General features: G+C 37.9%; 2 protein-coding genes and 5 non-coding genes across 10 annotated transcripts; 3 read left to right on the top strand and 4 right to left on the bottom strand.

Annotated features, from left to right (window-relative positions):
- The first annotated feature begins 3409 nt into the window (after positions 1-3409).
- Positions 3410-3491, top strand: Trnas-cga (transfer RNA serine (anticodon CGA)). The gene has a single exon. It is a non-coding gene; the product is annotated as a tRNA-Ser (tRNA).
- Positions 3492-18729: 15238 nt separating this feature from the next.
- On the top strand, positions 18730-76214 carry LOC129768236 (beta-glucuronidase). Of its 4 annotated transcripts, none has more exons than XM_055769732.1 (9): positions 18730-18937; positions 65679-65787; positions 65851-66151; positions 66216-66899; positions 66973-67145; positions 67205-67433; positions 75494-75670; positions 75739-75877; positions 75938-76214. In XM_055769732.1, the coding sequence occupies exons 1-9, from the start codon at positions 18856-18858 to the stop codon at positions 76126-76128; spliced, it is 2085 nt and encodes a 694-aa protein (XP_055625707.1). In that variant the 5' UTR covers positions 18730-18855; the 3' UTR covers positions 76129-76214. The 4 variants fall into 4 exon arrangements, with proteins under 4 accessions (XP_055625707.1, XP_055625710.1, XP_055625706.1 ...); XM_055769735.1 differs by lacking the exon at positions 18730-18937 and adding an exon at positions 28191-28524; XM_055769731.1 differs by lacking the exon at positions 18730-18937 and adding an exon at positions 39933-40222.
- Positions 75308-75389, bottom strand: Trnas-cga (transfer RNA serine (anticodon CGA)). The gene has a single exon. It is a non-coding gene; the product is annotated as a tRNA-Ser (tRNA).
- On the bottom strand, positions 76172-76847 carry LOC129768237 (zinc finger HIT domain-containing protein 3). The gene is made up of 3 exons (XM_055769736.1): positions 76715-76847; positions 76496-76644; positions 76172-76435 (listed from the first exon to the last, which is right to left on the bottom strand). The coding sequence occupies exons 1-3, from the start codon at positions 76783-76785 to the stop codon at positions 76230-76232; spliced, it is 426 nt and encodes a 141-aa protein (XP_055625711.1). The 5' UTR covers positions 76786-76847; the 3' UTR covers positions 76172-76229.
- A 10172-nt stretch (positions 76848-87019) lies between these two features.
- On the top strand, positions 87020-87092 carry Trnar-ccu (transfer RNA arginine (anticodon CCU)). Its single transcript has one exon. It is a non-coding gene; the product is annotated as a tRNA-Arg (tRNA).
- Positions 87093-87584: 492 nt separating this feature from the next.
- Positions 87585-87657, bottom strand: Trnar-ccu (transfer RNA arginine (anticodon CCU)). Its single transcript has one exon. It is a non-coding gene; the product is annotated as a tRNA-Arg (tRNA).
- Positions 87658-113893: 26236 nt separating this feature from the next.
- On the bottom strand, positions 113894-113965 carry Trnap-cgg (transfer RNA proline (anticodon CGG)). Its single transcript has one exon. It is a non-coding gene; the product is annotated as a tRNA-Pro (tRNA).
- Between the last annotated feature and the right edge of the window lie 24182 nt (positions 113966-138147).

Below are 138147 nucleotides of genomic sequence, written 5' to 3' on the forward strand. Positions count from 1 at the left end.
TTGGCTGTTTACATACCAAACGAATCGGAAATTCCCTAAGATTTGTTTGATATGCTATACATTACAATCCCATAGTCTGTATAAAGTTTAAATTGATGAAAATTGGAAGCATTCCCATTTCCACATACATTTGTTCTGTCTATTTGTGTGCTTTCCGAACAGAGCTGTCAATAACGAGCAACTTTTCGACGTGCAACGAAGAGGAAATCATGATATGTAAAGTCTCCGTGAACAAAACAAAAGAAGTAGAACGATGGAGAATATTTGCCTAGAGTATAAACAGTGGATCTCGCTGAGGCAAACTTTCATTCTTCATGAGGGAATCGACTGAACAACATCTTTGCTGGGCGAGCCGGAGTGGAGGAGTAATATTAGGAGGAGCAGTAATATTCTGGATAAAGTAAAGTTTTCCGAAGGGCTTTTTTGAAGGTTAGAGACGAATGAACTGAAGAAGTTTAAAGTCTCAAGCAAGGTAGGAAGGCAAACTTTCAGTATCGTTCTGTATTCAAAGCAAAATTCTTCCTTGTTTTGCGTCATCACATGTCTACGTTTCGGACTGAGCTGTGGACTCGACCAAATTACTCACTCGCTGATGTCTCTGGCATTGCATTCTTTGCATCAGACTGACGCCATTGCATTAAGGTTCTGGTTTCGCATGACGGTAGAAAAACTCTCTCCACAAAGGATGACAGCCAAGCTAATCAGACTGGCAATATTAACAGAAAGGGCTTCTGTTGAGAAGAGCGCAAAACGGAGATAAGTGTGTGTATATATTTAGTTGCTATTTGTATGCGTACATGCGTGCTTCATAACCCGTACGTAAAAGTAGTACATATTCGCTACGCTGAAACCCTATTTGTAACTGCTCCCGTGTGCATTGGCTCTGTAACGATGCAACAATCGCATAATTTTTTCATGCTATGATTGACGATTGTGTGGTGTTGCAAATTATGCAGTCGTGAAGATAAATATTAACAAGGAGGGGTGATAGCGGGAGGGAAATACTTACGCTAGGGTGTTGGTAATGAATCTCTGCTGAGGCAAATATTCAGCCTTTTACCAAGCAGTTAACATTGTTTGTTTTCTGTCATCAATGCATTGAACTGACGCTATGGTGAAGCAGGTGTTAAGGTTGTGCACCAAAAATTATTTGGGGAATACCAAGTTATTCAATAAGTTATATTAAGTTATTAAATTATTTGGGCTCGCGTGCCAGTCGCAAAACTGCTTTCAACTAGGATTGAATTTGCACTATTCTTGATCATAATGAAGCAGTGCTACTCTTTTCGAGGTTGTTCGGATTAGCAGATAGAGTTTATTTCATTTATTTAGTCACCAAGAAAGTAAAGGTCGATCTGAAATGTTGTATGTGATTTGGTTTTGCTTGCCAGTAGCAAAACTTTCTACACTAAGGATGACAGCTGCTCTTATCTCGAGCATATATACATATATATATTGTGTTCTGCGAACACAAGAATGAATCATCAAACAATTATCGTCAAATGATTCTATAATAAGAAAAACATTTCAGGGTGACCCAACTGGTAGAATGGTTATTTCAAAATTTTCGTAGCATTATAAAATAATATCCGCATTTATAAACAAGCGACTTGAACTAAACTACAGCGTAGTTCTACGTCAACAATGCGGTCGTGTCTTGAACACAATCTCCTATAATTTTTTTTACGTCCCTAACATATGTTTTCGTATCATATATTTCTATGAATAATTACATTTGGACGATATGAAGCAAACTTGTTGCGTATTAGTGTATTTCATGAAAACTAGTGTGAGAGTACATACCATGAGTGCATTATGTAGAAGTATATTTTCAAATATTTTTGGCAACTCTTTAGAATTGACCAATCAGCAACTGGTCCGAAAACTGGTCCGAAATCGACCCTCTATTGTCTAGTCTTGTCTTAGACATGTTCCATTAATGATTCGGGAAAAACAAGGAAATAATTGTATTGCGCCTATATTTTATTTCAAGGCTTGCAACGATGCAAAACTCAAATTATCAAACTCGAGATCTAAAAATACAAGTGCTGTATTTTAAGAGATTACAGGATTTTGTTCGGGGTAAAATAACTACTATAACTTTTAGTCCCAGTTATTATTACGTTCTCCATACCAGTTCTCCATTGTTTTTACATACATTTGAGCAGATGGGCAACACGTTGCATTTACGAGTCGGTAACAGTTTAAGTCCGATAAGAAAGCATTTTTTCTGTGCATTTCTTAGACTGGAAGAAACGGAAAACAAACTCCACATAGCGATAAGGCAACATGAAGCAATTTGTATGCAGTCTTATCAATTGAAAAAGAAAGAAAACTTCAAGGCACTCATTAAATGGCCCAACCCTCCCAGATCGACCGACACGAGTCCATCATGTGCAGCAATAATTCTACGATGAATGAAACTGATAAGACATTTCTCACTACTACTTGTTTTCTTTGATTGATTGTTTTTTTAGAGTCAATTCACTAAAGTAATGGGAGCATGAACACGCAAAATAGCTTCATTCAAGTTCACGTGCTTGTTATTAAATAGTCATTAACCAATCATGGGTAACCTTGAGCGGAGCAAAATCATCCAGACGACCGGTTGTCGCATCCAATCTTCAGCGATGCAGAAAACGCGTCGTGCCCACACCCGCTCCACCAATCCGTGGTAATTGCTCATTTCTCACTCTCGAATGCGTGGGAGTTCCCTCATCTTGGCGGAAACTTGACATGGACCCTATGACGTCTGGCGGGTTAAAATCGTTGACGAGTGCGTCTCAGTGAGCAGCGCAAATATTTGCCCAGTAGTTCACTTTAAGCCTCTTCCCTCTGCTTGCCCTCTTGAATTCGCGACGGCTCTTGGCGTCCAATAAGTTGACTGAACTGATTGGCAATCGATATGACAGCAGCGCGCCGCGGAGGACGCTCTCCGAAGCCGCTCAACAAGTAGGTTTTTGGTCATCCCTTGGCGGCGGTGGTGGGCAAGTAGCCAAGTATTCGCTTTTGTCTTCCTTCTACGGCACAATATTTGCCGTGTTTGTGGAAATCCGATTTGTCGCCGTTCGCGACCACCCCTAGAAGGAAACTTGCTCGCAATGTTCTTGATCTTGTTTTATTTTTTTTTGTTCTTTTCGTTTCGTCCGACTTTCGGTTTTTTTTTTGTTTGCGACCGACGCAAATGCATTCTTGTTTTCACAGCTTGGCTTTGTTTATCTTCGGATGAACTTTGGGTGTGCGTTCAGCAAGTTGTTTTTTCGAGAAGAAACGCATACACACATAGGAGACCAGAATTGGAGGCTTTTATCAATGAACAGACGACGGCTTCAATTTATAGATCCAATAACTTACACTTACTTCGGCTCTAGTTTATATGATTGGCTTTTAGACACATTATTGCCGGCAAGCAGTCGTGGCCGAGTGGTTAAGGCGTCTGACTCGAAATCAGATTCCCTCTGGGAGCGTAGGTTCGAATCCTACCGGCTGCGAAATATTTTCTCCCCTCATTCAGTTCTTTTCTCATTTTTTATGGATTGAGCTGCTGTACTGACTGACATCTATGATAATTTTGTAGCACTTTGCCATAATTTGAAGCACAATGGGTGCTGTTAACTTTTTTAGTTAAAGCTCAGCAATGAGGTAAATAGGTGTTGTAGGTTTATGGTAGTTTTGGTAATAATTGATTACAATTTTATTTCAAGTAATTTTTGTGAACAATGTTTTATTTCAATTATTCAGACATTTCCTAGATGTAACCTCATATGATAAGTAAAAGGAATATGTTAACTCTTTATAAGGCTGTGGAAACTAGGCAAGGGATCAACTTCAACTTAGGAGAACATTCGTGTACATTTCTATCTGACGATTATTCGTATATTTCGCCATTTCCTATCTTTTCGATACACATATCGCCTTTTTTCGGCGTAAGAATATTCCTATTGTTCGAATGTTTACAGTTGGACTATACACAGCGGGACTGTCGATATGAGGCTTCCATTGTAGTGTTATTATGAGTACGATGCACCAGACCGTAATGTGAACAGTAAATGACTAGGATTACCGTCAGATGATGATTGTTGCGTGAAGTAGCTGCACCCAAACTAGCGTTGGCAGAAAACATTTCATTTTTGGTAGAAATGATGCCATTCCGTGTGCTGGAGAGTCAAATGCGCAAATAATGTGCTGTTTTAAAAGCTTAAAAATGGTTCGTATGTATGCGAGCAGACATCTCTTTCTGTTTTCTTTTCTCATTTCATTTGGGAATGTGCAAAAAGAAGTCCATACGACGTCAATGAGGATCGAACCAAGGCCGGCTAGAAATGCAAAGCTATTTTACACGACCACGCTATCCACATGGCTAATGATGCTTCAGCAGTTGTTCAGCAAATACGTGGTAATATTGCACCTAATTGTATAATTTGTTGAAGTTGGAAAGTGTTTTCTTAGAGTAGAAAAGGAGCGCATGAAGGAGAACAATATCTATCTCGGTCTGGGCCGTGTATGTGGCAAAGTATGCGGAAAGCTTATTTGTCTTTTATTTCGCTCGCTCGTATTAATCTTATATTGCTGTACCATGTATATTATACAAATGCTTACCAGTATTTGTGGGTCATGACATTTTCTGTTATGTTATGTCTCATTTAATGTCATAAATCGGGATGACAAAACATGAGCTAAAAATCAATTTTGGGTGTGGAATAACACAACCTGCAATCTTTTGATGTTCGAATTGTTTTGGATGTTGCAGCGTATTTGAAAATATTACTTATTGCAAAGTTCTTCTTGGATGGCTCTAACGTTCCCGGTGAAACATTGTAACCCGCGACGCCGGGAAAGCGTACTTTTGTACTCGCTTGTCGTTGTGCAGAACGGAATACGTTTCCCTAAAACGTACACGTAAAACTCAGAAGCCTGGGAAAATCGTCATTTCAGATACTAGAGGTGAATGAACTTTCGCTGTTCGAGAACTACGTTAACATGAGATGTGCAATAATTTCACAGAGAAATGTAAAATACCATGATCGTTTGATAATTCTTTCGTTCACATATTTTGGTATTAAACAAGTGGATTGCATAATATAATTGCGTAGTTCTACGTAGAAAATATGCGGTCGTGTCCTAGATACAACCCCTTGCAATTTTTTTTGCTAAATGCTACCTTTTCTGAGATACAGTGATTTAAAAATCAAAGGAGGGTTGTGTCCGAGACACGACCGCATAGTTGACGTAGGATTCCGTTAGGCTATCTGTTGATTTTGGATATGTTTGAAGAATTACGTCGTCAAACTCTTTGATAATGATTGGGTGGCCCTGAAAAAGGCCATTTTGTTTGATTGTTGGGTAATGTTTATTCACTCCACCGGTGTTTACAACCGAGTGATGATGACAGAAGTATGGTAAATAGTCGTTGGATTATGCGTATCACGATAGAAGATCCCGAAGTGGAATGGTATTACTTGCAATATTTGTAGTGAAGGTATTACTTGCGTAATTTTTATAAGTAGTGCTTAGTTAATATTTCTATGCCGGATAACACGCCTCGAATGTATTCTGGAGTGGCAAGCTCTAGGATACGCGTGACCAGCGTGATAATGTGGGACGCTAACTACTCGGCCACGGGAGCACTTGCAAAGTTGATTAATATGAAAAAGAATGGTGGACTTATAAGATTATGAAATATTAAAATCATGAATAAAAAGCAATCAATTTGAGAATTGATTTGAAATGATGAAATATGATCAGATCGAAAATAAGAACGCGATAGGTACATTCCTCTATGTGAATAACCGAGCTCCGTGGGATATCTCTACAACCTTATACCATAAAAATTAACCGCATTACTTAATTAATTCAAGCATTGCAGTCGAAAAATTGGTCGAGACGACCAAAAGTTCATAATTTACATTATTTTTTTGACGTAGGATTACGTCTTTCGGGAACATATTGGGGTACAAATTGAAAATCGAAAATCGAGCACATCGCGAAAATTGTCCAATTTCAAACGCTTATTGCTCAGTCATTTCATGGTGGATTGATGAAATTTTTGCATCAATCGATTTCGGCACTCCATAACAATTTTTTCTATTAAATAAAATAATATATGTCATGAAACTAACTATCGAACAATTGAAAAATCCCAACCCCTATTCTAACGGAAATATCCACTTCTAATTGGTAGAAATTGACGACACATGCGTCGGTTCCCTAACAGAGACATCAAAACCAAGCTGCCTGGGGGAAATCGACTTCTCAAATACATGGAAGTAGGGGGAGCTTTTGTTCCCACCGGAATGTGTTCCCTCACAGAGACATCTAAACCAATATGCCCGAGGGAAATCGGCATTTCAAATATATGCAAGTAGTGATGTCTAAATTTTTCATTTATTCGATTATCGATATCGATATCGTTGGGACATCTTTCAATATTCGATTCATTCGAATAATTGTCTTTCAATATTCAATCAATCGAGCGAATATTTATTTCTTGAAATAATTACGCATCACGTTGTCATTCTGGTCACGTGGTATATCGGGTTGCCGATGTTAGATGATGGGAAAAAAAATTATATAGTATAATTCTTAACCTAAAAAAGCATTAATCGATGTACTCATATTTTGATTTTAAATTATTCGATATATAATTACCCGATTATAACTTTAGATTTTCGATTATTTGAATTAATCGAACGATTAACCGACGTCTCTATATGCAAGTCGGAGGCATATTTATATTGCAAGTAGGGTTAGTGACCCGATTATTCGTGAAATTTCATATCAATGACCGATTGTGTATTGTGAAAAATTTAGCGCAAGTGTAATTGTAAAATTATATATGGTAGCAGTTGTGTTGAAAATAACTTGATATATGAAACGATTCTTTTCAACTTTCATAAATAAAAACCAAGGTGTGTTCCCGCTAGAGAACGGGTCGTTCGGTTTAAGCTGTCTGTTTTGTTGTGTTCATTTTCACCCAAGGGAAGTTCATGCGGCGAGAAAAAATTGGAAAAGTGAAATAATCGAGAAAGTGATTTCCCATATGCTCTACATATAGTATTAAGTGTTGTTAGTCCAATTAAAATTCGCATTGGGTTGATAAAAACACTCAGTAAGTAAAAATTAGAAAACAAAATTACCTTTTCCATTTCAAATATGTTTTCTCTATATTAAAGAAACATGTTTTTACTGATGAGAAAAAATGATAATTGTGTTCGGTATTGGTAATTATCTTATATTACAGTGGTGAGTTTTTTTTCTTCATATCATCCATACAGAACACAGGAGGCATCTAGGGTCACAGAGGGCGGTTTTCATCATATCCCATTCCACTTCGGGATCTTCTATCGTGATACGCATAATCCAACGACTATTTACCATACTTCTGTCATCATCACTCGGTTGTAAACACCGGTGGAGTGAATAAAAATTACCCAACAATCAAACAAAATGGCCCTTTTCAGGGCCACCCAATCATTATCAAAGAGTTTGACGACGTAATTCTTCAAACATATCCAAAATCAACAGATAGCCTAACGGAATCCTACGTCAACTATGCGGTCGTGTCTCGGACACAACCCTCCTGTGATTTTTAAATCACTGTATCTCAGAAAAGGTAGCATTTAGCAAAAAAAATTGCAAGGGGTTGTATCTAGGACACGACCGCATATTTTCTACGTAGAACTACCCAATTATATTATGCAATCCACTTGTTTAATACCAAAATATGTGAACGAAAGAATTATCAAACGATCATGGTATTTTACATTTCTCTGTGAAATTATTGCACATCTCATGTTAACGTAGTTCTCGAACAGCGAAAGTTCATTCACCTCTAGTATCTGAAATGACGATTTTCCCAGGCTTCTGAGTTTTACGTGTACGTTTTAGGGAAACGTATTCCGTTCTGCACAACGACAAGCGAGTACAAAAGTACTCAACACCAAAAAATACCCCCGACTTGCATATATTTGCAAAGTGGATTCCCCCAGGCACATTAATTTTGAAGTCCGTGTTAGGGAAGCTCAGTGGGAAAAAAAGACGGGTGGGTAATGTCGGGGACATAACCGGAGTGACGTAGGACTATACAAAGGGGACAGCTTTTATTAAATATATATTTTAAATATATTGTTTTATTTTCTTCTCCTACGTGAATACCTACCTGAAAACTGGATTAGTTTACTGTTTACTCTTTATGAGTATGTTGATGGTTCTGAAAAGAACCTTTGGTGTTGTGTTTTTGTTATCACTCGATATTCCCATCTTGTTCGGTTAAACCTTCCTGTTTAGCTATTGCCTTTGCCACTCGCCACAGCTTTCACAGTTGGAAAATTTCTTCCCATCCAGCTTGTGATATATTGTTCAGTAAATTACATTTAATGCGACGTGCCGGAGAAACACTTTGCCACTCACTGAAACTAATTGTTGCCTTGATGAACGCCGAACCGAAGCTGCTCTGTTCTTGATGCGGGTTTTCTGATTGTCGTGAGCAGCTTTGCAAGCCAACTCGAGCACTCCGACGGCCGAAACTCTATAATCCCTGTTAGGTATACTGGTGCTCCGGCACCAATCCGTTCGGCCTAGTTACCCTTGCGGAGCAATCAGTGAATGCGACCAACAGGGAACTGGAGACCTGCACGGTTCGAGTGAGACTTTGCCTTTCCCTTAACTTGTCCTCCTTTGTTACGTCCACGATGCCGATGCCGTACAACCACACGGGTTTACGGTTTGAAAGAAAATAAGATATTTTTTTGGGGTCCGCGTTTTTTATACTCTAGCGGTACACACTCACAGGATAGAGACAAATCGGCAGACTCAGCCAGAGGGGCGAGTCCAACGAGACGAACGAATGAGCGTTAAAAGGGAGCGATGGCAAAAAAAATACATTCATTAGGATTTGTTCGCTCGTTGGATTCACATGCAGGCTAAAAAGGGTCCTTTTCAGGATCACAAAATTATCTTCAATCTAAAGAGTTTATTGTTTTGTTATCACTCGATATCCCCATCTTGTTCGGCTAAACCTTCCTGTTTAGCGATTTGTTGCCACTCGCCACAGCTTTCACAGTTGGAAAATTTCTTCCCATCCAGCTTTGTGACATGTTGTACACTAAATTACATTCAATGCGACGTGCCGAAGCACCACTCAGTGTCGCATTGGAGGCGATTTTAACCTGTAATTGAACATTTGCGATCGACTTTCAATGTGGGGTCATAATTTGGATCTCTATGTTTACAAAAATGTCCAACTAAATAAGTCGCATTACATGTTCGTCCAATTAGCTAAATGTCGAACTAATTGTAAATTACTGTACTTTCAATCTGGAAACAATTTAAGAATTGGTGAAAATTGAATAATCAGTCCCCAACTATCAATAAGCTCAGAACAACTGCCAAATTCACATACTCATCAGATCCTGGCAAACAAATTATGAAAAAATCAATTTGTGTTTTATTATTATTTTGGATAATGTTTTAGAAAGCATTGAACTGTATTTCCTAAACTCTTTTTTGGAAGGTTTAATGGCCCTGAAAAGCGCCTTGTTTTATGGAATGGTTCCAATTTAGAAAACTTTGTACTCGTGGTTTTGAAAAAAAAACCATTTCGAACGCCCTCGATGCCGCCTTGTTCTGGATTGGCCACCAAAGCAGTTTGTATAAAGAACAAACTTTGTTCTTCTGCTACCTGCTGCCGTTTTGCGATTGCGTTTGCCACTCGCAACTCGCTGCAACTGCCTGTTGTTGTCTTGATGTCCACCGAACTGAATGTGTTCTGTTCTGATTGCGGGTTTTCTTATCGTCGCGAGCAGCTTTGCCAGCTAACTTGATCACTTCGGCGGCCGAGGCTATATAACGCCGGCTAGGTGGACTAGTGCACTGGTACTAACGCGCTCGGCCTAGCTACCCTTGCGGGGAACTCCCGATCAACACGGTTCGAGAAGGATTTTGCCTTTCCCTTCACTTTTCCTCCTTTACCATGTCCAGACATGGCTGCTTGGGTTGGTTTGTTGATGTGTTGTGATGCGAACCGATGTGGTGTACGGTTTGAAGGAGAATGATCGTTACGGCAGCGGAGCGGGGATTTTTAAGCTGACTGGCTGGCTCGAGAATTACGCATGTGTGAGACTGCGACCAATGTTTCGTTCATTTTTTTCTTTTTCCTTTCCAATCGTGCTTCATTCTATTTCGCTGCTGCTCTGGTTGCCCGTTTTGGTCGGTACGATTTGAGGAGCACAAAATGGACCAATCAAAAATGGGCACATAGTGCATTTTGACAATGCTTGATATTTCACAATTATTCAATTATTTATCTCAAGAAAAATGAAATGTTATTCGTTATGATAGATGCGTAGATATATTTCCTATCAATTGATGCAAAAACCTTTGCGATCTATTGAGAAATGCTCGAGTTATAAGCGTTTCAAATCTTGCATTTTTTCCTACTTGTGCCTAGATTTCCATTTCACCCCCTATATCTTCCGGTTAGACGTAGTCCTTCGTCAAAATACCCCCGACTTGCATGTTTTGACAAAGTGGATTCCCCCAGGCACGTTGATTTTGAAGTCCGCGTTAGGGAAACATAGCTCGGTGGGAATAAAAATACAAAACGGATTTCCACAGGTACATAGATTTTGAAGTCTGTGTTGGGGAAACCGTAAATCTGGCCAATCAAAACTTAGCAGTTAGGGCGTTTAGATAACGCTTGATATTTTACAGTTATTCAATTGATGCAAACATCTTTCTGATCTGTTAAGAAATGTTCGAGTTATAAGCATTTGAAATATGGGTAGGGTTAGCACATAAATCAGCAGAACAAATGTATGGGAAAAAAGGAAGTCTTTCTATTATTCATGAATTTAAACCATTTAGAGATTAGCGAATTGCAATGTATAGCATATCAAACAAATCTTAGAGAATTTCCGATTCGATTGGTATGCAAATCATGAAAATTCGTTCACAGTGAAAATAGTTATCAACGTAAACTTTATTTCATAAAAACGTGACCTGTTTTCTGATTTGGCACCCTTCCTGAAAGACGTAGTTCTACGTCAAAAATATCGTGCACAATTTTTGACTGCAAATTATTCGTAACGATATCGGGTTTAAAAAAATATAAGAAACATTTCAACAATTTTCAAAAATCCAACTTTATTGTCCATTATTTCTCCATTTTGGTGCACTGTGAAATAAACTTCATTAGTTGTCCGCTGGGTCATGCGGAGTCAATGAAGTATTTTTTTCAAGTGCATTTTGCATGAAAAAAAAAAGAATATCTTTCTCCACACTCTCTGTCAAATATTTCTCCATGCGGACGACAAACTTGTTCCAATCTAAGACAAGACGTGACAACTGGCTTCTTACTCATACTCTCTGGCCAAGTGCGAGCAACAGGGATGCAGAACCACTCGAGATGCAAGTTTCCAAATGAGATAAGGTATCTGAAATCTATTTTTTCACGTCCCAAACATATTTTTTCATACCATATATGAAATACATTTGGATGATGTATGGATGAATTGTATGGATGATGTAGCATAATTGTTGCGTAGTTCACAACAAATTGTATTTTTTTTTGCTATACTTTATCATGAAAACTAGTGTGAGAGTACATACCACGAGTACATTATGTAGAAGTGTATTTTGAAAGATTATTGGCAACCCTTTAGAATTGACCAATCAGTAGCTGGTCTAAAAACTGGTCCGAAATCGATCCCCTATTGTCTGGTCTTGTATTAGGTTCCAAACAATGATTCCGGTATTAATAGAAATACGTTCTTCCAGCTCAACTGAAAAGAGAACCTGGTAAAATTTTGAAACACTCTCCAACAATCAGGCCGATCGTCGAGCAAGAGGACTAAGTCCATCACCAACATGTATCGCATATTGTTTTGACGCTATAAGTGCGATTCACATACAACATCCACGTCACGTTGCGTCAATTATTCTTCCAAGTACAGTGGAACCTCGATTATCCGCGAGCGGATGATCCGCGGTGCAGTTCATCCGCGAAAGCGAGTTCCATAGTAATGCTATGGACTTTCCCGGAATTTATCAGTGAGTGGTAGAATTTTGATTTTTTGTTTTTGTCATGGATTTCACATTATTTGACTTCTGGTGTACGCGAGCTTATAGATGGATAGTTTAATGATTCCTGTATTGATAAAACGTAGTTATCACACTGAAATATCTTTTTTTTGTGTTTGCATCTCTTTTTTAGTCATTTATTGCGTTATCCGCGATTTTCGCGATCCGCGGTGACCTAGCCAGACTATTCCGCGGATAATCGGGGTTCTACTGTAGTTCTTATGCAAACATTCACATACACCGACAACAGCAACTTCGACTTGCCGTTGCTGGTGTATGTGAATGCTTCAATAGTATTATCAAATCTATTCCAAATCCAAATATCAAAGGTGGTTTTTCTATTTGTATGATACAATCCTGATTGATAGATTCAGAATATTCTAATTATAGATTGCACGATATGTGGCGACAAATAGTATTGGAAGTCGTAATTCAATCAGCTGAGCAAGCAGTTCGGAATCCCAAGGCACCTCAGTAAAGTGTTCAATGAAGATCAAATTCAGGTGACACAATAGCTGAAGTATGTTCATTTAAGTATTATTAATTGATCCTAATTTAGTTTACCCTTTGTATGAACTTGAATGGAATAAATGTTGTAATTCGTGTATTTTGTATTTTTGTTTGAATGGAAGAAAAACGTTTTAAAACGATCGAAAACACATAAAAAATATTAAACTTTGGAGGGAGGTACAATGGAACTATAATTAGTTTAAATTATTTCAATAATACTGAAATTTCAGTTACTGCCATAATAATAACTATATATTTTTGATTTAGAATGCTTGCTAGTTCGCTCTTTTTTATTATTTTTTTGCATTTGAAACAATACTTTATCTATATATAAAAAAGGGGGATTGGTCTTTTACGAAAATGTCCACGATTGTCCACGGTGTGGGGGGTAGGGGTATAGCCAATGTCCACGTGGATACGTGAAATAAATATTTGAGAAAAAAAAAATAGGAGGTTGTGTCCAAGATACGACCGCATTGTTGACGTAGAACTACACTGTTATTTTATATAAGTCGCTTGTTCATACCTTTGGATATTATTCAATAATGTTGTGAAATTTTAGAAACAACTGCTTAGTAGAATAATCTTTGAAATGATTTTTTCATTGTAGAATCAATTGACGATAATTGATTGATGATTCATTCTTGCCCTCGCAAAACAATCGTATGTCGCAATTTATTTCATGTCAATGCATTGAAAATTTACCTCGAAGGCTATTCCGGTGGCCTTTTTCGAAATTGACATAGACTCGGCTACAGTCGATTATATACATGTTGCACCAGCACCATTATTCCATATCTCATAACTACATCAATATATCTTTGGCACCGCATGTAAACAACAACAATGACAACACTTGCAAGTATCAAATATCATACTACATGTTATTTAGTATTGCCTCAAAGGAATCGCACCTCTAGATATCGTTCGTACAAACTAAGCGTAAACCAAGCGCCAAACAAGCGTTCACCATAGCATGCATACAGAGCCATACATTGGTGGCTTGAAACTACTAGCAATATAAACATTTCTCATCATTTTGCGCTATTCTCAAAAGAAACGCTTCTGTTAATATTACTGGCCTCGAAAAAAGTTGCATTACTTTTTCATGCTCGAGAGAAACGCAGCTGTCACCCTTAGCGGAGGAAGTTTTGCTACTGGCAAGCAAAACCTAATCACATACAAAATTCCAGAACATTTACTTTCTTGATTACTAAACAAGAGAAATAAACTCTTTTTGTTAATAACAACCTCGAAAACAGTAGCAATGCTTCATTATGATCAATATTAGCGCAAATGCAATCCTAGTTGAAGGCAGTTTTGCGACTGGCACGCAAACCCAAATAACTTATAACATTCCAGTAAGACATTCAAGATGCTTGGTATTCCCAAATATTTTTTTGGTGCACAACCTTAACGTCTGCTTCGCCATAACGTCAGTTTAATGCATTGATGCATTCTCAAAGGCACAAACGAAGCCCTTATGCTGACGGAAAACAAACAATGTTAACTGCTTGGAAAAAGACTGAATTATGCCACACAGCTTGTACTCTGCTATAACACCCATCGATGTGAATTCGCTGATGAGTTTGTCAAGAGCGACCGCCTTCACCACCAGCGGTAGGAGCTTGATTGTGGTTGCTGCCTGGGCGTTTACATTTTCGACCGACGCGCCGAAATCGCCTACTTCGCTGTTATTCGGTGCGGTGTCACATTCGCGAAGGCTCGGTTCAGTGCGAGCGCTTTTCACTGCACCAACACCGCGTGCATCATTAGATGACGCTTACCTCGAAATTTTATTGCCCCTGGCAATGCGTTCGTTTTTTGCAGGGCTCGAGCCTGCCTTCCTCTTCTTCTTGCTCATCGCACACTACGCGAAGCGTCCAATTTATGACGCGGAAAGAAGAACACACGATACGAATAACGCGAAAAACGAACAGAAAAATCAAAAGACGATTTCCAAGTTGGATTACCACTGGTTTGGTCCAATCTTAGATCGAAGCGCAGCGAAAGCAAAGTGAACTGGATTACTCAACAGTCCGATGCCGAATGAAAGTATGCCTCAGAGAGATTCACTGTTTACTCTAGGCAAGTGTACCCCTTCATTCTTCTTCTTTTCCTTTGTTCACGGAGACTTTAAATCCTACGATTTCCCCTCCGTTGGTCGTCGAGCAACTTCGTTTTTGATAGCTCTGTTTCGGGAAAGCACTCAAATGGACAGAACAAATGTATGGGAAAATAGAAAACACTTAAAAAACACTTAAAGTTTTCATGGATTTTAACCATTTACTAACCAGGAGATTCTATTGTATGGCATATTTAACAAATCTTACGGAATTTCCGATTCGTTTAGTATGTATATCGCCAAAATTCGTTCGCGGCAAAAATAGTTATTAACGTTACCTTTATTTCATAAAAACGTGACCTGTTTTCTGATTTGACACCCTCATGAAAGACGTAGTTCTACGTCAAAAAATCACATCTATATTTAAAAATCAAAGAAATCTGTTTTTCATTTTTAAGAACTTTCTAACTTTGCTTCATGCTTGTTCTGCATATTTAACAATGAAAAGGTTAAGCTGCCTGTTTTTTTTTTGTTTTTTTTTTAAATACTTGTGAACACAATGGTAGAATTCGTGATTTTTGAAGATGCTTAAAATGAAATTGCTATGGAAGTAAATAATCTAACGATTTGGTGTCAGAGAACTAATCGCAAAGCAGTTTGTGAAGATTTATCAGGTTGATCAAGAGCTTCTCGATAAGTTACCAAATATCCTATGTACAGTGTTGGAAAGAAAAAAATAAACAGCATTACGCAAAATACTTTTTCATGATTTTGTTTTTGAAATGAACGTATTTCTTACAATGGAGAGGATGTAAACAAGCCATTGTTTGTATTCATTTTCAAATTTAATTAAAACTCCAATTAATTGGATTTTTTCATCCAGTATTGTGCATAGATCTTCAATTGAGTTGGGGTCTGGGGATTGGGATGTCCACGTAAGCATTTTAATCTTTTTGGACTGAAAATAGCGTTTCGCAACCTTCGAGGTGTGCTTGGGATCATTGTCCTGTTGGAAAATATAGCCTTGAATATTCATTTTTCTGAGCGACGGCTGTAAGTTCTCCTCCAATATATTGACGTAGGACTCAGCAGTCTTCTTTGCATCGATCTTGACGAGATTTTCCACCTCATTTCAAGTAAACAGCCCCACACAAGCAGTGATCCTACACTTGCTTGCTGTTGCTTGGGTATGCTGGATAGCTCAGACTTCAGGCTGTCATTTTTTTGTGTCTTTTAACCTCAAACTTGCTCAAATCGGTCCAAATAATCTTCTTCCAAAAGTCAGTATGGCTGGAGCTCCTGGTCGTGGACCGTCAGAAGATTTTTTTCATAAAACAAGAAGATTTTTTTCATAAAATAAAACATGCAAAATGCATACTCTGGTTGCAAATCACGGCTTTGTACCAAAATTGTATAAAAATGTCAAAATAATGATAATCTAAATGATAATTTACACAGTTGCATGTTAACCCTTTGCGGTCGTATTCAATTCGAATATGGCTGCCATACTGGTTGCAATTATTTTTCCTTGAAAGAGCAGTGATGCATAATTTGTACGACAATGAAAGATAAACAATTTTTTCAATTCGTTGTGAACTTTAGATGTGTATCTACTAAATAATGTGTTTTAAAATGCTGTTTTTATATAAAAAAAAAATATTCTAAAACTCTCGTTCGTGTGCCATCATTCGAAACAGTCCCTCAAAATGAGGTCCTGGTTTTTGACTACAGTTCTGCACGGTAAAAAAGGTTTTTTGGCTGAGAACAGACATACGAACGTGAAGATTTCATTTTTCACTTGCATTACTTTTTCCAAAAATGTACACTTTACCGAGGAATTGAAATTTGAGCAAGTTGAAAAAATTAAAAAAATTGTAACTTCTTTACAAAATTAACAACAAATTTCGCACGAATTACAACAACTTTATAATTCGTAGGCCATTCTTAGCGTAAGAACACACTGGACGGCTCTCCCGCGCGGATTTTGCAATGACAGACCGCCACGGAGCCTCGATAATGGAATGTGTATGATATAAAACACACAAGGCGGGGCGGGTGTGTACGGTTCCAAAATCACTGTTGTACGGTTCCCTATTCACTGCGGTGGCTGCTAAATGTGTTTTACATCAAGCTCCTGCTGCGACTTGTCATTGTGAAAATCGCGTGGTAGAACCTTCTAGTGTGTTTCCACGCTTAGTTTCCAATCTATCCATACCGTTCGGCCAAGCTACGGCATGTGGAAATTTGAATCTCGCTCCACGCAGAGGTCGCTGCTCGTTTAAGCTCAATATAACTCACATACTGCCAATTCTTCGGCAGTTCTATTCTTCGTGCGATCAATCTACATAAATTATCGATTGGGGTTGGAACTGGTAAAAAAGCAGGGTAGTCCAGAATCGACGCCCCAGTCCTATAAACCATGTAAAGGACTTCTGACTTTTTTGAAATGATGCTTTATTCTGTTGGAATAGCACGGTGCAAAAACGGCAGCAAATGATTCAGGAATACTTCCTTAACTCCTATTGACATTCTTTGTTTTAAAAAGGATTTAAACTTTTCAGTTCATACGCCTCTAAACCCTTGAACTCCTAACTTTTTATTCGTGTGAGTGGAAAAGTCATTTGAAACAGTCCTTTCTGATAAACAAAATCTAACATGAAATAAATTTCAAATGGAACAAGGGTGCAATCGAGGTGTTTACTTGGTAATTTTGAATTAAAAAATATTCAGGAATGTCCACGTGGACAACAGGGGGAGGGGTCTGATCAATGTCCACGCTTGTCCACGAAGGAGGAGTGGGCAGTCTAAAATCGTGGTTTTTGTGTCCACGTGGTATGTGGACAGCCCCTAACACCTTTTTTCCCTCCATCCAATAATAAATGGAATTTTTTTTTAAAACTTATTTGATTCTATTCGCATGTCCCAGGTTGTCCGCTGCAGTATTTGATATGTAACAAAAATTTTACAACTTTTTTGAGAAAATTAGGTTTTAATTGTTATGTTTGAAACAAAATAAAAATAAAAAAATATAATAGTGTATACTTTCTTCATATAGCCCCAAGAATAACCTTAACTATTTCGGAAGATACTAAATCTGTCGAACCAACCGTTTCTGTTGTTAATTTTTTTTTAAATTTTCGATCAATTTTTGCTTAGAACCTTCTCTAAAGTAAGGCGAGAGTCAAAATGGAAAACCGATGATATAAAATTGTTTTTTTTCGGTCATAAAAAATGCGTTTGCAAAATTTGAGCCAAATCAAACAAATACACAAAATTCGATCTTCGAATTCAAATGGAATCGCTCAACTATCACAGCATCCATTACCTACATGTTTCGATAGGCCCAATCCGCCAGTTCTACAATCAATCCGGTCGTTTTCTTTTTTTTAAATCCCATTTTATTTATTTCTTAGGCTCATTAACATTTTATCTGTAACAGAACCGGGTTTTTATCGTGTACATGTACATACGTTTATGTTTCTATAAATTGTAAATTACACAGTAGTAGAAGTAGCCATTTAGGCGTTAGATTTTTCTGTTCCATTACATTCTAGTAAATTACACTGTAGTAGCCATTTAGGCGTAAGGGTATTCTATCTGTTCTTCCATTGTTCAGCAGACCGGACAGCGGAGACAGTTGATATTGATCATTGTTGGGTTAATTATAGAACAGCAGCCCGATGTTTCTTGCGGAGTAGAGCGGTTGTATGGATGAATCGATCTTATTTCGACAGTGGATCGTTCTCCATCGCTGATGATGGTTGCGTGGACGTAGTTATTCTATAACAACACAAAGATGGTCAATTGAGGGCCTTGAGATGGTCAATTGAGTGGCTACGAAGACCCCCCGGTCGTTTTCTTGGCGAATTCTAATTTATAAGATAAAACAGACTAGACTCTGAATTGATAAGATGTACGAATTGTTACTAATTCAGAATAAGTATCGTGTTTCTATTTTTTATCTGCCACTGTTCTGTATGACATACAAAAATAATAGCATACCTCTGGTAACTGCGTACGAATGTTGGTCAGTTGTCAAACATGCAAAACCAACACACAAACACTGTTCTGCGCCCGCTTTGGGAAGTAGGAATATTTGCTACGACACATGACACAGTTAGGAAATAGTGATATCTGCGGAAAACGGCTGTGGGCTCCCAATGATAACGTAATCATCAAACTGTGTCCTCAAACGAAGGCCTATGCTGGAAGTGATTACTCCCGTACCATTCAGCAGATGGTGGCAAATTGAAGTGCTCGACCGGCTGGTGACATGGTTCAGAGGTAAGTACTGGTCGTAACAGCGAAATAAAAATAAACGATTGTGTTTGCGGGTGTTTGCAAAATCAACGAACGTAAACAAACCGTGACAAGTGTCGATGACTACTCGCTGGTCAGTCGTTTTGTTTACATGTGGCGGCGTTGATGCAAGGTCAAGTGTTGCCCTCAGTGGTCAATCGTTTGTTGCGAGTCTTAGCTTTTGCTTTAATTAAGGCTAATTGTAATTTTATCGTGGCAACAAGAGTCGCATTCAGCAAGCAAATATGGTGCGCCGCCTTGAAGCTACAATGAACTGGGCTGCTTTCTTCGTTCCTTCGAGACCACGGTTTCGAGCGATGACCGCTGAACTTCCTTCTTCAGACAATTGCTCTTAATTGCGCTTGTCGCGTTGTAATTCAGTGGGCGTTAGGAAGTGCTCAATTTGGGACAATCGTATGCATTTGTATGTAATACAAAAAAAAGTTGATTAATTTGATAGGCGCAATTCCTATGATAAGAGGCTTGACCAAATTATTGAACATTCGTTTGATTGATAGGGCTATTTTCATACGGACAGTTATCTTGCATCTTTCTCCCCTGATTTGTCCAAACAAAAAAAAAACAATAAACCACAATCGAGCACGCATCACCCAGCGCTCTATTTTTATTTTATTTTTTACTAACGATTGGTTTTATCTCTTCTCGCCCCATTACCCCGCATAATTTCGTTCCATATTCAAATCACACGAACAACAAAATTGCCACTTGTTTCTTTTTTTTCCGTTACCGCTCAACTCTTCGGTGCCCAAAACCTTGGGTGGCATTTTGTTCGATGATAATCAACCAGAGTGAATTACTTTTACGCTTTGGTGTTTAGTTCAATGTAAATCACCCACAATTCGTTGCTTTTGTTATAATGAGCCGTAGTAGTACAAATTTAACCCATTAACGACTATACAAATATTTTTTTAACCAAAGCCATTGGTGTAATTTCGATTATTGGCTTTACAGAACCCCCAATCTTCAAGAATAATTTTTTTTTGACGTAGGACTACGTCTAACCGGAAGATATAGGTGGTGAAATGGAAATCTAGGCACTGAACAAGTAGGAAAAAATGCAAGATTTGGAACGCTTATAACTCGAGCATTTCTCAATAGATCGCAAAGGTTTTTGCATCAATTGATAGGAAATATATCTACGCATCTATCATAACGGATAACATTTCATTTTTCTTGAGATAAATAATTGAATAATTGTGAAATATCAAGCATTGTCAAAATGCACTATGTGCCCATTTTTGATTGGTCCATTTTGTGCTCCTCAAATCGTACCAACCAAAACGGGCAACCAGAGCAGCAGCGAAATAGAATGAAGCACGATTGGAAAGGAAAAAGAAAAAAATGAACGAAACATTGGTCGCAGTCTCACACATGCGTAATTCTCGAGCCAGCCAGTCAGCTTAAAAATCCCCGCTCCGCTGCCGTAACGATCATTCTCATTCAAACCGTACACCACATCGGTTCGCATCACAACACATCAACAAACCAACCCAAGCAGCCATGTTTGGACATGGTAAAGGAGGAAAAGTGAAGGGAAAGGCAAAATCCCGCTCGAACCGTGTTGATCTGGAGTTCCCCGCAAGGGTAGCTAGGCCGAGCGCGTTAGTACCAGTGCACCAGTCCACCTAGCCGGCGTTATATAGTTTCGGCCGCCGAAGTGATCAAGTTAGCTGGCAAAGCTGCTCGCGACGATAAGAAAACCCGCATTCGGAACAGAACACATTCGGTTCGGTGGACATCAAGACAACAGGCAGTTGCAGCGAGTGGCGAGTGGTAAACGCAATCGCAAAACGGCATCAGGTAGCAGAAGAAAAAAGTTTGTTCTTTATACAAACTGCTTTGGTGGCCAATCCAGAACAAGGCGGCATCGAGGGCGTTCGAAATGGGTTTTTTCAAAACCACGAGTACTAAGTTTTCTAAGTTGGAACCATTCCATAAAACAAGGCGCTTTTCAGGGCCATTAAACCTTCCAAAAAGAGTTTAGGAAATACAGTTCAATGCTTTCTAAAACATTATACAAAATAATAATAAAACATAAATTGATTTTTTCATCATTTGTTTGCCAGGATCTGATGAGTATGTGAATTTGGCAGTTGTTCTGAGCTTATTGATAGTTGGGGACTTTCCTGATTATTCAATTCTCACCAATTCTTAAATTGTTTCCAGATTGAAAGTACAGTAATTTACAATTAGTTCGACATTTAGCTAATTGGACGGACATGTAATGCGACTTATTTAGTTGGACATTTTTGTAAACATAGAGATCCAAATTATGACCCCACATTGAAAGTCGACACTGTACCACTGTCATCGCAAATGTTTAATTACAGGTTAAAATCGCCTCCAATGCGACATTGAGTGGCGCTTCGGCACGTCGCATTGAATGTAATTTACTGTACAACATGTCACAAAGCTGGATGGGAAGAAATTTTCCAACTGTGAAAGCTGTGAAAGCGAGTGGCAACAAATCGCTAAACAGGAAGGTTTAGCCGAACAAAATGGGAATATCAAGTGATAACAAAACAATAAACTCTTTAGATTGAAGATAATTTTGTGATCCTGAAAAGGACCCTTTTTAGCCTGCATGTGAATCCAACGAGCGAACAAATCGTAATGAATGTATTTTTTTGCCATCGCTCCCTTTTAACGCTCATTCGTTCGTCTCGTTGGACTCGCCCCTCTGGCTGAGTCTGCCGATTTGTCTCTATCCTGTGAGTGTGTACCGCTAGAGTATAAAACACGCGGACCCCAAAAAAAGATCTTATTTTCTTTCAAACCGTAAACCCGTGTGGTTGTACGGCATCGGCATCGTGGACGTAATAAAGGAGGACAAGTTAAGGGAAAGGCAAAGTCTCACTCGAACCGTGCAGGTCTCCAGTTCCCTGTTGGTCGCATTCACTGATTGCTCCGCAAGGGTAACTAGGCCGAACGGATTGGTGCCGGAGCACTAGTATACCTAACAGCGATTATAGAGTTTCGGCCGTCGGAGTGCTCGAGTTGGCTTGCAAAGCTGCTCACGACAATCAGAAAACCCGCATCAAGAACAGAGCAGCTTCGGTTCGGCGCTCATCAAGGCAACAAATAGTTTCAGTGAGTGGCAAAGTGTTTCTCCGGCACGTCACATTAAATGTAATTTACTGAACAACATGTCACAAGCTGGATGGGAAGAAATTTTCCAACTGTGAAAGCTGTGGCGAGTGGCAAACGTACAGGAAGCTGTGGCGAGTAGCTAAACAGGAATATCGAGTGATAACAAAAACACAACACCAAAGGTTCTTTTCAGAACCATCATCATATTCATAAAGAGTAAACAGTAAACTAATCCATTTTTCAGGTAGATAGGTAGGTATTCACGTAGGAGAAGAAAATAAAACAATATATTTAAAATATATATTTAACAAAAGCTGTCCCCTTTGTATAGTCCTACGTCACTCCGGTTATGTCCCCGACATTACCCATCCGTCTTTTGTTATTTCGTTTTCAGGAAAATGACAAAAAATCGAGATAGCGCCAAACAAGAACATTGTTCAAAACCTACATTTTTGTTCCTGTAGGAAGTTCAATCCAATGGTTTCACAATGTTTTTCTTTTATCAAAGTAATATTGTAGAAAAGTTAACATATTTTTGAATTTTGTAAGGGTTTGTTTTTTGTTAGGTTTTGTGAGGTTATGTACTTTTCGCACAGAGTTGCTTTAAGGTGAAGGTGGAAGCTAGCCACAAATGGATGCCACAATGGCGCTCATTTCTTTCATCTCCCTCCCTCACCCCTCACACCAGTGTGAAGAAAATGATCGATCAAACTGTAATCGATTACTCACAAGATATTAAATTTTCACCTGCTTCGCACTGTATAGTGAAAAACGTCGGAAAACTCGAGCAAGTGCTCTGAAAGTTAAATTTTCATTTTTCAATCTTCGGCAATGGTTTTGTTTGTATTGGTGAAAGCATCGTTATTTTTTCGACACTGATGCCAGACAACATCATCGAAACAGCTATCAAAACCACTCAATAAAATGTTATTCCTGAGTTATAGCGTTTCATGTTATGAAAATCAATAGGATAAAATTGTATTGATATCAATACAATCATTATTTTTACGTTTAATGGGTATATAATGTTAGTTTTAGCAACTTTAACATAGGGTAAGAAAATTGTATTGCAGAGCTCGGAACACTGCCACGGCTCTCTATGCTTTCAAAAACAATAAACGGAAAAGTATTACATTCAATCTAAATGTCTCGGCCAACGAAGAGAAGGGTTAAGGCTCTCCAACGTGAATATGTGAAAACAATACGATCAACGAAAGAAATATATTAAGGAATTATCAACATCGAGTTACTATGCGGAAGAACTTGTTAATACCAAAAGTGACCCAATTCGCATGTGTTATAAATTTGCTCATGTTACGCTCGCGTATAATCAGAATCATATACAAATGCACCTTCTATATATATTTATATTTGCAATTGTTCATCGGAGGTGAAGGTGAAGTCACCTTAAGGTGAAGGTGGAAGCTAGCCATTGTAGTAGTATAGGTAAACCCTCGTGTAAAAATGGGGTAATAGTGTTTGTGAGAGAAGAGCAAAGCACACGTAAATAGATCAATTCACTTATCAGACTGTGTGGCGCTTCATTGACACGAGTCTTTGAATACATTTGAAAAAAAAAACAAATAACAATTCAATACTAAAGTAAAATGTATGAACGATATGTTCCGATGAACAATTGCAAATATAAATATATATAGAAGGTGCATTTGCATATGATTCTGATTATACGCGAGCGTAACATGAGCAAATTTATAACACATGCGAATTGGGGCACTTTTGGTATTAACAAGTTCTTCCGCATAGTAACTCGATGTTGATAATTCCTTAATATATTTCTTTCGTTGATCGTATTGTTTTCACATATTCACGTTGGAGAGCCTTAACCCTTCTCTTCGTTGGCCGAGGCATTTAGATTGAATATCATACTTTTCCGTTTACTGTTTTTGAAAGCATAGGCAGCCGTGGCAGTGTTCCGAGCTCTGCAATACAATTTTCTTACCCAATGTTAAAGTTGCTAAAACTTACATTATAGACCCATTAAACGTAAAAATAATAATTGTATTGATATCAACACAATTTTATTCTATTGATTTTCATGACATGGAACGCTATGACTCCGGAATAACATTTTATTGAGCGTTTTTATAGCTGTTTCGATGATGTTGTTTGGTATCAGTGTCGAAAAAATAACGATGCTTCCACCAATACAAACAAAACCATTGCAGAAGATTGAAAAACGAAAATTTAACTTTCAGAGCACTTGCTCGAGTTTTCCGACGTTCTTCACTATACGGTGCGACAGCAGATGAAAATTTAATATCTTGTGAGTAATCGATTAGAGTTTGGTTGATATTACTTGATGGGAAGTGTGCGAAAACGATAATTTTCTTCACACTGTTTCGCAAAATTATTGATTTTCGGGCGAGGGGTGAGGGAGGGAGATGAAAGAAATGAGCGCCATTGTGGCAGCCATTTGTGGCTAGCTTCCACCTTCACCTTAAGGCGAAATTAAACAAGATGGAAGTTGGGTGTCAAAGAACAAATTGTAGAGTGTTTAGAGAGCTTTAATTTGAGTGATAGAAACATTCAAGTTTATTATGTGTTACCTTAAAACCACAAACTTTGAAGTTTTTCACTTCTGAAATGTTACTAAAATCCACTAACCAGGAAGTTTCACAACTGTATCCTGTATAAATTTCTTCCTGTCAAATAGATGCAACAGAATTGTTCTACGTAGCGAAATTTTTGTTTAATTAGAGCCCGAAACAGGAAAAAAGTTGAATAACTCTGTCATCGTTGTAATTCGAACTTATGCGTAGAAGGATTTTTATCATCAAATATAATTCTCTATCACTTCCTGGAAGAATTCGGATTTTTTTTTATATAAGAAAGGTATTTTATGACTTTAAGGTGATGAATCAGAAAATAAATTTTTCTTTTACATTCAAAAAACCAAAAAATTATACATACATTCAAAAAAACAAATAAAAAAATTTTTTTTTGACTCTATTACATATAGTGAAAAGAAATCGGAGACTGGATATAATCTAGTCCGCGCGTATTAAAAAAAAGATTAGGTGCTTAGAAATGAGCAGTGCTTAAATTCTCCCAATCCAACCGTGTATTGAATTTTTACTTGGAATAAAAAGTAACAGGAGGGTTGTGTCCGAGGCACGACCGCATAGTTAACGTAGGATTCGTTAGGCTATCTGTTGCATGGTGAATTTGGATTTGTTTGAAAAATTACATCGTTAAACTTTTTGATAACGATTTGGAGGCCCAGAAAAGGGCCGTTTTGTTTGGTTGTAAGGTATTATTTGTGCATTTCACTATTGGTTACAACCTAGTGATGTTGACAGAAGGATGGTGATTAGTCGTTGGATGGCGCGTATCACTACAGAAGTTTCTGAAGTGGAATGAGATATGATGAAAACCGCCCTCTGTGGCGCTGGACGAGATGACTTCTGTGTTCTTCATGGATGAAATAAAAAAAACCACCAATGTAATATAAGATAATTACCATTATCGAACACGATTATCAATTTTTGTCACCACAAAAACATGTTACTTCATTATAAAGAAAACATATTTGAAATGGAAAAGGTAAATTTCAATTATAATTTTTACTTTCTGAGTGTTTATTCAATCCATTCCTTTAAACCCAACGGAACACGATGCTATATGCCTCAATGCTAATTTTAATCGAAAGATCACCTTTTCGAACATTTCTTCACTTTTCCACTTTTTCTCGTCGCATTCATGAAATGAACACAGTTTAAATCGGATGGTCCTATCTTGAGTGGGAATACACATGGTTTTATTTTTGAAAATTGAAATAACTCGTTTCATATTTCAAGTCATTTTTAACACAACCGCTACCTTATATAATTTTACACTTACCCTTGTGCTAAACAGTTTACCATGCATGATCGGACATTGATATGAAATTTCACGAAGCAGCCAATATTAAAGTTTCAAATTCGAATTTTATTTGCTAGAATTAATCGTATCACTCACCTCACTTGCAATACACAAATGCCCCCGACTTGCATATATTTGCAACGCCGATTTCCACTGGCACCTTGGTTTCGAAGTTTGTAGTTTCATAAAATATATTATTTTATTCATTTTCACTGCAATGCATATTTGATGCAAAACCTTCGTAAATCCATCAGAAAATGACTGAGCAATAATTGTGAGCACAAGAGAAAGCTTGTATCTTCGATTTCGACCAACAATAACGAGCTATTTTCGTTGGGATAACGGTTGAGGTTTTTTAATTGTTTGATAATTAGTTTCATGACATGGAGTCTTAATTCAATGTAAAAAAATGTTACGGAGTGTCGAAATCGATTGACACAAAAATCACATCAATTCATCATGAAATAACTGAGCAATAAGCGTTTGAAATTGGACATTTTTCACGATGCGATCGATTTTCGTTTTTTAATTTATTTAATTTTTCCTCTCCACGGTAGCAGCCAGGGCTCGACATAGTCATAGTCATCTGAGGATAGTCAGCTGACTATCTGACTGATTATATCCGTATTCAGTCGGAAATGACTTTTGGCTTTTTCACGCAGTTTCTCGGGCTCTCCCTTTACCGACTCGTCTATATCATTTCGATCTTCCCTGTCAATTTGTTTTCATTGCATTTTGAAGTGACTTCCCCCAAAACGAATTCGTTCCTCTCTCTATCCCATGTATATCGTATGCATTAGGGTGCCAATGAAAATGGACATCTCTAATTTCAAAAAGTTACCACATAAAAAATGTTCTCTACCTCGAAAAGACACCCTATGCCAAATATCAGCTCAATCGGACTTACGGGAGAGTGGCGCAAAGCGGTCAAAGTTTGAGTTTTTTGAAAACCGAAAAATAACTCAAGGGGGGAATGAAATGAAAAATCAAGACAACTATTTTTATAGGCACTTAAAACCATACGTTTCGTCTCGTATTCCGAAAAAAAACCCAGTGTCGATTTTTGACAAAATTTTTTTCTCGAGATGCCACAAATTCTCTTTCATGCAATTTAAAGACATTTGGCATCAATTTTTTTTTTCGAAAACCCCGATTTCCTTTACTCCCCCCTTGGGTGATTTTTCGATTTTCAAAAAAACTCAAACTTTGACCGCTTTGCGCCACCCTTAAGTCCGATTGAGCTGATATTTGGCATAGGATGTTTTTTCGAGGTGGTGCACATTTTGTATAGGGTAACTTTTTGAAATTTGAGTTTGGGAAAACCCATACATTCATTGGCACCTTAATATATATGATATCTATTTTCTTTTTTCTTCTTCAATTTGACGCGTGTCGTAGAAATAGGTATATAAGAAACGTCCGTAAACCTAGTGTTAAATTCAATTTTTTAGTAATTTTTTAAATCATTTATCCAATATATTATTTTGCCTCAATAGTTAATTGATTTCCCAACAACTTTGAAGTGCATTTTATTTCAATCAGAAATCGAGATTTCTAGTTATGATTTTTTGAAAAAAAGTAAACTATTCTGGATACTATGCCCTTATAAAAATCAGTCGTAATAGAGAATGGTCAACTGATAATAAAAATTATGAATTTGGGTAGTTGCCAACAAATGATTCAAAAAAAATGGAGAGGGTCGAGGCAGAGGTCGGCCGATTTGGCGTGAAATTGCTCTATTTGAAGTGGTGAGAAATCGATTTCGAAGAAATGATTTATTTAATTTTTACTTGAAAATCAAATATTGCCGTGCAAAATGCTGTAACTGTTCAGATGAAGTCGAACAGCACATTGGAGTCATATTCTAATTTGTGATTGGTTCCTATCATGTCAACACCGACCATGCTGTTTAACAACCGTTGCTGTTTTACATATTTATGTTGGGATACCGATTATTGATTCCACCGGGAATCTTCGATAAATTTCAAACTCGCTTAAATTTTATTTATGTTTGTTATGTTATCATAAGTCAGTTATACCGTTACCAAAATAAACAAAGATAGGAAATGTAGGGAAGAAGTAACGTAGTATCCAGGAGCAGGCTTGGACGCTAAAGTGTTGAAGCGAACACTTTTTCTTTCAAGCTGCCCTCGCTTCGCCCGTCTTCATCACAACAGTTCACAGTTGCACTTGTTGATTCCAGTAGGCCTGCTGGTTCTGATTCTGTATTCAGCTTTCGGCTCCCGCCCCGTGCGGACGTGTATTGCCTCCGCCCGCGCCAGATAGTGGTATAAAAGTATCAGTCGCCGGCATCCACCCGGCAAATCGAGCGTGGTTTTCCGCGACATGTAGTGTTCTTGTTTCAAGCGCAAAACAAAGTCAAGTTGTCGGGAAATACGCTGATTTGATTAGCATCCTTTCTTCGTTTTTTTTTTCGGTGTGCGTATCAGTTATTGTTTGTTTTGGATAGACGATCGAACGGCGTTTCGGTGTGCAATTCATCTCCAGTGAGCGAAAGTGATTCGAAGAGGAAGGAGAGTCAGTGATGATGGCTTACCGGCGAAGCAGCAATAGCGCTGGTAATGTATCTTGTTTTGTGAATAATGAGGTTTACGATGTGTTAGGATTTCTTAGTAACTGAGAAGTGGAGAGTCATACACAAAAATGCACAGAGATCCAGCAGTGACGAGAATTATTCGCGAATCGGTGTGATCATGAATTTTAAGAAACAGGTTTCGGGAAATCATTCACATATTGCCTACTCGCCGATATTGAAATGATTAGCGAGGGATATGTCGGCTTGTGTTAGTTTCTGAGAATGATGCCACTCTGTCTCCGATGGAACAATTATTAGGAATCGGTGGCGCCAGAACACAGAAAAAAGAATCATATAGATAAGAAGTTATCGATAAATGGATGTGTTTGAGAATTTTGTATGTTGAACTCTTCAAGGATTTGAACTATCTTCGCATGTTGTACCATTTCTTGTCCTAGTCCTATTTCTTATTTTTTTGTGTATTTCTATCTGTATTGCGATTAGTGATTTAATCTGTACATCACATACATGAATTGTCACTGTCCCCGGAGTTTCTAGTTGTAACTTCGTTCTGCATCAAGCAGTATCTCTTTGAGAACTTAAAGGGCTTCTAAAAAGCGATTTTTCATGAAAAATGACTCATTTTTAACAAAAATAGCCGCCATTTTGGCAATTTTTCGAATTTTCTAAAACCCATATGTACCGTTTAAGTATTGTCCTAAAGGTTCAAAATATTCATTGGAATTTGTTCTACGACGCCCCGTTGCTTCAGAACCGGTAGCACTAGTAAGGTACCGATTCCAACAGCGTAATAATTATTATTCGTGCGCTCAAAAAATACAAAATACATCTTCAAATATACCTTCAACAATAACCAATATACCCGAACACTTCACTTTATTCCTAACATCCGAGAAAAATTCACGAAAATTCATTATTTTTCAATCTTCTAGACAGGGGTCCGCCTTAAGTGGAATTGTCCACGCGACCAAGCTATGTAGCTTACAGCACAGCCTTCCAAAGTCAACAGGACTTCGATCAAGTAGCACACTCTAGATTCCAATTTAAAGCATGGGCTTACGATGTTCGCACCTATGATCAACTTCAAACAAAAAATTTTGTCTAATATTTTGTAATACAAAATGTCTTCTTTTCTTTTAGAACACTCGATCTTTTTGCACGACAACGCTCATGCACATGTCACAAAGTGGTCATGAAAGCTTTGGAAATGCTTCTATAAAACGTTCCACTTCACCTGCAGTACGAACTACAGTAATCGTTCGATAACCGGACCTGCTTCTGAACTGGGTGAACGTGAACTGTAGCCCAGTGAAAGAGCAGCAATGCGTAAACAATTGACGTCATATTCAATTTGAAGATTTTTTGTGAGGGGCATTCAAATGTAATTTGAGATGTTATATGAATTGACATTATTTACGAATAACAAAACCATTGATTGAATTACAGAAAAATAATTTCCCCAAATTATATTTCATACCTGTTATTGCACTTAATGCAAAATTTTCAGTGGAAACCTTTTGTGTATCCAATTTCACGATACAGTGTATAGTGCTTTACAATGTTCTATGTAAAGTCATTATCATCTACATAGAATACTAATTCGATTTGGAAAAGTTGACTTTTATGATTAATACTTATTTTAAATTTGTGTTCATTTCTCTTGAAAATCCATTATTGTCGTTGTCGCTTTCCAAATTCGTAATACGAATGCTAATTAGAAAAAAAAATAATTGAAGCTCCCCTCGTTTTGTTTGACGTTTTACATGCCGGTCCAGTAAGCAAGCGAATGTCGATAACTGGGCTTAGCCTTGTTACTGAACGATAACTGTACACACCAACACCAGAACCTTATTGGGTGTTTGTTTCAGCGGGTTACTCGTATTGTCCGACGTGTGAAACTTCTGATATTCACTGCACGGGTTCCTCAATGCTGTTTGTATAATCCTACAGTGAAACCACCCGATACAGAGAGGAAATATTAAGTGTGGCTTACCTATTCCACCGTTGTCTGCTGAAGGAGGAAATGAAGTGGAAATGTATGCTACTACTGCTGCTATGATATAACACCAACATCACTGTTATACTGTCAGCTGCGAGGGGTAGGGTATTGTGCATTTGATCTTTCTTCCACGCACCTCACATCTCCCTTCTCCCTTCTTCTTTTTGTGTTGTTTTTGTTTGTCTTTTGTCTGTCATTCCAATTTATATTTTTTCAATCTACGATACGGAATACCCCAAAAAATATGATTAAACATATTCTGCTGCGTGAATTTTCTCTGATTACAGTCCTCACGGTCAATTCTGACCTGGATTATCTATCTATAACAAATATTGTTTGCCACATGTCCACATATTTTATAGGGTAGGAAATAAAAAAAATGACGACACTCTCTCTGGGTGCCATCTGTGTACTCAACGCGCAGCGATAGAAACAAGTACTGCACGCACTCGATAACACACCAACTGTCAAAATTCATTGATTGCGCTGTCTATTATTTTCTTGTTTTTGAATCATTCAGTTGACTATTTTGGAAAAGAAATATCAATGACATTATTTTGCATGCATGGCGGTAGTTTAAGTGGAATTTGTAAAAAAAACAATTATTTATATATTGCTCGCTTACACTGTTTTATTTTAGGTGTGTCTATCTGATGATCAATAGTGAAGGTAAAACCGTTTGAATGATCCTTGTCAATCGCACAGTCAGATGAATAACCAGGAGCTCTTTTTTCCTCTGCTTGCTTTTGGAATTTCCTCTGGACTCTGTTCTTTAGTTTCTACTTTTCGCCATGAATACACTTTTATCGTTCGAGTGACATGTCATCTGAGCGGATACCATCATTGTCATTCAAGAGTAAGCTACCATTATGCTCTTGTACTACCCTTAGAAAAATCCTCGGTCGAAAACTACTAAATACATTTGGTAATGCAAAAATAGTAGAATGTACAAATTTTTTGTACATATTGTCAACAAACCCGCATCCCTACCAGAGATTAGTATATTTTACTCGATAACATTAGTAAGCTTGGATATTGTCATATCTGAAAATTGGTGAGAAAAGCGCGTATTAATCATTTTCATTGTTCCCATAAGGCAATACGGAGGTATAATAAGGATATAATTCTGATACGTGCATTTTCGGCGAGAAAATGTAGCCGATATTGGGCTTCCGAATCATGGTTCTGCTTGACATATGTGTTTATTAGTACGGTCGAAAATGACTATAGATTAGTAGTATTTACCAAAAAATTCGTTATATTTACTAATTATTTCTCTCAGTGTACAACCTAACGTCCATTGTCAAATCTTGAATCTCCCTTAGTTTTAGATTATTGCTCGGTTATTACGGTGTCGCCAGGCTGAACATTGCACGGTCTAGCGTATCGCGTTTTATCCTAATACTTTTTCGAAGACAGTTTCGTCTTTGCGTCCCTTTCGTTGAGCAACTGTTCATCAATATGCGCTTATCCTCGGTTCAATAGTGAAACCACCCTGGTTTTTTCAGCATGACTTCCTCTGGAAAAATTGGTGGTTGAGTGAGCAGCAGCATTATGCGGCTGTATTGCAGCCTGCAGTCCATCATTGTAGTTGTTCCCGGTTAGCTTTATTAAAAATTCTCATGAATTTTTCGACTAACCCATTTTGTTGTGGGAAAAATGGTGTAGTGAATATTGTCTGTTCCACAACAATCGCTTCCATATTCTTCAGTATTAAATGGTGGACTATTGGAATCGAGCGCAATCGTCTCCCAAACCGTTTTAGGAGTGAATATCTTTTGCATTGTAATTGGTTTCACCGGTCTACCATTTATGGCACAAGTTTCGCATGAACCATTGATCAACATCTGTGGCTATGCCAGGTCACCATACTCGCTTTCGTAAAATGCTTTTAAATTTCGCTGTTTTTTGAAGTTCAACTGGAATCACGACACAAATGAGTTTTGTCAAATATTCCGTTCCTGATGGATAAGTTGAAATCTACTACAAAGCTTCCAGTTCCAGTTGGAGTGTTTCACCTTTTATAGTTGAATTCCAGGACGACATTAACGCGTTTTAGTTGCAGCAAAATGCCCAAGTTGACCGCATTTGTTGCATTTCAATTTCAATACGGGCAGCACCTATTCCAGTGAGCCCTCCTATTACATACGCTTCACCTCTCGTTGCCGATTGTACGATGAATTTTACTTCGTAACTAAATGTGCTAGCAGTTCTAGCAAGTTCGCTGTTGGACATGCCCTTGAGCAACTGAGCCCTGATGAAACGATCCTGATCTGCTGCACTATACTCACGAAGACGTACATTCTTCATTGGTCTGACCTGGAAACTCATAATCGATTTCTCCGATCGTTGTCGCGTGCACGAAAATGCTTCGTGCTCAACCGCGGTGTCGATTGTTCATCAAAAATTACTTTCGTTGTTCTTAATAAAAGTTGTGTAGCAATGACCTTTCGTCAGGTTTGGCCTCAACTTACATACTCGTACAATACCCTGCAATTCTTCACCCATTGAAAGAAAAAGCAGTTGTGACCGTTGTATAGGTCACACACGTTAGATAGAAATGCTGCGATCTCAGAGCTTCCAATATATTCGAACCACCCTTCCCGCATTTTGTTTGCATTTACGTTTTTTAAAGAAAGGTTCGATTTGGTCGCATCGGACGTTCGTATTACTTGTCGTCGCTTCATACGCCGGAATGTCACGACACTTCTAGCTATCATCTGCTTCAGTGTTTCCTGTTGACTATGTTGACTGAGAACTATTGTTACTGAACGAGCATTTCCCAGCTCGCTGTTTCTTTTCGATATTGGGTGGTTTCTTCGACACACCATTTTTTTCAAAAGCGGTTGTCCCAACACGCAGTTTTTTAGGCGGTTGTTCCGACACGCCCCCTTTTACAAGCGGTTTTCCCAACACGCATTCTTTTAGGCGGTTGTCCCGACACGCCCCCTTTTGCAAGCGGTTGTCCCAACACGCATTCTTTTAGACGGTTGTCCCGACACGTCACTTTTTCAAGCGGTTATCCCAACACGCAACATCTCAGGCGGTTGTCCCGACACGCCATTTATTATCACAGACGGTTGTCCCAACACGCCATTTTCTTAAATTTCTTTCCTCTATACCGGATGATTTCACTGAATATTTAACGTATCGTTTTTTTGGCAAAAAAACATAAAATGTCCGGCAGGATCGCCAATGTGAAACTTCTGATATTCACTGCACGGGTTCCTCAATGCTGTTTGTATAATCCTACAGTGAAATCACCCGATACAGAGAGGAAATATTAAGTGTGGCTTACCTATTCCACCGTTGTCTGCTGAAGGAGTAAATGAAGTGGAAATGTATGCTACTACTGCTGCTATGATATAACACCAACATCACTGTTATACTGTCAGCTGCGAGGGGTAGGGTATTGTGCATTTGATCTTTCTTCCACGCACCTCACACGACGCGAAGGCTTTCTTAACGGCACTAATGGCCTCTGGGCCTAAAAACGTGAATGCCACTTATTACACGAACACTTTTTTCTTTCGCTGGTGCAATTGAACCGGATTGTTCAATTGCATACACGTGATTATGGGAACTGCCGCCCAAAACGAACTGTGATCCGTCTCGCTCTCCTTTTAACTAAGGACGGACTGAGAAACCTGGGCACAAGTTTCACTAAGTTCGGAACTATAAAACAACCGGCGGACTTCAAACTCACTAGAGGACTAGAGGAATTTTTTGGATTGGAAAACGGAAGTTGGATTTTGTTTACCGTCTGTATTCTTCGGAATTCTGACATAGACTATCCTAACGTGGAACTATACCCACATTCCGTTTTGCCTGCCAAGATCGGGTCGATGAAATGTCAACAATCGACCTCAAATGCTGCCACCTTGCAATCGAGTTATCGACCTTTCATATGCATTCATCGAACAACTTGACGCCACTTTTTCGCCAACATGTGCAAGGCGTCGACCTGCTTGCAGCGCTGCTTTCAGCACTGCTTGCTGCTTGTTTGTATTGGTTTGTTATTGAAAATGAAAAGGAAATACATTGATCGATTTTAATCATTTTATTGAAAAAAAATAATAAAAATTCATGTATAATAAAAATAAGGTATATAATGGAATCGGTGCATCCGGGTTGTCTGGATTGACGATTCAAATCCGACTGAGTACATTGATGAATACCTCCTTGCCCTTGATGACACAGATATGTGGCTGAGGAGGATTCTTCAATGTGCGTGAAGCACGGGATCTCCGATGGGGAAAATTGCTCGAAATACTATCGATGGCCAGGACCTGCTGTTGCTGTTGATGCTACTCCCCGGAATAGCACCCTGGACTTAAAGGATACTGCTGCGGGAAAGCTGATGCTGTTGGCTGGTGTGACAGAAGTGTAAATAAGCAATGTGGTGATGAGGGAAATCATCTTTCTCACTCGCCGATTGATTGAGTCGGATGTATTCATAGCTGAAACAAAATAAAATGATTAGTAAGTGAAAAGCAGAAATGAATTCCCTACTCACCAGTTGTATGATCCGGATAAAAATGCGAACATTAAAATATCATGCGATTACGTTCGCTTACCTCACCTATTTTCATTCTACTATACAACGGAATCAGTGCATTCGGGTTCTTCCGGGGTGGTAATTCAGCTGAGCAAGTTGATAAATACCTCCTTGTTGAGTTTTCGTGTCTGAAGAGGATTTTTGAATGTGCGCGAAGCACGGAACCTCTAATGGGGAAAGTTCTTCGCAATACCATACCATGGTCAAATTCTGCTGCTGCCGAAATATATTTCATACTCACCAGTTGTATGATCCATTTGTTTTTGTTTGAGATGACAGTTTAGCGGAGTGGAAAAAAGAACCACCAGTGATGCCATTTGGTTTGTTTAATTATTCAGTATTTCGACTAACGAACTATCCGCGTTGACGATATTGGGGAATAGGCATGACAGTATGGATTTGCAGAAGGAATGAATACACTTTTAAAATGAAAATTATGAATGAACATGATTTTTCCTTAATCAAATTAGTACTTTATGTAAGTGAAAATCACCATTGCCTGCAAGTGTTGAAAAAACGTCATAAAAAAATATGTTTGAAGATAATTTTATATTATAATGACAAGTTTTTTTGAGAATATCTGAACGTCTATAAAAAATAATTCAATTTAGGGTCATGACAACGTACTTTAAGTTGAAAAAATTATGCCAAGAAAAAAATTTCATACAAATTTTAGCAAATAAAAACTGATTCGGGCCGACTAATATGATAGAGAATAGTTTGCCTCATTCAAACTAATGCCGTATCCAGATGTCGATACCTAATCGTCGTCATCGTGAATAGGTAACAGCGTTACGGTCGTTGTTAGGTCGATGTTTTTTTCGTCGATTGGATTGTGGGTAACCATATACTTCATACATATCTTAGTTTCATATCGGTTACACTTTGGTAACGTAGGTAACACATAATTGTTCAAGAAATTCATTAGAGGTAAATTCCATTTCAAGAGAAATTCATTTTCAGTTTTAGAACTAATTCTGATCAGTGTTCTCTACAAAACTTTTAGGCGCACCAATCATGCGTCTTCTTGTGGAATCTATTAAAGACACAGACTCCTGCCATACTTCATCGAAAACTGTTCCAAACTCGTGGGCGACGTTTGCAGAACCTAGTGATACCATCCAACAACACGGCATGCTACGCTAATTCATTGTTCGTTCGAGGTGTGGTAAACTGGAACTCATTACCGTCCGCTGTGAAGCGTTCCCCCTCGGAAGCAATTTTTAAGAGTGGCTGCAATATCTTTTGGAACCGAAGAAATTTAATTTATTTAGAATAGAAGAGTAGAGAATATGTTACATTATAATTATATCTGTACCAATTTCAAAACCGGAGGTAGCAAAGTTCAAAAAAGATTCACATCTTACGCTACTGCACAATGAACAAACAAACAACTGACCCTTGTTCCGGTCGAGCAGGTCCTCTTACAAAAAAAGTAAAAAAAAAATGAGTGGGCTACATCTATGATATAACCGCAAGGTTGACGTGGGACTACCTTAGCGTAGCAATCATTTGTTTGCATTAATTAAATTTTTGGTTGAATGAAACAATTCCCGAATTCAATTGAATTCAATATATTTGCTTTGTGAGTAAAAAGATTGTATAATTATATATAAGGTCAATTCATGCGTTGTGATAGATTATGTTCTTTTTTTTAGTGAGTCCTTTTACATTTCGTATGATGCCGAGGACAAAATATGTGAACGGAAGAATTATCAAATGATTATTTTATTTTACGTTTCCTTCTGATGTTTGCATCTCTCAAATGTATGTACTTCTCGAATCGCGAATTTACTTGATTTGATGAACTTCAGGCACTCAGTTTCGATTTTGACATGTACGTCGAACGCATATTGTTAAATCAATAGGCGTCAGCGCAGCTATTGGTTATCAACATCTTGCCTAATCATCAAATGGTATACGTAGTAATTCAGAGAGCAGAAGATATGAAGGCATATCCTTCAATGCAAGCTTGAATAACCGAGCCAAAGCATGGTATTCGTACCCGTTTTTGTAATCCGTGTTAGGAAAACACTTTTCGGAGTGCAAAAAAAAACATACGAGTGCAGAAGTACCCCCGGAAGACCGTGTTAAGAAAACATATTCTAGTTTGCACAAAGGCAAGCGAGTACAAAAGTACTCGCAATTTGCATTTATTTTCAGAGCCGATTTCCCCTGACATCTTGGTTTTGAAGTCTATGTTAGGCAAACACATTTCAGTCGGAACAAAAATGCCCCCGACTTGCATGAATTTGTAATGCCAATTTCCTCAGACACCTTGGTTCTAAAGTCTGTGTTAGGGAAACATATTTCAGTCGGAACAAAAATACCCCCGACTTTCATGTATTTGCAATGCCGATCTCTCCAACGCTGCTTGGTTTTGAAGTCTGTGTTAGGGAACATATTTCGGTGAGAACAAAAGCCCCCATACTTTCACGTATTTGCAATGCCGATTTCCCCGAGGCTGCTTGGTTTTGATGGCTGTGTTAGGGAAACCGTAGATCGGGCCAATCAAAATGAGGCAGTAAGGGCGTTTAGATAACGCTTAACATTTTACAGTTATTCAATTGTTTATCTCATGAAAAATAACATTTAAAAAATTAATTGGCGCTTTCCAGGGCCACCAAACTTTTCACAAAAGAGATATTGCAAGTTATCCACAATACGATGGATTCTAAAGTGATATTCGAAGAATAAAGTAAAATATTTAAACTGATTTTTGTTTACTTGGGGAGAGCCCGTGGTAATTTAGACGTGTTTTTGAGCTTATTGGGGTCTTTCAGATCGATCATTCAGTTTTTACGAGTCCGTGCATGGTTTCCAAATTGAAAGTGACGTCAAAGTAAAACACATTGCAAGCCGAATGGAAAGAAGAAATTTTTCAAAAATAAGAGTAGTGTTTATTGTTATAGTTACCACCAAAACAATCGATTTCGGATTCTTGTTGCCATTCGACGATAGATGCTGAAAAGTATAATTGGTGAATTATTTGTTTGGAGTAATATTTTTGGGAGCGTTAGAAAGGGTTTTTTTTTATTCTAAAGCGGATTTTTTTACCAGGTACATATTTCCCACGTAAAAAGGACTTCTTGATGCTGATAATGGTTTTTCACTTCTTCAGTTCAGCTAAAACCATTGCATGAAAACATGCGGTAACATTGGGTTTCATCGTGGAGTGAACATGAGATGAGTTAATATTTGTACAAATCAGACGCTGCAATAAATGTTTCTATGGTGGTTCGACACTACTCCCCTCTCTCTAAGGAGAGAAGAGGGGAGGGGTCTGTCTTCATTCTATCATATTTTCTGTATAAAATATGTAACGGAGGAACATGTTATTTGCAAGTGGTTGAACAATCTTGAACGAGAATTGTGTTTGAAAATAATCTGATATCATAATGAAGAATTTCGGTAGAAGTACTAGGAATTTGATAGTAAAAGGTAATTAGAAGATCAATTAATGAACAGTCCTGCGATTGGACTCATGAACTTGCGCTTAGTAAGAAAAAATAATGATTGTCAACATACAAAAATTCGAAGTTTCGAAAATTCATAAAATTTTGATGTTCCACAAAGTTTGTCAAAAATAGTTTTATCATCTTGAAATTATTTTATAAATTTTCTACATGACTTCTATTTATAAGAAAAAAAATCAAAAATGTCGCGCCCTCTTCGAAACATTGTAAACTATAAAAAATAAATACAATAAAGAATTACAAAACAACATCCGAAATTTTTGCGCGTTCAATATTTTTACTAGTTGGTTCCAAATTTGATATGGTTGATCAACAGTTATGAATTTTTGAAATAGGTATTTTTGGAAAAAAGGTGAAAAAACTGATTTTCGAACCACCCTGAAATAGAAATGAGCACCCTGATGAAAACAATTAACAAAATAATGGGTCTAATATTTTGCGATAAGGCGATAAGGAAGAAAACTACCAATTTTCACGAACATCTGAGAACCACTCTATCGGTTTGGAATGGAATGGCTGTATAATAGAGAAGCTTTGAAGGGAAATGTAATTATAAACATGGATTAGATGAAATTTTGGCAGAATCGGGTAGCGAAGATCGACACCGAGAGTGACGAGCGCCGGCTTATGAGTTGCAGAAGACTAGGCAACTTCTAAATAACGATGTTCGTGCATTCTCTATATTTTTATCGATAATTCATTTTATCACCTGTATTTCAACCGATAAAATTTTTCCGATTCATTGAATCATAAACAAATTTAATAGATTTGAATCTGTCCCATGATATAGGATTTAAATAGTGACAATTGAGTTGTCTGAATTGATACTCCCGAGAAAACTATCGAGCGTTGATTGATCACTGGCAGCACGGTGAAATTCGTTTGCTCCAACTCTTCTCATACCTCAAATCACCCGGGGCGACACTCAAAAAGTATTTGTTTGAAGAGCGAAACAGTACCTGAATCAACCGATTATATCGTGAGCTCATCGAGAAGAAACTCTTCCATGTCGAACCAGATAAGAAATAATACAATACAGAAATAATACAATCATCGGAGCTTTATCGCCAAAATTGTAGTGTCACGTCACTGACACAGTAACACACTGTGCATACCTCAAAACCTGATCCCCGGGACGCGGGAAACCCTGCGGATTGTTTCGCACTGTATGATCCCAGGGTTGGGTTCACCGCTTCGTTATTCAATGCTTCACTCCACGCTGATAGCCCTTTCGGTGGATCCCTTGGATATTGAAGCAGTTTTAAGTGCGCCTGCTGCCATTTTGGCGCATTGATAACAGCTGTTGAGTGAACCAAACTATACCGCCAATGTTGGTGTGTTTATGTAGATAAAAATACCACCGCAAGCGGGCACGATTACACTTCCCGTGGAGTTTTAGTCGTAATCCATCGGCTGGTTGACGCGATTCTACGCGCGATATATAATATATATTTTTTTTGCTAGTGGTAGATTAGGGAGGTTGACAAATTGGACTGAAAAAGTGTTACTTCCTAACTGTGCAGTCGGTGCTTTCAAACCTACCATGCGTGTTGCGTTGTGAAACCAAGTTTTCAAATGTACCCCGAAGAGGAAACGGATCTTCTGTTGGAGGAAAACAGGAAACAGGACAGGAACCGCGAGATTCGGCGTGGTCATAACATGAGATTGTTGGTGTCTCTGGTGATTGGTACGTTATCAAGATGATCGTGTGGAATGATGATACATTTTAGGATATTTCATGTACTATCACAGACAATCAGATTATATTTCACCTTAAAAAGATGCCTGTTAGTGAAAACATTAGTTCAAACGATCAATTTCCAAACCATTTTCAATATAGATCAATGTTGCAATTCCTAGTGGGGTGATATCTGCTTTTGCTAGTTTGTGATTCACAAAATTATCATCGAAGGTTTTACAATGGCATATGGGTTCAATACAGTAAAACCTGTCAAGATAACGACTGAAGCCGCCATTGAGACAGCCGCCAACACACGTGGATGGTATCAGCGTTTACACTTGAAAAGTTTATATGCTTTATCGGTGATGATGGTATGGTGCCAATTCTTCGACAGACGGGCTTAAATCAAACGATATTTTACCGAAAGCACATTGCCTTCACAGCTAGATTTGGCGAGTTAGCAAGTTTAGGTATTTTAAAACTGTACTCACACTAGAATAAAGTACAATATTGTGTTTGAAATCGTTCCAACGATTTGGATGCATGACAGAGCATATTAACTATCAGATAGCAACTAACACATCGATGTTATTGCTGGCTAGAGCACTCATAAACTTTTCACAGTTTTCTTTAACAAAACCTAAGCTAACACTTACTTTAAGTTTTGGGCTTCTACAATGGAAGTTACAGATTTTCCATGTAGCTTATTTTTCGAATTAGAGCCAGTTTAGGGTAAACAGAGCCCAAAAAGAAAAGTTTAATAATTCTGTCGGAGTTGAGATTCAACCATCTGCATAGAATGATTTTTTCGTCTAATTTGAAGCTCTATGACCTCTCGAAATATTCTGAGTCAACTACTAACACCCGGTATGTATGTCCCACGAATGAATTAGGTCAGAATGGTAAAATGATGACAACATTAGTAGATTACTTCTTGACATAACACGATGAATTACTTCGATTTGTTTTTTTTTCGTTTCTGGCAAACTCCCATAGAATCGGGTCCAATGTTGACGGACAGACAAACAAGCATAATTAATTAAACTGCGTTACTTCCGAACGAAGGTGATTTGTTATGATTTGTTGTTTTTCTTTCGTTCCAATAATTTGTAGTGATCGGCGAGTACCTCATACGCGTAGGTGTTCACTAATGTTCCACGGTGATCCTAGGGTGAGAGGTGTGTGAGGGTTATTTACGCATGAATGAGTGCGGGTTGGATGGCGACTATGGGCTGAAGCGATTCAATTGTTACAACGCAAAACAAATCAACCAAGGTGAAGAAGAAGAAGCCGAAACGAAGTGAGAAGGAATTGAGAAATCGTGTACAATCGAAAAATCTACACGTTGATGGTTACAAAAAAAACAGGAAGTGGGTTATATCGATGGTATAACCGCAATGGTGACGTAGGACTATCGTTGATTTAGTGATCATTTGTTTGAAGTTGGATCTAAATCCATTCTGAATGAATGAATAAATGAATATTTGGGGGACTTCGAAAATGAGAGCGTTACGTTGGAGGTACAAGGTTTTATGCATCCAATATTGGATACGAAAATATCCTACTGATGGGGAGGAATAATCTTCAGAAGCTTTCCTGCTAATTGCACTTGATTGAAAAATCACAAAACCAATTGTATTTGGTCGCAATATTATATGGATAGAAAACGTTCAAATAAACTCTTTCGCTTGTATGTAATTTTCAATTCCAAGAGGAACTGGCAGATTATTTTGCAGCAACGATCACTTCTTTCCGGATTCTTCTCGATAACCAGCAAACGTAAAGAGTTGCGCGCGTGTATGTGTGTGTGTGTGTTTGTGGCGGTTGCTCCGATGTCTCAAGCGGAACCAATTTTCGATGTTCGTATTCTCTCGGTCGTCTTCTCTTCTCTTTCTGATGGATCGGCTTTTCTGCACTCCGTCATAGTCCCAAACAAACTGAATGCGTTTCAGGTTAGGTTAGGTCAGGCCAGGTAATGAATCCCTTGATCCCTCACCATCCAGCTCGTCCAGCTCGTTCAACTCGTTCAGTAACGATGTTGTCTTGTAGATGTCCTCACGAAAAATGAATGCGTTTCACCACCAGAATATCGCTTAAGTATGCTTTTTGTCCGTGATTGAATCGAAAGAAGGTGTGGTTTACGATGGCAATTTGGAAGGCAAACTAGAGGCGAATGAGCTCTCTGAGTTTGAAACTTTCAGCGACTGAGCAATAATCGATTGAGAATTATGTTTTTCGCGATGCGAAACATTTTCCTTTGCGCGCGCATACATTGGAAACGAACATATCCTACTGATGGGGAAGAATAATCTTCAGAAGCTTTCCTGCTAATTGCACTTGAATGAAAAATCACAAAACCAAATGTATTTGGTTGCAGTGTTATGTGGATAGAAAACATTAGAATAAACTGTATCGCATCAATGTATTTTTAAATTCCCAGGGGAACTGGCAGAGCATTTTTCAGCAACGATTAGTTCTTTCCAGAATTTCCTCGATACTCGAAGCCCACCAGTGGTTAATGCTAACTCGATAACCACCTGTAAATAGCACTTGATTGAAAAATATTTGGTCGCTGTGTTATATGGTTAGAAAACATTAAAATAAACTCTTTCGCATGAATGTATTTTTCAATTCCCAGGGGAACTGGCAGATTATTTTTCAGCAACGATTGAATCTTTCCGTAATTTTCTCGATGCTGAATGGCATCCAAACGAAGAGTTCCGCGCGTGTATGTGTGTGTGTGGCGGCTGCTCTGATCTCTTCCCGGGGAACCGTTTGTGGCATCACTCTCCTTCTGATGGATTCCCTTCTGGCCTAAGGTGCACAAACAGGCTCTTGGTGACACTGTTCATCCACGCTTTGATGATAAACAAAGAACTTCACCACAACAGCGACAACATGCTCCAATCGCTGTTCAATTATAACTGAGTGGATTTCCGAGCGGCGCTCGCTTATATACCGATTGGTGATTTCAATAGCCTGTTTTGAAAGCAATTTTAAGACTATTGAAACAAGTTTTTGGATCAAAAAGTAACAAGTATATAACGCGTAGACATTTTATCTTTCGAATGAAGTGTTTATCATACCATTTCGTTCAGTTGTTTAGGAGCTATTAATGCTCAAAATCTCGGTCTCCGGCGTAACGCTTTCGTTTTCGAAACTTTGATTTTACACCCCGGTATAGAAATGAAAGATGTAGTCCTACGTCAAAACATGCGTGATTTTTTCCATCGTTAATTAAGGAGGTATTAGCGTTCCCGTGGCCGAGTGGTTAGCGTCCCACATTTTCATGCCGGGGGTTCGGGTTCGATTCCCGTTCTGGCCGGGGGATTTTTCGTCAGATATTTCCTCCGACTTGCACTGTGATCACGCGTATTCTAGAGCTTGCCACTCTAGAATACATTCAAGACGTGTTATCCGGCTAGGTACTACTAACAAAATGACGCAAGTAATACCTATGTTGAGAAGGCAACAGTTTCACTGGGAACGTTAGTGCCACCCAAGAAGAAGAAGATTAGCGTTCAAAAACTGAACACTTTTTCACACTGAAATATTGAAATGGACCCCTATATTGAACGGTTAGACGTAGTCCTACGTCAAAAATTATATGAGATGATACTAGATCTCGACGTTTCATGCAATTTTTTTCTTCGAAAAACCCGATTTCCTTTACTCCCCCCTTTAGTGATTTTTCGATTTTCAAAAAACTCAAACTTTGGCCGCTTTGCGCCAAGTCTGATTCTGATTGAGCTGATATTTTGCGTAGGGTGTTTTTTTCGAGGGTGTGAACATTTTCTTTGGGGTAACTTTTTGAAACTTTTGAATCTTTTTGTCCCTTGCGTAATCGTAACTTAATTTAATTTGTTAGTTTGTTATTCTTATCATGTAGACCGTGATGATGATTATGTTAGTAAATAAATATGAATTGAAACTCGAGATGACCATTTTCATTGGCACCCTAATATACATACATAATTGATTCAGATGATATATCTTTACATCTTCGGTTTTATATTTACGTCATCAAATTCAAGTTATGCAATTTTGTTTCTATCTAGTGTTTATCCATCTTAGGATTGTTTTTTTTTTGTGAATAAATGAATATAGTATCTTTCACTCTTCTCTTATATATGCATTGCGCTTCGAAGCAACGTGATTCTCTATATGGGAATGTATTTGTTATGCCCATTTTCACGCCGCTCAGAGAGTCATGTTGTATCGAAGCGCGATGCATATATAAAAGAAGGGCGGAAGATACAACATTCAGTCACACCTCGACCAGCTTGATGTGTTAACGTTGAGAGTTCATCTGAGTGTAGCGTTGCCTGAACGGTCTTGGCTTTCTTTCATACAACTAAAACCTGTTAGCGTGCAACTCTCGACTCTTTTATTTTTCCGAAATTAATTCTACAAGCAATTCTTCTACCTTCAAATTTCTGGGGAGGCGCTTAGAGCTACCCTGCTATATCTGCCGATAAATAATTATGCGCCGAGTAACCAAAAATGTCCCGTGTGTGTTGAACTGCCACGAACCGAGTGGAAACTTGAGATTTGTTTCACTCGCACAAAAATAACAAAATTGATGTCAGTAAAAAAAATGTAGACTCGGTAACAGCATAAGTTGAACAAAAATGTAATTAGAGAAGTGTTCGATTTTCGACAAGGGTGATGCACTTTTGGAACTTGACGACAAAGCGCAAGTGTGCTTTAATGAAATATGAAGAATGGTTTGGCGAGGTATTCTCCAAGCATCTTTACATACATATATGGAGGAATTAGGGTCGCTTCATGAGAATGTTGGTGCTATGTCCATTTCCGCGCCGCTCAAACTCTCATCAATCAGCTGAAGAATCATAAAGTATCTGTTCAAAATGACCTCGCAGCGAAGCTCTTCTAGGGAGGTCCAGGACAACTTGTAGAGTGTATATACCGGTTGATATTCAGGGTCTGGGACATAGAACAGTTGTAAACGTGAGGAAGGAACTTACGCCATTCAGTGGCGTCGACTTTCGGATTTGGTAAATCAATAAACACAAACGCTTATTCGTACAAGCGTCGCCTCTCTATACTGTATACTGTCAACTGACATCTGTATTCAAAGAAAAGACTCTCGGGGCTTAAATACTAGTTTACAAAAATAGGCTTAAACTCTACACAGAATATTTACAAATTATGCTGGGCGGAGCATCGCACCAGCAGTTAGAGTGATATGTGATGGCCTTGGTCAGACGCGTTCTTCGGAGAGAGAGAGAGAAAACACTTCTTTGTGGGTCAAAGTAAATAGGAAAAGAAAGTGCTGAAACATGTGTGCCGGATGCGCGCCACATGTTTGGTTAAATTTCTGCTGCTAGCTAAACTCGCAGCGGGGCGGAAGGAAGACAAACTCGCCGCTGCCCTTGGTGCGCGTCGAGTTATACAATCATAAATAGTAAACGAACTCTTGGGCCAGATTGCTGGCTCGGGTATCGTATCACATTTTATGTTTATATCGCCCAGCGCCCTCGGGGTGGTTTATTGCCTTAGAGGCCTCGAATATTGATGAGTTGGGTTTAAGCGTGATCATATTACACCTTTCCCCTTTCGGAGAATGACGTAACATTGAGAAGTCATTCAAGTTAAATTAGGTGGAAAGATTCGTCTGACCTTACAATTTTAGTGTTTATTCAATGTTTGTGATATGTACATTTTTCGTGTATTCAGGTAAAAATTAAGTTTGTTTATAAAGATTATCCTTATAATATGATTATACGGATTGTCTTCGTTGGGTGTTCTATTTGCTTATAAATATATTTATTTTTAATATTTGTTTAATATATACATTTTACATTTGATAATAACTGTCGGAAGGATTAACTGCTAACTAGGTATCCCTTTCCCCTTAGGGTGGGGTTGCTCATATGGTATTATTCTGTTTTTATGTACAGTCTGGACTTTATTGGTTTGATCATCTCTTATTGTTACGTTAGGGTGTTTAATGTCAATTATTATATATGGTCCTACGTATACTTTGTCTAATTTGGATCTGTTTTCGTTTGATAGGAATACTAGATCATTAATGGCTACTTTTGATGGTCTAGCCATGGTTTTCTGTGTCTCATTTCTGGCTTTTCTTACCTTATCAATTATTTCCCTAGCGGTATTTGATGCTATTTGTAGTTTATATTTAAGTTCTTTGTAATATAAATCCATGTTGTAAATTGGTTCTACATGTGTGCTTGTTGTGAGGTTTTGTGGTAATTTAGCATTCGTTCCAAAAACTAACTCGAATGGAGTGTATGAGAAATCTGTGTGTGGTGTTGTGTTGTAGCAGAATGTGTAGTAAGGCAACCATTCATCCCAGTCACTCTGTGCTTGGTTGACGAATTGCCTTACGTACTCGTTAAGACAACGATGGTTCCTTTCCAGGCTTCCTATTGATTGAGGGTGATATGGAGTGGAAAAATTTTGTTTAAGCTTCAGTAATGAAGCTATGTTTTCGAATAACTCGTTCTTATATTCAGTTCCTTGGTCTGTTTGGATGAGTTTTGGAATTCCATAGACCAGAATTAAGTTTTCTATGAAGGCTTTGGCTATGGTGGATGCTTGTTTGTCTATTGTGGGTTTAATAATGATGTATTTTGTTAAGTTGCATTGAATGGTCAGTGCGTATCGGTTTCCATTATTGGATCTGTTAAATGGTCCAATTGTGTCAATCGATACGCAGTCGAATGCTTTTTGGGGTGTTTTAATTTCGACGAAATTTTCGTTTGTTCGTATTGTGTGTTTATTTTGCTGGCATTTTATGCACTTCTTGATGTAGCTACTGATATCTTTTTTCATGCCACTCCAAGAATAGAGTCTGCTTAACTTTTTGTATAGTCTGGTGACTCCTGTATGTCCACCAGTGGGTGTATCGTGATTGTTTTTTATAATTTCGAACCTTTCGTTTTGGCTTTCTATCACACGCTTGGGTGTGTAGAGCACTATTTGCAAGTCTTTGAGCGTGTCATTACAAATCTTCTTAAAGGTTTGCACGCTGCATATTTGGAAAATTACGCTTGATAACGCTAGAGCTATCATGCTAATTTTCAAGTTTTTGGCCATATTTTCAACTTTCTTTACTAGTTTTCCCAGGGATTCTTTTGTGTTGCTTGCATTTTCAATTATTGTCGACGACTTTTCTTCGGTTCTTTTTTTATTCATTATTGCGCATTTCAAATTTTTGTTTCCGCTAGCGTTTGTTTCTTTATTCATTTCTAATGCGCGTCCGCATAGAAGTTTAGGTAGGTTTTGCCATTCTCGGGGTTCAATAGCCTCGTACGCTCTGAGCTGATCAGACTCAGTATCGTCGGGGTTTGAATTATTGTCTGTAATTTCTGTGTCGTTATTCGTTTCGTTTAGTTTTCTAGTCATTGCTCTGGTTTGTATACCCAGGACTTTTATAGTTTTAAGTGCCTCGGAATTAATTGCTATTCGTGATAGCGCATCTGCAGTCACATTTAGCTTACCTTGAACGTATTTTACATCAAAATGGAATTCTTCAAGATCCAACCTCATTCTTGTGAGTTTTGATGAGGGATCTTTCATTGAAAATAAATATACTAACGGTCTGTGATCCGTTTTTACTGTGAATTTCCTCCCGTAGAGGTATGGTCTAAAGTACGTAATTGCCCAGTGAATTGCTGTCAATTCCTGTTCAATTGTCGATTTATTGGCTTCACCTTTTGTGAAGGCTTTGCTTGCGTATGCAATGGGTAGTTCTATACCGTCGTTTTCTTGGGCTAAGACGGCGCCGCATGCTGTTTTTGAAGCATCGGTTATTAGGGTGAATTCTTGTGTGAAATCGGGGAATTTGAGAACTTTTGGTGAGATAAGTTCGTTTTTCAATTTATTGAATGCATTTTGGCATTCGGGAGACCAATCAAATTTTGCGTTTTTTCTGAGCAATTTGTTTAATGGGTACGCTATTTCTGCGAAATTTTGTATGAACCTCCGGTAATAGTTGCAAAAGGCAACAAAACGCCTCACTTCATCTGCTGATGATGGTGTGGGGTAGTTTGTTACCGCTGAAAACTTAGATTGGTCGGGCTGTATACCTGCCGCTGAAATGTTATGACCTAGATATGTTACGTCTGGTCTGAAGAAGGAGCATTTTTTGGGATTTAATTTTAAGTTGTAGTTTTGTAATTGTTTGAAAACGTTTTCCAAGTTAATAAGGTGATGGTTTATTGAGCAGCCGACGACGATGATGTCGTCGATGTAAAGGAATGCACATTCAGGTGGGAGTCCGCTAAGTGCTATGGACATCATTCTCTGAAAGCTATTTGGTGATATATTTAGACCGAATGGTAACCTATTGAATTCGTAGTGACCGTTAGAGGTCGAAAATGCTGTGTACTTTTTTGATTTTTCGTCAAGTTCGATTTGGTGGAAACCTGACATTAAGTCTAGGGTTGTAAAATATTTGGCTCTGCCCAAATGATCGAGGATTTCGTCGATTCTTGGTAGGGGGAATTTATCTGGGGTTATCTTTTTATTTAGTTGTCGAAAGTCAACCACTAATCGCCATTTTTTATCTTGAGTATTTGATTTCTTTGGGACTAAGAGGATGGGAGAATTGTATGGTGAGGTGGAATTTTGGATTATTTTGTTATTTAGCATGTGGCTGATTTGGTTATTTATTTCTGAAATTTGTGCTTCCGGGGTTCGATAATTCTTTATGTATACGGGTGTCTTGTCTTGAAGGTGAATGGTTTGCTTGTAGAAGTTGTTGGTTGTCAATATGTCGTCTTCTAGTGCAAAAATGTCGTTGTATTTAGTGCATAATTCTGTTAATTTCTCCTGGGCATGTTGGGGTGTATGATTCAAATTGAGTTCCTTAATCAGTTTCTCGTGTCTACCTTTTGGGTTTTCTCCTAATTCCGTTGTAATGTGATTTATGGTGTATTCTTTAAGGGGGATAGTGGTGGGGGCGAAGGTTTTTGGGATTGATGTTGGTGTGGTATTTGTGTTAATTATTGTAATGAATTGTGAGTTTGGGTTTATTATTGTGTTTGCGCAAAAAATGCCTGGTTTGATTTCTTGTGCGATCACAAGGGCATCATCGTTTAGGTTGAGTGACGGGAAGTGTTTTATAATTTGGCATCTAGGGGGAATAATGTAATTGTTTTCCCAGCTATCTTGAATCGGAATTTCAATTTTGGTGTTTTCATAGTTGAAGGTCATTAGCCATGTTTTGAGGCATAGGTTACATTCATATTTGGTGAGGAAATCTCTGCCTAAAATGCCATCTGCAATTATAGGAAACTTGTTGTTGACGATTTGAAATTGGTGTGGAATCTGGATATCGTCAAAAATGATATTTGTATTTGTGCTCGCTATGGATTCAGTCTTTCCCTCCGTAACTCCATTAATAATGCATCTATTTCCGGGGTGTATTAATTGTTTTCCGTTAATTTTTTCTTCTTTTACTATTGAGATGTCAGCGCCTGTATCAATTATTAATATACATGGTTTGCTTGACATTTGTAAGTATAGTGTAACGAACATTGAACAATTCACGTCGCATTTAAAAATATTTAATGTTGGTCTCCGTAATGTTTGTTTTCCTCCAATGTCAATGCCGGTTCGGACTGGAGGGCGTCCGTCGGTTGTGACTCGTTTCCCGTTAGGCGGATGTATTGCTGAGGGCGGTTAAAATTTGTATTCCGCCTATTGTTGTTGTTGTTATTTCGCTGTGGGTTTATGTTTGAGAATTGGTCTCGAACTTGGTTTTGCTGGCCAAAACGGTTATAGTTATTACGCGGTTGGTTTTGGAAATTATTTTGGTTGAAATTGTTGCGGTTGAAATTGTTTTGGTTTCTACCGCGGTTATGGAAGTCGTTTGGCCTGCGCCTGTAATTATTATAATGTGTGTCAACGTTGTTGTTGAAACGGTTGGCGTTTCTGTTGGTTTGCGAGTATGCAAATACTGATGCGCTCGCATTATTTAAGTTTTCCTCCAACGCTTTAGTCATCGCGTCGGAGTATGAATTGAAATTCCCTGCTCTTATGATGAGCGAGGTTTTTTCGTTTTTTAACCCTCCGGCTAAATGTTTGACGCCTTCTTTGTTTGCCATAGATTTGGCAACTTGGGGCGGAATTTCTTTAGCGGTGTACGCTGTTTCCAAACTGAACACCAATTTTTCTAAATCCAGGCAAAATTGTTCGATTCCACCGTTTTGTTTCAAGTTAGCCATTTTAGCTAGAACTTGTTCCGGTGGGCTGGTCGTTATTTTAGCTTTTAAAATTTTGCTTATCTCGCTCACCGATGTCGGTGTTTCAGTGAATGCATTTCTCGCCCGTCCCTCTAGTTTGGTTAGTATGACGTTAATTATGGTTGCTTTGTTTTCCGGTGTTTCAAATGTTTTCACCAAGTTTAAAGCGTCAGCGAAGGCTTTCAGTTTGTCTATGTTTCCGTCGAATTGCGGAACTATAGACGATGTAGTCTTGATTATTTCGAGTATGCTAGCCATTTTCGGTTTTCTTTGTAACCTGAGGCAAAATAGGACGGCTAGCGCAATTTCCTTGAGTGTTCTTGGTCTACCCTTTTCGATTGACGCCTTAATTGCGTTCAAAAGTTGGTCCGCCTTTTCGGTTATTTTTATGATTTCTGAGCCGTGGGTTGTGTCTAGTAACGTAGACGACAATTTTTTAATCTGTTTCACGAGCGCTTCCGCTTCCGTGAGGCGTTTGGCTAAGGTACTTTTCCTTAGTTTTCTGACCAGTTCCTGTTGTATAGTCAGGTGTATATGTTTTAGTTTTTGTATATTCAATTGGATGAGCTTTGTTACTTCGTCCATTCAAGGAGACAAGGAAAAATGGTTATCGGTAAAGAATTTATTATGCTGAGGCTGCGTTCGAACGCATGTTTTAAAATTTTCGAATTCTTTTAGACGGTGTCGACTACGGCTGCGTGAGCTTTTGCCGCTTGCATAGCATGTGCATTCATGCATGCCTTATATGCTTTGTATATTTTCGAAATTAGTAGTATGGATGTGAGGGCAAGTGTGACGCAGATAATCGCTCCTTGAGCTTCGTGCATTACACTGTGGTTCTCTAGGTGATTTAAAATTTGGATTTGAGCGTCGCCCGTGTTACTAACGGGTTTGGTATTAAATAACCCCATTTTCAACGGTACATATGTAAAACCAATTTTGTGGGTATTGTAATTGCTTTTTTTTTTTCTAATTCCTACTACCTATTCCTACTGCCGCGTGGGTATTACGATAAAAAATATTTTGTGCCTCGACTATAAATTTATTACATGATATCCGTATATAAAAGGATTAGACTAACTCGAGTCTGACTTACGCCACGTTTTCTCCGCAAGTGTCCTCTTCTCGGGGGTGGGGGGGGCGTGGGTGCCTCTGCGTCCGTCAGATCTCAGGGGTGTCCAGTTGGATCCAAATCGATGTTCATCATTTTTTTTTTTTAAATACTGCTTGCATTGCGAATGTTATTTATCCAGGTGGCTACTGTCAGCTTCACGATTTCACTTGTGTCTGCGATTCTAATTTTTCGTAAACGGCTTCAATAGTTTCCGCTGGGGTCCAATTTCTTCCCCGCTTTGCCGATTTTCACTTTCACCATCTTTTCGCTGAATGTTTCGTTACTCAATTTATTCACACTTGCACTGCGTCCGGTTGGTTTAAAAGTTCATTTAGCGAATTTTTCTTAGCTTAAATGATTCATATTCACACCGTACCCGGTTGGTTGGGACCTAACACACACAACACAACACAACAGTAGGCTTCTTCTTCTTCTTGTTTTTAAAAGGCTTTAAACTTTGCAGTTCACCATTGCCTCTGCTCAGTAGGCTCTAAACTCTGCGTTTAAATTCACTTTAATACGCGATAACAGCATCGGATCTGTCGGTTCACTCGTGACTCGGTGTCACTGGTCGCCATGTAAACGTGAGGAAGGAACTTACGCCATTCAGTGGCGTCGACTTTCGGATTTGGTAAATCAATAAACACAAACGCTTATTCGTACAAGCGTCGCCTCTCTATACTGTATACTGTCAACTGACATCTGTATTCAAAGAAAAGACTCTCGGGGCTTAAATACTAGTTTACAAAAATAGGCTTAAACTCTACACAGAATATTTACAAATTATGCTGGGCGGAGCATCGCACCAGCAGTTAGAGTGATATGTGATGGCCTTGGTCAGACGCGTTCTTCGGAGAGAGAGAGAGAAAACACTTCTTTGTGGGTCAAAGTAAATAGGAAAAGAAAGTGCTGAAACATGTGTGCCGGATGCGCGCCACATGTTTGGTTAAATTTCTGCTGCTAGCTAAACTCGCAGCGGGGCGGAAGGAAGACAAACTCGCCGCTGCCCTTGGTGCGCGTCGAGTTATACAATCATAAATAGTAAACGAACTCTTGGGCCAGATTGCTGGCTCGGGTATCGTATCACATTTTATGTTTATATCGCCCAGCGCCCTCGGGGTGGTTTATTGCCTTAGAGGCCTCGAATATTGATGAGTTGGGTTTAAGCGTGATCATATTACACAGTGCCTACTGTGGATTCCAAAAATCCCTAAGGTCCAACAAACTCCGACCATGTACGATGTGTACCATGTACAAATCCCTGATTCGATCGCTTGTTCTCTATAGACACGTGCTAGCACTTGGTGTTTTTCAAACGCCTGGTGCTCAGAACAATATACGGTGGTGTACAAGAAAACGGAGTATGAAGAAGAAGGATGGCTCACGAACTGATGCAACGCAACGGCGAACCTAGCATTCAGAAAAACGCCAAGGCTGGACGAGTGCGATGGGCGAAACAGCAGTCCCGCAAAGATAGTGTTCGCATTGAATTCGGTGGGGACAAGAAGAAGAGGAGCCCAGTGAGTGAGTTGATGGAACCAGGTGGTGCAAGACTTGGGAAGAAGAACAAATCTCTCAACGGTATCAATGGTATAACCATTATAAATAGATAGTATGTCATTTATTCATCAAACCGACGTCTGCACATCGAGACATAGCGCAATTTGAACAATTTTATTTACTATTTATCAATGTAATCGATCAATTCTCCATACAAAACATATAAGTCGAATATTATGATAGTAAAATTTACACGCATTCACTTTCCAGCTCCTGAAATTGCCGACCCTGTTTTTCATATATTTGTTTATGGAGCCAGACATATATTTCACCTATATTCCGAAATCACTTTCAAAGATAAATTTTAATGATCAGTAACGATACAATATAACACTGTTTTAAATACCTAGATATGTTTACTGGTAACCAGTCAACAAAGTATCATGTACTGAACAGCAGGCAAACAAAGTAGATGTGTTCTCGATCAGTAAGTTTCTGAATCATTGTTTTTGTTTGACTATTGAAAACTTGTAAAGAAGGCAACTCATTAGAGTCTCAACTGTTAGGCCGGAAATACATACTGTTGGCAGTAAATTGCCGCCTATTTCGCAGAAATCCGCCCACTGGATTGATAATCTTGTAAGCATATTCCCTCCGGTGACCAATGCCAGATGGATTATTGTTTTTCACTCGTTCTAAGCATCGCAACACTTTTATGTTTTAGTTCTCGAGGGGACTCACTACCTTAGTTGAAACCCCCTCGCCGACAGGCAGTTCACCAACGGTCGCGCGCTAATGTGGTTCTAATGCAATGCTGCTCAAGTTCAAACCGGCAGCAAAAACGACGACAACGACTACCACTGATTTGTGGTTTCGGTATCGGAAGATATTGATTTGTAAAGAATTTTGTTCCCTGCTTGGAGTGTGCCGCATTTTTGTATTTTTCGATAGAACTCGAGTGTCCTGGCATTTAGCGCGGGTTCTGGTATCGATTAATGAAACCATTAACGGGTATTTGCGATGTGGTTCGCCGGAAAACACTGATTTTGTTGGGAAGTATCGGTGAGTGAATCTCCCTAAACGGTGTTGTGATCAGGTTGGGCTTGATTGTTTTGTTGTGCGAATGGTTAGGTTTTCATGTAACTGTTAAACTCTTTAGTGCCCAACAATAGCAAGAGAGTTATATGATAGTTACTATTAACACCAGAGCTACGCGTCCTGATGAAGTCATATTCAAATATCTGGACTACGAAAAGATCCTTCGATCTAATATTCTAGTGATTAGAATCCCGCAAGATTTTTTTTCTTATTTGAAATATGCAAAAAAAATTGTCAAAAACCAATTGATTGTGATTCGAATTCTAATCCACCCAATAATTTTACGCGGGGGATATGTACCTCATAAAAACAACTGCGTTAAAAAACCGCGTAATACGAAAACCCGCATAAAAAATCGCTTTGATTTGAAAATCCGCGTAGAAAAAAAGCACGTTAGTTCGAAAATAAATTCGTGTAAAAAACGGCATCAACTCCGCGTGAAAAAAACAAGGTCACCTGCAAATCTACGTGAAAATCGTGATAGGGCGTGGCATTAATTTCCATCATAAGCACTATAACAGACACTGAGTCTGTGCTATAACCATATGCAGTAGACTCATCCTACATACCTTTTTTGGAAATAGTAATCCTTCATGTTTTTGACGTAGGACTACGTCTTTCATTTCTATACCGGGGTGTAAAATCAAAGTTTCGAAAACGAAAGCGTTACGCCGAAGACCGAGATTTTGAGTGTTAATAGCTCCTAAACAACTGAACGAAATGGTATGATAAACACTTCATTCGAAAGATAAAATGTCTACGCGTTCTATACTTGTTACTTTCTGATCCAAAAACTTGTTTCAATAGTCTTAAATTTGCTTTCAAAATAGGCTATTGAAATCACCAATTTAGTGCCCAACAATAGCAAGAGAGTTATATGATAGTTACTATTAACACCAGAGCTACGCGTCCTGATGAAGTCATATTCAAATATCTGGACTACGAAAAGATCCTTCGATCTAATATATTCCCACAGAAAGCATATTCTTTTGATCCAGAATAGTAGATTATAGTGCTATTACGGAATCTACTCAGTACATCAAAAAGTGTGAGGATAAACACCTACATACATACAGCATTCAGCAACAAACGCTGTTCTCGAGATGAAACAGCTGTAGTACCTCATATATTCAGGAGATTATTGAAAAAAATCCACAAGAATTTGGTCGGAATAATATCGCACTCTATTTCTATTTAAAATATTTAAATTCCTAAAGAATACATTATACAGTTTCTTAAATATTCAACTTCTTTTATTTGAGAATCAAAAATGTTCAACAAATTCATGTAGGTACTTCAATTAAATACAAAAAAAAAACAAATAACGGAATCATCATTTATGTTAATGCATTCAATGTGAAACCATTCTTTGCATGTAATACATCTCTTACATCCATATCCGTTCGTTGAAGTACTGAAAAACAAACCACATATATGGCACATGACATCCTCCAGCTTGTCGTCTTCCTTAGATTTTGGATTTCTTGCAGGTCTTTTCTTAATATTTTTTATATCCTTGGATGCTTGATTCTGCTTAAGCTGCTTTCGGTATGGGGAAGATGTTAGGTCCATGCATTGCTGCTCCTTCCGACTAGTCTTGCGTCTCCTTTGGTTCCGCACTTGAGTAAGCTGAACGATATCCTTGTCCGATAGTAAAGCATCGAAATTCCTAGATCGGTTCGGCGCTTTCAGGAACTCATGATCCCATTGACGGTGTTTTGTTTGAATAAAAGATACAAATGAAGCAACATTCTCTTGGTTATCGGACAGTTTATTTTTGCGGTTGCGTTTTTCTCTGCGATTATGAAGACTATGAAGACTATCAGATTTTGCTAGCTCCTCTTCTGTTTCCTCACTATGCGCCGAGATAATGTTTCCATTATCATCGTACTCTTGTACGACTAGCGATGTGAACAAACCGTATTTGTCTATAAAGTCAAAGGTTCTGTCATCTATGTTCCATGTAACACTATCTGCTTCAATTATACAATCTCCGAATGCAAGACTAGCGTCGATAGATGGATTTGTATCGTTTCCTTTCTTATCTGAAATGGCAATAGAAATCATAACAACAATATTATCGGAAAAATGAGAAAAAGTGTTACCGTTGAATGGACGTCCTAGAATGTGCGAAGGTGCAAAATCATCATCAGAAAACACCTGCCGATTAAATGGATGTATGCCGGTTTTTCGAAAACCATTATGAGCTATGGAAAGCGTTCCAGCTGCAATAAATGCTTCGTTGACCATTGCAGCAACGTTATAGATCGTTACGTGTTTAGCCATGTTTCGTTTCATGAATGTGCCTAATGCTTTTGAATAGTACGCTTTGAACGGTCCCATGAAGGAAACATCAAGAGGCTGTGTCTTATGAGAAGTGTGAGGAGGAATAGATATGATACGAACATGATTTCGTTTAGCTTTCTCCAAAACATCTAAATTTTGTGTGTGACATACAACATCCAGGATAAGTAGTACCGGATTATCAGCAGTCGGGTGAGCGAACAACATAAAATGGTCAAACCAAAGCGAAAATGTATCGATCGTACTCCAACCACTTACGTTGCATGTAAATGCCGATTCTGGAGGTACTCCCGTTTTTAACGCACCATTCATTCGTTGGCGTGGGAAAATAAAGAATGGGGGGAGAAATTGGCCAGATGCTGACATAGCCATCATTATTGTTGTATTGATGCCCCTTTCTGTCGATACCAGTCTGCCAACTTGCCGTTGACCTCTTCTTGCCACAAGCTTTTTGTTTCGCGACTCAACCTAAAATATACAACAGAAATAATAATGATCACATTTATCATGACTCTATTGCTCTTCATACCGTGCTGACACCAGTCTCGTCAGCATTCCATATTCTACTTGGTGGATAAGCATGCTCATTGTAAATCAATTCCAGAAGATCAAAGAACTGAGCAACACTTTCCCGGTTAAAGCCTCTTGCTCGTGCGAGAGAGGTGTTTTCCGGTTTGCGAAGGGAAAGAGCTTGATTTCGTCGAAGGAAACATTTTAGCCAATCCACCCCAGCAAGTCTGATTTCTTTATTGAATGGATGCTGAACTCCATTTTTCTCAGCCATCTGGAAAGCTAGACTACGTATTTCACTCGGACTTAATCCATAAAAACATTCTCCCATTTCGATGGCATACATCACTAGCTGCTCTTCTTGTTGTGGCGAGAAAACTGTTGAAAAACTTCCCATCCGCTCCAATATATAATCTTCTCAGAATTATCAGTTTTTTTCAAATAACGAATTAGAGTGCGTTTCGGAATGCCATGCAATTTTGATGCCTGGATTCTGGACATTCCATTTTGGACTGCTTTTATAGACATTGACAGTTTTTCAACTGTCAACAACCGTCTTCGTATTATGCGATTCGTTTTTCATGGCATCTAGAAGACGAAAACACATCAATCAGTGGAACATATTTTATTTAGAAATAAATTTCTTACCTTTTTCTTCAACTGCTTTCCGGTGTGATAATTGGAAAAGAAAACACTTATTCAAAACTGTTTTGACAGCGACACCATTCCTTCGCAGAGAGGAGAGAGAAGTATAGTACCTGTGATATCTAATATACAGTATCGACATCTATATCGTATTAGAATTGCTGTGAAGTGAAGACGCTTGCTTTAGATTAGCACATTTACGGCAGTTCGAGATTGTTAAAATTTGAATGAAAATAATGATTTGTTGTGTTTTGAATGCCTAAAACACAGAGCCCTGAGCCTTCTATAACTATTATTGAAAGAATATATTCATATTATAATTAGGCCTCCTTTGTTATTATATGAAATTATTATCAGACACTATTTTCATCCATTATTTTTTCACCGTTGGCAGAAAATGTATTACGCTATTACATAGAACTTTTAATTGTTGTGGAATAGTTAATTTTCATTAATCTTTTTATTTAGAAAATGTATTTATTCTTCCCAATAGTCCATCATGGTATTCCCTTCATGCCCGCCAGCTAGGAGAAGGATTAGTTCCTTCAGTGAAAGGATTCTCTCAGTTCGCTCTGCACTCTTTTTTTCGCCTTCTCTGAGCACACAATATAGATGCCAGATGCAAGCAAACCATTTGTCATGACAATTGTCATGCGTAAATGCGAAAACAGAATAGAAACATACGGTATGAGGCATGATGTCGACGCCAACCTCTCTCAGTTTCTATTCTGTTTTCGCATTTTCGCATGACAATTGTCATGACAAATGGTTTGCTTGGCCAGATGTGAAGGCATGTTATCATTTTGAAGTTATTTGATTCCGTGAAAACATATTAAACTTATTTTAAAGTATGGGAAAACATTTGTATATGTGATTTCTCGAACATTATATAGAAATAACCTTATGATGTGCGTATTTTTGATCATTATGATTGAATTTAAACACAATTGTTTGTGTCATGTAGAGATATTTGAAAAAACATCTGGCATAACTCGCATATGAGCTGTTTCTCTCATGAGAATATTATCTGGTCAAAAGGGAGCAAACTGTCCTGGTCGAGGGTATGCCGTATTGCCCGAAGTTAAGCTGATGCGGAAAATATCAAATTGAGAAGGAAATGTATCCTTTCTCACAGTTTTCTCCATATCAGACATTCACCGGTCACTCAATTCACTAAATATGACTTCAAATTATCGCCTCCAAATCGGTTTTCATCAACAAAAACCTTACTGAAATGATGTAAAAAATTACATCTAAAATCATCTCGAGAGAAACTTATTTTTATCTTTTTTTTAAAGAACGTTACAAATGTCAAACTTGCGTAGTAGGATACTATCATTAGCCTTCAGGATTGATCATAACAATTGCAGTTATATTCTTTCTGGTTTCCGAGAAATTCAAGCGGGTCAAATTACCCGGTAGGGGCGTTTTAAACACATCTCCTCTATACGGTGCAGAAAGGATGTTCGAACTTTAAAGCGAACAGTGTTGGATCTAAACATTTCAACTTTGTTTCGGTGCGCGTTGATTCGTCCGGACGCAGGTGTGCGCAAGGAGTGAGAGTTCAACTGGGCGCAAAACAAAAAGTTGCACATCAGCACCGCGTTGCTTTTCGAAGACTGCTAATGGGTTAACCCATTAGTGCCCAGCGTATGAAATTTAATACGCAAAAATGCCCTGTCATTTTTGTTGTTTTGTTGTGTATTGAAGCTTGCAAAGTTCGTGTTTAATGGAGTCGCAAAAGTAAACATAAATTTATCAAAGTTTTACCTCTTAAAGAATTCTAAATTGCTCAAATCTGTGAAACAACACAACTAGACGAGTGTAAAAAATGATATCTAGCAAAAAATCCGAAAAAAATATGAAACCGCAAAAAAATCTATGTTTACTTTTGAGCGTAAATTTCATACGCTGTGCAACTACGGTATATATTTTTCCCAATAGGATATATCAGCTTCCCCATAATCCGGAGGAACTGTACAATTATCTGATTGATTTGGACGAAGACGCTTTCGAAAATCTAGTGTCAACAAATGATATTGACTTTGTCATTGTGCCCCAAAGCGGTGGAGACAGTGACGTGCAAGGATGGAAAACAAGGGAGCATGATGTGATTTACGATTAATCGCAAACTGCACAGATCGCAATCTGTGCAAACTGCGACTAACTATCAATCCTCTCCCATCATAACCAAATGATTTTCTCTTGGTAACTCTGAGTTGACCAAAGCATTTCTAGACTGAAACTAGTTCGAATAATTGAGTTACTCTCCTTCCTCGTTTTGTTTACTACTCCTAACAAGAATTTGCTCCATGGGAATGAGTGTCTCTATGACGTACGCTTTACGATTCTCGCTCTCTCGTCCGGGCGTTCAATTTTCCTTTCCGAGCGCGTTCACTTCGATGAAACAGGGTAAAATGAAAAAATTACAGGAGGTTGTGTCCAAGATACGACCGCATTGTAGACGTAGAACTACGCTGTTATTTTATATAAGTCGCTTGTTTATATCTTCGGATATCATTCTATAACGCTTTGGCGCACAATCTTAACGTCTGCTTCGCCATAACGTCAGTTTAATGCATTGATGCATCCTCAAAGGCACCAACGAAGCCCTTATGATGACGGAAAACAAACAATGTTAACTGCTTGGAAAAAGACTGAATTATCCCACACACCCTTCGATGCGAATTCGCTGATGAGTTTGTCAAGAGCGACCGCCTTCACCACCAGCGGGGAGAGCTTGATTTGGTTGCTGCCTGGGTAACGGCGTTTACATGTTCGATCGACGCACCGAAATCGCCTACTTCGCTGTTGTTCGATGCCACGTGTCACGAAGGCTCGTTCAGTGCGAGCGCTTTTCACTGCACCAACATCGCGTGACGCTTACATGACGCTTACCTCGAAATTTTATTGCCCCTGGCAATGCGTTCGTTTTTTTGCAGGGCTCGAGCCTGCCTTCCTCTTCTTCTTGCTCATCACAGACTACGCGAAGTGTCCAATTTATGACGCGGAAAGATCGTGTTTACACGATACGAATAACGCCAAAAACGAACTGAAAAAACCACACGACGATATCCAAGTTGGATTATCACTGGTGGGGTCCAATCTTAGATCGAAGCGCAGCGAAAGCAAAGTGAACTGGATTGCTCAACAGTCCGATGCCGAATGAAAGTTTGCCTCAGCGAGATCCACTGTTTATACTCTAAGCAAAAATTCCCCTTCATTCTTCTACTTTTTCTTTGTTCACGGAGACTTGAAATCCTACGACTTCCCCTCCGTTGGTCGTCGATAAGTTGCTCGTTACTGACTGCTCTGTTCGGGAAAGCACACAAATGTACAAGCAAATGTATGGGAAAATGAAAACGCTAAAAGTTTTCATGATTTTTAACCATTTACAAACCAGGGAATTCTAATGTATAGCATATTAAACAAATGTTACGGAATTTCCGATTCGTTTAGTATGCAAATCGCCAAATTCCTTTCGCGGCGAAAATAGTTATTAACGTTAACTTTAATTCATAAAAACGTGACCTGTTTTCTGATTTGGCACCCTTAATGAAAGACGTAGTTCTACGTCAAAAAATGCGCTACAGCAGATAGGACGACTTTAATGTTTAATGTGTCACTGAGGATTTCTCAGATGGTGTTTAAATAATTCTACAAGAGACTACAAACAATAATCCCCCTCAAATCACTAATTTTATGAGTTAATGTAAATGCGTTATTGGTCAAGGCTATTACGACATCGAACACGTGGTCTTGCGAGATATATTTTTCCGCCAGCCCAAATACAGACCACTTTTTTCAGACCCGAGTAAACTGGTGGCTAGAAAAGACCTTGATTACCTTGAAGAAATCAAAAAACATAAATTAGCGCAAATATGTCAACATGTGTTTTTTTGTGTAAGCACGTAAATATTTTCTGATAAAATTTTTGGATTGTGGAACTCTACATAATTTGTATGCAGATAGACTATCCACAGTTTGTGGGGGGAAAACTCATACAACTCAAATGGATAATGATTTTCTGCTATCGCAAAGCTGAGAAATTTTTTGACGCTTTGTTTTACTATTGATTCATTCAAAAAAAATATTAAGCTTTATTTTTAAATGTTTTCTTATCCTGAGACTGGCTCACCATATTGCACTGCTAAACCGTAGGCTTACTTCAAGGATATTTTTATTCATTTTCGGCGAATAATCAATAGAGTGCCGTGTTATGAAACATCAGAATAATAGCAATAACAACATTACGATCATAAGGTGTTGGACAGGTTATTCCAGACGACATTGGAATATATTCCAGCTGATCATCTTTAGAAAGGTTAATGACATTCAAAAGAAAAATTTATCTTAGGCACATTGAATTGATGTTCATGACTTCCAGTCGGACGTTTATCTGCTCTGAAAATAATTGTGTGGTCCTCACAAAGCATATATTCCAATCAATCGAATTCGAAAGGTGTTTCGTGAAGTCACTAATTGAATTACTATTGGAAAAATTATTTGGAGAGAAATGTGAATGTTCAGAATTATTGGAATCTAAAAAATGATTTTGGGCGGGATGAAATTCGCCCAAGTCTGCTGGCTGTCGGACGGGAAACAACAGCAAAATAAAATCGACACGAGACTGAGTCAGCCACTCACTGCGGTCAGTGCAATAGAGAATTAAAAATCCCTCGACGAGTGTTGTAAGATTTCAGTTGATCGTCTCTTGTACACTTTACGATCAAGAACTCATCATCCGCTCTATGGAATGGGATTAATCGTTTGTGGCTTGCACTCACGATAAAACTTGAGTAGTTGAAGTAATGATTCGAGAGTGCAAGCAGTGGGGATTCCGCTTTCATATTGCTTTTTTGAGATCTTGGTAGCTCACCGTTCCAAGTATTCTCTCTGTGTACATATGAAGAATAAAAGAGCATCTCCTGCTGGGGGTGATTTGAAAACATCCGACTAGAGGGATATACTTATTCATTGATCGTTGAATGTGATTTTTTACCATCCCTGGTGATGTGGATGCTGGAGATAGTGACTCGAAGGACGGCCCTTCCGGTTTTGGCAAACAAGTGAATGTCGAGAGCAACATTGAACGAGGCCAATCACAAGAATGCTCCTCGAGCAGCAGCAAGAAGCGGAGAGCCAGACACTGGGAAAAATGTTCCTAAATTCGGATGAGTGATATAAATCCAGCAAGGATCGAGTTCATGCATAAAAAGCCTAAACACTCGAAGTCATCGGAAGTTAGGTTTGACGGAATAAATCAGTTCATTAATACAAATCCAACTGGTACCCAACGAAGGTGTGCGTATTGCAACCGAGGTACGACGTATATTTGCTTGAAGTGTGATGTGGGTTTGCACCCTTCGGAGTGCTTTTTCCGGTACCATACTCAGTGATACTAAATCCGATACACTGCCGTTCTACGCATAACTATACTATGTTCTATGCAATACCTATGAACCGTGGGACAGTTATGCGTAGAACGGCAGTACACTAAAGTGCTAATAAACCATGAAAATGGTTGTTGAAATTGAATTTTACGAAATAAAATCGTTTTGTTCGATATTCAAATGATTTTTATTTTTGATACTGTATCGGCTCAGCGTATGAAATTTCATACGTCAGATATCTCATCTTCCAAAGAACTCAAAACCAAAATATTGCATTTCTCACAACGTGCAACAAGTTTTTTCATACCATCACTGATAAATTCACCCTACTTTTCTTAAATCCAGGACGGGATAGCTGCTATCACCTCATTGTCAGAGCTGTATTGATTATCCTTAAGGTCTCTCTCACTAGTAGAGGAAAAAAAATCGCAAGACACAGGGTCGGAAGAATACGGAGAATTGGTGGATTCAATTCAAACTTCAGGTTTTACAGAGTCTCAGTTGCACGCGGAGTGTGTGACGTCGGAGGTGTTCCAGTCTCTGTATATACTGTATATTCGACGACTTTCACTTGATACTCATATTGATAGGGTTTTAAAAAAATATATTTATGGCGTCATTTTTTGGTGGCGGTCATTTTGAATTTGCATTTATCATAAATAACTACTAGTCAAGTCTTTTCATTTGATACTCACATGATGTAGTTTTAAAAAAAATATAGCGCCATTTTGTGGTGGCGGCCATTTTTCATTTGCATTTTTTCATAAATAACTGTTTCTACCAGTCAAGCCCTTTCATTTGATACCCATACTGATGGGCTTTAGAAAAAAAATATATGGAGCTATTTTGTGATGGCGGCTATTTTGAATTTGCATTTATCATAAATAACTGTGTTCTGCTAATCAAGCCCTTTCATTTGATACTCATATTGATGGGATTTGGAAAAAAATATTTATGGCGCCAATTTATGGCGGCGGCCATTTTGGATTTGCATTCTTCATTGAAAGCCATATTGTAACATCATTTTTATCTTTTTTTCTGCCCAAATATGGTTATCCTTGCCCTAGTCATAAATCAATCTATTCCTTTCTACCGCGCCTTCTTGTGGAAGGCAAACAATGAGTAATTCGGATAAGTAATTTTAATGACTTTCTACCATTTTACCGCTAAAGCGTGCTTTTTGGGATTTTCCCGTCCTTCGTCATTCACACGGAGATAAGCTTCGTGATGCCTAAACTATGCTGACTGCTCAATATTTATTTTTCCGTTCGCTTATGATAGAGCGCGGCCTAACCACACGCTCTGTGGCTATGCAATGAATCTGAGATCGTAATGAAATCGTTGCTGTGACATCAAATATATCATGAACTCCTGAAAACACGATACTGAGAAATTTCTTGCTCCGGTTTCGGTGGTTACTTTTGGAGAAAATTTTAGTGTTGTACAATGAAGCTTGGAACGTTGAGAATCCGGAATCACTGTTCCTTTAATAGCAGTAGTCGTTGTAGGCGTATGTGAAATCTTTTTATAGCAAATTGTTCGGAAAACCTGTTTCTTTTGACGGTAAAAATTTCACGTTTATCCGTTGTGCAGGATGGAAGCTGCGAGAAAAAGGTTGATTTTGGACACTCACATTAAAAATATGGCGTGGTCAGGTACTAAAATCGCAAAATCGCTGAAATTGGCTAAATCGAGCGTCTTTGATGTGCTGCAACATTTCTGTGAACGTACAACTGTTGTTCGGTTGGATCGGAGGACGCGTCGTAACGGAACTCACGATCGGAAGCTGAGGTTGAAAGTATTGAGAACAATTAAGGTAAACCCGGGACTCTCGGGTTACGACATCGCAAAAAACCACATCTCTATCCAAAGGTACCATTCGGAGAATCCATATGCCAAACAGGACGCTAAAGCAAAATCTGGTGGCCAAAAAAGGGGCTCGAAAATTGTACAAGAAAGTTTTGAGCCTGGAAATCCACTACCAGAGGTGATGTACCTAGCAAATTTAAGTTCGTTTTTACTGATGAATTTGTCAGAAAGTACTTGATTTAGCAAGATATTTGCCGCTGTGAACAGGAAAACAAGGTTCTCGCAACAAACGACAATGGACTCGAAAATGTATAGGGAATAGTGCCTGCGGAAAAGTCTCCTTCCGTTTGTTACGGCGTACAAAGGTTCGGTGAAGCCAGATTAAACAAATTGCCACTACATTCGAGAGGTTCATTCTCTCAATTGCCCCCAATTTCTACCAATCGAAAAATATTGGGCAATTGTCAAGCGAAAATCGAAGAGAGGTACCAAAGTGACTCGGGATGCTGCAGATATGAAGAGATCGAAAAATGAAATGGCCGCTGAGGACAAAGAGTACAAACTTCGATGGAGGGTATCCGAAGAAAAGTGCGTAAATTCATCAAAACTATAACGGAGTTAATTTTTACTCCTTACTTTAAGAACAAAAAAATTTCTGCATTTTGATATAAAAATATTTTTTGTACCTTTAACCAATTCCGAGATACAACTGGTTTTGTGATTCCGGATTCTAAATGCTTCAAGCCTTGATACCGAGAACTTCATAATGTGCCAATAAATTATGATGGCAAAAAAATGGATAGCTTTTATGACTAGCTGTCTAACGAATGATCCATTTATGTCTCAATTTCCAGCTTTTACGTTCCTGGTTATGGGAGCAATCGGTTACATGGTTAACACTGTGTACGGCGCGATGTTCACCAACGGCAACGAAACCTCAACCGACGGGCTGTTGTACCCGGTGTAGGTGCCACAATTGACACCGAATCCAAATTCATCAGAATAACTTCTCCAATATCATTGCAGTGAATCTGAAACGCGTGAAGTGAAAACCCTGGATGGCGTATGGAATCTAGTTCGCTCGAACATCAACAATCCCTCGCAAGGACTGCGCGAGAAGTGGTACAGTAATGACCTGAGCAAGTTCAGGCCAACGCTCCAAATGCCGGTGCCAAGTAGCTATAACGATGTCACTGAAGATCCCGCTCTGCGAGATCACGTTGGGACGGTGTGGTACGATCGAAAATTCTTCGTACCGAAGTCCTGGGACAGTAAAGACCAGCGGGTGTTTGTTAGATTCGGTTCGGTGCATTACGATTCGATTGTGGTACTTAAACATATTCATCAATTAACCCGCCACGATGATCAACGATTTCGGTTTCTCATTTTAGTGGATCAACGGGCAGCAAGTTGTGAAACACGAGTTCGGCCATCTTCCATTCGAGGCCGAGATTTCCAGCGTGTTAAACTATGGTGCCGAGAACCGCATCACGGTATTGTGCGATAACGTTCTCCTCCAGGTGACGGTTCCCCAAGGTAAAGTGGCGAATCAACCGGTGGATGGTGGCGTTGAGATAGTTCAAAGTTATACCTTCGATTTCTTCAACTACGCCGGTATCCATCGTTCCGTGATGCTGTACACAGTGCCGCGAGTATTTATACAGGATGTTGAGGTTAATACCGATCTGATCGGTGACGAAGGTCACATTTATTATAAGGTAAAAAGCAATCTGAACTTTAGCAACGATTTGCAAGTGACGGTGAAAGTTATGGATAAAAACGGAACGGTGGTGGGCACGGATAGTGCTGCAGGAGCAGGCTTGAATGGTGTGGTCGTTGTGAATAATGTCAAGCTCTGGTGGCCTTACTTGATGCATGCGGAGCCCGGGTATATGTACACCATGCAGATCACTTTGGAAGGGAAATCCAATGAAGCCACAGAACCCGTGGGACACGTTCACGACGTGTACCGGATGAAAGTTGGAGTGAGGACGTTGGAATGGAATAATACATCGTTCCTGATCAACGGACAGCCCATTTATTTCCGTGGCTTTGGAAAGCATGAAGATTCAGATGTGAGATTGACATATATATAGTACAGTATCGTTTGACGAATGAAAATGATAATTGATTAATTTTTGATTCCAGATCAGAGGAAAAGGTTTGGATTACGCTCTGCTAACTAAAGATTATAATCTTCTGATATGGGTAGGTGCAAATGCCTATCGTACCTCACACTACCCTTATTCCGAGGAGAGCATGCAATTTGCAGATGAACACGGTATAATGATTATTGACGAGTGCCCGAGCGTTGATACAGAGTGAGTAGTCATGAATTAGTGCTGGAAACCAAGGCTCATTCATTGCCCGTTCGTTTCAGAAACTACTCGCAAGTTTTGCTGCAAAAACACAAATTCAGCATTGAACAGTTGATTCATCGGGATCGGAATCATCCAAGCGTTGTTATGTGGTCTATTGCCAACGAACCTCGCACCGCTCTGCAGGCGGCTGATGCTTACTTTGAAGCTGTGGCTGAATACACACGTCAGCTTGATCCTGCGCGACCGGTTACGGCCGCTATCGCCGTGGGAGTCAACGAAGATAAGGCGGTAAGTGTTTATAAATTTCGCTCGTTACATATATTTGATGCTTACTGGCTAATCAAACCGAAATGTGTTTCCTCAACACGGTCCTGAAAACCGAGAAGTCTAGGAAAATCTTCATTACAAATACTAGCTAGGGACGAATGAACTTTCAAGTTTAAAGCTCTGTAGTATAAAAAGTAGATGTTAAGGTTATTGATTCATGCAAGTCGTGGGCACTTTTGAACCCGCATGCATTTTTGCACTCCCGAATGTGTATTCCTAACACAGACTACAAACGCGAGTGCGCGAGTACTGCTGTAATTGAGTACAGCAGAGAACTGAGCCGATCCAAACGAAAATCCTGGGTATATAACTGCGAAAGCATTGAAAATACGCCAATCGTTGCTAGACTCAATAAGACTCTGACAAAAGACCATTCGAAAGGGCTGGGTTCCCTTAAAGAGGACGACGGTCCGTTTACAAAAACTTCCTCATAAGTACTAGACTTACTGATGAAAATTCACTTCCCGGGATCTATATCTGTCCACTCGAATACAAATCCTGGCTATAATGGCGACACAAAATGCTCTCGAAGGCGCCTCGCTCTTTTAAACCCTCTCAAAGCCAAAAAGAAAAAGAAGAAGGAGCCTCACAGGCCCTGAAAGTGCAAAGGATGTCGCAAACATAGTTGCTGTGTTAGTCTTCACGAGGGCCAGAGTAGTAAAAGCGGTGAGATCCTTTCAATCCTTACAAATCTGCAGGTGCAGATGGGATTTCTCCAGCCCTGATTCAAAATGGAGAATAAGAACTAATTCCACCTCTAATCAAGATTTTTAGGGCAAGTCTGATACTAGAGCACGTTTCTTCGATATGGAGATATGGAGACTAGGGTGGCAGCGAAAATGGTCATGTCAAATTTCAAAAACCGACCATGTACATTTTGTTTATTAGCCCGAAAAAATGATCTGTGCTAAGTTTCAGCTCAATCGGGCATGAGTTAGGGGTGCCTCAAAACGCTCAAAGTTTTGATTTTTTGATCCTCGAAAATCTTCTAAGGAAATTTGGAAAATCGATATTTTTTTAGAGGCCAAATGACTTAAAAATGCATGAAACGTCGAGATCGTCGAGATTTTTCATCTCGAAAAAAAATGCCGAAATTCGAGCTTTTGGGACTTAGCCTGTTATAAAACAACTACAATCAATACTTCAAAAACAAAATCCGACTTTTTTTCCAAGTCTAATATTTTTTTAAACAAAATTCATTGGTTTCAATTTGATATTTTGATCATCTAAATCGGTTCAGTAGTTCAAAAGCTATAAATATTTTTAAAAAAAAGTAATTTTTGGAAAAAGGAGGAAAAAATAGATTTTTCGGACCACCCTGAAATGGAAATGAGCACCCTAATAAAAAATACGGGTTTAATATTTCGCGATAAGGAACAAAACTATCACTTTTCACGAAAATCTGCGATCCACTATATCGGTTCGGCATGGAATATATAATTCGGCATGCATATATAATTGAACATGAATCGCCAAATGCTATGCTTAGTAAGAGTTGCTAAGCACAAAATATGAGGACGTATCGTCCGATTTGAGCTGTCTTTATTTTGTTGTGTTCGTCTCCGCCCATAGAAATATGTTACGTTAAAAAAATTGAAAATATTGAAGGAAAATGGGAAAGTTCTAAAGCAACATCGTGGTAGACGTTGTTAGTTCAATTGATATTCGCGTTGACGGAATTGAATCTTGTGCCGTGGCGTTGGGAAGCGGAAATCGTAATGGAACCTCGGATGAAATAACGAATTTTGAAAATAAAATTATAAATGAAAATATTTTTTTTCCGTATCAAATATATATTCGATGTAATGGAATAGAATGTTTTGTTTTTGCAAGTGGTTTTAAGAATCTAAAACGAGGGGCGTGTCTGATATCAATTTTATATTTTTATGACAAGTTCTCGTAGAGAGCAGATTGAAACTGTTTGCAGGCTTGCTAATCTGATAGAGTTAACCGCTTCACACGACCGTAGTTGTCGACACTGTACGTATTAAAAAAATGTTGATTTTTGTTTTTTTTTTCTATCATAGAAGTTTTAGACTACAAACAGAGAAGAGAAGTGGAACTTGAGAGAAAAAAGTGGCAACAATTTGTGGCAAGAAAAAGTAAACAGTGAAAAAATTGACAGAAGATTTACGCTCTAAAAATTGAACATAATGTTAAGATGTCTCTAGAAGGGTGGGAGACATCATATATAAGGTGGGAGGTTCATATATAATGTTATTAATGTTAGCATCATCATGATAAACGCGCGAATGGGATAGAAATTACGAACTGAAAATTGAATAAAATATACATATAGACGCTTAAAAGCTGTGGACAAATATTATAATGCATTTTTATCGGTTTATGTGTAATGTCGTTAATATTTGCATTATCGAAATAAACCCATATGTATTGTAATCATAACTTGCTGTGCTATTCATGACAACATTTATGGTCGTATTCCACCAATAATAACAAATGTGTAATTTACGAATGGAGCTTCGCCTTAGATACTGAACATTTAATAAAAAAATTAAAATGTGGTAAGAGCATCAGTTGAAATATTTTAAAGCATTCTCATCGGAATAAATTTAATGATACAATAATTATACGACTAAATAATGTATGTGCGCTTAAAAACAACATAAAAATATTATTTCTGAATAAATTTCCTTTCTTCGAACACACGCCGTAAAAAGCCATTTTTATTTTTTAAAATACCCTCTGTTGATATTGTATCTAGAATTTACAAGGTAATGAAACGTTAACGTCAATTGGTTTCTAGTAATCAGCTTTTTAGTTGCCGGGGAAATTAACACCAAACTATATTTTTTTGTAGTTCTATGCCAAACCGACATAGTCGTTCTCAGATTTTCATGTAAATTGGTATTTTTGTTCCTTATCGTTAAATATTAGATCCCATTCCATTTTAGAGTGGTTCGAAAAATCTAGTTTTTCCCCTTTTTCCAAAAATTACGTTTTTCAAAAATTCATATCTTTTGAACTACTAAACCGATTCAGATGATCGACATATCAAATTGGCCAGTTAGCTAGTTTTTGACATAGGGCTATGTCTTTGATTTCTCTATAGGGGGTCACTCTACGATAAATGTAACGATTTATTAAGAGTTTTCAAACGCATGTTACTCAAAATGGTTATTGCGACATATGTTGTGTTATATATCATTAGACAGGAAATTTATCCAGATTTTTTTTTGCTTGAAACATGAACAATGGATTTAGTAAAAAAGTTAACAATTTGACGATTTAATTGGGTATGTTTTCTTCCGATTGCACTATCCACTCGCTTCCTCCCCGACGCAACGAGCAATCTTTTTGCCTAAATTCGGGCGTAATATGAATTATTCTCCATTTACCTATAATAGGCATTGATTTTATATTATATTGTATGTTGTTCAATCAATTTGTGCTCAATTCATGTTTTTATCGTGTAGGTCTCACTACTAAAAATTTGTGTAATTGTGGTCCAGGATGTCATAATATCGAGTTTGTTGTTTGGTTATGTGAAAAAGCAATAAATGAATTTAAATGGCTGCTGATTTAGTAGATCGAAAGAGTATACCCACGTAAATCAGATTGAACAAGATTTGAACAGAATGTGGTACAGAATTCTACCACGTCATGTCATCTAACCCACTTAGATGATACAAGTACATACAGGATACGTTTTTCCAGGGCATCCGTTTGATGTATCAAAAGAGAAAAAAATACAGATTTTGAACAATGAAAAACTCAATTTAAATGCAATTACTACACACAATCACAGTCCTATGTCAAGATCTCGTCCGTGCCCCTAGGCTCAGACCCATCAACTTTTTTTGAAAAAATAGTATACTCACAAAAAAAATAATTTTGTTTTCTTAGTTATTGATCGTAATTGTTCTTTATAGTTTCATTCAAGGGCGCTATATTTTTTTATATTTTTTCTCGAAAGCTGAGAATTTTTTAGATAACATATCCAAAAATGTGTTCTTCGTTTTTAAATTATGATTTTTAAAATTTATCCGATGGTTCAAAAAATCATTTTACTCCTTTTTTCCAAAAATAACGTTTTTCAAAAATTCATAACTTTTGATCTACTGAACCGATTCAGATAATCGACATACTTAATTTAAGTCAATAGTTTCACACTTGCAAAAAAATATTTTTTTATCTATAAAAAACAGACACAATTATGAATCACGAAAACAAAATTATTTTTTTTCGCAAGTGCAATATTTTTCCAAAAAATTCTAGGCTTTAATTTGATATATCGATCATCTGAATCGCTCTAGCAGTTCAAATTTTATGAATTTTTGAGAATAGGAAAAATGGGAAGAAATAAATATTCCGAACTATCGGTCAACTTTAAAAAATTATAACTCAAAAAAGAAAAAAAAACTAGTTTTGAGTAAAAAATGTAAATGTGTAAAAAAATCCTCAGTTTTCAAGAAAAAATATAGAAAAATATAGCGCCGTTGGTCCCGAAACCATGTAAACTATAAAAACGAATACAATCAAGAATTACGAAAACAAAATGCAAATTACTTGCAAGTTTGATATTTTTCCAAAAAAGACTAGCTAATTAACATCAATTTGATGGATCGATCATCTGAATCGGCTTAGTGGTTCAAAAGTTATGAGTTCTTGATAAAAGTCATTTTTGGGAAAAAGTGAAAAAAATTATAGGAGGTTGTGTCCAAGATACGACCGCATTGTTGACGTAGAACTAAGCTGTTTTTTTTATATAAGTCGCTTGTTTATAACTTCGGATACTATTTATAATGTTGTGAAATTTTATAAATAACTGTTAAGTAGAATGGTATGATCGCCTTGAAATATTTTTTTCAATATTATTTAGAATTGCCAGTGGAATCGCACTTTTAGGCACAATGTTAACTGCTTGGAAAAAGATTGAATATTTGCCTTAGCAGAGATTCATTACTAATTACCCTAGCACAAATATTTCCCTCCGACTATCTCCCCTCCTTGTTTATATTCATCATCACGGCTGCATAATTTGCACTAGCTTAACTCTCATTCTTTGTGAAGAGAGTTTTGCTGCCGTAATGCGAGACCAAAATTCCAGAACATTTATTTTTTGGTGAGCCGACGATAGTCAAGCTTGTTGATTCCCCACACAATTGTGTAGCTCGAAACCTTAATGCAATGGCGTCAGTATGATGTAATGATTGCAATGCCAGAGACATCAGCGCGTGAGTAATTTTGTCGCGTCCTCAGCTCAATCCTAAACGAAGGAATGTGATGTCGTAGAAAAAGGAAGAACAAGCGATGTTCATTGCTTTGAATACAGAACGATACTGAAAGTTTACCTTCCTTCTTCCTTCTTTAACTTCTTTAAACTTCTTCAGTTCATTCGTCTGTAACCTTCGAAAAGGCCCTTGGAAAACTTTACTTTATTCATAACATTACTCCTCCACACCCATTGCCTTGAGGAAGGCATTCGATCCCTCTCTGCCAGCTCGCCCAGCAACGATGTTGTTCAGTCGGTGTCCCCACGAAGAATGAAAGTTTGCCTCAGCGAGATCCACTGTTTATACTCTAGTCAAATATCCCCCTTCATTTTTGTTCTTTCCCTTTGTTCCCGGAGACTTTAAAACTTACTATTCCCCCTTCGTTGCTCGTCGATGAGTTGCTCGTTATTGACAGCTCTGTTCGGGAAAGCACACAAATGGACAGAACAAATGTATTGGGAAATGGGATTGCTACCAATTTTCATCAATTTAAACCTTATACAGACTGTGGGATCGTAATGTATAGCATATCACACAAATAATAGGGAATTTCCGATTCGTTTGGTATGTAAAATAAAGCAAAGGTAACTATGGATTTTTAATAACCATCTCAGAAAAATATAGAAAAAACACATTCCTTTTTTAATTTCTCTTTCAAATTTTGATAAAAATGCACTGAATAGTTAAATAAGGGCAATATTAATATTTAAATAAACTTATGTAATTATAAACATGTTTATATGAACCTTCCCATCTTCTCATTCTTCATTAAAGACCTTGCGTCAAGACAGCTATTAATCCATACACTTTCAAATCAAGTGTTCCTGAAAAAATTATATTCTTCACGTAAACAAACGATGAAAATGTGGACACTTTTTAGTCAGTGAATTGTATGGAGTTCCACTGCTGTGCTACAAAGTTCATTCGCTTTAGCTTAAAAAAGTCATTTAGAAGATCAATCAATGAATAATTCTGGGATTGAACCTACGAACTTCGATCAGTAAGAGAACGTGAATGCTCAAATGTATTCAAATCAAAACATCAATTTTTGAGCGAGACGAAGTTCGCGCGTCTCTGTAACTACTGTGCTACTGTGTATTTTCAGGCGTTATTGATATTCATTTAACACTCCTATACTCGCGCATTGGTCTGTCAGACCAAGAAATCAATAATTCATTCATTTCTCAGAAAATATCAACACTACGACTTTGCGATCCTCTCTAGCTTCGTTATTCGTCGTTCGTCATCGTTTAGTGTATTGCATGTGTTGGTACAAAAGAGACGTGTACCACTTTTTTAACACTTTCGGTCTGACACACCGACGCGAGTATAGGTGTAACTTTTTTGGACAAGAACCTTTTTTCATATTTTAAAATATTGTTCAATGAAATGTATAAATTAATGTTAGTGGCGTGGAATATTTATTGAACATAATGCATAAGATCATTACCGGACCATTCTCATTTGATTTCAGTCCCTTTTCTAACTGGATTGATCGGATCCATATATATTAACTATTCGTCGTTAGATTCATACGTTCAAAAGCAAAATATAAATGTTTGACTTTCGTATAGTTATTCGCTAAATATAATGGTCATACACATACACACTTGTGGAAGAATTGTAAACAGTAAACTATAAACTAATCGGTGGCTCACGGTAATTTTTAACAGTTACAGTTTCGGGGATATTTTTTTTATAACGGACAATATCGACAAGAAAACAAGAAATAGAAAAGGAAGTTCCTAGAAATTCTTTAATATCATCTTGTTTAGCCCCATCTAATAAAAGCATTACTTCTTAGTTTACCAAGAATACAGAGACAAAGAACATTAGAAATATGCAAACTTTATATTCCAGAACCTTTATCATCTGGTAATTATCTAGAATATCTTCTTTGATAAAAGACCCGAAAAATACGCAATAACTGCATGAAATGTAAAAAATATGTTTGTTTCGAGCATGCAGTTATGCTATGTTCTGATTCTTACTCCAATGTAACCAGAACCGATTAATACGATTTTATGTTGTTTTATAGCTCTTTATACTTCCATAAATTATATTCAGTTGCTTACTTTTAATTAGTAACAGCGAAAAATTCGAATTTCGTTATTTGTGTTGGAGCATCAAAAATTACTCTATTTTGAGGATGCTGAGTTAGATAACTATTAAAACATAATAAAGATGGAGAAAACATATTTTTTTGGAGTTTTTTCATTCAATCATACCCTCTTCTTCAAATAAATGCCAATAAAGCCTGAAAAATACACAATGGCATTATTACAGAGAAGTTCAATTTTCGGTCTGTGACACCGTACGCGAGTATACTTGTTATGATTTTGCACCCGAGTACAGGAGGGTTAAAGAAAAAGATTTAATCGAATTTAAAAACTCCAGAAAATATATTTTCTTTAACTTCATGTAGTTGAAATAGTCATTTAATTCAGCCACCTCATTGATTATCGGTCTATTAGGCCTTATGCGCGAGTATAAGAGGGTTAAAAATGCAGGTGCTTCGTCAAATGTTTTTGCTATAAAAAGTGCTCTGCCATAAAAAAAAATCTGGAAATCCCTGAAATGAACAGCAAAAAAAGAGTGCGCAGCCGGTAGGATTCGAACCTACGCTCCCAGAGGGAATCTGATTTCGAGTCAGACGCCTTAACCACTCGGCCACGACTGCTGGCATCGAAAGTGGCGCCCAAACACGTACTCGATAACTGTGACTGTAAATTGAAACCATTCACTCATTTAAACATTTCATTCCTATCTTCCTCAAATACTTAGGCAAAGCATCTCGATATCATTAGTTTCAATCGCTACAATGGATGGTACCAAAACGCGGGGAAACTGAACATGATAACGAACCGCGTGGTGGAGGAAGCCCAAGCTTGGAATGCTAAGCACAACAAACCGGTATTGATGTCTGAATATGGTGCGGACACTATGGAAGGGCTACACACGGTAACATGGGCATCACACTTTAAGTCGACTGTTATACGACTATATATGACGATTATTTCACCCTCTAGCTTCCCGCCTACATCTGGTCTGAGGACTACCAATCTCAGGTTTTTAGCCGACATTTCCGTGCCTTCGATCTTCTCCGCCAGCAGAAGTTCTTCATCGGAGAGTTCGTGTGGAATTTTGCCGATTTCAAGACGGCTCAGAGTAAGGAACGAAAGCACAACGGTGGCAAGAACGATGATCCTATCTTTATTCGCCTTACAGCGTACACTCGCGTGGGAGGAAACAAAAAGGGTATTTTCACCCGGAATCGGCAACCCAAGGCAGCTGCTTATCTGCTGCGCCAGCGATATCATTCTCTGGCCGAGGAGTTGGACAAAAGCACACTGCCCGATGATTTGTTCCTATACACAGCCGATAGTGGAAAAATCGGTGATGCTAAAGTTGAGCTGTAAGTGTTAATCGATTGCATTTATTAGATAAAAAAATAGCAACGAGTATTTTGTACATAACTTTATTCTTAAAATAAAAGCGGTCTAAAGTGAGTGCTACTTTGCTACGAGTTCATGGAAAGAAATTCATTCATTTCACTTGCGTCCGGAGGCTCCACTGTCTTGAGGCATTCGTCGGCGAATTCTACGAACAGTGGTTCCATCATAGCCACGCGAACTGCCTTCATAGCATCCGGTGCTTTGTCGATTTCCTCTAGCAGCCGTCGAAGATGTGGGTTGTACAGGAGATTATTCAGCTGCTCGGAATGTCCTGGAAATGTTGAATATGAAATTATTACTCGAACAATGAACGTTGAGGGAAAACATTTACGTAGCTGTTCGAGCTTTTCGGGATCAACGGTGTCAACTGTCGTGTAGAGGAATGTTTTTTGGGGCTGCCGGTCCTCCACGATCGGAAGTTCTGTCGCCGGTGGTTCGCACGGTGTTTCTTTGTGCGTTTTATAACATGGCACAGAGCAACTTGAAAAATAGAATAAATACAGTAACTTGATAAGCCTTTGCAACCTGGAATCATTTGCAAGCTACTTACTAATGCACTGCACACGTTTTACACTTGTATTTTTGATTGTCTGCACCGCAAACTACGCATTTGTTTTCCATGCTGCCTACTGTCGATGTCAGAATGTAAATAACAACAGCTACTGTAGGGTTGCCAGGTTTATTTTAGTATTTGTAGAATGCGTATACACGAATATTTAGAATGCCACAGTTTAGATTGATTACAACACAAATCAGAATTGCATACACTGAGAGGAATAATTTGTAAACATAACGATTTTTTTTAGCAAATGTATAAGTTATGAACACAAACTCCCAAAGCAGAGCCAGGCAAGCATAAAGCGTTGCTTCTACAATCTTACAAGCCAGCTTAGTCAGCCGATTAGCGAAATCCACAGCATCAAGGTCAACACCATCAGCGATCGGGAAATCGCATAGAGTAAACAATCTCAACGTTCCACAGTCAAAGTCATCGAATGCAGCCAAATCAGCGGGCAAGGGCGGGTAAGGCAACCTCGGGCAAGGGCAACCTCGCCAGCGATAAAGAAATTGCATAAATAAACAAAATTCAACCGGCCGGAGGAAATCGGATAAATAATGACGATCAAGAATGAACATGAAATATCGTGCGATAGTTGGAATTCGCTAGCTTAGGATAAACATTGATAACAAGGAAGATTGATTCAAGAGAGCTCAGTCTTAAGTTGCATTTAAAATCAGAAAGTTCTAATTTAAGTTTGAAAAGGTTGTAAAGTTTTTTGGTGAAATAAATTATTTTTTTATGAAATTTATGTAACCAAATTGATAAGGGGTTGTCCACATACCACGTGAACAATTTTTGGGGGGAAGGGGTTACGAAAATGTCCACGTTTGTCCACGGTGAGGGGAGAGGGGGTATAGATTACATACACGTGGACACTAATAAATATTTTGAAAAACAAATATATATCTGTATTCAACAATATATAAAAAATAATCTGCATTGCAAGAAAATTTATACTTATTTCTGCTGTCTGATATTACTGCGCGGTGGTTATTCCATATTTCTTCACATCGTTGAAATTTTTTGCTGAAATTTGTATTCAGAGAGTATCGCACATGAGCTGGGAGCGATCGATTTATTTTCACTGATTTTAAAGAATCTGACGTTATTATTATCGATCAGAATTGGAACGCAATTATCGGCAGGATTCAGATGCCACCAAAGCATTTTGGAATGTTGTAATATTAAAAATATACGACATTGTTTTCGATGTTTCGATTCAGTTTCCACTCTCAATGAAAAAACCGCTTCGTTTATGTTATTCAAGAACTCGCACAACAAATTCATTCACGGGGACCTATCTTTAGAGAAGTCTACCTATCTATGTATCTATGTTCATGAGCCCCTGGTGAAACTTGATTACGAAACGCTACAATGTATGAGTTCTACACCTTCTGGCCTTGACCGAAAACATTAAATGGATCGTATCCCCATCAACAACTCGCTTTATAAATGCAATGAAAACTCTCAGTTTGAAGCAAATAGTATCAGGCGAAGAAAAGTATTATCCTTTACAACAATGTTGAGCGAAAAAATCTTTGAGGTGAGCGAAATGAACCATCATTAGATATCTCCAAAGCCGATCTTCACCTGCAGAGAGTCATTCTTTGTGTCTAGTGAGATAGGAGAAAAAATCTGTATTAAAAGCTTCTACCAAACAGCCACTCGATAAATTTCAACAAGCACAAGCGTTCATAATTGACCAAGGCGCCCTCTTCCAGAACAAAGGCCAAACCTCATGTTTCTTTGAAAGCCCATCAAAAATTTTTAGAGTTTAACAAGGTATGGTAGTCTACCCGCTATCATCAGATATTGCGTTTTTTGTTTATCACTTGTTTAGACCCCCAATGAAAAATATTGAAGGTCAAAAATTTCGACTCCGTAGCCTCATTGGTTGCTCGTTCGCTTAGTAAGCGATCGGTTGTAAGTTCAAAAATCAGGGTCCTCAATTGACCATCTTTGTGTTGTAACAGAATAACTACATCCACGCAACAATTATCAGCGATGGAGATCCACGGTCGAAATAAGATCGATTCATCCTTACAACTGCTCTGCTCTGCAAGAAACATCGGGATGTTGTTCTATTTGTAACACAACAATGATCATATCAACTGTCTCCGCTGTTCGGTGGTCTAGCTGGACAATGGAAGAACAGATAAAATACTCTTACGTCTTAAAGGATATTGTGTAATGTACGATATGCAATGGTATAAACGGAATACTCTTACACCTAATATGGCAACTGTGTAGTGTGCTATTTATAGATTCGACAAAAACATGTGACATGTACACGATGAAATGCTAATCAGCCTAAATAAATAAACAAATGGAATAAAAAAAATTCGACTCATAATACTTTTGTTCGTGATCACATGGTAAATGAAATTTAGAAGAAAACAAACAGCAATACAAATAGCTTCACGAGTTGTTGTTCCCCAAAGCTGTTCAAAGAATTGAAAAGCAATTCAGCAATTTAGAAAGACCAAATGAAGTTTCGAATTGTTAAAATTTGAGTGAAAATTGTTGCTTCATATTATTTAGATACTTAAAATACGTAGCTTGACCCTTAATTAATTATTTTTCTTTAAATTTCTTAATACTTTTGCCAAAACTCGTCATTATATTCTAAAACTTTTTAAAACAATTTTAGTTCAATATGCATTCCTCATTTGTAAAAATCACGTGTTACATAATATACATAATTGACACGCAAAATTTTACATTCATCCATAACCCCTGGTTATGGATGAATTCCCCATGTATTTGTTCTGTCCATTTGTGTGCTTTCACGAAAAGAGCTGTCAATAACGGGTAACTTATGCAGCCGCTAGATCAGAAACAACGAAGGGGGATAACGAAAAGAGAATATTTGCGAAGTAAACTCCACCCTTGCATTGTAAGTAAGCATCTGTTAGACGCGTGCTTGATGCTTGTTGAATGGCGATGCACGGAAGATGTCTCTCGTAAAATACTCAGTGTAATGCGTGCATTGATATAAAGAAACAAATTGCGGCATATGACCAATTAGTGTATTGTTCTCGCAAAGGCAAGAAGGAATCGTTGCTTCTCGAAAAAATTCTACAAAACCACGCAAGCCATTAAAAAAACTATTCAGGGTCCCCGGAACTTTTTACTAAAGAGTTATTTATGGAATTTCTACGCATTCGCAAATAATATCCGAAATGATAAACCAACAAATTTAAAAAAAAGATTGCGTAGTTCTACGTTCTAAGCGGTTGTGTCGTGGATACAACCCATCGAATCTTTTTTCAAAAAGGTATTCCTATAACGTACAAGGTGATTGCAATTCTAAAAAAGTTTATATAATACAATTCTAAAAAAGTTTATATAAATAATACGCTTCTAATTATTTACATTGTAAGTTTATATAATAAATAATTTAAAATATTCATATCCAAATCCGCTACCCACCAACGGAATTCAAGGCCAAACGTTGAAACTATTATGTAGAATCCTACTCCGTATGCAGAATTCAAATCTGAATTCGAACTCTGAAACGAAGAGTGATGAGTGAGTAGGCACTAACGGTAATAGAGTGATACCTGAAAAGAAAAATATAAACACCCCTCCCATCGAAGTCCCCCAAGAAATAATATATAAGAAAGGAAAGAGAAAAAAAGAACTTAGCTCATAAGGCGCTTGCAGCGTGCATATGTATTAGTAATCTGTTGGGCAGGTAAAAGTGATCGCTGCATAGGATTTATATGGATCGACAAGATTGAACTTTATTTAAATAATTATTTTAGCGAAGTAGTTGTAAAAATAACGCGCTACTCTATATTAATAACATGCGAGTACATGTTTCACTTTTAGCGTCAAAGGCACGAAGAACACGAAGAAAGATAGAAATTGAATTCAGCCAGAAAGATCAACCAATATATTATTTCCGGGTAACGGAATACTCTGTGGAGAAGTTCAATATGTTTATAAGAAAATTGATCGGAAATGGAGAAAATCTATCGATGAGCCAATTCATGGAAAATACAAGGAAGCATTCGAAAGTGAGCTCGAGCCTCTGTGAATTTGATCTAGGTGCGAAAATGTTGAAAATCCTTTTCTGCCAATTTTTCGATTCAAAATCTAGTGAGAAAGTCACTCAATGAACATCACAAAATGGGTGCTAGTGAATTAAATTAAATTTACATCACACAAAACCTCTTGTTCATGAAATGGCTTGCCCAAATGTTTCACAAAATTCATGTTAGTTCTATGAAAAAAAATTTGCGTTAGTAGAAAGACCGCAACTGTATTTAAATCATCTACGAGAACGCCGATTGATAATGAATCCGCTTCTGCTGCATAGAAACTACGAATGTAAACAAACGATGTGTGCCCAACACATGCTCTGCATGTATGTGTAGCAAGAGCCCTATTATAGCTTTCTACTCAACAGAACTATGTCTGCGTTTCCTACTATGGTGATACGCACACTGCTATACAGATGCTCCACACTCATTAAAAAATTGTAAGGGTTGTATCTAGGACACGACCGTATATTTTCGACGTAGAACTACGCGATTATATTATGTAATCCACTTGTTTACCACTTCGAATATCATGGGACTACCAAAATATAGAAATGGAAAAATTGTCAAACAATCATTGTATTTTACATGAAATTATTGCACATCTCATTTTTACGTAGTTCTCGAACCGCGAAAGTTCATTCACCTCTAGTATCTGAAATGTTTATTTTCCCAGGCTTCTCAGTTTGAAAGTACGTTCTAGGGAAACATATTCCGATTTGCACAACGACAAGAGTGTATAAAAGTACTCAACACCAAAAAATAACCCCGACTTACATGTATTTGCAAAGCGGATTTCCACATGTACATCGATTTTGAATAGGGATTGTTAACCGGTTTTACCGGTAATACCGGGTCATTTTTCATTACCGAATCACCGGTAATTTTACTATCAATAACCGGTAATTTCAGTAATTTTCATTTTTACTCATTACAAATAATATTTGCCTATTTGTGCATTGTGTTCATCTAGTGGTCAGGGACGTGTGGTATCAAAAATCCAATTCTGTCGATTGTGACGGGTCGGATACAGAAGATGACGATGATAATGATGATATCACCGATTTTAACGAAACCGGCGAATTCATCATCAAGACCGAATACTGTTCTACAATCCAAAAAGAAGGTAAAACAGTTAAGCTCTCCAGTAAATCTCCGGTAAAAATCGACGATGTTCTCCATAAGCATGTTATCGCGGACCACGGAAAGGATATTTGTTTGCTTCTTAGTTGGAAAACCAGATGGACTAGTCTTCTGGCAATGTTGCGCCGATTCTACGACCTCCAAACTTCAGTTCGAAAATTACTGCTCGATCTGGTAACGAAGCACAACATAAGTTTCAGCGACGAAGAACTAACAACAAAAAATAATTGGTTGATGTTCTAGAAAAAGTTCTGGTCGCTGTTGCACTGCTATGCCGGAAAAACTAAACCCGTTACGAAGCTGAAGTCAGATTGCAATTTATGTTAGAACAGCTATCGGATCTAACATCAGACATCATTTCTAAGTAGCTGCCTAAAGCCTTGATTGAAAAATTTGCACAAAGATGTTTCGTATATGCAGTTTTGTTCGCGTACATGAATGTTCATTCTGTTCGTGATCGTGACACAATTAATGTTTACTGTGACTGTCTTCGTCACGCACTGCATTGATCAAGCAGGCATTCGAAATTGTTCGTCTGGATGAAATTTAACGACGATTGTATTGATTCAGTAGCTGGATAACAGGAAGGAATTATTCCACTGGATGATTTAGAACCTGCAGAACAGTTGAGCATCAAGGAAAAACTTGAACGACGATTGCAGCAATCATAGGTATCAACCTCCAGCCCATGCTCAACGTCTACACACGGATTAACACTAGATTTACGGACCGAGCCTATTTGACTCATTAAAAATGTGTTTCGTAAACAGAGTTCATATGAAAATAATGTTTTCCCTGATTTTTTTTTTGATAGTATACATTTCATTGAAATTGATTTGGAACTACTTTCTTTGCAAAACTTCAATTTTCTTTTGTGTGAGCCATATTGGCTCACTTCAGTAAAAATAGGTATACAATCAACATCCGTAAATTTAGTGTTAACAGAAACCCTTAAACAAGAGTTTTCGTACTACGACGCAGAGGGCATCGGCGGTAAATACATAACAATGGTATTGGATGTACGCCCAACATCAGTAGACTCTGAACGTGCGTTTTCCTCTTCTGGAAACTTTGTTTGTAAGATTCGATCTAGATTAGAAGACGACACAATTAACATGCTTCGTGTCCTTAGGTATTATTTTGATCAACAAATAAGGTTGCGAAAACTTGTAAAATGTTATTTTATTAACCAATTATAATCAGTAAAAGCCGTTTCTGAAATAAAATGATTTATTTCAAAGTATTTCTTTACCGGTGATTAACCGGTTTTACCGGTAACTAAATTTTCATTACCGAATAATCGGTTATTAAAATTTTGGTACGGTAATGCTATCCCTAATTTTGAAGTCTGTGTTGGGGAAACCGTAAATCGGTCCAATCAACCCTTGGCAATTAGGGCGTTTAGATAACACTTGACATTTTACAGTTATTAAATTGTTCATCTCATGAAAAATAACATTTTATGAATCGTGATAGACGCGTAGAAATATTTTCTATCAATTGATGCAAACATCTTTCCGATCTGTTGAGAAATGTTCGAGTTATAAGCATTCGAAATTTGGGTAGGGCTAGCACACAAATCGGCTGAACAAATGTATGGGAAAAAAGGAAGTTCTTCCAGTTTTCATGAATTTAAACAGTTTAGAGATTAGCGAATTGTAAAGTATAACATATCAAACAAATCTTACAAAAATTTCAGATTCGATTGGTATGCAAACCATGAGAGTTCATTTATAGTGAAAATAGTTACTAACGTGAACTTTATTTTATAAATGCGTGACCTGTTGTCTGATTTGGCACTCTTCCTGAAAGACGTAGATCTACTTAAGAAATACGCTCACAAACACGGAACCGAGCGCGCGACGATTAGAAACGAATAGGATCGAATAGAGTGTTCACCAACCAATGCGAAGTAGCAAAAAAAATGGCTTCGCTCTATTAACGAATTCATGTTCTTTTTCGCAATTTATCCAGAATTTTGCTAGCATTGAATTTATACAAAACACTATTGCATATGTTTACTTGAAGACGTAATATCGTACAAACGTGGGCTATAATCAACGGAAGAAAAATATTTTTTTTCGCAAAACGAAGCCAAACTAGCAAACACTATCATATTTTTTCCGCTCTATCAAACAAATTTCCTAAGAAGCACAAACACAGCTATCAGAAGGTTATTCAGGGAATTTGAACAATATTATTTTACCAATAATTTCAATGGATTTCAATTTTCCAAGGTAGGAGGTACATTTTCCAAACTAAACTGAAAACTGAATAAATTCTTTCAACACGAAGACATAGTGCAAGCAAGCACGTCTTGCACCGTCGCTCAACCCGACCTCCTTAATTTTTAATGGTAAATATGTGTTATATTTACTTACATATGTGTCCTCATGTAAGGATTGTGTTCTCTGAAGGATGCGTTGCGTGGTTTCCACAGCCTTATAAAGGATTGAACGACAAGATTCAAGTCAGATGAAGAAATTGGCCACCTTTTCGATGAAATAAAATCCGACAAATATTCTTCGAACCAGTTCTGAGTAGCTTTTGACTGGTGTGATGGCTCAGAATCTTGGTGGTTTTGGTGGAAACAGTATTCTTGTTTTGCAGCATAGAACTTTGATTTTAACATTGGGTACAATAAATAGGAGCAGTAATATCAAGTTTTCGGGAAATAAAAACTTCAAAATCATTTCCCGGGAGATGTTTTGAAATTTTCGTTATCGGCGACGGTTACTCTGAATCAACATGTAAGTATTAAAATAAATCAATAATTTATTGAATGTAATCACTTATTCAATTGAATAATCATGAGACGCATCATGCAGTGCGGCAATGCAAAAAGGACCTCGATAAAGACACGAATACTATACAACATCAAATCATTCTTTTGATTGAATTTCATGACGATTGTAACTCACATTTATGTTACCTGAATCTACAGCTTGTATCTGAAGTAGAGATAGGCAAAACGGTTCACTTTAATGAACCGTTCAGTGACCAATCGTTCACTTAAGTGAACTAGTTCTTTTGAACAGTTCACTCACTCTTTCGTACATTAGAGGGATATGCCAAAGCAAGTATAAAAAAAGTGTGAGATGTTATGTACTGTTCATTCATGAAATGATTTTTGTTAGCAAATAGTTATATGTCCGAATTTTGTTATAAATATCTTAGCAGAATAGAAAACCAAACTATGGTTTTGAAATTTTGATTTAGTTCGAGCCGTGATTCATTCTTTTCAGCACAAACAAGCGTTGCGCTGCTTTTCTCATGATGTTTTTCAATAACTGCTATACCTAAACTGTACCAAAACGCGAACGACTTTCTCGAAATTATCGAGTAGAATATGATATAATATAAAAACAATTCATATCAGCGACACAAATTTTTATATGCTGTTCAAAAAGACTGTTTGAATCGTTTCGCTATTAACTGTATATTTTGGTGAGGTAGATTCGTATATCTTACTGAAATGTTTACCCTCGACTTAAAAATATGAAATTAAAACTTCATTTGATAAATAATCGAACAATCCAATTTAAGAACCACCGTATCCTGAACTCCTCACGTTTGCGTGTTTGTGTTGCGGTTTATTATGAAAATGACAATACCGACATCTTATTTTTGTTATTTCATGGGGCTATAGTTTGTTTCCATTCGTTAATTTGAGGACTATTTACCTTGCAGCAGCATTAATCTATCACTCGTTCGCTCGCCTTCCTCTTATACACCGATCACCATACACAGTTCGTTCTGAACTGGATAAGCAGTTCATGTGAACTGTTGCCCAGTAAAAAAGAACGACCGTTCGTTCACTCTTTTTGATGAACTAGTTCTTTTGAACAGTTCATGAACTGTTTGCCCATCTCTAATCTGAAGGGTCTAAAAGGGACGACAGAATAGAACAACGCAAAATGTGCTTTAAACCAAACCCCGAATGGGTATAATATACAAGCGAGGAAGATTCCACTAACTCTGACAGCGGCTCCTGTTCGCGAAATGACAAACACAAATCCCGGATTACCGGACATCAATAGCTGAATCTTTCCATTATTTTCATTTCCCGAAAAAAACTTGGAAGACAAAATTTGAATATTAAACATTGAGGTTACAAAGCATACAAAAAAAAAGTAATCAAACACTGAAGTGGATTATTGTGTGTAGTGTTATTACTCGGATTTTAGGTGGCAGAGAATTGAAACGGGATGGTCTATAAAACAGAATGCGCTATTGACCAACATTGGTTGTTGCACGATGTCGCATTAAATTCTGGGCTTGTCGTGTGGAGTGTTGGTGATTTGCTGTAGGTATTGTAAGGTTGTGATGGATAGTATTGTCAATTATAACGATGTGGAAAAAGGATTTATTTCTACTCAGTAAAATGTTAGTCTTTTCAATGGCGAAAATAAAATAAAAATATCAAATAATGTCGAAGAATCATAAAATTCACAGACGGATGAGCGTATATTTTCGTAGATTCTACACCCTGTTCGCGTTTTATGGCATGTAGATGCGGTTTTGTCGTTAACATGTTGCCACAGATGGCACTGTTTTATGGATTTTTCTAAAAATAGACTGCAATGCTATATACACACAGACCACATACACAATCGTGCTTGCTCGATTTGCTTCAGTTCAGATAGGCAGAAGTAAACAGGCGACAACTACGCGGCAAAATGAAAGTCCAATTTAGTGATGTTTTCGGTTCATAAAGCCTTTAATTTCCAATCAGCAAGTGTAATTCGTCCGATTGGTTTGAATCGTAGTTCAAAATTAGTTATTAATTGAAAGTTATAAAACCAAGCTTAAAATTAAGAATTCATGGTGATGCACACATTATAGCTTGTTTGGTTTTTGCCGGCAATTGTTGACTAGTTTAAAACCATTCTCTGCTTGCACTGCTCGCAAATTTTACTGTCGTGATTGTTTACTTTTGTATTTTCTACATGTTAAATTAAAGCGATTGATATACATTCAATTATACGACAGCTCAATATTTGGTCCGATATAACCTCACTTTTCATATGTATGACAATCCACGTGACATACATCGAAATGGTAGCCAGGTTCAAATACTCAAACTGTCAAGCGAAATAACGCCGCCCCAGTGGCCTAATGGACAAGGCACCGGCCTCCTAAGCCGGGGATTGTGGGTTCGAGTCCCATCTGGGGTAACCCGAAATAGCTTTTTTTGTTCATTATTTTTACCCTTGGCTACAATTTATAATTATCGTGTTTTTGTATTTTGAGATGTGATCTACAAGTAGAAAGTGTAAAGATGATTTCTTTTTTATCTTATCGATTGATGTTATCACAATATGCGTTGTAATAGTATTCAGGGCATATTTCTGATATTACATTCATTACAATATTATAAATCTTAGTTTGAGAATAATTAAAGCATTTTCACAAGTCTAATTTGATTATGGACAGTAGCGCTGATTACATCTTTTCTCTCTGTCGCTATATATCGATATCGATACTTTCACTTAGATTACCGCAAGACATTTGTTGTGCGACATATTTCCATATGAATGTATTGTGTTTCAATGATTGATGAGCTACTATACACCACACCACACACATGACACTCCAACAACAGTTGTGTGTGACAAACACGATTCCGTATACATTTCATGTGTAACAAAAAGGTGGCTTTACTGCTGTACCCCAGATGGGACTCGAACCCACAATCCCCGGCTTAGGAGGCCGGTGCCTTATCCATTAGGCCACTGGGGCGGTGATGTAAACACAGAATATGCTGCTGTGATGAATTCTACCGATGTTTGCTCTTTCATGAAAGTGACTCTGGTTTGCATCGCCGTCAGGGACAGGCGACTACAAAGACTATTGATAATTAGTCTGCTAGTATCAATGTATTGTTTGTGGACTTCTATTAATTTGTAAATGGACGCCATGAAAGCAGAAAAGTCAGAAGTATGATGTCCAAAACACGAACGCATTTTTGACATAGGAGTAGGAAATTCTATTATTTAATTCGTTTGTTTTAATGTTTGATCACGAAAAATTCGGGCAAAATTTGTGATAGTAAAAGGATTTACTGGGTTTTATGAATATTGTAAGATCATTGCTCCTGTTTTACTTCTTACCATTGCGAATTGCTCGAACTTTTTTTCAAGCACGGTTTATCATTCTTGACATTTCCCTCTTATCAGCAGACAAATTCCGGCTTTATTCCCGTATACACTTAACGGTGAAAACGAAATGAAGCGTATCCGTGATGACAACGGTACGATGTCGAAATATGTTTTCCACTAACACTTATTATAATAATATAAAATTATCTTCAGATACAATTTTTGTACGAGATTATTTTACCACATGAAAAAAATAAAGATTTTCATTCAGTCAGCCTTAGGACCGGGACATTGTTTAGAACCAACTTTTTGGGAACCTCAGTAATGTCGCTGTCGTTGTATCACTGTTTAGTTGAATTGGAATAGTTAAAGCATGCCAAGTTGTGATATATTAGACTAACATCCTCATGCTGCTCCTTAAGAGACAGTAACCTCTTCTGAAGGCACTCCTTTTGATAAATTCTCTGATTCATGGTTTCAGACCGGAGCGATAGATTATTTGCCAAAAGACCTTTCTCAGTAACTTCCACATTTTTTATTTCTTTGCAGTTTTCGGACCACTCTGTGATCGAACGAGGTACAAGATTTTTGGCTATGAATTTGTCCAAAAACAGGCTGGTTTTATCATATAAAACAACGCAATCATGTTTCGTATTCAAATTTTGGTAGAAATGCCTTGCTACGCTTTTGGAGCGCTTTTCGCCACGTCCCTCGATGGGAACTTTGTGTTCCATTCGAGAAGAGTCACGGCTTTTGAACGAGTTTGAGGATTAACAAGTTGAGCCCCGAATTATCAAGAGCGTCTGCACAATATCAGTGTCGATCCCAGCTCACAAAGAAACTTATTGTATAAAAAGAAAATAGACAGAAATTCGACTAGAAAGTAGTCACATTTTGTAAAACATCCGAAAACAAACCGTATATATTTTTATTTTCTAATTTGGTAACTGTCAGTTCCAGTCAGTCAGCGCTCTCATACGAATAAGCTCAACGTCAGCTCCAAGGGACCGACGTGGGGCTCAACGTTCAAGAACTCAAGCAAACGGAACCATATTTGGCATGTGAAGGTTTTAGGGGGGCAAGAAACAATTCTAAGATGGTTCAGGACTCCTTCCACCTTTCTAAAGGGGGAAGGGGGGCTGCCATAGAAAAGAAACACAAATTTCTGCATAACTCGAGAACTAATCAGGTAAATGGAACCAAATTTGGCATATGGAGCTCTTAGATACTATGAAATAAATGTTATTATGGTGGTTTGACACTCCTTTCACCTCTTTAAAGAGAGGGGGGGGGGGGGGTGCTAGAAAACTCGAGAAGTAATCAAACAAATGAAATCAAACTTAGCATATACAGATTTTGGGGTCGATTAACGTTTCTATGGTAAGTCGACACTCCTCCCTCTCTAAAGGAGGGCTCCCATACAAATAAAACACAAATTTCTGCATAACTCGAGAACTAATCAAGCAAATTGAGCCAAATTTGGGATGTGAGGGTTTTTGGGTACGAGAAATATCTCTATGATGGAATGACATCCCTTCCTCATCTGGTAAGAAGAGGGGGTCCTATAAAAATGATGGGAATTTTTCAACCAAACGACAATTGAAAATTTTCGGAAAACTCTGAAGGAAAATGGGAAAATTCGAAAAAAGCAATTCGCATGTGTTCTACAATTACATATTGACAAGCGTTGTTAGTCCATTTGATGCTTGCGGTAACGAAATGGATCTTCGTTCGAAAGTGGAAATGGATTTCAGTGTGATAAAAAGCACTCCTATACCGTCTTCTATCTATCTATTGATAAGAGCAAAACTCCAGAAAGGGATTGAGACTGTCTTCAGTCTGTCTTCAGTCTATCATATTTTCTGTATCAAACATTTATTCCATGTAACAGAGAAACATGTTATTTGCAAGTGGATGAAAAATTTTGCACGAGAATTGTGTCTGAAAAGAATCTGATATAATAATGTCGAATTTTGGTAGAAGTACTGAAATTTTATAGTGAAAAATAATTTTAAGGGTAGATTAGAAGACCTATCAATGAACAGTTCTGCGACTGGACCCATGAACATGCGCTTAGTAAAAAAACGTGGATGTGATAACGAAAAATAAATTTTGGGCGGGACGAAATTTACCGTGTCAGCTAGTATAATATAATATAATATAATATAATATAATATAATATAATATAATAGGAGTACTGGTAACTTTCTTCGATTTTTTTCAAAAAATAATGCCTCATTCTGCAAAATGGTTACAAATTTAATATTCAAGGTATTGCCCATCGCCAGTCACAACTTTTTCCCATCTTCATTCACGGATCCCTTTGCGGAAATAATGGTTTGCTGAGCTACTCCCAATGTCCTATCTTTCGGATCATTCTCATTGCTTTTAAACGATCGGACATGATTTGCTGAGCTACTCCAAGTGTATCTGCAAGATCTTGTTGCGTTTGTGACGGATCTTGATCGAGTAAAACCTCCAAATCTTCATCTTCAAACTTTTTTGGCGGTCCGGAACGTTCTTCGTCTCCCGAGTCTAAATTATCGCTTTTAAACCGTGCAAACCACGTCTTATACTTTCGCTCAGTTGGATCATGGTCACCATAAACTTCCACCAAAATGCGATGATTTTCCGCAGCTTTTTTCTTCGTATTGTAACACTCCCCTCAAAAACACTCTGATTGGCACAAAATTCGACATATTCGAAGTGGCAAAAAACTATGTTGTTCACGCTTCAACTTTTTGGCATATATTGTAAAAGACGCACAATGACAGTAGCTTTCCAATGAATGTCTGGAAATTTGATTCACTGGAATAATATTCAAGTTACGCCATCTGTTGTAAAACCGAAGAAACTTACCGGTACACCTATTAATTCCCTAAATTCATAAATCCATCTAACAACTCACTCTGTTTCATTAAATCATTACGATTTCAAGGTCGGTGGATCAAGTATTCGACCGATGATATTGATCCGATTATTCTATCCAATTTACAAACATATATAATAACTATACAACGACTTTCATGACTGACGAATAAAGAGCAATTCACATACAACATCCGCGTTACATACACGTCACGTTACGTCAATTATTCTTTCATGCAATCCTTATGGCTACATTAACATACAACGGCAACTTTGACGTCGGCAAAATGAGTCCAAGATAATAGTTGACGCAAAAGTGACGCGATGTTGTATGTGTAGTGCACTTAAAACATTCGACCCCCATTTTAAAATTTCTTTCCCTCATTTCATTTGTCTTACGATTTTCAACATGACTAACAAAATTATTTGAATTAGACTGCATGGCCAACATTATTTCACAATGTTCATTTCACGATGATTAGAACTGACCTGTTTCGATGAGAAAATCACAATTTTCTTCCACACTCTATTTTATTTTATTTGCACTTATTATCCAATGAAATGCAGCTACCAGCAGAGCCATTGTCGTAACCATCATCACACGGTCCAGTTCCACGGTTTGATCTATGATATTGACGATCGATGATACCAGGCCCCGGCCAAGAGGATATGATACGCGAGTCAAGATATATTGCAAATTTAGCTGTCATTGCCAAACTATCAAACTAAGACGGGTCTATGGTACTAGGTGAGGCCGTTTCGTCACTAACTTGGTTAGGGGAGCGGTATATGAAAACAGCACGGAAGAAAGTAGAAGGGGAATTATTTGCTTGTAGCGTGAAAGAGACAGACTGATCACGAGCGAGCTCCGGCAATAGCGTATTGTGTTTTGTTTACAAACAAAACACAGTAGACTTCCAAGATGGCTGAAGAGTGGTTTTAGCAAGTTGGCCCACCTTAGTATATACTTCTAGGTGCTTTGTATCAAACTACTCGGTTAGCTCGAGCCAGATCTATGAAACAAGGTGCGCTCATTCGCTAATCATAATTAACTCGAAACAATCGTCAAATTCGCGAAAATTTAAAGAAGGCAGTTTTGCAATCTTAAAATTTGAATGGAGATTCTTAAGTTATTCGATTACTTAAAACACGACGCTCTCTTAACCATTTGGCTATATATTTCACAACACAAAATATTTACAAAAACTCGCCATCACGATATAAACACAATTCCAGTTCAATATTACGTAATACTGTATTGTATAGAATATATATTCAAAACACATATATAACATATATAACACACAAGTAGAGTTGTCTAAACTTTTCGTTTATTCAATTATCGATTAATCTTGCGGCCATTTTTCAACATTCGATACATTCGAAAATTTTCTTTCAGTATTCGATTAATCGAGCGATTATTTATTTCTTGTAATCAAAATGAACAGACATTTATAGTAAAAAAGATTATGATGTCATAATTTCAAAAGTTACATGAAATATAATTTTAAAATAAACATTGTGCAGAATAATGGCTTTTGAATGAAATGGTATTTCAGAATATTGATAAATTTACCATTTCATGATTTTTTGCGAACGATTGAAAAAAGAACACATCATGAAAATGATGCACACTTCTTATTGCACCAACATACAATTTATTTCTGTCAAAATTACCTGTTCTTCGAATGTTGTTGAAATAGCATTTATTTGATTTATTTGAAAATTTTTGCTTGGTCCCTAGAACTACCAGTTTAATTTAAGCACATTTATTGAATCATTGGTCACTAGTATGGTATATTTGTCTTGGCACTCTGAATTTAAATACTACAACTAGTACGGGAGCTTAGGCCACCTCCTTCAATTCCGTCTTTTACTCCTGCAGATGCTGAATTCATCTTCCCAGTCTTCTCCACCACCAGGGAATTATTTTTATGCTTCAACCGTAAATAGTTTAGCATATTCGATGCATTTCGACTAAACACCATGACAGTTAAACAAAATTTTGCACTGTATTTTTTGAAAAAATGGTTCTCTTTTTCATCAATCGCGATTACTGTGATAATTTTTCGATGTACTCATTGTTCATTATTCGATGCAAAATTACTCGATTAAAATTACAGATAATCGATTATTTGAATTAATCGAACGATTAACCGACGTCTCTACACACAACAAGAGAGAATAATGCTTTCAGCGTATCAGCGATGACAGTATTATAGTGTCGACGTCTGGTGGCGACTTTTAATTTGGCGCCATAATTTGGGTCACAAACTCGATAGTGTAATCATCAGAATATTTTACGAAGCGGAAGTTATGAATCGGCCGTTCTGAGAGTCACGTAACATTTTGTACTACTGGTACGATCTGCGATTAAATGCTCCTCTAATTTACTCCATAATTTGAAAAATCGGCTAGAAAAAACGGATGAAACATCTAAAAACTAAACATCTAAAAACGTTTCAATATGAAACGTTTTTAGATGTTTAGGGAACACACTAGGCTAGTAATTTGCCTGTAAACATTGAAACTTACTGCGATATTTGCAGAATTACGGTGTAAATTTTGCAAAGCACTATAAAAATCTTGTTTCTGGAACTTTTTTGAAATCGATACAGAAATTTAAGTATTTTTTTTGCGTCAAAGTAATAAATTATCCTTACGCAGATTTTATTAAAGTTTTCGAAACTGCCTTTCGACTTGCGGAGTCATTTTTTAATTGAATAATTCATTATCAAAGACGAAGGGATAATTTTTCATTCAAACTGAACTATCTCTGTATGGGAAGGTCCTACAGGAACATTCTAGGAACCAAATGAAAGCTGGTTGATAAGGTTAAGGTGAAGGTGAAAGGAAGCCATTGTAGTAGTATAGGTAAAACCACTTGTTAAAATGGGGTAGTAGTGTTTGTGAGAGAAGAGCCCTTTTTTTCATTTGTTTTGATCTTCGTACGTATATAGAACAATTCACTTATCAGACTGTGTGGCGCTTCACTGGCAGTCTTTTTTGTTGGCAAGCGGAAAACCCGGAGAAGGTATGGTCCGATTTTAGCCTTCTTTATTTTGTTGTATTCGTCTCTTCCCGTAGATCAATATAGTGGAGAGAAAAATTGGAAAATTTTCGGAAAATCCTGAAGGAAGGTCGGAAAATTCGGAAATTGAATTCCCACATGTTCGAAAATTACATCATAATAAGCATTGTTAGTCCATTCGATGTTTGCGCTATCGAAATTGATCTTTGTTCGTAAGTGGAAATGGATTTTCAGGCGAAATAACGCATTTCCATATCTTATATCTATAAATAAAAATGGAAAGCCAAATGTGTTGGTAAGCGCAAAACCCGAGGAAGGAAGGGTTCAATTTGAGTCATCTATACTTTGTTGTATTCGTCTCTTCCCGTAGATCAATATAGCGGAGAGAAAATTCAGAAAATTCGGAAAATTGAATTCCCATATGCTCTATAATTAGCTAAACGTTGTTAGTCCATTCGATGTTGGCGCTAACGAAATTGATTTTTGATTTTCAGATGGAATAACGCATTCCTATATCTTCTATCTATATAAACAAAAATTGAAGGTCAAATGTGTTGGTGTGCCTTAAACCCGAGGAAGGAATGGTCGGATTTTAGCTGTCTTTATTTTGTAATATTCTCTGTATCAAACATGTATTCCATGCAACGGAGAAACATGTTATTTCCAAATGCTTGAAGAATCTTGAACGAGAATTGTCTGAAAATAATTTTATTTAAAAGGGTGTGTCACATCAAATTGCATCACGGAAAAAACGCTGTAGAAATTTGCCCAGTAGACCGATCCTTTTGAAAATATTAGACAGTAAAATAAAAACTATTAAACAACTTTTAGCATTTTCTTTTTATTCATACTTCGAGCCCAAGCCCGTATGCCCGCACCTTCCCCTTTACCCCGTCCATAAGGTTCTGTACAACGTCAGGTTGTAGTTTTTTTTTAACAGAAATCCATTTTCTCTTGAAGTCCGCCTCCGATTTGACAACTTTTGGGTTCTTCCGGAGGGCCTGCTTCATAATCGCCCAATATTTCTCTATTGAGCGAAGCTCCGGCGCGTTGGGCGGGTTCATTTCCTTTGGCACGAAGGTGACCCCGTTGGCTTCGTACCACTCCAACACGTCCTTTGAATAGTGGCACGAAGCGAGATCCGGCCAGAAGATGGTCGGGCCCTCGTGCTGCTTCAATAGTGGTAGTAAGCGCGTCTGTAGGCACTCCTTAAGGTAAACCTGCCCGTTTACCGTGCCGGTCATCACGAAGGGGGCGCTCCGCTTTCCGCAAGAGCAGATCGCTTGCCACACCATGTACTTTTTGGCAAACTTGGATAGTTTCTGCTTGCGAATCTCCTCCGCAACGCTGAATTTGTCCTCTGCGGAGAAGAACAACAGGCCCGGCAGCTGACGAAAGTCCGCTTTGACGTAGATTTCGTCGTCCATTACTAGGCAATGCGGCTTCGTCAGCATTTCGGTGTACAGCTTCCGGGCTCGCGTCTTCCCCACCATGTTTTGCCTTTCGTCGCGGTTAGGAGCCTTCTGAACCTTGTATGTACGCCGAACCGAACTTCTCGGATCACGTCTAAACTGCTTAACTACGCGCTTGTGATCTTTTTCACTGACGGAGCATCCATTTTTGCCATTCTTCACCTTCCGGTCGATGGTTAGGCTCTCGAAGTATCGTTTTAGTACTCTGCTGACCGTGGATTGGAGATTCCCAGCATCTTACCGATGTCCCGATGTGATAACTCCGGATTCTCGAAATGAGTGCACAGGATTAATTCACGACGCTCTTTTTCGTTCGACGACATTTTTCCAAATTTACCAAAAAATGACAGTGAAGCATGGCCAACGTGATCTATACACTCTTACCTGATTATAAGCGAAAGCTGAAGATATAATTCCTAAAAATTAAATTTCTACAGCGTTTTTTCCGTGATGAAATTTGATGTCACACCCTTTATAAGGACGAATTTTTGTAGAAGTACCAGACAATTTATAGTAAAAGGAAATTGTAAAGGGTCAAAGGGTAATAAATCAATGAAGAGTTCAGTGATTGGGCTCGCTAACGTTCACTTAGTAAGAAAACGTGGATGTTTGAAAGTATTCGAATCAAAAAATCTATTTTGGGTGGGACGAAGTTCATCGGATCAGCTAGTTCCTTAATATTTTTCTGCGTTAATCGTATTGTTTTCTCATATTCACGTTGCCTTAACTAGCCTTAACCCTTCTCTTCGTTGGCCATGGCATTTTGATTGAATGTAATACTTTTCCGTTCACTATTTTTAAAAACACAGGCAGCCGTGGCAGTGCTCCGAGCTCTGCAATACAGTTTTCTTAACCAATGTTAAAGTTGCTAAAACTTACATTATAGACCCAGTGCCAAAAAAAATAACGATGCTTTCACCAATACAAACAAAACCATTGCGGAAAATTGAGAAATGAAAATTTAACTTTTAGAGCACTAGCTCGAGTTTTCGGACGTTTTTCACTATACAGATGACAGATGAAAATTTATTATCTTGTGAGTAATCGATTAGAGTTTGGTTGATATTACCTGTGTGTGCGAAGTGTGCAAAACGGATAATTTTCTTCACATTGTTTCGCAAATTTATTGATTTTCGTGCGAGGGGTGAGGAGGGAGATGAAAGAAATGAGAGCCATTGTGTCAGCCATTTGTGGCTTCCTTCCACCTTCACCTTAAATGGATTTTCTACTGAGTTGGTTAGCAAATAATTGTGTTAGTCTATTAAATCCGGAGAAAAATCGATATTTTATTTCATCCCGATATTGTTGCCCACTACACCTACAAACACCAAGATAGAAAAATGTACGTAAAATATTCTAATACCTGAAAGTTGTAGCTTCAAAATTATATGCATCCCATCGATATGCGTTGATTTTTCACGAAATTACAGTATGTCAAAAATCACTTAAAATTTCCAACTTCGCACTCTGTTCCTCTAATTTTTTTTGTCTAGTGTATGCAGTGAGTTATGATCGCATGATGTCGCATATTCGATTTTGTTTGCAATTTCAAATACGGAATGTAGGAAAAAATAATCATTCTCCACGTTGTTTTCATACAGTCTGATGAAAATTGCTTGTATATGTTTGCATCACAAGCACACATTGTTGTTGTGTATCTGTTGTCCAAGATTTGTTTTTTATGGGTATCATAGTGTTTTGTTTTGTTGATTAGAGATGTGGAATAATGGTGGAGGTGGAACAAATTTATAAAAATAAAAATGGATCGCCAAATGTGATGCTAAGCGCTAAACCCGAAGAAGAAATCTTCCGATTTAAGCAGTCTTTATTTTGTTGTATTCATCTCTGCCCATAGATCGATGTTATGGAGAGAAGAATCGGATTTTTTTAGAATACTGTGAAGAAAAATGGGAATAAATCATTCTCTTATGTTCGGAAGTAACATCGTAGAAGGCGTTGTTGGTCCAAATGAAACTTTGGTTGATGGAATTGATCTTCATGTTACGTGGATGTGAAGCGATAATGGTGATGGTTTGTCAGGTGGACTAACGCACATTTAAAATGAAAAAAATATGAATGAAAATTTACTTTTTCGTATCAAATATGTATTCCATATAATGAAGAAACATGTTTTTTGCTAAAAATAAAAAAATCTTGAACGAGAATTGTGTCTGATACTAATTTTTTTTTAATTTCGTGTTCATATCAAAAATAGATTTTAGGCGGGCTGAAGTTCGCTGGGTAAGCTAGTATTTACTATATGAGCACACTTAGTACAGTGCTTTCACTGACATAATAAAACAAATAACAACATATGACCAGCTTGTGAATTGTTCTAACGAGGGCAGTAAGAAATTATGAAATAACCACCTTCAACTGCTTCTACAAAACTACGTAAACGAATTGCCATTTGAAGGACTACCACAACATTTTACTAAAGAGTTTATATTAAAATTTCTATGCATTACAAAATAAAATCGGAATTGATAAACGAGTGAATGATTCCGTAGTCATACATCAACAATGCGATCTTATCACAATCCATCATAATTTTTATGTCACATGTTCAATTTGAGTTTTTAATTTTACATTATTATCTTCCTGGCAAGCAGGAAGCAGACCTACGATGCAATCTTGAACAAAAATTAACGAACGATTTATGAGTCTCAGTTCTGGGAGTGGCTTGATTCAATGTAAAATGCAATCGTGCAAATGAGAGCTTAGTTTTTTTACATCGATGAAACTTACATTTTATGAGCGTTTATATTGCTCCAGATAAACATTTCAAAGAGTTGATCGAAGTTCATCGCACTCTCAACTATTTGCAGCAACTTCGCATAAAGGTTCGTTACGAGGTGCCGGTAGTTCGTGGAATATGAAACAGCACAAAAAAAACAGAAACCGGGTAGCGTTCAACGGCATCCGGACATGACATGAATCCAGCCGAGTTCAATGACTGCTCCGTCACCCCTTACGCAACTTTCTCCACGGCCCGAATTGATTTGCGGGTGGGGGCTCAAAATTGGCATTGGCAAAAATTTGACAAAACATCGTTCGGCCCTGTTGAATTAGCACTAAAGATAGAAACCACCGAAATGCCGGAGATAGATTGGAAGCAGGGAAAAATATGCGAAAGCGAAAGTCAACTTGTGATGTTTTGTACCTCTTTCCGTCAGGTCAACGCATGAAGAGAGACTGACGTAACCCGCTTGAAGTTTGGCAGCGTTGTTCAAGCGCCAAAAAGAAATGCGAAGTAAAGGTTCAAATAAATTGCGAATATAGTGGATTCGAAGCAAGTGACGAACGGAATAAATATGTCAATTAATGATCTTGCTAGTGGGACCACTTATTTCAATTTTCCAATCCTTATCGTCACAATTTACCATGTGATATCTAACGTATTCATGAATAGCGCGTGCATTTGAACGCTATCGACAGGTTTCCAGTGCACCATTGCTTAAGAGTTAATCGACAAATTTTACACCCAATGCGCTTTGCACTAGGCAATGACTATCCTCCGCAATTCCGCTACTGCTGCCTGAGTGGTCAGGTTCCGATAACTATAAGCCGCGGAAGCATTCAGAGTGACCACGCAGTATAATGGGCTCAGTCCAAGCTTGTTATCATTCATAATAAAGTTGTATAAACGCGTGCGCGCGACAAACGTCATCCCGGTGGACAGAAATGGACTGCTAAACGACTGCGCCACGATTCGGTGACTCGCGAAAGCGGATGTGAAAAATTAAACCTCGATTATCGAATGTGGGGTGAAAGGAAAGAAATCAGCATATTGAAGCGCCCATGTCTGGATCGGACGAATCCCGGTGCAAGGTGCAAGGATGTGATGTTTGAGGGAACGAGAAGATTTGCTACTTTAGCATGCGTGAGGTCCGACTTCATTCATCAGGCTAAAGATGAGAAACGGAGATTAGTGTGTTACCAACTCCGGCGGAGGTTCCCCTCGGCCGAATGTGGGCTATAATTTTGCTTCGTGTTCGATTCTGACACTCTGCTCACAATCGACCGAGTTACGTCCGGGCTATCAGCTGTGCGTCTGCTGTATTATCATGTTCCATTCGGTGAAGTTAATCCGGCTATTTTCAGCATCCCTCTGGAGAAGTGTGATTCCGTCGTCGCTTAGAAGGCCGGCCGGTAGTGCGGCCACTTTCATCCACACTCGTATGTCTTGCGTTAATAGTGAAGATTGGTATTCAGTCGATTGATTTATCTAGCAGTGAAAACCATGTAGCGCTATGACTGTTTAAAGAATGTGATATCAGTTTCCAATGAAAGTCTCATTACACCTCAATTAAAGTGGACTAATTTTTTTTCATTTCATTTTTTCAAATATACAGTCAACATAAGAAGAATATGAATTTTGTGGTACGATTATGACCAAGGTAATCGGATGTCTAACTTACTTATATTGTTATAGGTCCTGTTTTGGGATCCCGGTTCTTATTATTGGTATAAAATTGGGATCTATATTTTTATTAACTACACGGATAGAAGAATCATTTTCTAAGTCAGGGGTTCTCAAACTATTTTGGGCAATAGACCCCTTTTCCAGAATTAAGTGATACCTCAGACCCCTATAGCCAAATTTTTAAAACGAAAATCTATTTCTAGTTTTTGTGTTATTCACACATAATTCTTACTAATTTAAAGACTGCGGTTGGTTAACCTGTTATAAGGCCGTAGCAACTAAAGGGCGAAATTATTGCGACACATTCAACAGGGCATAACTTTTTTACCATTGGGTAAAATCAACAAAATTTTGCACACTTTCTCATTGATGTGTATTGTCTACATGCTGTCAAACTCGAAGTCGTGTTTTTCGATTCAACGAAAATGGAGGTGAACCAACGCAAGTCTCCAGAGTGTTGAAGCGGTTCCAGGAGCGGTTGACGTTGGACCACGGCAAAGGAGCTGGAAGAAAACCGGGACCGCAGAACAAAAAGACGGAGTGAAAGGTGAAGCGGATGATTAAAGCAAATCCCAACGTCTCAAACCGTGATTTGGCTAAAAAGATCGGCATGTCGCAGAGCTACGTCCAGAATGCAAAGAAGAGAGCTGGACTACATACATACAAGGTACAGAACTTCCCAAACCGCGATGAGCGGCAACAATCGACTGCTAAAACTCGGGCACTGAAGCTCTACGAGAAGATGCTGCTGTGTGATGGACGACGAAACATATATAAAAGCCGATTTTAAGCAAATTCCGGGGTTGGAGTTTTTCACCGGCAAGAGCAAGTTCGATGTGGACGACAAATTTAAGAAGAAGAAAATGTCGAAGTTCGCCTCCAAATATCTCGTTTGGCAGGCCATCTGCTCTTGCGGACTGAGGAGTGAGCCTTTCGTGACAAAGGACACAGTAAATGGCGAGATCTACAAATCTGAGTGCCTCGAGAAGCGCCTTTTGCCGTTCTTGCAGCAGCACGACGAATCTCCACTATTTTGGCCAGATTTGGCATCATGCCATTATTCTAAAAGCGTCCTGGAGTGGTATGAGGCCAATTCTGTCCATTTTGTTCCAAAGGACATGAACCCGCCAAACTGTCCGGAGCTGCGCCCGGTGGAGCAGTACTGGGCAATAATGAAGCGGGAACTTTAGAAGAGCAAGAAGACAGTCAAAGACGAGAAGGACATGTTAAGAAAATGGAAAAAAACTGAGAAACTGGTACCGGATGACACTGTAAAGACTTTGATGGAGGGCATCAAGCGAAAATGCGTTCAATTTTACACTCAAGGCTCCATCGATTAACTTTTTCTTTTGATTTTTGAAGTAAATATATGTATAAAACTACCCTAAAATGTTGGTTTGATACTAAACATTATAAGAAAATTGGCATGACATTTTCGGTGTCGCAATAATTTCGTGTTCGCCCTTTATATTGCCACCCACAGCCGTGGAACATTATTTCAATATTTTGTTTAACCAAAGACTTCTAAAAATTTCTGGCAATACTACAATTTTTTAGGGCTGTTAAAAATGTACGATATTAATTTGGAAGTCATTTTTAATGTGAAAAAAAACCCGTGATTTCAGAGTGCCGGCCAAAAAAATCTGTTTAAATTCGTCGAACATGCAACAATTTGATAAATTTTTAACTGCAAACGTTCTATTTAGGATCTAATGTGTAAGTTCATGCAGTTTCTTCTATAAAAAAAATGGAGTATTCAATGAAAAACTCAAATTTTATATTTTTCTTCGTAAGTCTATATAAAAAATTCTCTACAATACATATTGTTTTAATTTTTGTATAACCGAAGGCACAATAAAATTGGCTTACAAGGTAGCGGCAAGCAGTGTTTTTGGGTTTAACGTGCAGTGGCAACTATATTGCCACTAATTTTTTCAACTGTTTCAATAGTTTATTTTTTAGATAATGTGTCCTCATGTAAGGGTTATGTTCTTTGAAGTTTGAGTCGATTACTTGCCTAGTTTCCGCGGCCTTATAAAGGGTTAAACTAGGGTAGCCAGGTGTATTGAACAGAAATCTAGATGTTGGAAAATCGAAAGTCTGGATTTGTCTGGATTTTCGACGACATTTTTTATATTTAATTGCAAATTTTACTGAACATTTTCACGAGAACGACGTTTGATGTTTGCGGAAGCGGACACGATTTGCTGACGAGCAATGACAATGAAGCTTCTTTCTCAAGGCGGTTGGATTCACAAGTCCCTTCTCAGGACTAGAACTGCAAACATTTTTACGTCTGATGTGTAGAACACGGGTTAAAAGTTATTTCTTCCTCTAATACATCGACACATTTTACTTAAACTTGATGGTTGCAGACATGTGCACCAAACCACCAAACCAATCGTTCGCGAACAGTATACCATCTTCCAATGGCTTGTTCCGACTGCTAAGGGTGCACATACACTGTTTGACCGAGGCCAAATATTTGACTCTTTTTGACACAAAAATTTCGATCAACGTGTACTGATCAAATATATTCGACAAAAAACAAGACAAACAAGTATTCAGTTATTGGATGACTAAAATATTTTTTGGTCTGTTCTTCGAACCTGTCGATACTTGGTTAGGTTACTTAAAATATTTCAGTCGAATTTTTCCATGTTCGATGTTTGACATTGTTAGCTACTGTTGATAATTGATTCGTGATCACCGCATTCGCTTTTGTGCTTCTAAATCGCAGCATGCTCCAATAAAACATTTAATCATCAAAGACACTTTATGTCTTTAATACAAACTTCTACAGCATGCTAATCGGTGCTCTAAAAAAGCCAGCTCAGTTTGGCCTCTGAATCCCTTCTATGAAATCAGTGATGCCATTTTGAATAACTGTTTCACTAGCACAAACTAGCTTTCCAAATCAACTCAATAGAGTCAAATTTTTTTTTTAATCTGGAAAAATCTGAGCAAAGTACGGAAAGTCTGGACTAGACAAAGGACGGCCTGAATATCTGGTCGCTTTACCAAAGTCTGGAAGATTCCAAACAAATATGGAAGTCTGGCAACCGTGGGTTAAGCGGGTAAACATGACATCATTTTCTAATTAAAATTCAACAAAATAAATAGATGTAAATTTATATAAATATTAATTTAACCCTCTACCGCCCAAGTTTTTTATTTATCTAAAAAAGCCTACTCCACTTTTATCTCGAATTTCCGACATTCAACATAAAATACTCCTAGCAGAAAGCTGCCAGCATAAAAACAATGTGTATGTGTGATAGATGAAAATATTCAAAAGACGTTCTAGTGGAAGTGAACATTGGAAGTGATGTCTGAATAATTTGAAAAGAGAATCCGCGAAGCCCGTCTGAAATCGGGCTTGGGCTGTAGAGGGTTAATGGTGCTCATATTGCTCAATTGCTCACTAGGCAATTAATTTTTGAAAAATAAAAAATAAATATCGTACGTTTATTTTTTTCTTCAAATTAGTGTTATGAGATGAACTTGGTGATTTTCTTTCTATTTCTACTAATGTGATATCTTGATTAAATTAGCAAATTAGTGTATTCAAGTTCCAACAAATTACAGAACGCAAATGCCAAATGAACTGAATTTATCATCTTCTAAGAACCTATGCGTGCTCATCTATTTGTTGAGTTTTTGAAAAGTACAACAATAATACTTTCTACTAGAAAACAATTTGGATCACGTAACACACCTTATACTTGAAAGTTTCAAACAAGAACTTATTAACTTGTTGAATAATGGGAGTCAATTTTTAGACCTCGTCAACCCCCAAAATCAATTTTCGTTCATGTTGACCCCTGTTAAACCTATATCGACCCCAAGGGGTCGATATCGACCACTTTGAAAGCCCCTGTTCTAAGTCAACGACACAAAAATATTCAAAATTGGTCCTCAACCAACCGAGTTATGGCCATTTTCCTTAAATGAGTACTGTTGGAGGGCTTATATTGCGGTATATTTTATCGATCATAGATACTGATTCTGTATTCCGGATTCGAATTCTCGGTACATATTTCAGATGACGGATGAGGCAATGTTACATGTGGGTGACGATATACACATCCTCAGCACAAATAACCCTTCAGTAGCATTATTTCACGTAACACTCGCAGATTAGTATTAGCGAACTGCATGTCGCGAGTCTATGAATGAACATGAAGCATAAACCGAACCCCAAAATTGTCCGTTGAAGTGAACGCATATCAAACATAGAGGCATCGACACCCAATCTTACAAATACACACAAGTACACCGAAACAGTTAGAATATCATAATCTACAGTAACTACGAGACAGTTTGAAAATTTTAAAGTTCTCTTTTAAGCCTGTTCGCTTGCAGAATCGTGACCATTCCGTGCGAAAGTGTAGTCTAAGTTGATAGTTAATTTCACATATCTGTTCTGCTTTGCTTTCGCAAGGCAATGCAGGCTCACTACTGTACAGTTTTATTTGCGCAAATCCTGAGAATGCTTTTGACGTAGGATTACGTCTTTCGGGAATATATGAGGTGTATAAATTGAAAAACGAAACTCGATCGCATCATGAAAAATATCCAATTTCAATCGCTCAGTCATTTAATGATGGATTGGTGAGATTTTTGAGTCAATCGATTTTTGCACTAGTCGTTTCTCAAATGTTTTTTCAATTTATCCCAGGATTGTATAATATTAAAAGATTGTGAATTTGAAATTTCTTTTAATGAGAATATTTTCTACATGTTATTCTATAATATTTAAATTACCATATGACAACTAATACTGATTAAATGAGCAAAAGAGAAACAAAAGTGGATAATCAAACATGATTCCGCGTGGGGATGTAAATTTTACTTGAATAAGCAGCGATGTATAACTTTGTGTGTTTCCGCAGTTGAACAGCGGGACTGTTGATATGAGGCTTCTATTGTTACGTTATTAATAAAACCAATTACCAATGCAGCAGACCGTATGTAAAAATAGAGGCTCGGATCACCATTTCATGATGATTGTTGCGTGAACGTAGACAAGAACAACACACAAAGATAGTCAATTGAGGGCCCTGAGGTATGAGCTCATGGTCGTTCGCTTAGTAGCGGAAACGCAACCAATCAGGCTACAAAGACCCCCCAGTTTAGACCTTGGTTGAATAAAATTATTCCTCTCATGAGCGATACACTTCTACGCTTCGTATATCACAAACCTTTCAATATTCCCCCCACTATATGTCCATATTACCCACATCGAAAAAAATGTTTATGTTTTCGGTCTGTTTTAATTTCAGTTAAAAACATTGAATAACACTTTTTTGTAAAACATTTGACCGATTATTTCGAAAACCAGTATATTGAATTGTAAGAAACTTCATTCAAGTTTTGTGAAACATGAGTTTCCAAAGATACAATAAAAGTTCTTCTTAACATGTCAGTCTTACCCCCACTTCCCCTAAGTTTACTCTCGAATTGAATGCTATTTGTTACATTGTAAAGGATGTGCGAGTGAAATCGACTTTTTTATTTCTTACATTGTTCATTTTTTTTACTATTTCTACTACACTCTGTCCAACTTCTATAAGACCAAATGCTGATCTTGCTGCTTTGTGTCATTGTAAACAAATAATGTTTCAATTTATATTTTAATGTGTAGGTTAGGGTGCCAATGAATGTATGGGAAAAAATCGACCCTAAAATTTCAAAAAGTTACCCTATACAAAATGTTCACCACCTCGAAAAAACACCCTATGCCAATTTTCAGCTCAATCGGACTTAAGGGAGAGTGGGGCAAAGCGGTCAAAGTTTGAGTTTTTTGAAAATCGGAAAATCAGGAAATCGGAGTTTTGGAAAAAAATATTTTGATGCCAAACGTCTTAAAATGGCATGAAATGTCGAGATCTAGTGTCATCTCGAAAAATTTTGTTGTTGTCAAAAATCGGCACTGCGAAACGAAAAGTATGGTTTAGGGTGCCAATAAAAATAGTTATCTCGATTTTTCATTCGGAACTTACTACGAAATGTTGATTTGCACAATAATATACCCTATGCAAAATATTAGCTCATTCGGACTTCATTTACTGGTGTCGCAGACGTTAAAATTTGAGTTTTCTTGAAAAACGAAAAATCACCGAAAATCGAGGTTTTGAAAAAAAATTTTGAATGCCAAATGTCTTAAAAGTTCATTACTCGTCGAGATTTACAGTTATCTGAAAAAAATAATCAAAAATCTTTTTTTCAGACTGAAAACCAAGTGTCAAAAAAAAAACATTTTTTTGGAAAAAAAATTAACTGTAAATCTCGACGAGCTATGCAATTTTAAGACATTTGGCATCCAAAAAAGTTTTTCAAAACATCGATTTTCGTTGATTTTTGTTTTTTAAAAAAAAACTCAAATTTTAACGTTTGTGAAACCAGTTAATGAAGTTCGAATGAGCTAATATTTGCATAGGGTATATTATTGTGCCGAACAACACTTCGTAGCAAGTTCCAAATGAAGAATCGAGATAACTATTTCTATTGCCAGCCTAAACCATACTTTTCGTTTCGCATGCCGAAAAAAAGCTAAGTCCCAGAGTGTGTGCAAGGGTTGAGCGTAAACGAATGTTTTTGTATTTTTCAAGTGTCAAGTTTCTATAAGACCAGTTAGGTTTTGCGTTCTTTTAGTTGTTTTGACCAATAAACCTGGAAAATTTCGAAGGTAAAAGTGTTTACCGAGAGAGAAGAAAGACAAATCGATGCATTTTACCAAGAAAATGTTGGTATCCGAGAAATTGCTCGTCGGATTGGAAGCTCCCATCAAGTAGTGCTCAATTATTTGGCGAATCCTCAAGGATATGGTAAGAAGTGAAGAGCTCCACGTAAATCGAAGCTGGATAAGCGGGAAATAGCTAGAACAGCTTTGAATACCTCAAAATCGCTTCTGCAAATGAATATTTCAATTTAAATGTTACTCGGGTGACAATTCGTCAAGTTTTGATAAAAAAATCCTCACATAAAGAGGGATTAAAAGGTTAAGGCTTCTCATCTTACCCCATCTCACATCGAAGACGTCTGAGTTTTGCCAAAGCTCACATGAGCCGATAGTGGGACATGGTATGTTGCGACAAAGAATGTTTCCAAAAGAATACATTTTGCTGTATACCATAACGGAAAGCTCTTCAATGGATAGGCTATCTTCACTGATGAAAAAAATTAAATTTGTATGTTTCTGATGGTTTCAACGGGTGCTGGCGTGATTTACGGAAGGAGGAACAACATTTTCAACCAGGAATTTTGGTGGAGGCTCGTGTATGGTTTGAGCGGGATTCTGTGTAACCGGAAAACTCAAGATAGCTTTCACATCATTCAAGGATTACATACATGTTCTGGAATCCTCTCTCCTACCGTTTTTTCATGGATATCGCCACATTCACATTCACATTCCAGCAAAACAATGCTGTTAATCATACCAACAAGGAAACTAAGCAAAGTATTGAGGACCAAAACCTTATTTTTTTAGACTGACTGGCTTGCTCTCCAGACTTGAATCCTGTTGAAAATCTTAGGAGAATCCTTGTACGCAGAACCTACACTGAGGGAAAACGGTACCCCACGATTGAAGAGCTCAAAGTTGCAATTTCGGAAACATGGAAAAGTTTCGAGAAATCCGTTCAGCAGAATTCGGTAAATAGTATTCCAACACGAATTTTCCAGGTTATTAGCCGAAATGGCAAGGTTATTGACATTAGCCGAAATGGCAATTATTGACATGTAAATCAGCCGATCGTTTGAAAAGTGGTGGTTTAGTTCTTAATCGCAAAATATTAGATCCGTATTTTTTTATTTTTTAGTTTGGGTGACCATTTTCATTTTTGGGTGGTCCGAAATATTTTTCCGCTTTCCACTTTTTCCCAAAAATGACTTTTTTCAAAAATTCATAACTTTTGAACCGCTGAATCAATTTAGATGATCGACATATAAAGTTGAACCAATGAGCTAACCTTTTATTAAAATATAATAAATTATATTAAATTTGTGACCCAAATGGATTTTATTTTCGTGGATATTTATTGCAGTCGTTTTTTATTGTTTTCATGGCTTTGGACTAGAGGGCGTTATATATTTTTATATTTTTTCTTGAAAGTTGAGGATTTTTTACATAACCTGTCTCGATATCAGAGATGATTTTTTTCGATTTTGAGATATGATGTCTCAAAGTTAACCGGTGGTCCGAAAAATCATTCTTTCCCTTTAATCAAGATTGGATTCTAGCCACACAGGAATATTCAAGGAAGTCTCAAAACATGTTGATGATGATGATGATGGGTTTAATATTTGCAATATAATAACTCAAAAACGAAAAATAACACCACTCCGATTTTCAGACATATTATTTAAAAAAACCTCATCTTTCTAGAAAAAATAGAAAAAATTATAACGCCCTCTATCTTTAACCGAGAAAACTATGAAAAACTAACTCAATCAATGATTACAAAAACGAAAATCAAGAATTTTCCGCAAAAGTAATTTTTTTTCAAAGAAAACTAACTCGTAAAAATAGCATATCTGATATCGAAATATAATATGTAAAACAATTCTCAGCTTTCGCGAAAAAATATAAAAAATATAGCGCCCTCTAGTTCAAAGCCATGAAAACAATAAAAAACGACTACAATCAAAAATTACGAAAATTGAATCAATTTCTTTTGTAAAATCAATATTTTTTGATACAAGGATATTGGCTATTGGCTTTAATTGGATATGCCGATCATATGAATCGGTTCAGTGGTTCAAAAGTTATGATTTATTGAAAAAAAAACATTTTTTTTCACATGGAAGTGAGATGCGTTCGCGTCGGTGGTCGAATTAGAACTCTTTATTCATATCTTATATTTTTCATATCTCGCTTGACTATGCACGCGACGGGTGCCTACGTGACACTTTCCGCTGCTGTCAGCATAAGCTGCAATCGTCCGTTCTCGGATATCGGATTGCGCTTTATGCTGATAGTGCGTCTACAAAGTAAATGGTGTGTCACATCAAATTGCATCACGGAAAAAACGCTGTAGAAATTCGCCTAGTAGACCGATCCTTTTGAAAATTTTAGACAGTAAAATAAAAACTATTAAACAACTTTTGGCATTTTCTTTTTATTTATACTTCGAGCCCAAGCCCGTATGCCCGCACCTTCCTCTTTACCCCGTCCATAAGGTTCTGTACAACGTCAGGTTGTAGTTTTTTTTTAAACAGAAATCCATTTTCTCTTGAAGTCCGTCTCCGATTTGACAACTTTTGGGTTCTTCCGGAGGGCCTGCTTCATAATCGCCCAATATTTCTCTATTGGGCGAAGCTCCGGCGCGTTGGGCGGGTTCATTTCCTTTGGCACGAAGGTGACCCCGTTGGCTTCGTACCACTCCAACACGTCCTTTGAATAGTGGCACGAAGCGAGATACGGCCAGAAGATGGTCGGGCCCTCGTGCTGCTTCAATAGTGGTAGTAAGCGCTTCTGTAGGCACTCCTTAAGGTACACCTGCCCGTTTACCGTGCCGGTGATCACGAAGGGGACGCTCCGCTTTCCGCAGGAGCAGATCGCTTGCCACACCATGTACTTTTTGGCAAACTTGGATAGTTTCTGCTTGCGAATCTCCTCCGGAACGCTGAATTTGTCCTCTGCGGAGAAGAACAAAAGGCCCAGCAGCTGACGAAAGTCCGCTTTGACGTAGGTTTCGTCGTTCATTACCAGGCAATGCGGCTTCGTCAGCATTTCGGTGTACAGCTTCCGGGCTCGCGTCTTCCCCACCATGTTTTGCCTTTCGTCGCGGTTAGGAGCCTTCTGAACCTTGTATGTACGCAGGCCCTCCCGCTGCTTGGTCCGCTGGACGAATGAACTTGACAAATTCAGCTTATTGGCGACATCCCGGACCGAACTTCTCGGATCACGTCTAAACTGCTTAACTACGTGCTTGTGATCTTTTTCACTGACGGAGCATCCATTTTTGCCGTTCTTCACCTTCCGGTCGATGGTTAGGTTCTCGAAGTATCGTTTTAGTACTCTGCTGACCGTGGATTGGACGATTCCCAGCATCTTACCGATGTCCCGATGTGACAACTCCGGATTTTCGAAATGAGTGCACAGGATTAATTCACGACGCTCTTTTTCGTTCGACGACATTTTTCCAAATTTACGAAAAATTGACAGTGAAGCATGGCCAACGTGATACACTCCTATACACTCTTATCTGATTATAAGCGAAAGCTGAAGATAAAATTCCTAAAAATTAAATATCTACAGCGTATTGCATCGCGGAAACAATTTGATGTGACACACCCTTTATCAATGAGGCCACCACAATGGAATGACTGATATGTCAAGGGCAAAAACATAGGTGGGGATATATTCTCTCAATTTGTGTATCTGGAATCAAAATCCATTCATTAATTTAAGACATATTAACGTTGAAAAACTTTCACTTTCTCCTTCCGAAGTTTTGAAATGGGCCTCTATATTGTAAAGTTAGACGTGGTCCCACGTCAAAATTGTTCTGGAATGCCGCAATCGATTGACGTAAAAATCTTATCAATCCATTATGAAATGTCTGGGAAATAAACTTTTGAAATTGAACATTTTTCACGATGCGATCGATTTTCGTTTTGAAATTTGTACCCCCAATAGTATTATTATCATTTCTTTATTTATCTGACGAATGTCTTAATGAATACAAAAATAAAATACAAATTTAAAAATACAAACAAATTACAAAACATAATGGTAGGGATCTGAGAGCTCGGCAAATAAACATTTTTTGTACGCGTTCAATACGTAAGGTCGACAAAAGTTGATAGACAACACAACACAGAACCCTTTTTTACAAGTTAGGGCGCACTAATGAACAGTATAGCGGCTAATGACAATACGGATCCGTGAATTTTTGGGATATCCTCAAGATAAAGCTAAGTTGACTCACTGACTCGGGTCAGCACATGGTTTCCAGAGCGTAGTCAAAGAATATTGGTTCCCTTTTGCGATGAACCGTCATGATAACACATTTGGCAATGCTTACTTACTATATTTTGTTCAACTGGCACCACTCCCAGAAGCTATCGAGCAAACTCTGCAACTGATGACAATCCTCAACGCATTTTATGTCGAGAACATTTTTAAGTCATCTGCGTAGATGAGAAAGCAATCCGGTTTCAGAAATATAGTGACATAATTGTAGAAAATGGCAAATAGTAGAGGTCCCATGGTGCTTCCCTGAGGAACTCCGGAAGCAGCGGTGAACAGTGTTGCAAGATAGTTTCCAAGCTTCACTCGAAGTGATCTCCCGGAAATATACGACGACAACCACGGAATGTTCTCGAAAAACGTAGTCTTACGTCAAAACTAGAATCATTGCAACTTTGATGGCACTTTGCTCTAAATTTTTCTTCAGGATGAATGAAAATTTAACTTTCTTTCTGAAAACAGATAGCACACCTCTCCACTCTCATGTGACGCTATAACTTTATCCAAATTGAACGTCAAAGCTTGTTTTCGATTTTCAAATTGAACATAGATCTGCATGGTGGTGTTCGAACCAAGTTTGAATCGCTGTATCTAATTTGATCCGTACTTATTATAATTCCGTCAACTTTTTCGCCAAAAATATAGTACGGTAGCGCAAGAAGCGCAATCTGGTGTATAGAGCCGGAATTCAAGTTACACGTGCAACAAAAACAGTGTACGAAAGATTTCCAAGTCTGCGACACATCTTTATATATATATATATATATATATATGAAAATGGAGTGATGTTTGTCTGTCTTTCTGACTTTCTGTCTTTCTGTCTGTCTGATTCTTATGGACTTGGAAACTACTGAACCGATCGACATGAAAATTAATATGTAGGGGTTTTTGGGGACGGAGAAGGTTCTTATGATAGTTCGAGACCTCTCCCCCCTCTCTAAGGGGGGCTGCCATACAAACGAAACACAAATTTCTGCATTACTCGGAAATTAGTCAAGCAAATGAAACCAAAGTTAGCATGTGAAGGTTTTCTGGTGCAATCAATGTTTCTATGGTGGATAGACACTCCTCCCTGCTCTCTAAGGCGTGGCTGCCATACCAATAAAACACAAACTTCTGCCTAACTCGAGAAATAATTTGCTTGATTATTGAGCCAAATTTGTGATGTGAGGGTTTTTGGGTACGAGAAATGTTTCTATAATGGTATGAGACCTCCCCCTCCTCTGGAATGTAGAAGGGGTCTCGTAAAAATAATACACAAATTTCAACCAAACATATTCCAACCAAACATGACAATTGAAAATTTTCGGAAATCTCTGAAAAAAAAAGGAAAAGTTCGAAAAATTCAATTCGCATATGTTCTACAATTACAGATTGACAAGCTTTAGTAGTCCATTTGATGTTTGCGCTAACGAAATTGATCTTCGTTCGAAAGTGGAAATGGATTTTAATGTGATATATATATATATATATATATATATATATATATATATATATATATATATATATATATATATATATATATATATATATATATATAAATAAAAATGGATCGCCGAATATGTTGATAAGAGCAAAACTCGAGAAAGGAATTGTCCGATTTAGGGCTGTCTTTATTCTATCATATTTTCTGTATCAAACATTTATTCCATGTAACGGAGAAACATATTATTTGCAAGTGATTGAAAAATCTTCAACGAGAATTGTGTCTGAAAATAATCTGATTTTATAACGACGAGTTTTGGTATAAGTACTAGGAATTCTATAGTAAAAGGTAATTTTAAAGGGTAGATTAAAAGATCAATCAATGCACAGTTTTGCGATTGGCCCCATTAACGTGCGCTTAATAAGAAAACGTGGATGAGATAACGAAAAATAAAGTTTAGGCGAGAGGAAGTTTGCCGGGTCAGCTAGTGCAAAATAAACGTCCGGTTTCAGTTATGCAACACGCTGTTTTTAACAATACTCATTTCCTAACTTTCACACTGGTCATCCGCAAGAAAAGTAATTTCCACTCTTGCGCAGGACAGGGGGGAGGGTGCAAAAATCCGCCAAAACCGGCAAACCGGAGCGCTCTCTATCTCTGGCCCTGTCCCTCTTGCGCGCGCCCATTTTGGTTCGCATCCTGGTTGAACGAGCGCTAAACGGATGGAATTCGATCCGATCGAAGCTCTCGTTTACGGTGCCAATTTCTCACTCTACTTTTCAGCCCGCAACTAGAGGTGTAGTCTCAAATCAGGCACGATGAAACGATTTGTTATGGGTATACTTCCTCTGCTCGTTTCGCTGCTGCTACTTACTGCTTGCTTGCTGCTGACCTAGCAGAGATCGCCAGAGGTCATAGCACTGGATGATTGGTTGTTTGGTTAAGATTGTTGCCGAATTGGTGGCATTGGTGGTGGGTGTCGAGCGGGGAAAAGAGCTGGTTATTAGAAAAGCGAAGGGAGAAAGATCATGCAAATTATTCGCGGAAATGCCAAAGGTACAGTGTGTGAACTTACAGCAAGGAATGTTGAACGGTCACTTCCGCGCTTTGGCAGGGTATTGAACTTTGGTTGGCGAATTTAGGCGAAAGTACTAAGCTGTGCTGTGATTTGAAAACTGTTTCAAAAGAACACAAAGAAAGGGGGAATACATTGATTTAGCAATTCAAACCTCGATCTCTGTGGGACTGAAATAGTCATGTTCCCGAATTGGATCAGCAAAAGACAGACAGAGAGTATGCAAAATGCAACGCGCGAATGCAATGAGTTGAATATGCATTAGCATTCCTATTTTTAGCGACAGGTGCCTGATTGTTTCTTACCTGGGAGAAATACTCCGGTGTCACTGTGCATAGTAATGTGATTATCCCTCGGGCACGTTTAGGCCGTCCAAACGACCTTGTTCAACCACATATCAATCATTGACTCATTACATATGTTGTATGCGAAGCTTCAGCACGGAGAGATTTATTTCAGAACGGGGTTATCTTGCGATGCGATGATCAATCGTACGTTTTTGTGTTTCTTTCATTACTTAAAAGTATCATTGCGTGGTATTGTAATAACTCACCTGACTTTTGGAATTGCCTCGTCTTGTGCAAAAAATGATTACACATTCGGGCTCGTCCGGGAATTGAACCCGGGACCTCTCGCACCCGAAGCGAGAATCATACCCCTAGACCAACGAGCCACATGGAAGGGGCAAATCTTAGCTGGGACCAGTTTGCATGATGGGATGTATAGCAATTGCTTTTTCAGCTGTAAAGTATGTTCAGATTGATTTTGTGGTACAGTAGAACCCCGATTATCCGCGAAATAGTCGGGCTAAATCGACGCGTATAACGAAAATCGCGGATAACGCAATAAAGGTCTAAAAATGAGGTACAAACACAAAAAAAATCGTAATCGTACTCCACCATGCAGATCTCTTTTCCCTTCTTTGGTCGAACACAAGCTTTCGGAACATTCTATTTAGATAAAATTATAGTGTCATATGAGAGTTAAAAGGTTTGCTATCTGTTTTCAGAATAATGGTTTTATTTTTTCTAAAAATGGCGAATGTATGTGCTAACGTATGAAAATTGACTCGAACTCATAATCGTACGCTGGTTGAAATCTCTACTCGATTTCGAAGGCGTTGGCCAATTTCCTAATTCCATCATTATTATGGTATCTCTTGTTCATTGCAACTATATTTAGCTGTCTTCAGCCTTATCTACGAGTTTTTTTTTGTGTATTCGGAAGGTATATTTATCAATTTGTTCATAAGATGGTTTTTAAAATCGTTATTTTTAGAAATTTAATGGTTTCTAAAATTCCTACACAGAAAACTTCCTTAGTTTTTTACTGGGATTGATGTCGGAAGATTGTGGAGGAATATCAATAACTTTTGAGTAATTGTAATGCAACCATGTGCGAACTTCATATGTTTTGAGCTCTGGGCCATTGTCTTGGCAAAACTTGAATCCTCAATTCTATCCCATTTTGTTGACACTTTGCTTCATATTTTCCTTCAGGATGTTCGAGTAAACATTCTGACCCAATACACCATCGATGAAAACCAAATTCCTCATACATGCACTTTCATATCATCCCTCCACCACCACTATGTTTAATCATTGCTTTTGGAATTTTTTTACTTTCATCGAAACGATAACCATCGGAGTCAAAAATATCAAAATATGATCCATCTATGGAAATAACATCTTACCAGTAAGACTTTGATAAAGATAGTTGCAATGAACAAGGTATACTATAATGATGATGGAATTAGGAAAGTAGAGATTTCAACCAGCGTACGATTATGAGTTTGAGTCAATTTTCATACATTAGCACATTCATTAGCCATTTTTAGAGAAATAAAAACCATTATTTTGAAAACAGATAGCAAACCTTTTAACTCTCATATGACACTAAAACTTTATCAAAATTGAATGTTCCGAAAGCTTGTTTTCGACTTCAAAAGAAGGGAAAAGAGATCTGCATGGTTGAGTACGATTACCGATTTGAGTCACTGTATTTTAGCACGAAAGCTATGTTTTATCAATACCGAAATTATTGAACTATCCATCTGTAAGGTCGTGTACATCAGTGATCAGATAATGTGAAGGACATGACCTAAACAAGGGGGGCGTCGCTGATCAATGGTCAGTTACACCCCAATAGGAAGTATCCCGTGTCGGCCACACATACATAGTATTGGAGACTGCAACATCCCAATTATGAGATATTTGTAATACTAACCTCGAGCCAACCGCGAGTAATCGGTTACATATTACTAACATAGTTGTACGACAAAAATTGTCAAAATATTGGACTCCTGGCCCCGTCAGGCTAACGCCACATGAGCCTTAATAAAATACATATTTGGAAAAAATGACCTAAACAAAAGAGCAAGACTCTACCACTCACTGACAAATTTCGGGAAGGTTTATAGAATTACTAGGGAACTTGCATTCGGGGATAATCCGCACCACATTGAATATATTGATTCTTTTGATGCATATTTATTACTCACACATTTAACTAGCTGTACAAACAATAAAATTCCGAGAAAAGTTTTCTGCTAATTGTTTATTCCTTAAAATTGAAAACAATCTCTATTCTAAAGGGTGTGTCACATCAAATTGCATCACGGAAAAAACACATTAGATATTTAATTTTTAGGAATTATATCTTCAGCTTTCGCTTATAATCAGATAAGAGTGTATAGATCACGTTGGCCATGCTTCTCTGTCAATTTTTCGTAAATTTGGAAAAATGTCGTCGAACGAAAAAGAGCGTCGTGAATTAATCCTGTGCACTCATTTCGAGAATCCGGAGTTGTCACATCGGGACATCGGTAAGATGCTGGGAATCGTCCAATCCACGGTCAGCAGAGTACTAAAACGATACTTCGAGATCCTAACCATCGACCGGAAGGTGAAGAACGGCAAAAATGGATGCTCCGTCAGTGAAAAAGATCACAAGCGCGTAGTTAAGCAGTTTAGACGTGATCCGAGAAGTTCGGTCCGGGATGTCGCCAATAAGCTGAATTTGTCAAGTTCATTCGTCCAGCGGACCAAGCAGCGGGAGGGCCTGCGTACATACAAGGTTCAGAAGGCTCCTAACCGCGACGAAAGGCAAAACATGGTGAGGAAGACGCGAGCCCGGAAGCTGTACACCGAAATGCTAACGAAGCCGCATTGCCTGGTAATGGACGACGAAACCTACGTCAAAGCGGACTTTCGTCAGCTGCCGGGCCTGTTGTTCTTCTCCGCAGAGGACAAATTCAGCGTTCCGGAGGAGATTCGCAAGCAGAAACTATCCAAGTTTGCCAAAAAGTACATGGTGTGGCAAGCGATCTGCTCTTGCGGAAAGCGGAGCGTCCCCTTCGTGATCACCGGCACGGTAAACGGGCAGGTGTACCTTAAGGAGTGCCTACAGAAGCGCCTACTACCACTATTGAATCAGCACGAGGGCCCGACCATCTTCTGGACGGATCTCGCTTCGTGCCACTATTCAAAGGACGTGTTGGAGTGGTACGAAGCCAACGGGGTCACCTTCGTGCCAAAGGAAATGAACCCGCCCAACGCGCCGGAGCTTCGCCCAATAGAGAAATATTTGGCGATTATGAAGCAGGCCCTCCGGAAGAACCCAAAAGTTGTCAAATCGGAGGCGGACTTCAAGAGAAAATTGGGCTCGAAGTATGAATAAAAAGAAAATGCCAAAATTTGTTTAATAGTTTTTATTTTACTGTCTAAAATTTTCAAAAGGATCGGTCAACTGGGCGAATTTCTACAGCGTTTATTCCGTGATGCAATGTGATGTGACACACCCTTTAGGCATTGCAAAATTGAGTGTACACCTTAAATTTCTCAGGACAAATTAGTCTTGTAAGTAAGTTTCTTTGCGAATTAGCGTTCTTTTTTCATCAGTGATTGGTGTCAATGCTTAACCATTGCTTGGGCAGTGTTGGTTTTTGTTTTTTATTGATGTTTGATTTTTTTTTCATCAAAACGGCAAGTTAGAGGGAAGAAATAGATATTGTTATACGTACAATGATAATAAGTATGAATTGTCGTGGAAAGACATTGCAGGAAATAGTAGCTACTGTCGGAAGAACCCGCTCTACGGTGAAGAAAATCATAAAAAAAGTGGAAGTACGAAGAAACCATGCAAAATCTCCCGGTAGAGAACGCTAATGGATCCTATCTTCTGATGACCCATTCCATGAGGTTATGCACCAATGAACCAAATTTCAAATTTAGTTTTACGAAAATGTTCAAAGCGTAATTAGAATAAGAACTAGTTATATCATAAATTCCTTGAAACAAATTCGATGTTTATGTACCAACCTCTCAGAAAGGCGAGTTTAAAAAACTACATAATTATATTCAAAATATTTTAGATTTTCAGTATTTTTATGCTTCTTGAGATATCTCTGCGCTCGCTTAAACAAAATTCAATGTCTATATACCATTGAATGGGTAATTGACTACTTGTTTGAAGAGCCGTAGATAGATCTAGGTTTCATTTTGTAATTTATGTGAAACAAGCATTTGAAAAACAGGTATTTTGAAGCGTTGTCACGTCACAAGCAAACAATGAGAGTCAACAACCCACAAAATTTGGTTAAGATCGGTCTACAAATAGAGGAGTATCAACTGTCTCACCTATCAACTGTGCCGCGACACGCAAAGTATACGATCCATTTCAGCGTGACGTGGTAATATTTTGACTCAATACAAAATTTTTTTTGCGCTTTTATGTATGAAATACTCAAAATTAAACGATGTTTTAGTGAAATTGAGAAAATTTACTACAAGAATCATCAGTTGGACAATATTTTATAGATAGATTGGCTTGTTGTCTGTCAAATACTTTTGTGACGAAACAACACCTGACTTTTTACTGCTTTGGACAGTTGAACATTTATGTTTGGAACGGAACTGAAACCGTTTCAAAACATACAAATGAACTTTCTTCTATGTTCAGTCAACAATGATTCCACGTAGATTCCACAATGTAGAATTGATTCTTGTTTAGACTTCCGGTTTGCTGGTAATAGTACTGAATGACAAAAAATACGAAAAACCCATACGATTTGGGTATTGATTGCAGGTGTCTTACAAGCGAAAGAAGAATATCGTATTCCGATGTCATTTTATAATTGAGGTGTGTGACTTCCGGTTCGTTAAAAACGGAACTAAAAGAGCGAAAATGGCATGAAATTCCACAATACGATCGTGAATGGTAGCGTTGGCACATATCCATGGATTCGTGAAGAAGAATTAAAAAGAAGAAAATGGTTGATAGTGAGCAGATAGGATTCAAGCGAGAGGGAGATAATATTTGAGTGGTAAGAACTTAGGCTTAGAGCGATGCGTGTGGAGTTAGACAAAGAAAGTACACATCCAAGTGCACACGCAAACGGCACGGTTAACGATCAAAGTCAACGTCCAAGTCAAAATCAAAGTCATCTTTAACACGCAAACATAATCGCCCTTGCACAAGTTCGTGCACATGCACACAGATGCATACAAGAAGTTTATCAAAAATTTGCGATATCAAAATCTAATGCGTTCCCCCTGGCGAGCGCCACTCGATGAACCAGGATTGTGCGAGCCATTGATGGCAAGCGCCAGAGTGAACGTGTTAACAATCACGATGTAAAAATTGGAGGTCTGTTCAGAACCACCCCGAATTTTCCCAAACAACGTCATACCGTGTACTACATGTAACAGGTAGATTCAATTTACATAGCTTACTAGCTGACCCGGCAAACTTCGTCCCGCCCAAAATTTGTTTTTTGTTTTCAATATCTTCAAACATTCACGTTTTCTTACCAAGCGCAAGTTTATGAGCCCAATCGCAGAACTGTCGATTAGAAGACTTATTGATTGGTCTTCTAATCGACCCCGTTGAATTTACCTTTTACTAAGAAAATCCTAGTACTTCTACCAAAACTCATCATTATAATGTCAGATTATTTTCAGACACATTTCTTGTTCAAGATTTTGCAACCACTTGCAAATAACATGTTTCTCCATTACATTACAATAAATGTTTGATACAGAAAATATGATAAAAATCAAAAATCTTCACATGCCTGGCTCCATTTGCTTGATTAGTTTTCGAGTCATACAGAAATTTGTCTTTCATTTGTATGGCAGCTCCACCCCTAAGAGAGGGGGGGAGGAGTGTCGAACCACCTCAGAAATGTTTCTTCCCCATAAAACCTTCTTCTTCTTCTTATATGGCACTATCGTTCCTAGAGGCCGTCCGCCGTCTCAACGTAGTATTACTTGCGTCATTTTCATTAGTACTTAGTTGAGATTTCTATGTCAAATAACACGCCTTGAATGCATTCTGAGTGGCAAGCTCTAGAATACGCGTGACCACAGTGCAAGTCAGAGGAAATTTCTTTGAAGAAAAATTTCCCCGACCAGAACGGGAATCGAACCCGAACCCCCGGCATGTTAGGTTTGACGCTAACCACTCGGCCACGGGAGCACATAAAACCTCCACATGCCAAATTTAGTTCCGTTTGCTTAATTAGTTCTTGAATTATGCGGAAATGTTTGCTTCATTTGTATGGCAGAACAGCTCCCCACCCCTTAAGAGAAGGGGGAGGAATATATAACCACCATAGAATCATTTATTGCACCCTAAAAGCTACAAATGCAAAATTCCATTGCACTTGCTTGATTAATTCTTGAGTAATATAGAAATTTGTGTTCCATTTATATGGCATCCCCCCTAGAGAGGGGGGAGGAGTATCTAACCAGCATAGAATCATTTATTGCACCCTAAAACCTCCACATGCCAAATTTCGTTTCATTTGTTTGATTTATTTTCGAGTAATGCAGAAATTTGTGTTTCATTTGTATGGCTCACTGTCACTTTTTTGCAAATGCTTATTATTATAAATAATAGGCTGTATCGATACCTGTGAATGATGTCAAAATGAAGCCTATACTTCAAAGGATGTCTGTGTTTTCATTATTCAATTACTTATAACATAAAAGTTTAGTAAATTTACATTTCAAAATGAAGAGTTCGGAACTTGAGACTGTTCGGTATATGAGACAAAACGATATTTCTCACGTGGTATCTTCAGCGCGAACAGCAGTTGCTCGGTACGTTAGTATGAGAAGTTCAGACCAACTGAACTGTTTTTACGGTTGGTTCATTCAAATTTGAATGAATGGTGGAAGCACTGCTGTCAACACAATTTGAATTGACTAGAAAACGAATTGACAAGCGTTGAGAGCGAGGATGACTGATGAACTATTCTAGTCAATGGTTATTCTGCTTCTTCATGCAACCTGACTTCAATCCACCCTTCTACTCCCCCTGACATGAATCTTGTTACCCGCGTACACAATCTTATTTTTACGTCCATATAAAGAGAAATGATAACTTGGTTTCTGATGCAAAAAGCATTAACACCATTAATGGATGGTTAATTGTCTACTCACCCTGAACTCAAACCAACGAACTATGATCAGGTATGCTTTAAAGGTTATCAGGTATGTTTTAAAGGTCCTCGCGTTAGTATTAGTAAATAGCATGCAAAATAACGTCCAGTTTGGGAGGAATTCTAAACGAAATTTTAGTTCACTTTGTCTCCGAGTTCAATTTTGTGAAAAAACATACAGGTTTATATCAACAAATTTCACAAATTTGTCAATGTTTCTGAACACAACACTGCACGCTATTTTATATGTGTGATAAATTTTCGTGTAAGATACAAATAAATCTAGCTCACCTGTAGTATATGTCAAACCACGTTGGACTCAAACATCGATACATGCATACGGGATACATGAGAGGGAGAAACGAATTCATTTTGGGGGGAGTTCATTGCATTGAAGTCCATTTGACGGGGAAGAATGAAATGAGATAATTGCGTCGTAGAGGGAGATAGTAATCAAATGCCCGAATGACTGCTCAGTCATGTTGACGGAGAAACTGCTGGAAGAAGCCAAAACTCAGTGCCAATTGAATACGAAGGCGACTTTCTTCATAGTTCGCTAACTATCCTCAGTTGAATATGACTTCGTCGAACCCTGTTTGTGGGTATGGCTTCATTAGAATGGAGTCGGTTTTTATGAAGTGAGCTCTACCTTCACGAAAGTTAGAGAGAAACATATATTCTCAACACACATTTCAATGAGAGGAAATGTTTAGAATTAAATGAAAATATAGGAGCAATATATAACAATATTCAAAAAACAGTTTTGGGTTGAATGTGTGAATATTTGTAATCACTTAGCACAAATTGCAAACCCAACAGTTAAGCAGTCATTCCAAGTGTCATATCACGTCTTGCATATCCACAGCTATTAGTAAGCATATCCTCTCGCGGGAAAATTCACCAATCATGTGTGCTGGTTGAAGTATCCTGACAGCACCCAATCATATCCCTGGCAAAACGATCAGCCGAGGAAAGCAATTTCAACAAACTATCACTTTTTATTAGCAACGGCACGTACGCAAAAAATCAACATTCAAGGCAAAACGCCGCTCAAACGCCTGTCGGAAAAGTGGGCCACAAAAGTTGAAAATAGTGCTCACACCAAACCAAATGCTGAAAGCACAAAAATACGATCCTAACCCCACCCTCGCGGGCTCCGCTCCATCATTCACTGCGTATCCTTGCAACCCACCACGGACTGTGCTTTAATTCCTGCTCCATCCCTCATCCCAGGGCTTGCTCTATGTGGTGATGCCTTTGAATAGCGCTGAATGACTTCCTTTTTTATTGTTCGCCTCCACTGTCGGAGGAAAAACGAAATTACTTCGTTGATTTTCTCAATACATATTTTTTCTCCTCCAGTCGCTCCGAACTATTCAGAGCCGCGTAAAGTTTAATTCTCCTCGCAACTATGAATATATATGACTGCTGCATGGCCTGATTTTCCACCCATCAATTCTCTCGCTCGAGAGTAGAGTTCTGCAGAAAGTGGAATTTGTTTCCATATCTCGAAACGATGGATGAGTTTGGTGATGCATACGCAACTAGCTGCTCTCGAACTGATGAGACGCAGATAGTTTCGGCCTTCGCTGCTCTCCGTGAATGAAAAACAGCAAGGACTCGATTCGGAGTGGAATTGCCTTGACCGAAACCAAGCTTAGAACGGGGTTGGATTTGACGATGCGTTCGGGGATCAATGTTTAATTCATGACATTCATGACGGTAACAAAAGTCATTTTCGGGTGCATTTTGTTTTCGCGGGTATTAAGTCTATAATACTAACTGTAAGGGTCTCATTACATTGTTTATAATTTTTCTTAGTTTTTACAAATTGAAATATCTTCACCAAAAATTGTATACGCGAGTATTAAAAAAAAACCTATGCAGTAGGTTACATTTAAAGAGATATTTAGCTATTTGGACAGACTTGTAATGCAACACGTTTAATTGGACGTTTTTAAATCTAATTGTACATTTTTTTCCAAAATATATATTTTTGTCAAGGCTCATATGGCGTTAGCCTGACGAGGCCGGGAGTTCAATATATTGACAATTTTCTTATTATCTATGTCAGTAATATGTAACCGATTACTCGCGGTTGGCTCGAGGTTAGTATTACAAGTGTTTTCGTTATTGGGATGTTGCTGTCTCCAATGCTCTGTACGTGTGCCCGACACGGGATACTTCCTATTGGGATGCAGCTGACCATTAATCCGCAACGCCCCCCTAGTCTGTACCCCATAACTAGCGTGGTGCGTCTTCTCTATTGGACATTTTTGTCGGGGCCCAAATTATGGCCCCATATTGAAAGTCGCCACCAGACGTCGACACGGTACCACTATCATCGCCAAAGTCCAATTACAGGTCAAAATCGCCTTCAATACGACACTGAGTGGTGCCTCGGCATGTCGCATTAAATGTAAGTTACTGTACTACCCGCAAGACTAACCGCGATTAGTCCTCCAACTGTCCAATCACGACGTTTTGCGATGAATTCCGAAGTATAGGAGATTTGTGTAATACGCACCCCCTAAGCGAGAATGAATTTATCTTGACCGTGCTCTCAAAATTTAAGGTAACAATTACGTCAGTACGTAGATTAGTTAACCCTCAGTTATCTGTACTCGTTCTGTATTTTAGATACTGAATAACAAAAGTGCTACGAATTTTATTTTGTAAGGCGCCCAAATTCTAAATTTCCAATCATACGGTGTTAAATGACCCAGCAGAAAGTATATTATCCCATGAGTTGTTTCTCTCAGAGACTCTAAAGCTCAGAGAAACAGCTTGTATGAATGAAAGATTCCATCAGTCTATTCCCCTCATGCCCTCCAACGAAGAGAAGAAACCCTTCGTCCGGTGAGCGTGTTCTCCCAGTATTCGTGCGTTAATTCTCCAGGCCAGATGTGAAGACATGTTTTCGTTGTCAAGATATTTAATTTTGTGAAAACATACTGAGGTCATTTCAAAGTATGGGAAAACAATTGTTTGTGTGATTTATCGAACATGATTTCGAAATATCGTGATGGCTTGCTCATTTTGTTCATTATGATTACATTTGAAGACATTTATTCGTACCATGCAGAGATATTTGAAAAAATCATCTGGCATCCCTCACATACAAGCTATTTCTCTCGTGAGAATGTTTACGGCCGAAAGCGAGCAAATTGCCCCAATCGAGGATATGCCATACTGCCCGATGATAAGCTGATGCGGAAAATATCAAATTGAGAAAGAAAAGAATCCTTTCTTACCATTTTCTTCATCTGAGATATTCACTGAGAACTGGACTCAATAAATATGACCCACAGTTATCGCCTCTGAATCGGTTTCAAGCAACAAAAACCTTATAGAAATGCTGTAGAAAATTACATCGAACATCGCTTCCAAAGGAAAAAATTTTTCTTATTTTTTCAAAGCATGTTACAAATGTAAAACTTGCGTGGTGGGAATTTATCATTGACTAGCACGAATCAGGCGGGTCAAATTACCTGGCAGGCGCGTTTTAGACACATCTCCTCTAAGTTTTTCAGACAGATCCCGAGTCTTGTGCGAAATTTACCTTTGACGGTCGTCAGATTTCGCTCTTGGAAGTCGGATCAAATTTAATCATGGTGTAATGACAGTCGTGAACTTTCCGATAGAATGCGTCGTACAAAACATAGAATTTAGCGTTTTTTAACTACATATACTCGTTTTTTTTTAACTGTTCATTCGAGGATTGTGTGAACCACTAACACTTTTTCGCAAAAATTACATACCTACATTTGTAGTATCCCCATATCATCATAACATCTTTCTATCAACAAAAACCTAAGCCTGACCCGATGGCTGTTGATGTGAACTCGGATTTTAATAAATTAATGGCGCAAGATGAAACCCAAATCCATTGAAAAAACTGTCTTTTCAGTGAACCATGGCAAATAAGAATTCGTTCGTATGCCAATAGATCTGAAAAAACGCCAGCGATTTTCCTAAGGAGGATAGATGATATTAGAATATTTACTATGTATAAGACAACATCATCCTTCTTAAAAAATGCCACCTAATAGAAAAAATATACAGGGTCTTTCAGATTGAACGCTCACGCAAGAAAATCGAATAGCTGCTTATCAAAAATTTATTTCGCTCCGTCGATGGTAACACTGCATTCCCCACTTTGGGACGATAATATTCGGTTACTCGTTCTGTCTGATCGGATGGTTTTTAGTGTCAAGATGTACAATTTACAAGAACGTGTATTTTTAGTGAAATCCTGTTACTCGAGCATCTCGAGGAGGAGGAAATATTGCTCTACTACCAAAACGTCGGAGGCATGAACACAACAGTAGCTCAGTACAAACTAGCGTGCTCTGATGTCTGCTACGATATTTACGCCTTCACTGAAACCTGGCTCAACGACAACACGCTTTCTAAGCAAATCTTCGGTACGGATTACATGATTTATCGAACAGATCGTTCTCGGTCTACCAGTACTAAAATTACTGGAAGTGGAGTTTTGCTAGCAGCTCGTTCGACATTTACCTCTCGTTTAATCCACTCTCCCAATTGTACGGATGTCTAGCAACTGTGGGTGGCTGTTACCATACTCACAAAAAAAAAAGTTTATCTGTGTGTTATATCTTCCTCCGGATCGACTTCGGGACACTGAGTTGGTTTATCAACACATCGATTCAATTTTTTGGGTCTTGTCGACGATGAGTCCTAACGACGATATATTTGTTGTCGGTGATTTTAACCTGGCTTCAATCAACTGGACCAGAAACGATAGAGCATTGTTACTCACATCAATGGCCCACCTCTAGTAACATCTCTTTTGGACTGCTACTACACCGCTGATCTTCTACAACTGAATGGGGCCTTCAATGACAACAACAGGTTACTTGATATCTGTTTCGTCAGTCGCGAGCTTGCTTCTAAGTGTTCGGTTCTTGAGGCACTTGAGCCGTTAGTCAAACGGTGCAGACATCATCCACCGCTGCACATAACATTACGTCTCCGTCAGGATTGTTCGTTTCGTAATACTATAGACACGGTTTCTTATGATTATCGTAGAGCTGACTTCAATGGGATGATCACCTTTTTCGATCATATCAACTGGGACGATGAACTCCGGGATTGTAATGCGAATGCAGCAGCATCTGTTTTTTTTCCAATATTGTCGTTTATGCGATTGATCAATTCGTTCCGAAGAAAATTGGGTCCCCACCTATTAATCCACCTTGGTCCAACCATCGACTGATGCGACTGAAGTCTTACAAACGTGCTGCTTTAAAGAAGTTTTCGCATCATCTTCAATATTTCGTTGAATTCTGGAATTTTTCCCGACATCTGGAAGTTCTCGTTCGTTTTTCCAATCTTCAAGAAGGGCGATAAACATTCGGTTTCGAACTATCGCGGCATCGCTGCTTTATGTGCAGTCTCCAAACTATTTGAACTGTTGGTGCTGGATGACCTTAAGAACAATTGTTCCAGCTACATTGCCTCCGAACAGCATGGGTTTATGCCGAAGAGATCTACTGCTACAAATCTCGTGCAATACACCTCATCAATTATACGCGAGATGGTGAAAGGACATCAAGTCGACGCTATTTACACCGATTTTTCGGCTGCGTATGATAAAATCAATCATAACATTGCGATTGCCAAATTAGAGTTACTTGGCTTCCACGGTTCTCTTCTCAATTGGCTACGCTCATACCTTACCGGTCGATATATGGCTGTAAAAATTGGTGATTATATTTCTGAATCGTTTTCTGTATCTTTTGGCGTACCTCAATGAAGTCACCTTGGACCTTTCATTTTTTTACTATATTTGAACGACGTTCATTTTTCTATTAGGTGCATGAAGCTATCATACGCCGACGATTTTAAACTTCATTTTGTTATAAAGGACCAAGGCGACGCATTATTTCTTCAGCAGCAGTTAGACGTTTTTGCTGATTGGTGTCATAGAAATAGAATGGTGCTAAACGCCTCAAAATGTGCAGTTATCACGTTCTGTAGGAAAAAATCACCAATCTGTTTTACATACTGCTTGCAGGATCATATCCTCAGCCGCGAGTCGAATATCAAGGACTTGGGGGTCATACTTGACTCTAAACTGACTTTCAAGGATCAGGTTGCTTACGTTTCCGCTAAGGCCTCAAAACAACTCGGATTCATATTTCGGTTCGCCAGAGAATTCAGAGATGTTTCTTGCTTGAAGGCACTCTATTCGTCTTTGGTTCGATCAACTTTAGAATACTGTTCTGTAGTATGGGCACCTTTCTACAGCAACGGTGTGAATCGCATCGAATCCATCCAACGGAGATTCGTACGCTTTGCTCTTCGTTGGTTACCATGGAGGGATCGTTTCAATCTGCCAGAATACAAATGTAGATGCATCTTGATGAGCCTACAATTATTAAGTGTTCGCGCGACGTTTCCAAATCGATATTTATTGTTGATCTGTTGCGATCTGATATCGATTGTGGTGCACTGTTGCAACAGTTGGACATCAACATCAGACGCGTGAACTTGCGTTCTCGCTATTTTTTTACCGTCCCGGCCTCTCGAACGAACTACGGCGTTCGTTAATTAGCATGTGCAGAACTTTCAATAAATGTTATCGTTGTTTTGATTTTAATGTGTCCCGTGATAGACTTAAGAATTTGTTTTATGATAATCTTCTTGTTACTTGATTGTTTCTTTTATGTTCTGGACAAGTTTGAATGTGTTCATGTGTAAGTTTAGATTAGTTTAGATATATATGTATCCGGTTGTGTCCCTGTTTCGTATCCCTCCTATCCGATCTATAAACTTTCACTTAGTCGCGGCAATACATACACACACTCTTTACAGATACACGGGCCAAAGGTTGTGCAGTCCACTGATGATTCAACAAAAGCCAAAGGTTGTACCGCTCATTACAACTCTACACGAGCTGATGATTGCGCCGGCTAGTGACCATTCTATCCTGGATTCCTCGAGAAGACGCACCACGCTAGATATGGGGTACAGACTAGTGGGGCGTTGCTGATTAATGGTCAGCTGCATCCCAATAGGAAGTATCCCGTGTCGGGCACAGGTACAGATCATTGAAGACAGCAACATCACAATTACGAAAATACTTGTAATACTAACCTCGAGTCAACCGCGAGTAATCGGTTACATATTACTAACATAGTTATAAGGCAAACATTGTCGAAATATTGAGCTCCCGGCCCCGTCAGGTTGACGCCATATGAGCCTTAATAAAAATATATATTTTGGATAAAAATAAAAAAAAAATATATGTATCCGTAGGATTTAATGTAATCTGTTTGATACTTAAAAGATGAGGTTTGCGTCCACTTATGTGGGCTTTTCCCTCCAAATGAATAAATAAATAAAAAAAAATCGAAGCCTTAATGGAACTTTGTCTTCTTATGGTAAGAATTTCAACATTTCTCGTTTTCGTTTTTTTTAAAATAAAAATTGGTTCATTTTTGTAGAAGTTATCAAAATTTGTTGCATGAGCGCTTAATCTGAAAGACCCTGTATAAACCATATAAACTATAAAAAAGTGAGCCTAGGGGCACGGACAGGATCTTGACATAGGACTGTGATTGTGTGTAATAAATGCATTTGAATTGAGTTTTTTCATTGTTCGAAATCTGCATTTTCTCTCTTTTGATATACCAAATGTATCAAACACATGTCTTTAAATGTTTTTCAACGTAACTCCTAAACACATATTTTTACCAATATGATGTTTAATGATAATTTAATCATAATGAGTTGTTGGAAATTATAAGCAGATTCATAAAATTTCATCAACATGACGGTATAACACGACAAACATATCAAAAGGGCCTATCTATATATATATATATATATATATATATATATATATATATATATATATATATATATATATATATATATATATATATATGTATGTATATATATATATATATATATATATATATATATATATATATATATATATATATATATATATATATATAAATCTCGTGTCACGGTATTTGTTACCGAACTCCTTCGAAACGGCTCGACCGATTTTGATTAAATTATGCACAAAAACATGGTAAGCATGAGAATAGGTTGTAAACTATATACGATATCGCTAGGATACCGATTACTAAATATTTAATACCGATTAGAGTGCCTCTATGCAGAAAAAAAATCTAAATATTTTTTTTCTTAAATTTTGCTCCAAACAATACATAAAATCACAAATGTAAACCCCCATAGCCTATTTATGATTGCGATTTTAAAAGTTTTGTACAAACAATATTCAAATAATTTAACCGTCGGTCGTTTTTCAAACAGATCGAATTTATTTATGTTGTTAAACGATAGATGGCGCTATATCGAACTTTCATCCAGACATTCGCAAGTAACCTCACTTCGTCTGAAGCCAGGCGTATCGCCGGAAAGCTGGAAGTGTTTTTGAATGAGCAGAACGAATTATTGGAATACTTCAATTCATACTTGCTCGGTTTACAAAATGACACTTAAAGTCTGCTTCATTTAATATTGGAACACAAACAATTGCGTGTAGTTCAGTCATTTATTAACGAATTCATAATTTGTTTTTCATACAAATGTAGCATTTTCTTTACTCTTTCATAAAAAAAAATTTAAAAAATTATTCATTGCTGTTTCGAAGAAATTCTCGTACTATTCCCGTAATACGGCACATTATGCGGCGCACACCCTTTTCGTCCACCGTTTTGGCGATTTGATTCCACCAGTTCTTCATTTGAGTCATGTTCCTAACAATTTTTCCCTTTGCCTTAAGCCTCCGCTTCGTGATTGCCCAGTATTTCTCTATCGGCCGGAACTGGGGGCAGTTTGGGGGGTTGTGGTCCTTCGGTATTACGCTGACCCCGTTCGTTGCGTACCATTCCATAACCGTTTTGCTGTAATGGCAGCTTGCGAGGTCCGGCCAAAACATTACTGGACGGTCGTGGGCACGAATAAACGGCAGAATCCGTTTCTGTAGGCACTCTTTTTTGTAGACTTCTGATGTCATTGTCTTGTCAGTGAGAAAGACTTTGGTTTTCTGTCCACAACTGCATATCTCCTGCCAAATCATGTACTTGCGGGCGAATTTATCCGCAAACACGAACTTAAATTTTGCAGGTACATCCCCCCGAGCCGTCGCCAAATAAAATGTTTGACCTGGGATTTGCCCAAAGTCCGCCTTCACGTAGGTCTCATCGTCCATCAGAATACATCCGTCGAACTTGGTCAGCACTTGGTCGTACAGCTTTCGAGCACGGATTCTGGCCACATTGTTCTGCTTCAGCGTCCGATTTGGCTGTTTGCTGGCTCGGAATGACCTTATTCCTTCCCGGAGACGAATTCGTCGCACCGTACTGTGAGCGGCCTGGAACCTATTGGCCAAATCGCGGTCTGAAAGATTGGGATTCCTCTTGACGGCCTTGATGACTTTCCCACGCAGTTTCCGGTCGACAGTTCCACTCCGACGCTTCGAATGCGGCTTCCGAGCCGTCGTCAATGTTTCCTTGTACTGCTTGATAACACGCCATACGGTATTTCTGGGCATTTTAAGCTGTTTAGCTAGCTTAGATGCCGACAACAATGGATTTTCAAGAAAACTGTGCACAATTTTATCTCTCCGTTCGGCTTCCATGGCGGTTGTTTACAAAATGCTATCGTTTGGTGTTATGACATAAATACATGGTGAAAGGTAATGAATTTCCCGACACGTGGGTGAAAAAAGTTTCCAAATCCGTCCACTAGGAGCGCCACAATGAGCAAAAGAATTTGTTCCAATATTAAATGAAGCAGACTTTACGCTATAATAATCAATTCTGATAAAACGCGAGCTGAAGATCACGTGTGTAAATTCAATGTGCAAGCGTTACTAAAATCATAGAAGGTGTCTGCACAATGACGCTAGAAATTGTGATTCAATCTGTAATTCATCGTTAACGCATATCGTTCATACGTCTCTTTCCATGTTCTTCTTCAACAGCACTAACGTTCCCATCGTTCGTCTTCTCATCGTAGTATTACTTGCATAATTTTTAGTAGTACTTAGATGAGATTTCAATACCAAACAGTATGCCTTGAATGTATTCTGAGTGGCAAGCTCAAGAATGTGTGTGACCACAATTCAAGTCAGAAGAAATATCTTTGCCGAAAAATGCCCGACCGTTCTGAAAGAAATAGATGAATATTGCACAGACATTAGACAACGTGATCCTGCCACAGGTATTCCATTCATTATGAACATCATTACTCATTTTGAAATAATATTTATCAATATCAGACGAACGAAATAGAGGTGTGCGCTCGATGGATTTTATGTGTTTCGTATGATGTAGAGAAGGTAGAGAGCGAACGACTGCGATTCCTACGACCTAACCAACATAAGTGGCTTGAGGAAAAATACATTCACTTGGGAATCGCTATCATGAGCAACGCCGTAACAGCGTCAGAGTGAAAAACTATCCAAACGGATTGTAACTTTGCATTCTGAAATCCGTTCGACTCAAGTTCAAGTTGTGCAAATGTGTCACCCTTGCGACTCAATTCGACATAGACAACATTGAATTCCGTGTTTTATTTCAGTGAAGCAAAAATGCAAAATAAATATTCGGGAGGAATAAACTCGCTTTTAAACCAATTTTTTTTACATGAAAGTTAATTCTACATGTCAAAAATGTTGAAGCGCCCAATATTTAATTTAATTAGTTCCGCGTATGGTGAACTTGGCCCACTTTACGTTTCCAATACTTTCGAATTGCTTATTGTTTATTCGTCAAATTTCCGGGGGACAGGTTCAACAACGCGGTGTTTAATTTTGTTCTGTTTGATTCCATAAAGGGGCTCGCGCAAAGTCAGCACCACGGAAACGTGTGTGTACGATACGAGCGCGTCCTAAATTTAAGTTAGTAAATAGAAAGAAAACAAAAAAATGTAAACATTAACGAATAATAAAAACATTCGAGCCGGTCAGGCTCGGGAGAGTACTGAACAGAAATTCTACCGCGCCGGTCGCGTTAATTTATTTCGTTTCTGCTCCGAAACCTCCGTTGGGCGATAGTGTTAGTCGTTTAAGTTAGTTAAAGCCAGTGGCCGAAGGTCGGCAACGTAATGTGTTCGATGTGGAATGCAACACATTCTCTGCAATTTTGAGGGATAAATCTTGAACGAAAATTATGTCTGACGATGATTTTATGTTATGTATAAAGTTCTGGTGGAAATGCAAGGAAATTCATAGACAAAAATACTGAATAGTGATAATGTCATTCACAAATATCAACAACGCAGACATTGAAATTGAAAATTGTTGAGTAGTACCATATTCGCCTCGGCTGAGCAAAGAGCAATTAATACATTTGTCAAGGCTGATGGATAAAGGAAATGGCAATATGACTGTGATTCTAAATTAGAATTTTGTTCTTTATCGCAGAACCCGTATTTTTTATTTTTTCAGTAGTGTAACCATTTCCATTCCAGGGTTGTCCGAAAAATCTACTTTTTTCACAAATTTATAACTTTTCAACTGCTAGACCGACTCAGATTTATTTATGTGTCAATCATCAAAATCGGTCCAGTAGATCAAAAGTTATGAATTTTCGTGTGGGGAAAAAGAGGAAAAAAAATATTTTTCGAATCATCGATTAACTTTGAAAAATCGTAATTCAAAATCGAAAAAAAACGCCTCTTTGTTTTCGACATATGTTATGTAAAAAATCCTCAGCTTTTCAGAAAAAATATACAAACATATAGCGCCCTTGGTCCCGAGACTATGAAAACAATAAAAAACGAATACAATCAATAATAACTAGAACAGCATAATTCAAACTTTTTGCAGGTTTAGTATTTTTCCAAAAAAGATGATTTTTGATTGGCTTTAATTTGATATGTCGAACATCCTAATCGGTCTAGTAGTTCAAAAGTTATGAATTTTTGAAAAAAATCATTTTTGGAAAAAAGAGGGAAAAGTTGATTTTTCGGACCACCCTAAAATGGAAATGGTCACCCTACTGAAAAAAAAAATACGGGTCTAATGTTTTGCGATAAAGAACAAAACTACCACTTTTCACGAAAATCTGAGAACCACTATATCGGTTTGGCATGGAATGGCTGTATATATATTTTATTTTGTTGAAAGCTAAGGATTTTTTAAATAACATATCTAAAAATTAGAGATATTATTTTTCCCGTTCATAAGTTATGATTTTTCAAAGTTAAAAAAATTCAGATTTCCTCCCTTTTTTGAAAAAATCATAACTTTTGAACAATTGTACCGATTCACCGATTCATAGTTTTTTTCGGTTAAAGATAGAGAACGCTATATTTTTTTACATTTTTACTTGAAAGCTGAGGTTTTTTTTACATGATGAATCCCAAATCAAAGATATATATATATATATATGTTTTTCTATTTTAAGTTATGATTTTTTCAAATTTAACTTGTTTTTAGTCTTTGTTCAATATTCATATGCAACTAGACTAGGTCTGTGCGACTAGAATCCATTTTTTTCACGAGTATAGTATTTTTTCAAGAAAGAGTAGCTCATTAACCTCAATTTGATATGCCGGTTATCTGAATCGGTCCGGTAGTTCAGAAGTCATGAATTTCTGAAGTAGTCATTTTTGAAAGAAAAGGCCAAAATGTTTTTTTAGACCATCGGTTGACATTGAAAAATCATAATTTAAAAACGAAAAAAAATCACATCTCTGATTTTTGGATACGATATCATTTTGGATACCTTAGCTTTAAAATCCTGTAGCTAATGTAAAAAATGTAGAAAATCCTAAGCTTTCAAGAAAAAAATATAAAAAATAGAGCGCCTTCCAGTCCAAAGTAATGAAAAAAAAAAACAAATACAATCAATAATTACGCAAACAATATCCAATTTTTTTGCAAGTGTGAAAATGCCAACTAATTGTTTTTAATTAGGTATGTTGAAAAAGGGGAAAATGTGATTTTTCGGACCACCCTAAAATGGATATAAGCATCCTAATGAAAAAATAAAGAAATACGGCTATAATATTTTGCTATAACAATATATATCACTTTTAACAAAAATCTGAGAACCCCTATATCAGTTTGGCATGGAATGGCTGATAGAATTTATCATTTTATATCTTTATATATTTCCCCTTTTTTCGAAAATTTCCCGAGCCAGAACTTTCGAGCTACTGAACCAATTTAGATGATCGACTAGTCAAATTGAAGCCCTTGAACGAGCCTTTTATGAAAAAATTTTAAACTTGAAAAAAATGGATTTTTCTTCCGTGATTATTGATTGTAGTCGTTAATTATTGTTTTCATGGCTTTGGACTAGTGGGCGGCATATTTTTTATATTTTTTCTTGAAAGCTTAGGATTTTTTACATAACATATCTCGTTTTAATTTAATATGTGGATTATCTGAATCGGTACAGTAAAGTTATGATTATTTTTGTTGGTAAAAAGGGGAATAAATGATTTTCGGACCACCAGTTAACTTTGAAAAATCATATCTCAAAAACGTAAAAATAGCATCTCTGATACCGAGATATGTTATGTCAAAAATTCACAGCTTTCAAGAAAAAATATAAAAAATATAGCGCCCTTCAGCCCAAAGCCATGAAAACAATAAAAAAAGGACTAAAATCAATAATTACGATATTTTTTTTACCAAATTTTTTGCAAGTTCGGTATTTTTTATAGAAGGCAATTTGATGTGTCGATCATCTAAATCGGTTCAGTGATTCTTAAGTTATGAATTTTTGAAAAAGGTCATTTTTGGGAAAAAGTGAAAAAAATGATATATAATATACTAGCTGTCCCGGTGAACTTCGTCCCAAAATTTATTTTTCGTTATCACGTCCACGTTTCCTTACTAAGCGCACGTTCACGCGTCCAATCGCAGAACTGTTCATTGATTGATCTTCTAATCTACTCTTTAAAATTATTTTTTAATATACAATTTCAGTACTTCTACCAAAGCTCGACATTATAACATCGGATTATTTTCAGACACAATTCTCGTTCAAGATTTTTCCTCCACTTGCGAACAACATGTTTCTCCGTTACATGGAATAAATGTTTGATACAGAAAATATGATAGAATGAAGACAGCCCTAAATCGGACAATTCCTTTCTCGAATTTTGCTCTCATCAATACATTCGGCGATCCGTTTTTATTTATATAGATAGAAGACGATATAGGAGTGCGTTTCATCACATTAAAATCCATTTCCACTTTCGGACGAAGACCAATCTCGTTAGCACAAACATCAAATGGACTAACAACGCTTGTAATTGTAGAACATATGCGAATTGAATTTTTCGAATTTTTCATGTTTGTCATGTCATGTTTGGCTGAAATATGTGTATTATTTTCATGGGATCCCCTCTACATTCCAGAGGAGAGAGGGGTGTCATACATTCCACATTTGGCTCCATTTGCTTGATTAGTTTTCGAATTATGCAGAAGTTTGGGTGCTCTTAGAGAGGAGGTAAGTGAGAAACATGTATTGCTCCCTAAAACCTTCATATGCAAATATATCGGTTTGGCATGGAATGAAATAACAATTGTTTTTTTTTATCTTTTCGATTATATATGGTGAAAACAAATTGGAGATTGTATATAATCGAGTCCGATCTGTATTAATAATTTTTGTTTCATTGTATAAATTTTCCACATGACCTATCTTCTTGTTATTGTAAACCTGTAGTTAGCTTCATTTGAAAATACCTGCATATATTAACAGGCAACTGTAATTGGGACTGAAGCAGGGGGTGCAGTTCTTCAATAGATTCTATGCCTCAAATCAATTGACCGAAAAATTGTTCCAGCATTTGTCCGTCCTTTGAGTGGCCTTCTACTTTTATAACTTCAAAAGTGTTATCGGTTGGCCTAGCTGAGTTCTTTTTTCTGCCCTTTTATCCACATTGATTTTATTTTCAATTTAGTTATCGTTCCGAGGTTATGAAAAACTAGCGCTTTGGCCCCGGACCACAGAGCCTACAACGGAACAACAAAGAAAGAGTTGAACCGTTCGCAAAAAAAAACTTTAGTGACAACAGCAGAGCGGTGAAAACAGGTCCGCTGAAAAAAGAAGGTCCAGCGTTCGGTTTATTGCCAACCACAGGAAGAGCTGTGACATCAATGCCCCATCGGTGCTTATCTGCCGGTGTACGAAGGCCACATACGTGAAGTCAACTATGCTATAGTTTCGCTTAATCACTATGATTGATGGGTCGGTCGATTCTGTGTCGAGGGGTGACTTCCATGATCAACGAGTCTCGGTAAAAACTCTTCCAACCCAATGCGATTCGATGCAAAGGACGTTTACACTTCGAGGCTGATTGTTGAAAAAATATTCAACCAACGTTCAGAACCAATCAAATAGAGACGACAAAATGATTTTTCTCTTTCATCACAATGTAGCTGAATAACTTGTCCTCAGTGGGTTTCTCTGTATCAGTTGAAAAGAAAATCTTTAATTCCGCCCCCCTCATATCAAAAATGTCAACTTTCTCTCGTACAGCCCATAAAATGTGAAATGTTATTCGGGTAGTTTGCAGCTCCTAAACTAAGTCACGAATTCTGCCAACTCTCCGTGGGACATGCAGTAATCTCGGCGGCGCAAATTCTATTAGGATGCATCCGGCAGTCGCGTTCGACACGTCCCTCCGCAGGTCGTCTAGAATAACGACGTAAAGACCGAAAGCGAGCGCCAAAACGCCAAAAGTGTGCCTTTTTCAACACAAATTGATTACATGCTAACCGCCACTCGTCACTGGGCGAAAAGGGATGCGGGCGTCGGGGATGGGACGGGGCAGGAGGTAGCACCATTATCGACTTACAGCTTTTAGCTGTGGTAGACTTTCGGTCGTCTCCTTCGGACCGTGATCTGAGAGCCGCAACACCCCTCGACGGAATAGATGAATCTTTTACACTGCTCCGCGGAAATGTTTCGAAAATTCCGCAGCCAGCCTAACGAAAATCCTAGCGAAATATATAGGGCAAATCCCCAACCCCCGCCTCAAAAACTAACGGAACCGTCCGGGTAATCGACATAAAAACCAACTTTCGAAACGCCGAGATAATTTATGACTTCTTCAATTTGTTTCTTCGCTTTTTTTCTACACCATGGCCTCGGGCTACAGTTTTACAGATTTGCACTCCGTTATGGCGCGAGGATGAGAGAATGGTTCTTTTGATATTTTCGCCAGAATCGATCCCCCTCCCAAAAAAGCGGTCGTGGTTTCTGGTCAAGCTGGGTGAGTTTTTTTTTTGTTCTCTATCTTTAAGTAAGACATTTATATACACTGTCACACCCATCAGTTCGGGTTCGGGTATAATTTTGTGACAGTTCTGTCTTTGGTGCATCATTTGTTTGATTTATGTAATGGTCTATATTTGCACGTAGAAATTGTCGAGCGCTTTGTGAATAAGTGATAATTTACCGAGTGAAAATTAAGAAGGATGAATGCTTCGAAACCCTTTCATTGCCTACTGTATATGAATTCAAGAAAAGCTTTTCTTTTTGTATTCCAATAAATCAAACAATGTTCATAAATTTGTCTAATAAGAATGATTTTTTTAGGTTTTAAATTACAGAAAACACACAGGAAAATTGTTTAAAAAAAGAAATTCATCAGAACAACACTTACACACATTTGTAATATTTGATCAAAAGGAAGATTTTATGCACGGATCTCTAAACCTAAACCTAAAACTAAACCTTATAAAATAGAGTTTTGTTGATGAACTGAAATCGAACGACCATAATCAGTGTTGAAACAATGGACCAAATCGAGACGCGAGTTTGGTGGGTAAATACAGCGCGGACTCGATTATATACAGTTTTCGATTTGTTTTCATTGTATATAATCAAATCCTGTATATGATCGAGTCAAAGAAAAATTTGTTTATTTGTTTTTTTTGCATGTATTTCTCGTTTTTTGAAAATAAAAGAGGAATTTGATTTTTGATTTATTCCCTTAAAGTAAGAAAAAACCTTTCTCACATGAAAAAAAATTATTTATCCAGATTCTCTCAGGAGGTGATAGACGATCATATTTAATGAAAAAAATCCTCCTACGCATATGCTCGAAATTCAACAATGGCAGATTTATAGAACTTTTTTTTGTTTCGGACTCTGTTGCCTCAAACTTGCTCTACACTAAAAAGTATGCTACGGAAGACGATCCTAATGCTTTCATTTGAAAGATGAGAAAATTTAGTACAGGATATAGGAGTGGAACAACTACACAACTACAACTATCGATACCTTCAAACATTCACGTTCTCTTACTATGAGGAAGTTCATGGGTCCAATCGCAGAACTGTTTATTGATTGATCCTCTAATCGACCCCGTTAAATTTACCTTTTACTATAAAATTGCTAGCATTATCTTCAGACACAATTCTCGTTCAAGAT

The sequence above is a fragment of the Toxorhynchites rutilus genome, chromosome 2 (assembly GCF_029784135.1).
Source record: "Toxorhynchites rutilus septentrionalis strain SRP chromosome 2, ASM2978413v1, whole genome shotgun sequence".
In the NCBI taxonomy this organism is placed as follows: domain Eukaryota; kingdom Metazoa; phylum Arthropoda; class Insecta; order Diptera; family Culicidae; genus Toxorhynchites; species Toxorhynchites rutilus.

What these genes read in the sequence shown, in the direction of transcription:
- LOC129768236 (XM_055769731.1), top strand. Translation starts at nt 40,111, where the DNA reads ATGTACCCCGAAGAGGAAACGGATCTTCTGTTGGAGGAAAACAGGAAA. An exon ending in TGCATTACGATTCGATTGTG is followed by an intron (nt 66,152 to 66,215) that starts GTACTTAAACAT and finishes TTCTCATTTTAG; the next exon opens with TGGATCAACGGGCAGCAAGT. An exon ending in TGCCCGAGCGTTGATACAGA is followed by an intron (nt 67,146 to 67,204) that starts GTGAGTAGTCAT and finishes CGTTCGTTTCAG; the next exon opens with AAACTACTCGCAAGTTTTGC.
- LOC129768237 (XM_055769736.1), bottom strand. Translation starts at nt 76,785, where the DNA reads ATGGAAAACAAATGCGTAGTTTGCGGTGCAGACAATCAAAAATACAAG. An exon ending in AAAACGTGTGCAGTGCATTA is followed by an intron (nt 76,645 to 76,714) that starts GTAAGTAGCTTG and finishes CTATTTTTCAAG; the next exon opens with TTGCTCTGTGCCATGTTATA. An exon ending in CGAAAAGCTCGAACAGCTAC is followed by an intron (nt 76,436 to 76,495) that starts GTAAATGTTTTC and finishes CAACATTTCCAG; the next exon opens with GACATTCCGAGCAGCTGAAT.